This window comes from Triticum aestivum, chromosome 2A (assembly GCF_018294505.1).
Source record: "Triticum aestivum cultivar Chinese Spring chromosome 2A, IWGSC CS RefSeq v2.1, whole genome shotgun sequence".
NCBI lineage: Eukaryota > Viridiplantae > Streptophyta > Magnoliopsida > Poales > Poaceae > Triticum > Triticum aestivum.
Genome location: NC_057797.1, coordinates 276,267,237 through 276,411,415, shown reverse-complemented (window position 1 = coordinate 276,411,415; position 144,179 = coordinate 276,267,237). Strand labels below are relative to the sequence as shown.

General features: G+C 46.2%; 3 protein-coding genes, 1 long non-coding RNA gene and 1 pseudogene across 6 annotated transcripts; 3 read left to right on the top strand and 2 right to left on the bottom strand.

Annotated features, from left to right (window-relative positions):
• Positions 1 to 71,102: 71,102 nt before the first annotated feature.
• On the bottom strand, positions 71,103 to 72,723 carry LOC123191648 (uncharacterized). The gene is made up of 2 exons (XM_044604309.1): positions 72,681 to 72,723; positions 71,103 to 72,459 (listed from the first exon to the last, which is right to left on the bottom strand). The coding sequence occupies exons 1-2, from the start codon at positions 72,721 to 72,723 to the stop codon at positions 71,582 to 71,584; spliced, it is 921 nt and encodes a 306-aa protein (XP_044460244.1). The 3' UTR covers positions 71,103 to 71,581.
• LOC123188522 (WAT1-related protein At5g47470) lies at positions 72,568 to 74,510 on the top strand. The gene is made up of 7 exons (XM_044600687.1): positions 72,568 to 72,921; positions 73,005 to 73,070; positions 73,133 to 73,249; positions 73,328 to 73,535; positions 73,615 to 73,776; positions 73,869 to 74,020; positions 74,301 to 74,510. Exons 1-7 carry the CDS (start codon positions 72,722 to 72,724, stop codon positions 74,434 to 74,436), a joined length of 1,041 nt encoding a protein of 346 aa, XP_044456622.1. The 5' UTR covers positions 72,568 to 72,721; the 3' UTR covers positions 74,437 to 74,510.
• Positions 74,511 to 74,857: 347 nt separating this feature from the next.
• LOC123188520 (asparagine--tRNA ligase, chloroplastic/mitochondrial) lies at positions 74,858 to 95,499 on the bottom strand. Of its 2 annotated transcripts, XM_044600685.1 has the most exons (15): positions 95,151 to 95,499; positions 91,449 to 91,517; positions 90,836 to 90,940; positions 87,915 to 88,022; positions 87,260 to 87,397; positions 77,683 to 77,757; positions 77,046 to 77,123; positions 76,877 to 76,945; positions 76,708 to 76,782; positions 76,498 to 76,581; positions 76,307 to 76,393; positions 75,746 to 75,841; positions 75,590 to 75,664; positions 75,326 to 75,452; positions 74,858 to 75,150 (listed from the first exon to the last, which is right to left on the bottom strand). In XM_044600685.1, exons 1-15 carry the CDS (start codon positions 95,457 to 95,459, stop codon positions 75,035 to 75,037), a joined length of 1,611 nt encoding a protein of 536 aa, XP_044456620.1. In that variant the 5' UTR covers positions 95,460 to 95,499; the 3' UTR covers positions 74,858 to 75,034. The 2 variants fall into 2 exon arrangements, with proteins under 2 accessions (XP_044456620.1, XP_044456621.1); XM_044600686.1 differs by lacking the exon at positions 91,449 to 91,517.
• Positions 95,500 to 96,077: 578 nt separating this feature from the next.
• LOC123188521 (beta-ureidopropionase-like) lies at positions 96,078 to 115,162 on the top strand (annotated as a pseudogene).
• LOC123188523 (uncharacterized) lies at positions 98,366 to 101,412 on the top strand. Of its 2 annotated transcripts, none has more exons than XR_006494754.1 (3): positions 98,366 to 99,654; positions 99,755 to 99,819; positions 101,167 to 101,412. It is a non-coding gene; the product is annotated as an uncharacterized lncRNA (long non-coding RNA). The 2 variants fall into 2 exon arrangements; XR_006494755.1 differs by having other exon boundaries at positions 99,912 to 101,412.
• Positions 115,163 to 144,179: the final 29,017 nt, after the last annotated feature.

Genomic DNA, 144,179 nt, shown 5'->3' with positions numbered 1-144,179 from the left:
ATACCACACTATAGCATGTAAGCTTTGAGTCATATATGCATGATGTAGACGTTCGTTTAATTCTTATAGTTCATCTCATTCAAAATCTATTAGTTTTTATAAAGAAGTCAATGTATTTTATGATTCATGGAATTGTGCGTTGTAAAGCATAAAGTAAAAATAAATAATGGCAATTCAACTAGAAAAAAAGTTTGGGCAATTATGATACGGAAGATTCTAGAACAAAGGAGAAGTACTTGTGTTTTGAGGTTTGTGCGTTATGCTTAAGTTCAACCATGCAGTCTTCTAGATTGTACATGTGGCAGAATCTGGTGGAATGTAGATGATGTCCAATGTCCAGTAGTGCTCGGATTTGCCATATCTACACCGTCTGATTGGCTTCATCCAATGACCATCTTTCAAATTTATTCGCACTCAATATAGGTGTATAGATATAGATATAGAGGTATATATATAGACTAGTTTGGCACATCATCTAAAGGATTTCTACACGCTCATTTTTTGTACAAATGTGCTCCACCATGCACCCGCCCGTTTGTATGTGGGAACAAGTGTGTGTGTGCACCTCTTCTCTTTCGCACATGTAGTCCGTGTGTGAGAGATACTAAGATATGGTGAGGGAATACGTGTCAATGCAATTTGTGTGAAGGAGCGGCCTATATACATACATGTATGTGCATGGGGCCAGGGTGATATACGAGAAGAGAGGGGAGGGGTCGACCGTGCAAGATATCGATAGAGACAGATAGAGGGAAGAGCTCTACGAGCGTACAAGCACTGGGATATGGGGGTGGGGGCTTGAAGATGGTGCGATGGGCCACGTGGAGGGGGACTATGAAGGAGTGCACAAGTGTGAGATCAATATTTAAAGAGAGGGGTGAATGTGCGGTTGCGTGTAGTGGCGGAGCCATTAAGAATAAATGAGGTAGGGGGCCAATCATTGCTAATCCTTTACGGGGAGGGACAATTCATCAACTTAAACCATTTTACCAGCAATTGATCTACTGATCACATTCATATTAGCCTCAATATCTGGTGATGTTAGGAGGGTCAGGGCCCTTGCTGCCTCCTATCTTCGCCACTGTGCGTGCTTCTGAGAGATGAAGCAGAATGCATGGATGATGAGAGGGGGCGATGGATATATAATGTGGGTGTATTAGCTATGTAATCCTATATAGAGAGGTATAGATTGATTGATGTGTGTGTGGGAAAGAGGGTGAGACCTGACTAGATATATAGATCAATCGGTTTGTGTGGAAAACTGGGAAAGACCTAGCTATATATACACACACATAGAGGAACATTGATCGTTGTGCATGCATGTGAGTGATAAAGAATGCCCAAAGTGATGAAGAGGGGGAGGTGTGTGTGTGTGTGCATGCATGGGAGACCAACCTGAAGAAAAATATTGCATGTGTGCGATGGATAATGCCGAGTGGTAGTGTGTGTGCATGCATGCACGAGAGAAAGTTAGTGGTACAATTATAAAGAGAAGACTGGGTGAGGTCATAATCAATGTAAAGTTGAATTCAAATATTTGAATAAGAGATCATGATGTTTGAAACCCATGCATGCATGAATATAACTGAGATATGCGCGGTGTGGTTTGGAAACGAGCATGCTATACTGTATACACATTGAACAAGGTCAGACTGATTTGAATTTGAGATACCAATGGTTGGCATCGTTTGTCCACATTGCATCCGTGCATGGACACACTGTTCAAATTGGAGATGATGGGTGGCTTTCGCATCACATATCTATATCTATACCCCTATATAGTGTGTGAATAACTTTGAAAGATGGTCGTTGGATGAAGCCAATCCGACGCTGCAGAGATGGCAAATCCGAGCACTACTGACCATTGGATATCATCTACATTCCACCAGATTTTGCCACATGTACAATCTAGAAGACTCCATGGTTGAACTTAAGCATAATGCACAAACCTCAAAACACAAGCACTTCTCCTTTGTTCTAGAATCTTCTGTATCATAATTGCCCAAATTTTTTCTACATGAACTTCCATTGTTTATTTTTACTTTATGCTTTACAATCACAATTCCATGAATCTTAAAATAGATTACCTTTTTTACAAAAACTAACTGATTTTGAATGAGATGAACTATAAGAATTAAATGAACATCTACATCATGCATATATGACCCAAAGCTTACATGATATAATGTGATATTTATTCATAATTTGGTTGCCAAATATCATGTGTGCAATGGACGTGTACCTTACTAGTCTAAATGGTGTTTGTGTGTGTGTTGTGCGTGTTAAACATGTTGTACATAGTATCATACATGGTTCAGATTTCGAACATCTAGCTAGAGCATACATGTACTATGATTTGAATTCAAATAAAATGGATACATATATTTGAATTTGAGATCGTATGTACGTGTAGTTCATATTTATATAGGAATTTACAACTCCTATATTCAGGTCATGTGTTGTGAAGATGATATTTAGATGGTTGTATAACTAAGCCGAGTACAATCCCATTCAAACAGGGAAAATGTACTCAAATTTAGTCCATATGCTAGACAACACGAATTGTTTTTTTATTGTTGAGGGAAGTGCAAATTGATTTGGTACTATACACGTCATGTTTGTTGTCCCGATTTTTTTAGTTTTGTTGTTCTATTTGAATGCATTTCTAGTAATATAGTAAAACAGGACATGGCTCTCTCTAGTGAGGTGTGAATTGTCTTTTTTGTACAAGTTAAGCTTGTTCTCCCGAAATTTCAAGCCGCGCCTTGTTATGCCGAAATTCAAGCTAGCATCTCTGTCTATCGTGCTGCGAAACTCCCGCCTCTTCAACCCGCGGCTTGTTACCCCGAAATTTTAAGATATATCTTTGTCTCATTGTGCTCCAAAAACTCCCTCCATTTCAACCCGTGCCTTACTATCCCAAAATTACAACGCGCGAGAAAACTCCCCCCTCCTGTGAAATCCCGACACACGAAATGCCCGTGATACCCCTGAACCGAAAGAACCACCTAGCTCAAATCAGTGGGGGTACTTTCGTAACTGACCCCACATTTCGGACAAGCACATCCCTAAGCCATGGTTCCCCCTCTCATCCCATCCGCCAACCCATTCATACACCGAGGCCGTGAAAACCAGCGAAGCCCCACACCCTCCTCTGTCCCTAGCCAACCGGAACCTCTTCCCCGACGACGGCGTCCATAGCAACACCTTGATGTCCCTCATCCACCGCACCAAATGAGGATATGTCGTTGATCTCTTCGTCTCGCCGGTTCAGCCACCCCGTCCTCCACCTCCAAGGAGCTTCCCCGATGTTCCCCTCGTCTTTTGCGCCACCTCCATTCCCACACTATCGTCTTCACCTGCACCACCGGAAGAGCAGCATCATCACCGATTCCTTGGATGAAGCTGAGGCCTAATCGGGGCCACCAACGAGGTTCTATACTAATCGCCACATTTTCTTCTCGATTCTCAAAGTGCTGTCGGTGCTCGTTCCCAAGCCGACATGGCACGGCTCCATCCACGGCGGTGTCACCAGCCACTTCCTCCACGGCGTCGCTCCCTCGGCGGCGACGTCCACATTAGTAGGAGCTACTGCTACTTTGGCTCTCGCTCACGCTGTTGCTCTGCTCTTGCTATTGGTCCCCTGCATGGTCTGCTCTTGCTCTTGCTCTTGCTCTTTCTCATGCTACTGCTCTCGCTCTTGCTCTTGCTTGCGTTGCTGCTCTACTCTTGCATGCGCTGCTGCTGCACGAGCAGTAGATCCTACTCTCGCTCGAGCCCATGCAGCCGCTACCCGAGATGCTGCTACACCACCAGCTGCCCCGACTCTCTCACGCGCTACTGCTCTAGGCACTGCTACTGCTTTTCTGCTACTATTGCATTTAGTTTCGATAGCAAAATTCAGTTTCGATGGTTAAATTCAGTTTCCACGGTTAAATTCAGTTTCGACAGTTAAGTTCAGAGATGAGTGGTTGATGTGTTTTACATATAGCACTTTGTGGTTATGTATTTTACATCATCTATTGGAGATGCTATTAGAATTCTACTCAGGTTAACGTTGCCACTCTTGTCCCACTTCAGCATCGCCGTCATACAACTCACCAGAGCTACTCCAACGACGAAACCCTCCATCACAGCGGATCAGTACCCCCGGCTCCATCTCCAGAGGCCTAAGATCTTCGTCCCCTCCTCCGACAGCCAAATCAGTCGGAGCATCCTCACCGACCAACCCAATCACGCTGAGATCGACATGGCTTCGCCAAAGAGGTTGTACACTTGTTGCATCGCTTTTTTACTCTACATGTTATATATATTGTCCACTGAGCACATGTAGTAACGTGAAATACGATTACGTTCTCCTACTATATGACAAGCAGTGAGGTACCAGGCAACTTAGCTATCTGTGATGGACTCTCTTGAGTGCCATCATTATTTATTTCTGTGTGTTTGAGCTGTGCATTTGTAGATGGGCCTGGGAGTTGATCTAGTAGGGTAGTGGCCTGGGTCCAAAGTAGTAGAAGTAGCACAAAAACATTTTTTGAGTGTAGGATTTTCCCTGTTCAAGCCTGCCTACTAGAATCGCTAGTGCTTGATAGGAAAAGTGAAGGAAAACATAGGAATTGGAAAGTTCCCTATGATATACTATTCATGCATTTGGTTCAAAGGAATGGAGCAAAGGAAAACTATAGGATTTGCTCCTTTAGTGTCGCCTTGGAAGAAAAACCGTAGGAATTTTAATATCCGCTTTTCCTCCTTTTCAAATTCCTATTCATGAAGCACAAGACTAAGAGATAGTAGCATAATAGCATTATAACCGTACATTTTCTTGTGGTTTGACTTAATCTCACCATGCTTCTTTGCATCCTGTGATCTTCCAATTCTTGTGAACCAAACACCCAGATTGGCAGAAATCCTGTGTTTTTAAATTCTCTGTTTAGCACGTGTATTCCTATCCTATTCCTGTGTATTTTCTATCCCTACATTGTTAGAATTCTCCAATTCAAACAAGCCCTTACACAATTACTTCTGTTACAGATATGTGTCAAAGAAAACCTTGTGTGGTTTGCCCCACTCCTGCCGTGCTGTGTTCCACCCCAGCTTAGCTGCTCCAACGATGAAAGGGTTCACCATAGCAGGGATCCGCCCTCCAGAATGTCTTCCGCCGCCTTAGATCTTCATCCCCGCTGCCAGCAGCCATGACAACTGCATTACCATCATCAACTGAGCAGATGACCTTGAGGACTACACGGGTCCACAAGATAGGTCGCACTCTTTCGTGCCTTCTTACGTTATGCATCGCTTAATATGATGACATGCTACTTTATCGTCCTGTTCACCGATTAGACTCTGAGTCGGGTCCAAACTAATGCTCAAACTTGAGTTTTTAAATGGTTGTGGGGTACATATTGGGGTAGCAATCAATACTATTTGTCTACTATCTGGTTAATCTCGGGTGTCTACTATGAGTTTCATGTTTGGGTGGAAACAAACATTAAAGGAGCCATTATCTGTATTTTTTAACTGAAGCTACTATCTGCATGCTATCATTGGTTTTGGGTCTATCCACAATTTGCTACCATCACTATGGATTTGTGCATGCACTCATTACATAATCTCACTATGTTTTATTCCTATGTACACAATGTTACTGAACATGTAGAGCAAAAGAGGCGAGCCTTGTGTGGCAATAAAATTTCATGTAGACGTCGCTCCATGGTCGGTGCAAAAGCAAGCCCCCCTCCCCCATTCCAGACTGTAATCAAGAGGAAGATAACAGTTTAGAGGGGGATTCAGAGGGAGTAGACCACTCGCATTTACCCCTGAGGTCTTTTTTCTCTAACTTGGCATGCTGATGTTGGTCATATCATGCATATGGTGCCTTGCATTGCTTACTTTATACATAAAATATGTCATCTGCTTAGTTTAGACATGCACTGTGTGAATTCCATCTGTTTAGTTTCTATATCATATACGTGAATCATGCAATGCCATCTTGTTTAGCCAGGCATCATATCTATGAATTTTGCAATGCCACACTAGTTAGCCAGTCATCTTATATGTGAATTTTATCATGCCATCCTTTTTTATTACATATTAAATTTGTCAGCAATTTTAGTACATTCAATTACTCTTCTTGTGCATCAGCCATTCGACACGGTCATGGAAAAATCTGGAGTGGAAACAAGGTCTTCAGAGCATACAATGCTATCTGACGAAGCGCATGTCTTGCTGGTTATAGATAGCTCTTCAAAGGGGGATTCAGAGACAGATGACCAGTCCTATCCCCCCCCTGAGGTGCATGCTCTAACTTGGCAGGGTTATATTGCTCATATCGTGCATATTGTGTCTTACATTGGCATGTCATTTGCTTAGTTTAGACATGCTTTGTGTGAATGCCACCTGTTTAGTGTCTAATTACCATGTATGTGAATTTTACAATGCCATCTTGTTGCAAGAGATTATATATGTGAATTATGCAATGCTATCTTGTTGCAAGGCATTATGTATGTGAATTATGCAATGCAATGATGTTTAGACAAGCGTCATATATGTGAATTATATCATGACATCCCTTTTTTGTATTAATCATTGCATTTGTCGACAATGTGTGTATATTCAACTACTCTTCCTGTGAATCGGCCATTTGAATTGGTGATGGAGAAATCTAGAATGAAAACAAGGTCTTCAGAGCAGAGAATGCTACCTGCTGAAGCAGATATCTTGCTGGTTACAGATAGCTCCTCGGAGGAGGATTCAGAGGCAGATGACCAGTCCTATTTCCCCCTGATGTGTATGCTCAAACTTGGTAGGGTTATATTACTCATATCATGCATATGTTGTCTTGTAATACTTAGTTTTTACATCATATACACAATATTGAATGCCATCTCCTTAGTTGACACATCATATATGTGATTGCCCTCTGCTCACTTGCTTAGTATATAAATCATATATTCGAAGTATATCATGCCATGATGTTTACATAGACAGCATGTATTGAATTATGGCATGCCACCCCATTTTCTAAAGACATAATATAGTTATATCATCTCATCCTGTTTACGTAGTCATCATATTTTGAATTATGTCATTCTATCCGTGAATTATATAATGCCATCATGTTTGTGAATCATGGCATGCCAACCACTTTAATAGACACATCGTGTAGTTATATCATGTCATCCTGTTTACATAATCATCATTTTTTAAGCATGTCATTCTATCTTGTTTAGTTAGCCATCATGCATATGAAATTGTGTCATGCTATCATGTTTAATTAGCCATCCTATATGTGAAATTATGTCATGCTATTCTATTTGGTTAGACAACATAAATGTGAATTATTTCATGCCATGTTTTCTTCCCTACTATCCATTGCACCTGTCTATCTTACAATGTCTGTACATTTAATTACTTTTCTTTTTTATCAGCCATTTGAATTGGAGGGGGTGATGGCAGTATCTATGGGAGTAAAAACAGAGTCTTCAGAAAAGACTGTGCTACCTGTCGATGCAGATTGAACCACGGTTGTACTTGCCCAAGAACCAGCCCCACCACACATAACCCAGACTCACGCAGATTGTACGCCTACCCAGTTGGACAGAGAACCAGCTACACCCCTTCTAACCCCAACCCCAGCAGATAGTAACCCAGTTCTAGTTGACACATCACCATCTCCACCACAGTGCACCCCAAACACGAGCAGTTAGTAAGGCAACTGCAGTGCCCAAAGCACGAGGACCACCACTCCGAACCCCAAGTCAACGCTTAAAGCAGAATAAGAATTGTTCTCGGGTCAGGTTCCGTAGCTATGGTTCATACTCCTTTGCTATTGCATCACTGTATTTACTCATACCAACTAATTTCAAATTTGAAGGATGCAATTGAAACTCCAATGGCGCAATAGGTATGTTTTAAACCTGTTTCTTTAACATGTTTGCTATTGTAACTTGCTCTATATTAATTTCAGTTTCAATTGAATAAACAGTTAAGTTCTCATGTCATGCACATTAGAAGTGTTGTTATTGATGTGTAGTTTCCCACACTTATATTCTGTCTATGCTGATTTGTCTTAAATAGATATGATTTGCACTGTCTCTATCTTGATTTGGCAACATAAACTAGAATGATATACCATACAGTGACCATACTACATAGATATAAGTTTTTTTCATGTTGTTATCCTGTCCACCTTACTACTGAACTGGTTTACCAAAATGAGTTTCATATACAACATGGTAAACCTGTGATGTGTCTATTTGTTTCTCTTTTAGAATGCGGACAAAATATGGGAGAAGAGTACCCTGTTATGCAATGGTAAAGGAAGTAATGCAGATAAGGTTCAAGATAGTGAGACATCCCTGATGGTCTCCATGAAAGCTGATAAAACTATATTGAAGACACTGAGACAACCCCAAGGTCCTGGCTTGATGTAGTGTTCGAGTTACTGGCCACTACTGCTGCCACCAGCTCTTTGAACTAACTATCTGAATCGGTTCGGCTTCTTGAGTCTCAACTTCAAGTTGAAAGACATTGATCAGATGTCATGTGACAGGAAGCTGAAGGACTAAGGAAATCCCTGCAGAATTCAGAAGCATACTTTCTGGTGCAACAGCAAGCATTGGAGGATTTAAGCACCAAACAAGAGAAATTTAATAAGCTTGCTAAGCATCTTGCCAGCATTATGGGTACCCGGGATATTGTTACTTGAGCTCTTCTGAAGTGGTTTCAGTTCTGGACTTGTTTTGTTGCGGTGTTTATTTGCACAGGTCGCCAACTTTGACAACCAGTGTATGTGATATGCTACTTTGTTCCCTATATTTGCACTGGTGGCGAACTTTGATGCCCAATGGATGTAATATGTGTAATAGCCGTGGTAGCCTAGCGTAAGTTGCTTGCTTATTTATTTCCTTGTTGTCTTGTTTATTTGTTTGCTTGTAGTCAGGGCAGTTCTTTTTCCGCGGTTTGCTAGTGGCCGCAATAACCTATTTTTTAAAACTAGGCCACAATAACCATGGGCTACATATTTATTGTAGTGACCATGGGTCTCCTATGGGCCGTAGAAACAATGGGCCTTCTACGGGCCGTAGAAACAATGGGCCTTCCACGGGCCATAGAAACAATGGGCCTTCTATGGGCCGTAGAAACAATGGGCCTTTTATGTGCCGTAGAAACAATGGGCCTTCTACGGGCCGTAGCATCAATGGGCCTTCTACGGGTCGTATGATCGATTGGCCAAACATGGGCCAATAACAGACCGTGTTATGGGCCATAAAAGGGCTAGAGTTGGAATCGTCCGTTCATGGGCTGACCATAACGGGCCGTTGTTAATCGGCCGTATTTGATGACGCTAAGAAAATGGCCCAATGAATTAACGGGCCGACTGTAACCACGGGCTGAATTTGGCCCACAAGCAGAAAAGGCCAGTAATGGGCCGCAAGTAACCGAATGCTGGAAATGAGCCCAAGAATAAATGGGCCTTGAGAAGGCCGAAAGATAACATGGGCTAGAAATGGCCCAATGGAATAATGGGCCATTAATGGGTATAAACCGATACACCATCCATTACTGGCTAGTTTCACCACGGGTCGTCAATGGGCCAAGAGTTGCAAAGGGCCTCATATGGGCCAAAAGACATCATGGGCCATACATGGGACGGATGTTACAACGGGCTGGAATCATATTGGACGGCCCAGATGACGCTACTGGGCATAACTCGGATAGGCCGTAACGGGCCGTGAGTTAGCGGGCTGTAAATGGGCTATATGCGAACAAGACATTAACAGGCTTTTTGTGGGCCGGCCCGCTACGTTTTGACCAAGTCAAACGGGTAGGCCTTCTCACCGGAATGGGCCTCTATTGGGCCATGCCACGTGTCGATGTATCATAGGCGCCTCCCATCCAATGAGTGGATGGCATCTGTCCCAACAGTGAGCCGACACGTAGTTCCTCTAGCCATTGAGAATTTTACACGTGGAAAATCCCCATTGGTCCGGCCTGTTAACGGGTTATCGGATCCAAAACTGGACCCGATGGCTTAACATCGACCCATTACGGTGGATGCCACATGTCGGTTACCCTTGACGAAAGCACTTCCATGACGCGCCATTTATCGTCATGGAAGTGGACACTTCCGTAATGATAATTTTGGTAATGTCATGGAACACTTCTACGATAGCACAGGTATGACTATCTTGATTCTGTCATAAAATTGTCATGGATGTATGCATGACAGAAAATGTGACCTACTGTGACAAACATGTATCATCATGGAAGTGTGTTTTTTGTAGTGCTAGTTGGCGTAGAAGATCATGCATCCAAACACAAAGAGTTGGCCAGGGACATAAACGTCTCCGCGGTTGGTGCCGCAGTTGATCTGTAGATGAGCCAGCGATCTTTCTAGTGATCACACAGCGGAACTCTCAATGAAAGCACCAGTGTCGGTGTCAAAACCGGTAGACCTCGGGGTAGGGGGTCCCGAGTTGTGTATCTCATATTGATGGTAACATGAATAAGGGAGATAATGTTTACCCAGGTTCAGGCCCTCTTGATGGAGGTAAAACCCTACGTCCTGCTCTTGTTTATATTAACGGAGATGTATCAAGTATAGAGTTGATCTACCTCGAGATCGTAAGGTGTGTTCTACCTCTAGGGCTAGGAGAATGTAATTCTGATTCGGTCCCCACTACGGGCTAAACCCTTTGGTTTATATACACATCAGGTAGGGAATCTAGGGTTACATAGTCGGTATCTGAGGATCGCATGGAGGCGGCAGGGAATATCTTGGAGTCTACGTCAATTCTTTGGTCTTGATCTCACCTAGGAGTACAACTTCTAGAGTCTTCCTTAATAAGAATGCATGCCCAATGGCCCAACCAAATGACTATGGGCCGACTAGATTAGTACCCCCTAGTCCAGGACACCGTCACTCTAGATGTCATACTTAGATAGATTTTATGCCTCCAAATGCCTGCCCGGACTATGGGTGGCACCTTCATTGTATCTGCATTTCCGTCGCTATTGTGCCTCCAGGTTGAGATGGGAAGTGGGGTCGATGCTAGTGCGTGTTGCCTCGCACGTGGGTCTGGCTTGTCAGCATAGATCTACCCGTGTAGTCCTAGCTCGTGCACACGATAATCGATCAAGGTAGTTTGCCCTATGCCGGCTTGTTAGTTCACCCAAATTTTTGCTTGTAATAGTTGCTTCATTTCTTGGCTACAATTGGTATTTTTGCACAACGGTGCAGTTGGTCTCTTCAATAGAACATCCACCACATCCCAAGACGGTACATGACCTGAACCATCCGAACTGGGGACTCCTACTCAGAACAACTAAATCCGCTCAAGACCATGCGAGGCCGGCTTGGGCGAGATAGTTCCATGCGGATGCAATGTCATGCAGTGGTTGAGGGGCCTTTCTGCCCAGATAGACCTTGATCCATCTGCCCGCTCCTTAGCCTTCCCAAGCCCGCGGACCAGCCCCTTGACCATGACAATGACCAACCCCTTGTTAGCAGCACCTATATATCAACCCGGTTGGGGGCGAGCGAGTACCTAGCCTCTTGGCATTGCAATCCTATCCGGATAGACCTGACGGCCTTCAGGACAGCCATCACAAGCACTGTCCGGATGGCCCTCTCGAACCACGTGTCACACGCAAACTCGAGAAAGGCACACACGTGGGCCCATCTAGCGAGACCACTCAATGTCCTACATCTCAAAAATGGATGGTTTCATGCCCCAGGAACACCGCCGTTGAGTTCAGGCAGATGCATATGTTATACACGAGAATATAAAGGCAGTAGAACCAGCTTTATTGCCATCTCTTGACAAATTCTGATATCCCGGCTTAAATCCGGGACACACCCGCCTTGTCCAACACGCCCGACACCCGCATCTTTGGACAAGATGTGGGGCACAAACATAATGCCTCACAAGCCCAAGGGAGCACTCCATTGTCATACCGCGTTCAACTTGCTGGTCGATGTGACGTAAATAAATTGGCACTCACACCATTGTACGCTAAGCTTCGCTTGAACGATAACCCAAATAGATTCGTAGCCCACAAAAACACCTGAATACACCCTGGCGACAAAGATGGACAAATACACATTGTGTACATGGATGCAGGGGCGTACCAAGCACACTGGAATGGTAAAAAATACACAAAAAGGCAATATCGAACTAGAATATTCATATCACATAGCCTTAGAAAGTATACCATCACTCCCTCAACAAACCTCTAACATGAACGCGAGGCAACCCGCTCTGCTCGATGCAGGCAACTTCAATTGTGTGCTCGATGCCGACCGCAGTTTCCTCTAGGCTCCTTGCTGCCATCCACCTTAATCATATCGAATAAATTCTACAGGAAGCCAGAGCCATTAGGACAGAAGCTTTGCATACCCAACAATAGCAGGCAAGGCTAAGAACAACCACAAAGGAATAACAAACAAGCAATAAGAGGAGTTGGAGCTGAGAGGAGGAAAGTAAAAACATGAACATCATAGTGGGCACGCATGCGTAAACTAACACTGGAAACAGAAATGGAGAATACACTCAAATGATGGAAGATGACAACAAAAGAACATATCAAAAATGAATCGAACCTCACGAATGAAGAACACGCTACTACACGACCCTTCCTGAGCTTCATAAAGCTGACCCTTGTGCCCTAGTGATGGTGTCCTGGATTAAAGGGTGCTAACCAGGTCGTCCCATGTTCTTCGGATTGGGCCAGTGGGCCTTCATTCATACTGAATATGGATTCCAGAAGCTGTACGCAAGGGGGCGTGGTCGACTACATCTGTTGAAGACTTGTCATATATAAGCCATGGGGTTTAGCTTGTAGTGGGGACATTAACATAATGTCATTCACCTAGACCAAGAGTTAGACCACATCTTATTATCTCGAGGTAGATCAACTCTGTACTTGATACATCTCCAGTAATATAAACAAGAGCAAGACATAGGGTTTTATCTCCATCAAGAGGGCCCGAACCTGGGTAAGACATCGTCTCGCCGTTCCTGTTACCATCTGCCCGAGATCCATAGCTCGAGACCCCTTACCCCAAGGTCTGCCGGATTTGACGCCAACACTGGTTCTTTCATTGAGAGTTCCACTTTGAGATCGACAGAATGATCGATGGAATCGCCGATCAATGGCCCCAAACTCCTAGGGCTGATAGCCATTCCTGAAACATCTCACATAGGGTGGAGGCAAACCATGACCCTTCACTGGCCCTACAAGGAATCCCTGCAAGAACGAAGGGCTGGGGTACTTTTTGGAAAGCGACTCAGACAGCGGCCGACTAGAGGCAACTAACAAAGTTCATCTTCAAATCAGTCCGGCCTGTCTGATGGCCGTAGATCTGACACGGTATGAGGAAAGTAGGGTTTCATACCCGCGATCCTTAGAGATCGGAACTAGTCCACTCACCTTCAACATAGAGTATCACCCTAATAACTTAGGTCCACCGGATGTTTGGGATCTGGCCTACATACAACAACTCCCTGGCGAATCAATCAGACAGTTCTTGGTTGGATTCTTCTGTGTCAAAAACAAGATATTAGATTACCTAGACTCTGACATAATCATGGCCTTTCAACGTGGATGCAAAGATAAAGGTGTTTCAAACGCCCTTGCTCGTCGATGTGTTCAAACACTTCCAGAATTATCCAATCTAGTGTCCTGATTCTGCACCATTGAAGATGCTTGGCTAGCCGGAGAAAACACAGAGTGTGAAGACCATCCAAAACATGATAGATCGGTACCTCGGGGCAAACCCCGTAAGAGGAACTTGGCTAGCACCTCAAAAGAACAAGAAAACCTCCTGCCACCCTAGGACCACCCTTGACAGTTTTTTGGATAAGCCATGCCCAATACACACTATTCTAATTAATTCCTGCCCAACTCAACGTCTTCGCAATTGTTGGGTGGTCAGGCAGATAGCTAAACGAGGACCCGCCCTTCTGGCGGGCACCCCAAGCTACATAGAACAAACATGAGATGAAGACGAGGTGATGATGATCTATGAGACCTTTGCGTCCAACAACCAGCGCAAACGAGCTCTGCGGGAAATCAATGCTATCCGGCAGGTGCCAATTCAGGCTGCGTGGATAGACACGCATATCACTTTTGATCACTGTGACCAGCCGAGGTCAACCTAGGGCAGGTGCCCCGCCGAGCTGGTCCTCAACCCAATCGTACATAGTTGCCGACTTCGGCGGGTTCTTATGGACGGAGACAACAACTTGAATTTTATGGCCCTGTTTGGTTCGGCTGTGGATTTCTAAAAGCAGCTGTGAAAAATCTGCTATGGAAAAACAGCTGTGGAAAATCTGATGTGAAAAAGATGTAGGTCATTTGGCAAACCAGCTGATACAGCTTTTACAGATTTTGGTCTGCAGCGGAATCAGATTTTGGAAAGCATGTCCTAGGCTGCTTCCGCTTTTGGTTCAGATTTTGGCAGCGGATTTCTAGAATCGGATTCTGCTGGGTTCGCCCTTTGGTTCAGATTCTGCTGCGCAGCAGCGGAATCCATTGATAAAAGTTGAACCAAACAGGGCCTATATATGCAGATACTCTGGATAAGATGCACATCGATAAATTGTGCGTAGAACAGAGTAACACCACCTTTAAAGGTATAGTGCCCGGGCGAGAGGCACGCTGCATTGGAAAAATAGTCCTAGATGTAGTCTTCGGAACGCCAGACAATTATCTCTCATAAGAGGTCATGTTTCATATCGCCCCTTTCAGTAGTGGATATCACGCCCTTCTAGGACAAGACGCTTTCTCCAAAGTCCAAGCAGTACCACATTACGGCTACATGAAGCTCAAGATGTCGGGCCCAAATGGGGTCATTACCATCTCAAGCGACCTCGATAGGGCACTTAAAGCTAAGAATAAAATGGCGTCACTCGCCCTTGAGTCTTTATCCGAAGACCTCACGGCCGAGGAGCTAACTGCGCTACGCGCCAAAGTCGACTGAGATGATGTCATCCTCGACAAACGGCCAAAGTCTACTTCATTCAAGCCAGCTGACGAAATAGTCAAGTTTGAAGTACAACCTACGGACCCATCTAAGACAACATCCATAGGGGCAAACCTCGACCCAGAGATTGCCGAGGCTTTACGCAATTTCCTCAAGGAAAACTAGGATATATTCGCCTGGCACCCTTCTGACATGCCAGGAATACCCCGCAGGCTCGCAGAACACAGCCTGAACATATTAAAGGGTTATAAGATTGTCAAACAAACACTTCAGAGTTTTTTTGAACCCAAGAGTCAAGCGATGGGCGAGGAACTAGCTAAACTACTGGAGGCCAAGTTCATCCAAGACATAAAACACCCTGACTGGCTGGCCAATTTAGTCATGGTACCAAAGAAGGATAGGTCATGGAGTTTGTGTGTCGATTTTAAAAGACCTCAATAAATCCTACCCCAAAGACCCCATCCCACTACCCCGAATTGACCAAATTGTAGATGCCACAATGGGCCATGACTCAATGTGCTTCCTGGACGCTTCCTCGGGATACCATCAAATAAATATGAAGGAATCCGACCAGGCAACAACACAATTCATCACACCTTACGGGTTGTTCTATTTTAACATGATGCCCTTAAGACTAAAGAACGCCGATGCCGATGCATGATTCAAACATGCATGGAGAAACACATCGGAAAGACCATCGAGGCATACGTGGACGATGTTATTGTCACACCCTAGCTAGTTCAAGCGTTAGAGTGTTGCATCATGTTTAAATTCCCAGAAAACTGAAATGGGGATGACAGAACCCCCAGCACCCCCCCTGGAACAACTAGGGTTTACTAAAAACTTTTTCAACGAACCTGAAATGCCCTTCTAGAAAGCCCACAGCCACACGCCGGCCACCTCCTGCTTCTGCCGACACCCAGGACGCCGTCTACGAGTGCCACGCAGACCCCCTAGACCACTCGACCGCTCCACTCTCCCCCTGCCTCGCCTCTCTCGCTCTCTCTCCGGAAGCAGGGCGAAGCCATCGCCGACGTTCGTCGCCACCGTGCTCCCCTCGCCTCACTGACCCGTCCAAAAGCCCCGCCTCATCGCCCTCGTCCTCTCCGCCGAGCCACGCCGCACCAGACGCCCCCAAACGTCATCACCACGGTCGTCTTCTACCTCGAGCAACCGAGATCGCCGACAACGCCCCGACGTCGTCCGACCTCCCCCGAGCCCGCTGAGACGCGTTCTGCAACCGCCGTGAGCTCCTCTACCGAACCCCTCGCTCCTTGCAGTCTATTTCCTCCTCTAGCCTTACTAACCACCGCGGCCGAAGCTCGCCGCCGCCGTGCCTCGTCGCCGTCGTGGCTAGAGCCATAGTGGCTCAAAGCCGAGCACACCTCTGCGCTCAGCACGGCTCCAGGAGCCCGTAGCGCCCACCAGTTCCTCCTGCCTTGCACCATAGCGCCGAACCCGTCGTTGCCCGAGCCTCGGCCACCGCCACGAGCTCAACTCCGGCGAGCTCACTCCACCGCAGCCTTTCTCGCTTGCTCCAATGGATGCGCGAGAGTGCCAGCTCTCTGTAGGTGGTCTCGGCCGCTAATTTGGTCGTCGGAGGGTAAAATCCGAGCCCCTCCGCCGTCTCGGCCTCGCCGGCGACTCAACGCCGGCGGGATTGACCCTGCTGACCAGGGGTTTGACCCCCACTAACTGAGTTGACCCGGGTGGGCCCAGTTTGACCCCCTGGTCTATGATAGATGGGACCCGCCTACTAATTAAGTTAGGATTAGGACTAACTAAAAACTAGTTAGGCTATGACACTGACATGCGGGACCCACTGGTCAGGTTTGACCTGGACCGTCCCAGTTGACTGCTGACGACACAGTGACGCAGTGCTGACGCAGTAAATCCTTTTCTGGATTTATTCTTTAATAGGAAATTCCAGAAAATAACCAAAACTTCTAAAAATCATAGAAAATCAACCATAGCTCCAAATTAAACAAATTATATATGAAAAATGATTAGAAAAATTCAATCTATCCATCTGTAATGGTTTCATGCATGACAAACTATTTTAACCTTGTTGTTTAGGTGAAACAAGCTAATACACTTTTATGCATAAGAACTATAACCTTCATTTGAATCTTTGATTCAAATGGACCCTTTTCAACTTGTTTCACATTGCATTAGGCAGGACGCATAATTTTTCCATGTCATAGCATGCATCATATTGTTGTGTATTGTCATGTGTTCATTATGTGTTGTGTGTCCTTCGTGGTAGGTTCTGCCTCCGAGGATAACCCCGAATATCCGTCTGAAGGGCAGTACCCTACTACCACTACATCAGGCAAGAAACCCATTGATCATTCTGATACAAACCCATGTTCTCACTTCTGCTCTTGTTTACTGCATTAAGACAACGCGATTCAAACTGCTATGTGCTACGGTAGTTGAACCCGTATCCTCTGCATGAACTGTCATTGCCACAGTAACTAGATGAAACCCACTAGCATGTGTAGGAGTTGATTGAGCCATGTATGTGATTCCTACCTTGCTATGCCTGTTATGCTTATAGTTGTGTCAGGTCTGGTTCATCTGGGTGATGGGCTAGAGTGAAATGGTTATGTCGGTAACGTGAGGGATGTGTTGAACATGATTTGGTAAAGGTATCGATGAGAGGCCATGTAGGAGTACATGGTGGGTTGTTTCATTGAGGCCGTCCCTAAGAACTGAGATCTGTATGTGTGATTTAAGATTCAGTTACTACCATACATTGGGCCCGAAACCAATGGACCCTCTCGGCTTCTTAATCACCCTGGTACTCTTTCCAGGAGTTGCAAATAGTTTCTGGTGTTTGTAGGTTATGTGTTGGCGGCCGTGCGTAGTGCTGACCCTAGGGGTGGGCTATGTTGCGGTAGATACACCGTGGCCGGGTATGCTGGGCGCCCGTTTGGCGTCTCGGGGCCCTGTTCACATCGTTCGGGGCCGTATGTGGAAACCTCGGTCAGACTCCCTGTGGATGGAACCTGGATAGGCGATAAACCTGGACTAGAGACTTGAGTGTTTAGGTAGGCCGTGGCCAACACCCTCGTTGGGCTTCCGCTTGAAGGTTGTCGAGTACATGTTGTGTAAACGGCGGTAAGTGGTGAGACGTGTATGAAGAAGTACACCCCTGCAGGGTTAACATCATCTATTCGAATAGCCGCGTCCGCGGTAAAGGACTACTTGGTTGCCTATACAGTTCATAGAAAAGTTAATGGATACTACTAAAAGACTCAAGATAAGTGTGAGTACCGAGGATGGCCCTCTCGTAGGACGACGAGGGAGGATCCCCGGTGGAGTATTGTGTTGGTGATTAGTGGACTCGTGTGCGAAAACTATTTTACTAGTGGTGTCCCGTAGGATAGCTTAGCCAAGAGCCAAAGCTAGCTTGCTGCAATAACTCCACCACCTTCTTGAGAATGAGCATGTATAGTAGGTCCTGATGTAAGACTTGCTGAGTACCTTTGTACTCATGTTTGCTTAATTACTGTTTTCAGATGACAACACCACCCCCTCCGATGGGTTCTATGTAGACCTTGATGTCGATGAGTGACTAGCCACCCAGGTGGTGATCCTGGCCATGGAGGGCCCTATGTAGATAGACAGGCTTCGAGAAGCCTTCTTTCTTTCTAGTGTCTATACTTAGACTAGTTGCTTCCGCATGTGCTTGTATGATTGTATGACTTGAGTGTCGGGTCATGTGACCCCTACCTGTATGAATATGTTATGTATGGCTCCTCGGAGCCTTTTTAAATAAAGAACTTGAGTTGTAGAGTTTTGTTGTGATGCCATGTTGTATGTACTCATATCGGGCATATTGTGTGTATGATTGAAATGCTTGGTATGAGTGGGATCCGACAATCTAGTTGTTTATCCTTGGCAGCCTTTCTTATGGGGAAATGTAGTCTAGTGTTCCTCGAGCCATAGTAGTCCGCTACAGCCCGGTTCACCGGAGTCCTGCTAGCCCAGCACTACTGCTTAGGACACTTGACTGGCCGGCATGTGTTTCACTTCGTTCCTATGTCTGTCCCTTCGGGGAAATGTCACGTGGTGACTTCCGGAGTCCTGCCTAGCCTGCTACAGCCCGGGTTCCCAGGAGTCCTGTTAGTCCAGTGCTACAGCCCGGATTCACACGCTGATGACCGACATTCTCGATGTGATTCACGTATGCCTGTCTCCATAGGTTTGTCCCGCTTTGGGTTCACGACTAGCCATGTCGGCCCGGGTTCTCTGTCATATGGATGCTAGCGACACTATCATATACGTGAGCCAAAAGGCGTAAACGGTCCCAGGCCATGGTAAGGCGGCACCCGTGGGAATACCGTGTGTGAGGCCGTAATGTGATATGAAGTGTTACCGGCTAGATCGATGTGACTTGGAATCGGGGTCCTGACAGCGTTGGCATCAGAGCCGGACTGCCTGTAGGTTCGTTGAGCCAAACTGGTCGATGTCAAGTCTAGAAATGCTTTAGTTATATGTAGGGGAATTGATTGTGGGAGGGAACGTAAGGCTCTTTTTACTCCTTTACCTTATGCCATCTAATCTGAGTCATTCTCTTCTCATTCAACGTGGGTTAAGGACTAGGCTCGCTTCTTCTATCAGGTTCACGTGTTACTAATCCGTAGTAGCTTATAGGGTTGTTGTTACAAGCCTCAGTATAGTTTCTACTACTTTTAGTATGTTGCCAGTTGAATCAGAACCTTGATATGATGTTGTTGAGTGGTATTGCAAACTGTTGTGGATGTCTCAAATCTTTTTCTGAGCATTTACAGCTGTTATGCTGTCCAATTTTCCCTAGAAATTCTAATGTCTTTGCATTGTGGTTGTGCTTTTAGATGGCCACTCGTGCTCAAAACCAAGTGGTTCACCTGACCCGGTGCCTCGATGTGCCCGGTCATACTGCTATGCTAGTCCGGGTAATGATCGAGACGGGTTACCGTTGGTATCCCGAATACACTGTCGAAGAGCAATTCCGAGACTTTAATCAAAGCCAATATTTCTGCACCGTCAAGATATTTCCTTCTTATCCTAGATCTACCGAGCCCCTCCACTGTTCCTATGGACTCGGGGTTACTGTTGAGATGGCTGTGCAGGATGCTGCCTATTCCATGATGACCATCATGCGAGTCCGGACTGGCCTGCTTCGGAACACCGACTTCCGTTATATGCCAGCTTCACTCCCGGGAGCGCAAGGGTATCTCCAGGCTATCTATGCTGACTCCACTCAGGAGGACTCACTAACTCGTACCACTGCCGAGATGCTCGAGGATAAGGACCGAGAGAATCGGGCCTTGAGACTGGAGCTTTTCAACACCCGTGCTGATCATTGGGCCATTTTGACTTGGTTTGCACCGGCTGTGCAAGCTGGAGGTATGGACACGAGGGATCTGTATCATGTGAGATCTGCTCTGCCAGACATGGTGGATTGGCATGATGTGGGAGGCATCACCCCACCCCGTGGCCCCCGCAGGCCACCGTTTGTTGGTCCAAGACCTCACCCTAGCCCGTTTGGTCCACAGGCTCCTCAAGACCGTCTGTTCCCGGATGATCATGTAGAACTTCCAGGCTATGGAGGTGACTTCTATGAGGACTACTACGGAGCTATCTGAGTTAGTAGTAGTATCACTAGCATTGTAATAGTTGTATCTCCACTGTCCTGCGTGACTTGTGGAATATGACTTAGTGTGTAATCAATTCCGGAGGTGTAGACAAATAATGTATAGGAGCTTGGAATGCCTCCGATGAGATGTAACGTCTTTCATCATAGTTGTACTGTAGCCTTGGCTTGTACTAAACTATGTATGGTGTGTATGACCATTGGTATATATATATGGCAGTTCTATATTACCATGACATACGGATGAACATCTCTACATTCCGTGTTATCCATTACATTCTGCACTTCCTTGCTAAGTTTGTGCCATCCTTATCTAAACCGTTGTCTTGTTTTTCTCCTAGGATGGTCAACACCTGCAGCAACCCTGCTGCCCCGGAGCAGGGGGAAGCCAGTGCAGTTAGGGGTGAAAATCTGCCTCACCCGCCTTCTATGGCCGAAGTGATGCTGGAGGCGGAAAGAAACAAGTGTGAGACTAACCGCTTGCTGTAGCGGATTGAGCAGAACACTGCACGCCATCAGCAAAATGACTTGGTGTCAATCAATGATTTTATCAAGCTGTACCCACCAAAGTTTAACCATTCCGTCGAGCCCCTCGACGCGGATGACTGGCTTCGCAGGATCACACACAAGCTACGTTCTGCCAACGTAGCCGAAGCTGATAAGGTTACTTATGCTGCCTATCACCTCGAAGGCCCTGCTAGCCTTTGGTGGGAAAATTTGGAAGCCATGCGCCCGATCAGCCAAATCACTACTTGGGCTGAATTCAGTGAGGCTTTCCGTGAGCATCACATTCCGGAAGGTCTCATAGATCGCAAGAGGGAAGAGTCCTGCAATTTCACCCAAGGAAGACTGACTGTGGATGCATATAGTCGTGAATTTGGGAACCTGGCACGATATGCTCCTAAAGAAGTATCTACCGACGCTAAGAAGCAGGCAAGGTTCCGTAAGGGACTTAGCCCTGAGCTTCACCGCGATCTTCGTCTGCACGAGTGCACCTCCTTCCAGAAGTTGGTCAATAAAGCCATCAGTGCTGAGACAGGCCGGTTTGATTATGATGCTTCACGCAAGCACTCCCGTGATTTTGGCTCTTCATCCGGCTCTGGATCTCAGAAGCGCCGGGTGTGGATTCCAAGCACGGCACTGCCACCCAGGTTCATTCCGAGGCCATCCTTTGAGGCGCCTCGTCCCAACCAGCAGTTTGCACCATCCAAGCCCTATGGTGGCCGCGCTGCTAATGCTGCTCCATGCCCCAATGTTGTGACATGTTTCAAGTGTGGAGAGCCGGGTCACTATAGTTGAGAGTGTCCCCAGAACAACAACCCCAATCAGTCTGGAAAGTCCGTTGGCCGTGGTAAGCCAGCGGGAAATACATTCTACGCCAAGCCGGTCACCACTGCACGTGGCCATGTCAACTATGTTTTAGCCGAGGAGTCTCATGAGGATCCTAACATCGTCCTTGGTACGCTCCTTGTTAATTGCCATCTGGCATCTGTTCTTTTCAATACTGGAGCATCTCATTCATTCATATCCGAGAACTATGCTCGATTGCATAACACGACATTCTGTGACATGCCCGCTACCATGGAAATTCAAACCCCTGGCTCTAGATGGCAAACTTCTAGAGTAAGCCATGGGAATGAAATTCTTGTCGATGGACTTGTATTCCTTACATCCTTAATAGCTCTCAAGTCCTCGGACATAAACATCATCTTGGGTATGGACTAGATGTCAGCTCATTACACTAAGATTGATTGTGCCACTAGAACCGTTCAACTTACTCACCCATCGGGCAAGACAGTCAATGTCTTAACTCGAGTGGCCAAGCGCCAGCTTTACTCCCTAAATGCCAACCCCCTTCCAGACCTTGAAGATATTCCGGTAGTCCAGGACTTTCCGGATGTCTTTCCAGAAGAACTGCCAGGTGTTCCACCTGACAGGGATGTCGAGTTTGTGATAGACCTTGTTCCAGGAACCGTTCCAATTTCTAGAAGACCCTATAAGATGGCACCCTTAGAACTGGCCGAGCTTAAGAACCAACTCGATGAGTCCTTGAAAAAGGGTTTCATCCGTCCTAGTTCCTCCCCTTGGGCTTGCCCTATCCTCTTCGTCAAGAAGAAGGATGGAACGGATCGGATGGTTGTAGATTACCGACCTGTCAACTTGGTCACTTTCAAGAACAAGTATCCGCTTCCTAGGATCAACGATCTATATGACCAGCTTGCTGGATCCTCAGTCTTTTCCAAGATGGATTTGAGGTTGGGCTACCATCAAATCAAAATCAGAAACGGGGACATTCCCAAAACGTCCTTTGTTACTCGTTATGGCCAATACGAGTACACCGTTATGTCCTTCGGTTTAACCAATGCCCCGGTCACCTTCTCTCGGTTAATGAACTTGGTCTTCATGGAATATTTGGATAAATTTGTCATAGTATACCTCGATGACATACTCATCTACTCCAAGAATGAAGAGGAACATGCCGAACATTTAAGGCTGGTATTGACGAAACTTCGAGAGCATCGCCTTTATGCCAAATTCTCCAAGTGTGAATTTTGGTTGCCAGAAGTGACCTATCTAGGCCTTGTAATCTCTGGTAAGGGTATTGCTATCAATCACGGGCGAGTTCAAGCCGTCCTTGATTGGACTCCACCTGAGACGGTCAAGCAAGTTCGGAGCTTCCTTGGCTTAGCGAGCTATTGCCGCCGCTTCGTCGAGAATTTCTCCAAGGTTGCTAAACCTCTAACTGAACTCCTCAAGAAAGATAAAAAGTTCGAGTGGACTCCACAGTGCGAGTTCAGCTTTCAGGAACTGAAAAGACGCCTGACATCTGCTCCCGTACTGGTACCACCAGATTTCTCCAAGGACTTTATTATCTATTGCGACGCCTCGCGACAAGGACTAGGTTGCATACTCATGCAAGATCATCAGGTAATTGCCTATGCTTCACGGCAATTACACCCACATGAGGAAAATTAGCCCACACATGATCTAGAGCTTGCAGTTGTAGTCCATGCACTTAAAACTTGGCGACATTACCTCCTCGGTAATCGTTGCGAGATCTTCACCGATCACCAAAGTTTGAAATATATCTTCACCCAACCGGATTTGAATCTCAGGCAAAGACGTTGGGTCGAGTTGATCTTGGATTACGACTTAGGAATAACTTACACCCCGGGAAAAGCCAATGTCATGGCTGATGCGCTAAGTCGTAAATCTTATTGTAACAACCTGATGTTACAACAAAGTCAACCACTTCTCCATGAGGAATTTCGTAAGCTTAATCTTCACATTGTTCCTCGAGGATTCCTATCCACCCTGGTGGCGAAACCTACCCTTACAGATCAGATCATCAAGGCACAGAAAGTAGATCTAGGAATCTCCCGTATTAAGAGAAACATTAAGAAAGGAGTCGCGAATTGTTTCTCCGTTGATGATCAAGGTGTCGTATACTTTGGAAACCATTTACTGATTCCCAAGGCACGAAACCTGAGGCGGCTGATCCTTAAGGAAGCTCATGAATCCCCTCTCACCATTCATCCCTGTAGTACTAAAATGTATCAAGACCTACGCCAGAGGTTTTGGTGGACTAGGATGAAGAGAGAAATCGCTCAATACATTGCTAATTGTGACGTTTGTCGTCGTGTTAAAGCAGAGCATCAACGGCCTGCTGGCACCCTTCAACCTTTGGATATTCTTGAGTGGAAATGGGATAAAATCAGTATGGATTTCATTACTAGGTTTCCCAGGACCAAGAGAGGGAATAATGCCATCTTCGTCATGATCGACCGTCTTTCCAAAGTAGCCCATTTCTTACTTGTTCGTGAGAGTATCACCGCTAGCCAGCTAGCTGACTTATACATCTCCTGAATAGTGTCTCTTCATGGTGTTCCATTGGAAATTAACTCAGACCGTGGGAGTCTCTTCACCTCTCGATTTTGGGAAAGTTTCCAAAATGCTATGGGAACTCGTCTCTCTTTTAGCACCGCCTTCCATCCTTAAACAAGTGGTCAAGTAGAGCGAGTCAATCAAATTCTGGAAGGTATGCTCCGAGCTTCTGTCATCTCATTCGGAATGGGTTGGGAGAAATGCCTTCCATTCGCGGAGTTTGCTTATAACAATAGTTATCAAGCTAGCTTGGGCAAAGCTCCTTTCGAAGTTCTCTATGGATGAAAATGTCGAACGCCTCTTAACTGTTCAAAAACCGGGGAAAGACAACTCTTTGGCCCGGATATGATTCAGGAAGCAGAACAGCAGGTTCGCGTTATTCGTGAGAAACTAAAAACAGCCCAATCTCGTCAAAAGAGCCAATATGATCGTAAACATAAGACCATGACTTGTGAAGTCGGCGAGAAGGCTTACCTTCGGGTAACTCCGTTAAAGGGAACCCATCGCTTCGGTATCAAAGGCAAATTGGCTCCTCATTACATTGGACCCTTTTGCATTCTTGCCAAATGAGGAGAAGTTGCCTACCAATTGGAACTACCTTCGCATCTTTCCAGAGTTCATGATGTCTTCCACGTTTCTCAACTCAGGCGTTGCTTCGCGGATCCTATCCATGGAGTGGACCACGAAACGCTTGATCTACAAGATAATCTTTCATATCAGGAATATCCCGTTCATATCCTTGATCAAGCCGAGCATACCACTCGACGCCATAACATCAAGTTTCTCAAGGTTCAATGGTCACACCACTCTGAAAAAGAAGCCACTTGGGAAAGGGAGGATCGTCTTCGACTCGAGTACCCCACCTTCTTCCCAACAGATCCTAAATCTGGGACGAGATTCTTTTGAGTGGGGGTGAGTTGTCACACCCTAGCTAGTTCAAGCATTAGAGTGTTGCATCATGTTTAAATTCCCACAAAACTGAAATGGGGATGACAGAACCCCCAGCACCCCCCTAGAACAACTAGGGTTTACTAAAAACTTTTTCAATGAACCTGAAATGCCCTTCTAGAAAGCCCACCCTTTTTGTTTTGGGTTAAAACCTTTGACAAAAATGGTGCATATTTTTCTTGGACATCTTAAGGTCATTGGATTAATTTTTATAGTATTTGCATTTGGGAATTTAAATGCTATAAAATATTTTAAATGCTCAAATAATCATAAACTAAAATGTTTGCTGTTGGATATATTCTAAGCAGTAGCCATGATTAATTTTATGATTTTTGGAAATGCCCTGGCATTTTTAATAAAGCCCTGAAGTTACAGAAATAATAGAATAAATAAAAACCAGAAAAGGAGAGAGAAAGGATCTTACCTGTCGCCCTGGCCTGGCCCAGCTCGGCCCAGCACACTGGCTATCGCCAGTCATCCTCCTCCTCTCGCCAGGAGCACGAGAGACGCGTGGCCGGCGCCCACAGCCACACGCCGGCCACCTCCTGCTTCTGCCGACGCCCAGGACACCGTCTACAAGTGCCACGCAGACCCCCTAGACCCCTCGACCGCTCCACTCTCCCCTGCCTCGCCTCTCTCGCTCTCTCTCCCGAAGCAGGGCGAAGCTGTCGCCGCCGTTCGTCGCCACCGTGACCACCGTGCTCCCCTCGCCTCACTGACCCGTCCAAAACCCCCGCCTCGTCGCCCTCGTCCTCTCCGCCGAGCCACGCCACACTGGACGCCCCCAAACGTCATCACCGCGGTCGTCTTCTACCTCGAGCAACCGAGATCGCCGGCAACGCCCCGACGTCGTCCGACCTCCCCCGAGCCCGCTGAGACGCGTTCTGCAACCACCGTGAGCTCCTCTACCGAACCCCTCGCTCCCCACCGTCTATTTCCTCCTCTAGCCTTACTAACCACCGCGGCCGAAGCTCGCCGTCGCCGTGCCTCGTCGCCGTCGTGGCTAGAGCCACAGTGGCTCGAGTCCAAGCAAACCTCTGCGCTCAGCACGGCTCCAGGAGCCCGTAGCGCCAAACCCGTCCTTGCCCGAGCCCCGGCCGCCGCCACGAGCTTGACTCCGGCGAGCTCACTCCACCGCAGCCTTTCTCGCTTGATCCAATGGATGCACGAGAGTGCCAGCTCTCTGTAGGTGGTCTCGGCCGCTAATTTGGTCGCCGAAGGGCAAAATCCGAGCCCCTCCGCCGTCTCGGCCTCGCCGGCGACTCAACGCCAGCGGGATTGACCCTGCTGACCAGGGGTTTGACCCCCGCTAACTGAGTTGACCCGGGTGGGCCCAGTTTGACTCCCCAGGTCTATGACAGATGGGACCCGCCTACTAATTAAGTTAGGATAAGGACTAACTAAAAACTAGTTAGGCTATGACACTGACACGCGGGACCCACTAGTCAGGTTTGACCTGGACCATCCCAGTTGACTGCTGACATCACAGTGACGCAGTAAATCCTTTTCTGGATTTATTCTTTAATAGGAAATTCCAAAAAATAACCAAAACTTCTAAAAATCATAGAAAATCAACCATAGCTCCAAATTAAACAAATTATATATGAAAAATGATCAGAAAAATTCAATCTATCCATCTGTAATGGTCTCATGCATGACAAACCATTTTAACCTTGTTGTTTAGGTGAAACAAGCTAATACACTTTTTATGCATAAGAACTATAACCTTCATTTGAATCTTTGATTCAAATGGACCCTTTTCAACTTGTTTCACATTGCATTAGGCAGGACACATCATTTTGCCATGTCATAGCATGCATCATATTGTTGCGTATTGTCATGTGTTGATTATGTGTTGTGTGTCCTTCGTGGTAGGTTCTGCCTCCGAGGATAACCCTGAATATCCGTCTGAGGGGCAGTACCCTACTACCACTACATCAGGCAACAAACACATTGATCATTCCGATACAAACCCATGTTCTCGCTTCTACTCTTGTTTACTGCATTAAGACAACGCGATTCAAACTGCTGTGTGCTACGGTAGTTGAACCCTTATCCTCCGCATGACCTGTCATTGCCACAGTAACTAGATGAAACCCACTAGCATGTGTAGGAGTTGATTGAGCCATGTATGTGATTCCTACCTTGCTATGCCTGCTATGCTTAGAGTTGTGTCAGGTCTGGTTCATCTAGGTGATGGGCTAGAGTGAAATGATTATGTCGGTAATGTGAGGGATGTGTTAAACATGATTTGGTAAAGGTATCGATGAGAGGCCATGTAGGAGTACATGGTGGGTTGTTTCATTGAGGCCGTCCCTAAGAACTGAGATCTGTATGTGTGATTTAAGATTCAGTTACTACCATACATTGGTCGGGTATGCGGGGCGCCCGTTTGGCGTCTCGGGACCCTGTTCACATCGTTCGGGGCCGTATGTGGAAACCTCGGCCGGACTCCCTGCGGATGGAACCTGGATAGGCAATAAACCTGGACTAGAGACTTGAGTGTTTAGGTAGGCCGTGGCCGACACCATCGTTGGGCTTCCGCTTGAAGGTTGCCGAGTACATGTCGTGTAAACAGCGGTTAGTGGTGAGACGTGTATGAAGAAGTACACCCCTGCAGGGTTAACATCATCTATTCGAATAGCCACATCCGCGGTAAAGGACTACTTGGTTGCCTATACAGTTCATAGACAAGTTAATGGATACTACTAAAAGACTCAAGATAAGTGTGAGTACCGAGGATGGCCCTCTCGTAGGACGACGAGGGAGGATCCAGTGGAGTATTGTCTTGGTGATTAGTGGACTCGTGTGCGAAAACTATTTTACTAGTGGTGTCCCGTAGGATAGCTTAGCCAAGAGCCAAAGCTAGCTTGCTGCAATAACTCCACCACCTTCTTGAGAATGAGCATGTATAGTAGGTCCTGATGTAAGACTTGTTGGGTACCTTTTTACTCATGTTTGCTTAATTACTGTTTTCAGACGACAACACCGCCCCCTCCGATGGGTTCTACGTAGACCTTGATGTCGATGAGTGACTAGCGACCCAGGTGGTGATCCTGGCCATGGAGGGCCCTATGTAGATAGACAGGCTTCGAGAAGCCTTCTTTCTTTCTAGTGGTAGGTTCACGTATGCCTGTCTCCATAGGTCTGTGCCGCTTTGGGTTCACGACTAGCCATGTCGGGTTGGGTTCTCTATTATATGGATGCTAGCGACACTATCATATACGTGAGCCAAAAGGCGCAAATGGTCCCAGGCCATGGTAAGGTGACACCTGTGGGAATACCGTGCGTGAGGCCGCAATGTGATATGAAGTGTTACCGGCTAGATCGATGTGACTTGGAATCGGGGTCCTGACAGCTATTGTTAGAACCAAACACGTCGAACAGTTGATAGACAACCTCCGCGACACATTAGCCAGTCTACGGGAATACCAAATTAAACTCAACCCGAAGAAATGCATCTTCGGAGTCCCAACTGGCAAACTCCTTGGTTTCATTGTATCTAGCCTAGGAATGGAAGCCAATCCGGCCAAAGTCTGAGCCTTCGACTGTTTGGAGGTACCAACTCAGCTCAACCACGAGGACCGGTGGCTTGGTGGGACGGGGTAGCTCAGCAGCTGAAGGGGAGTTATTCCCGCCAAGCTCTCTGCTGGGAACCCCGCGAGGCTCTACCGGGAGAGGCTTGCCGGAGTCCAATTTCCTCCTATTCCAGGCCATTGTTGCCGTGGATATGGAGGTCTGAGTAATATGGAGAACAAAAGTACCTGGTTCCATAGGAAACTTCCGCGCAATGCACTTTGACAGATGATCAACAATGCTATTTTACGCACACGGTATGTGCTCTGTTTGCAATCCGTCAAAGCGCTCCTGTAGACTTCTCACTTCCTCAACGTATGCCTCCATCAATGGACTTTGGTAATCCTTGTTGACTTGTCTCACCACAAGTTGTGAATCTCCTCGAATGATCAGCTTCTTGATCCTCAATTCTGTTGCAATCCCGAGCCCAGCAAGGATCCCCTCATACTCAGCAGTATTGTTGGTCGCCTCCTCTCGAGGAAAATGCATCTGGACGACGTACTTTAATTGCTCTCCAGTGGGAGCAACGAGAAGCACACTAGCCCCTGCACCTTGTAGAGAGAAGGCACCATCGATTTACATGATCCATTCTTGGGGTGCTTCCTTGCCAAGGATAACTGTCTCAGTTCCTCTTCATGAGGGGTTGGCGTCCATTCTGCAATAAACTCTGCCAATGCCCTACTCTGAATTGTTGATGTGCTCTCAAACTTCAGGCCAAAGCTGGATAACTCCAATGCCCACTCCACTATTCTGCCGGTATGTCGGGACCCCGATCCTAAGTCACACCGATCTAGCATCTAACACATCATATCACTTTACGGCCTCACGCACGGTATCCCCACGGGTGTCGCCTTACCATGGCCCGGGACCATTTGCACCTTTTGGCTCACGTATATGATAGTGTCGCTAGCATCCATATGACAGAGAACCCGGGCCGACATGACTAGTCGTGAACCCAAAGTGGCACTAACTTATAGGGACAGGCATACATGAATCAACCTCGAGCATGTCGGTCAACAGCGTATGAATCTGGGTTGTAGCAACTGTGCTAACAGGACTCCAGGAACCCAGGATGTAGCAGGCTAACAGGACTCCGGATGTCTCCGCATGACATTTCCCCGAAGGGACAGACACAGGAACGAAGTGAATCACATGCCGGCCAGTCTAAGTGTTCCAGAGCAGTAGTGCTGGGTTAACAGGACTCCGGTAAACTAGGATGTAGCGGACTACCAAGGCTCAGTGGAAGCACTAGACTACATTTCCCCATAAGAGAGGCTACCAAGGATAAACAACTAGATTGTCGGATCCCACACATAGCAATACACGTTACATGTACGCATAACATGCAAGTACGTGATGTACAACATGGCATCACAACATAACTCAAACTCATATAGATAAAGGCCCAGAAGAGCCACGTAGCATTCAATACAAACAGGGGTCTCATGACCCATCATTCAGAGCATACAGGCAACGGAATCATTACATGTTTGAGTACAGACAACTACAAAAGAAAAAGGCTGAGAAGCCCGACTATCTACAAGACCCTCCCGAGGGTACAAGATCGTAGCTGGGATACAAGCTACTCGTCGAAGTCACTAGTGTAACCAATTGCAAAACATAAATAAGCAAACGTGAGTACGAAGGTACTCAGCAAGTCTTACATTAGAACTATCTACATATGCAACATTATCAACAAGGGGGTGGTGGTGTTTTAGCAGCAGCAAGCCAGCTTTGACTCAGTGGCTAACCTATACTATGAGTATCAGAAACTTCTTTGAGGTGAGAAGACACACACGAGTCCACATATTCACCATATCAATACTCCACTATGGATCCGTTCCCGTCTCCCTACGAGAAGGCCATCCATAGCACTCACGCTTATCTTGCGGATTTTAGAGTATCCACTTCAAGTTTTCTATGTACTACATAAGTCCTCCAAGTTTCCATATCCGAGGAAAACGGCTATTCGAATAGATAATGTTAACCCTGCAGGGGTGTACTTCTTCACACACACTCTCGCCACTTATCGCCATGTACACGTCATGTACCTCGGCAACCTTCAAGCGGAAGCCGGGCGAGGGTGTCGGCCACGACCTGACTAACCACACAAGTCTCTCGTCCAGGTTTATTGCCTATTTGAGTTCCATCCACAAGGAGTTCCGGCCGAAGTCTCTAGTACGACCCCAAACGATGTGTGCAGGGTTCCCAAGCCCACCATTCGGGTGCCACTTGGTACACCGTGCCACGGTGCCTAGTCTGTCCCAATCCCGTCCCGTCGGACACCACCTAGTAGACAACTAGCACTACCTACAAATGCCAGAAACTAGTTGCAACTCCTGGACAGAGATCAAGTAGATTAATAAGCCGAGAGGGGACGGATAACTGGAACCCAATGTGTGGTAGTAACTGGACTTGGATAACATACACAGAACTCGGTGCTTAGGGACGGTTCCAATGAGACAACCCACCATGTACTCCTACATGGCCTCTCATCGCTACCTTTACCAAAACGTGTTCACACACTTAGCCTTTATCGGTAGGACATGTTCACCACTCCGATTCATTCCCGATGAATCATACCTGACACAACTCTAAGCATAGCTGGCATAAAGAAAACAAGCATGGATGAGTAGGCACATCAAGGCTCAAGCAACTCCTACTCATGCTAGTGGGTTTCAACTATTTACTGTGGCAATGACAGGTCATGTAGAGGAATGGGTTCAACTACCGCAGCAGAAAGTAGCAGTTGAATCGTTGTTGTCCTAATGCAGTATAAGGAGCAGGAGCGAGAGAGTGGGATTTATCGAAATGCTCAAGGGGGGTTGCTTGCCTGATAGATCAACGAAGGGGTACTGCTCCTCTGACAGGTACTCGGGAACACCTTCCCGAGTGGAACCTATCGAAAAGAAACGGTGCCGGCAATCAATACACAAACAAATGCAACAATATGATGCATGAACATGACATGTGCAAATGCTATTGTTTGGGCTAATGCAAGATGCTACCAAGTTGGTTGAAGCCCATTTGAATCAAAGATTCAAATGCAATTTAAAATGAAGCATTTAAAATGCCCATATTATATTTTCACTTATACAGCATGTGTAAGTTGGTTTTTCATGCATGGAACTGGCATAAATGGATTCCTTGCATTTTTCTGATAATTTTTCATATATAAATTATTTCATTCTGAGCTACGGTTGAATTTCTATAAATTTTAGAAGTTTATATCATTTTCTAGATTTTCCTAATTTATTTTAATACCAGGAAATGAATAACTGCATCAGCACTACGTCAGCATGACGTGAGCGAGTCAACGGGGCTGACCAGGTCAAACCTGACTAGTGGGTCCCACTGGTCAGTGACCTAGTCAACTAACTAAGTTAGTTAGTCCTAACTAACTAGGCAGGGCCCACTAGTCACTGACTGTAATAACTAACCTAGCTAGTTAATTAGTGCTAACTAGAGTAATAAGTCGAGCGGGGCCCGCAAGTCAGTGAGAGAGAGGGGGGGAGGTCAAACTAGGCAGTGGGGTCAACCCATGCCGGTCAACGGTCAGTGGTCGCCGGCGTTTAGCCGCCGGCGAGTCCGGACACGGCGGTGCGCTGTGGGTTTTGCCTATAGGGTGCCATTTGGTGCACGGAGCGCAGCTACAGGGTGCGAACGCTCGTCCGCATCCAACCGTGGTGGTGGCGCGGCCGGGGAGTGGCCGGAGTGGCGCCGGCGACGACGAGTGCGGCGGCCGGAGTTCGGGCGTGCTCGGGTTGGAGCTAGGGGCACGTGGGGAGGAGCTGATGGTGGCTACATGCTCCTGGGGAGGTGAGGAGAACGATGATGCATGCAGGAGCGGTTGGTTCGGACTCTGGCCACAGTGGCGCCATGGCCGACGGCACGGAACTCTCGGCTCTGGTGGCAAAGGCGGCTAGAGGAGAGGAACGAGCTCGGGGAGGAGGGGAAAAGGCAGCGGAGCTCACAGAGGACTCGTTGAGCAGGCCAGTGGGCTCGGGGAGGCACTGAAGACGGTGAATCGGAGTCGGCTGTCGGCAGCGTTCGAGGTTGAAGACGATGGTGATGGCGATGCTATGACGCGCCCCGGCTCGCTTGACTCGGTGGAGATGACAAAGACGACGTCGCGGAGCTCACGGGCATGTCCAGGGGGCGACGGGGAGGCAGTGGCCGCGGTGGTGCTTGTCGGCGGCGACGGCAGCGCTTTGGCCGTCACGGGAGAGGGTGACAGAGGAGAGGAAGAGGGCGAGGGAGAGTGAGAGAGGTGTGGGGCGTCTCCATGGCGTCCACAGCGGCGTCGGGAAGGGGACAGGCAGGCAGGGAGAGAGGAGGTGGCCACGGCGTGTGGCCGCAGGCGCTGGGCACGCGCCTCTCGTCCTCCTGGCAAGAGGAGGGAGATGACTGGCACGACCAGCTGGCTGGGCCGGCCAGCTGGGCCGCACAGTGCCAGGCCTCAGGTAAGTTTTCCCTTTATTTGTTTTCTTTTCTATTTCTAACATTTGTTTTTGACTTAAAATAAATACTAGCACAAATCTAAAAATGTTGGGATTCCTTGTGACCACTAGTTATAATATACTAGAGGCCCTCACCAATTTCCAACATTTTTGGAGCCTTTAAAATATTTATATATTTTAAACAGCTCCAATTCAAATACATATGGGTTCATTCAAAAATCCAAAATGTTTAGCAAAAATATGCATCACCTCTGGTTGTTGTTTCCAACATTTTCCAAAGAGCACGAACATTTTTGAAGAGCATTTTGGGTTCATTGAAATTCCATTTTAAATTTGAATCTATTTGAATTTGCTTTGGTGCTAGGGTTTGAAACATTCCCCATTTCAATTTCATTTGAAAATTAAACATGATACACAAAGCAAGCCTAGATCATACTAGAACTAGGGATGTGACCACTCGCCCCCACTCCAAAAAATCTCGTCCCGAGATTCAGGAGTCTGCAGAAAGAAAGCGGGGTACTCAAGTCGAAGACGATCTTCTCGCTTCCAGGTAGCTTCTCTCTCGGAATGATGAGACCACTGAACCTTGAGAAACTTGATGTTATGACGTCGAGTGACACACTCTGCTTGATCCAAAATGCGCACGGGGTACTCTCGATAAGTGAGGTTATCTTGGAGATCAAGCATTTCGTGGTCCACTCCGTGGATGGGATCCGAGAAGCAACGCCTGAGTTGAGAGACGTGGAAGACATCATGAACTCGAGAAAGATGTGGGGGTAGTTCCAACTGGTAGGCAACCTCTCCTTGTTTAGCGAGAATGCGAAAAGGACCAATGTAACAAGGAGCCAACTTGCCCTTGATACCGAAACGATGGGTACCCTTCAAAGGAGTAACCCGAAGGTAAGCCTTGTCGTCAACTTCATAAGCCACTTCCTTATGATGACGGTCATACTGGCTCTTTTGACGAGATTGGGCTGTTTTCAAATTCTCACGAATAATGCGAACTTGATCTTCTACTTCCTGAATCATATCCGGCCCAAAGAATTGTCTTTCACCGGTTTCTGACTAGTTCAAAGGTGTTCGACATCTTCGTCCATAGAGAATCTCAAAAGGAGCTTTCTTAAGACTGGATTGATAGCTATTGTTATACGCAAACTCGGCGAAAGGAAGACACTTCTCCCAATCCATACCGAATGAGATAACACAATCTCTAAGCATGTCTTCGAGAATTTGGTTGACCCTTTCCACCTGACCACTTGACTGAGGGTGGAAAGCGGTACTGAAGGAAAGATGGGTTCCCATGGCATTCTGGAAACTTTCCCAGAAATGAGAGGTGAAAAGACTGTCACGGTCTGAATTGATCTCTAGTGGAACACCATGGAGTGACACTATTCGGGAGATATATAAGTCAGCGAGCTGACTAGCAGTGATACTCTCTCAAATAGGTAGGAAGTGAGCCACTTTGGAAAGACGATCAATGACTACGAAGATAGCATTATTTCCTTTCTTGGTCCTGGGAAAGCCGGTAATGAAGTCCATACCAACTTTGTCCCATTTCCACTTGAGAATAGCTAAAGGTTGAAGGGTGCCAGCAGGTCTTTGATGCTCTGCCTTAACGCGACGACAAACATCACAGTTGGCAATATACTGAGCGATTTCTCTTTTCATCCTAGTCCACCAGAACCTCTGGCGTAGGTCCTGATACATCTTTGTACTACTGGGATGAATCGTGAGAGGAGATTCATGGGCCTCCTTAAGGATTAGTTGCTGCATCTGTTGACATTTGGGAACCACCAAACGGTTTCCAAAGTAAACAACACCTCGTTCATCCATAGAGAAGCAACCAGCAACTCCCTTGGAGATATTTTTCTTGATCCGAGAGATTCCCGTGTCATGCTTCTGAGCCTCTATGATCTGATCCGTAAGGGTAGGTGTAGCGACCAGACCTCAAACAGTCTGATCTCTGTGCTTCGGTGTCATCCCTGGATCAGTAATGCTGACACCACACAGTACTCGGAGGATTTATAGCAGAGTAGCAATCACACACTTATTACATTGAGTGTCTCAAAAGAGAACTTATTACAATAAATATGGCTTAAGGTCATCTAATAACGAAAACAGCAGAAGGCTTGGAAGATAAGTGAGTCCATCAACTCCAACGGCATCACTGAGTATAGAACCACGACCTAAAAACTCCTTATTCGTCGTCTGAAAAGTCTGCAACATTAACGTTGCAGCCCGAAACGGGTCAGCACATGGAATATGCTGGCAATGTAACACATAGAGAGTAATGGAATGAAACAGCTATACTATTTGCATATTTGGCTGGTGGAAAGCTCTATGGTTACAGTTTTGCGTAAAGCCAATTTTTCCCTACTTTAAAGAAATAAAATTTATTTAACTATCATGGTAGTTGTTAAACATTGAGAATGGCTAACAGCATCCTCAATCCCAATTAAGCATCATCATTAAACATAACCCAACAAAATTAATTTAGAGTAACATGTTGAGATTCACATGATAATCCAGGTACTAGATACTCAAGATGTCCATAACCGGGGACACGGCTAACCATGATTAGTTTCTTACACTCTGCAGAGGTTTGCGCACTTTTCCCCCACAAGACTCGATCGCCTCCGTTTGGTTTCTCGCACTACATGGTGTTTGAGAAGACGGATGACCGAGACATAGTCTTTTAGAAGCGCTAGCACCTTACGATCGGGTAGACCGTACCACCTACATCCCCTACATCTGCTAGTCTACCACTGTAAGAGTTCACACGACTTAGTCAACTATGCTAGAGCCCATAATAGCTTGTGGCTGCACACGGAAGTTTCTAGTATGAATAGTCTCATGATCCCTTTGAGCCTGGGTGGCGGTCCAAAAGAAAACAGGCAAGTCCTGGAATACCCAGGTGCCTCAATCCACCCAGATGTGTGTTTAAGTTGCCACCTTAAATAAACCATTAATTAATAAACTCACATATGTCATGGATATCACTCACCCAATCCACGTCTACTAGCATAGCATGGCATAATGGCAAACGTAGAAGTAACTCCCAAAGGTTTGATAATAAATAGGTAATAGGTACTACCTCATCTACTTCCCATCCCACAATTTAATTAGATCCTAATCATGCAATGTTTGAGGATTGATCTAATGCAATAAAACTGGGTAGTAGGAAAGGTATGATCAAAGTGTTACTTGCCTTGCCGATGATCCGCGAAACCTAGAGATTCGAAGTAACAGGCGGCGCACTCCGGGTATTCTATCGCAGACAAACAAACAAGCATACAATAAGTACTCATCTAATGCACAGGTAAAAGTCAAATAATAGATCTAACCAGAAGGTTCAACTTAAGAACTCCGGTTGGCAAAAAGAATCAAATCGAACGAAGCAACGAAAGTCAAACGGCGAAAGAAAACAACTTCTTTCTACTAATCTGGATCTAGGGCAAATTTTAAAGTAGAAAAATCTTGTTTAAGTTGGTTAAACAGATAGAGGGTTTCGAGACGAAACTCTAGGCGCTTGAATCGCCTGATTCCGATAAACGAGCGAAAAGTTATACTAAAAAGAAAATCGGATCAGGAATCGCGATCAGAAAAATCGCGGATTTAATTCGAGAAAAAGAAAAACGACGAACGTTCGCTAGAACGAACGAAAGGACGAACGCTCGCTATTTAAATAAACCGGAAAAACCAATCTATTAAAAAAACCGAAACTAAAAAAACCGGCGAAAAACCGACGAAAACCGATCTAATTTTAAAAAAAAACGATGGCACGGAAGTCGAGGCGCGGCGAACCTCGGCGACAGCGGCGGCGCGGGAGCGGGTGGCGGCGGCGGCTAGGGGCTGGGCGGCTAGGGTTTCTCCCGGGGGGCTGGGCCGGCTTTTAAAGGCCACCTCGGGCCGGAGTCCTATCCGGACACGGCCCGTAGGTCGGTTCGTTTTTATTATTATTATTATTATTTTGCTCGGAAGAGAAGTAAAAAGAAATACTAAACGGACTCCAAAAATTCCGAAATAAATTTTCACGGGCTTCTAAAATCAAGCCGCACAAGGTGAACATTTATTTGGGACCTAAATGCAATTTTGAAAAATGCACATTTTTCCTAAATTCAAATAAAACACCGAAAAACTCCGAAATAAAATCCTATTTGATTTTATTATTAAATCCTCAATATTTATTTATTTTGGGAAAGTCATTTTATTCCCTCTCTCATATTTTTGTAATAGAAATAATTGATGATAAAATAATTAAAATCAAATGATCCTATTCTCAAAATTTGAGAAAACTCAAATATGAAAATAACGAAATCCCCAACTCTCTCCGTGGGTCATTGAGTTGCGTAGAATTTCTAGGATCAACCAAAATGCAAAAATAAAATATGGTATGCAATGATGATCTAATGTATAACATTCCAAATTGAAAATTTGGGATGTTACGGTAGGTTTTGCCACCAAGGTAGAAAGGGAACCATGAGGAGCTATGTGAAGGTTAAGCTTACAGAATTCCTCATGGACGGGTGGTTGACATTGTTGCAACATGAGGTTGTTGCAATAGGATTTACGACTTAAAGCATCAGCCATGACATTGGCTTTGCCTGGGGTGTAGGTGATTCCTAAGTCATAATCCGAGATCAACTCCAACCAACGTCTCTGTCTGAGATTCAGATCCGGTTGGGTGAAGATATACTTGAGACTCTGATGGTCAGTGTAGATTTCACAACGGTTACCAAGAAGGTAATGTCGCCAGGTCTTAAGTGCATAGACTACAGCTGCAAGCTCTAGATCATGTGTAGGATAATTTTCCTCATGTGGATGCAACTACCGAGATGCATAGGCAATCACATGACGATCCTGCATAAGAATGCAACCTAGTCCTTGACGCGAAGCATCGCAATAGATAACAAAGTCTTTAGTGAAATCCGGTGGCACGAGTATGGGCGCAGAAGTCTGGCGTCTTTTTAGTTCCTGAATACTATGCTCACACTGTGGGGTCCACTCAAACCTTTTATCTTTCTTGAGAAGTTCCGTGAGGGGTTTGGCCACTTTGGAGAAGTTTTCAATGAAGCGGCGACAATAACTGGCTAGACCAAGGAAACCCCTAACTTGTTTGACCATTTCGGGTGGAGTCCAATCGAGAACGGCTTTAACTCTCTCGGGATTGACAGCAATGCCCTTAACAGAGATCACGTGGCCTAGATAGGTCACTTATGGCAACCAAAATTCACACTTGGAGAACTTGGCATGAAGGCGGTGCTCTCTGAGTTTTTCTAACACAAGTCTAAGATGTTCAGCATGCTCTTCCTCGTTCTTCGAGTAAATAAGAATATCATTGAGGTAAACCACGACGAACTTATCTAAGTACTCCATAAAGATCAAGTTCATCAAGCGAGAGAAAGTAGCTGGAGCATTGGTTAGGCCGAAAGACATCACGGTGTACTCGTATTGACCATAACGAGTGACAAAGGCCATTTTGGGGATGTCCCCATTTCTGATTTTGATTTGGTGGTAGCCTAACCTCAAATCCATCTTGGAAAAGACTGAGGATCCAGCGAGCTGATCATAAGGTCGTTGATCCTGGGGAGCGGATACTTGTTCTTTATCGTGACCACATTAACGGGATGATAATCTACAACCATCCGATCCATACCATCCTTCTTCTTGACGAAGAGGACAGGACAAGCCCAAGGAGAAGAACTGGGACGGATGAAACCCTTTTGCAAGGACTCATCAAGCTGTTTCTTAAGCTCGGCTAACTCCAAAGGTGCCATCTTGTATGGTCTCCTAGAGATTGGAACAGTTCCTGGGATAAGTTCTATGACAAACTCTACATCTCTGTTAGGTGGGACACCTGGCAGTTCTTCTGGAAAGACATCTGGGAAGTCACGGACTACCAGAATATCTTCAAGGTCTGGAAGAGGGCTGGCATTAAGAGAATAGAGTTGACGCCTTGCAACTCTAGTGGAGACAGTGACTATTTTGCCAGATGGATGTGTAAGCTGAACAGATCTAGTGTAACAATCGATCTTGGCATGATGAGCTGTCATCCAGTCCATGCCCAAGATGATGTTAATATCTGAAGACTTGAGAGATATCAAAGAAGCAAGGAATACCAGTCTGTGAACAAGGATTTCATTACCATGGCTTACCTTGGAGGTTTTCCATTTGGAACCAGGAGTCTGGATTATTAGTGGAGTTGGCATATCACAGAATGACATGTCGTGCAACCGAGCATAACCTTCGGATATGAAGGAGTGAGATGCTCCAGTATCGAACAGAACTGAAGCTGGGTGACAATTGACAAGAAGCGTTCCCAGTACGACGTCGGGATCATCTTGAGCTTCTGTAGCTGAGACGTGGTGCACACATGCCCGTTCAGTGGTGGCTGGCTTGGTACTGATCATCTTGCATGATGGCTTTTCACGGCCAACAGACCTCTCAGACTGGGGTGGAGTATAACTGGACTGAGGGCAGTCACATGCATAGTGTCCTGGTTCTCCGTGGGTGAAGCAAGTTCCTAAGGTAGGACGTGGACCTACATCGGCAAGTGGTCCACTAATAGGCCTGGGTGGAGCACGTTGCTGAGCTAGGTGAGGCGCCACATCAGATGGCCTCAGTGCATATCCAGGTGGAAGAGCTGAGTTCGGAATCCAAATCCGTTGCTTCTGAGAGCCAGAGCGGGAGGAAGAACCGAGATCACGGTTGTGCTTACGAGACTCCTCGTAAGTGAGCTGAGTTGTCTCTGCATTAATGGCCTTGTTCACAAGAGCCTGGAAAGTATCACAATGATGCAGGTGGAGATCATGATGCAACTTAGGGTTGAGACCCTTCCGGAACCTAGCCTGCTTCTTGGCGTCCGTGCACACTTCTTCTATAGCATAGTGGGCGAGGTTTCCAAACTCTCTACTATAAGCATCAACAGGTAGCTTACCCTGGGTAAAACTACAGAAATCTTCCCTCTTGCGGTCAATGAGAGCCTGAGGAATGTGGTGCTCATGAAAAGCCTCGGTGAAATCCCTCCAGGTAGGAATCTGGCCAGCTGGAAGCATAGCCTCATAGCTCTGCCACCAAATACTAGTAGGACCTTCCAGGTGATAGGTAGCATAGGTGACCTTGTCACCTTCAGCCACGTTCACAGAACACAGTTTAAGAGTGATGCTACGGAGCCAGTCATCTGCATCGAGTGGCTCAATGGAATGATGGAAGGTGGGTGGTTTCAGACCAATGAAGTCGGTGATGGAAACCAACTTCTTACGCTGATGTGCGGTGTTCTGCTCAATCTGTGCCAGCAAGCGGTTAGTCTCACGCTTGTTCCTCTTGGATGCTAACAAGAACTCTGCCATCAAAGGCTGGTCAGGAGGATCCTCATCCCTACCATCTCCATGGTTCTTGCTATGAGCAACTGATCCTTGGTTAGCAGATGACATCCTGGCATAGAAACCAAGGAAACAAGGATGGAATTAGCCTCGACATAAGGATGCGGAATGTAATGCAAAAGCATTGGAAACTCTTGAAATCCTAGGACAATTTTGGCAGCATAACGGTTGTAAATGCTCAAAAAAGATTTTGAGACATTCATCAAAGGAATAGCATAATCACTCAGCATCATAATATCAAGGTTCTGGGTCAAACTGATGACACACTGAAGTAGTAGAACTGTATGGAGACACAAACTCAACAATCCTAAGACTTTGCGGTTTAGTAACACGTCATCCTAAGAGACAGAGGAGAAGCCTGGTCCTTAACCCTCATAGAAAAGAAGAGGCTGACTCAGAAAGAATGACATCAGGTAAAGGAGTAAAAGAGCCTTACGTTCCCTTCCACAATCAATTCCCTTATATAACTAAAGCATTTCTAGACTCAACTTCGACCAGTTTGGCTTGGTAATCCTACAGTCAGTCAGGCTCTGATACCAACGCTGTCGGGGCCCCGATCCTAAGTCACACCGATCTAGCATGTAACACACCATATCACTTTGCGGCCTCACGCATGGTATCCCCATGGGTGTCGCCTTACCATGGCCCGGGACCGTTTGCGCCTTTTGACTCACGTATATGATAGTGTCGCTAGCATCCATATGACAGAGAACCCGAGCCGACATGACTAGTCGTGAACCCAAAGTGGCGCTAACTTACAGGGACAGGCATACATTAATCAACCTCGAGCATGCCGGTCAATAGCATATGAATCCGGGCTGTAGCAACTGGGCTAACAGGACTCCTGGAACCCGGGCTGTAGCAGGCTAATAGGACTCCGGATGTCTCCGCGTGACATTTCCCCGAAGGGACAGACACAGGAATGAAGTGAATCACATGCCGTCCAGTCTAAGTGTTCCGGAGCAGTAGTGCTGGGCTAACAGTACTCCGGTAAACCGGGCTGTAGCGGACTACCAAGGCTCAGTGGAAGCATTAGACTACATTTCCCCATAAGAGAGGCTACCAAGGATAAACAACTAGATTGTCGGATCCCGCACATAGCAATACACGTTACACGTACGCATAACATGCAAGTATGTGATGTACAACATGGCATCACAACATAACTTAAACTCATATAGATAAAGGCCCAGAAGAGCAACATAGCATTCAATACAAACAGGGGTCTCATGACCCATCATTCAGAGCATACAGGCAACGGAAGCATTACATGCCCGACTATCTACAAGACCCTCCCAAGGGTACAAGATCGTAGCTGGGATACAAGCTACTCGTCGTAGTCACTAGTGTAACCAACTGCAAAACATAAATAAGCAAACGTGAGTACGAAGGTACTCAGCAAGTCTTACATCAGAACTATCTACATATGCAACATTATCAACAAGGGGGGTGGTGGTGTTTTAACAGCAGCAAGCCAGCTTTGACTCAGTGGCTAACCTATACTACGAGTATCAGAAACTTCTTTGAGGAGAGAAGACGCACACGAGTCCACATATTCACCATATCAATACTCCACTATGGATCCATTCTCGTCTCCCTACGAGAAGGCCATCCATAGCACTCACACTTATCTTGCTGATTTTAGAGTATCCACTTCAAGTTTTCTATGTACTACATAAGTCCTCCAAGTTTCCATATCCGAGGAAAATGGCTATTCGAATAGATAATGTTAACCCTGCAGGGGTGTACGTCTTCACACACGCTCTCGCCACTTATCGCCCTGTACACATCATGTACCTCGGCAACCTTCAAGCGGAAGCCGGGCGAGGGTGTCGGCCACGACCTGACTAACCACACAAGTCTCTCGTCCAGGTTTATCACCTATTCGAGTTCCATCCACAAGGAGTTCCGGCCGAAGTCTCCAGTACAGCCCCAAACGATGTGTGCAGGGTTCCCAAGCCCACCATCCAGGTGCCAATTGGTACACCACCACGGTGCCTAGTCTGTCCCAAGCCCGTCCCGTCGGACACCACCTGGAAGACAACTAGCACTACCTACAAATGCCAAAAACTAGTTGCAACTCCTGGATAGAGATCAAGTAGATTAATAAGCCGAGAGGGGCCGGATAACCGGAACCCAATGTGTGGTAGTAACTGGACTTGGATAACATACACAGAACTCAGTGCTTAGGGACGGTTCCAATGAGACAACCCATCATGTACTCCTACATGGCCTCTCATCGCTACCTTTACCCAAACATGTTCACACACTTAGCCTTTATCGGTAGGACATGTTCACGACTCCGATTCATTCCCAATGAATCAGACCTGACACAACTCTAAGCATAGCTGGCATAAAGAAAACAAGCATGGATGAGTAGGCACATCAAGGCTCAAGCAACTCCTACTCATGCTAGTGGGTTTCAACTATTTACGGTGGCAATGACAGGTCATGCAGAGGAATGGGTTCAACTACCGCAGCAGAAAGTAGCAGCTGAATCGTTGTTGTCCTAATGCAGTATAAGGAGCAGGAGCGAGAGAGTGGGATTTATCAAAATGCTCAAGGGGGGGTTGCTTGCCTGATAGATCAATGAAGGGGTACTGCTCCTCTGACAGGTACTCAGGAACACATTCTGGAGTGGAACCTATCAAGAAGAAACGGTGCCGGCAATCAATACACAAACAAATGCAACAATATGACGCATGAACATGACATGTGCAAATGCTAGTGTTTGGGCTAATGCAAGATGCTACCAAGTTGGTTGAAGCCCATTTGAATCAAAGATTCAAATGCAATTCAAAATGAAGCATTTAAAATGCACATATTATGTTTTCACTTATACAGCATTTATAAGTTGGTTTTTCATGCATGGAACTGGCATAAATGGATTCCTTGCACTTTTCTGATAATTTTTCATATATAAATTATTTCATTCTGAGCTACGGTTGAATTTCTATGAATTTTAGAAGTTTATATCATTTTCTGGATTTTCCTAATTTATTTTAATACCAGAAAATGAATAACTGCGTCAGCACTACGTCAGCATGACGTGAACAAGTCAACGGGGCTGACCAAGTGAAACCTGACCAGCGGGTCCCACTGGTCAGTGACCCAGTCAACTAACTAGGCAGGGCCCACTAGTCAGTGACTGTAATAACTAACCTAGTGTAACGCCCTCGATGCGGCTATATCTCCCACGTGTCGAAGCACGACTTAGAGGCATAACCGCATTGAAAGCAATGTCGCAAGTGAGGTAATCTTCACACAACCCATGTAATACATAAGGGAAAGAGATACATAGTTGGCTTACAATCGCCACATCACACAAATACATGAATAAAGCATTACATCATCCCAATACAATCAGGGCCCGACTACGGAGCCAAAATAAAAGAAGACTACCCCAAATGCTACACAGATCCCCGATCGACCCGACTGGGCCCCACTACTGATCAACTAGAACGAAACAACACAAAGGGCAAGATCTTCATCGAGCTCCTCCTGAGCTTGGTTGTGTCACCTGCACGTACTCATCGGCACCTGCAAGCTGGTTTTGGAAGTATCTGTGAGCCACGGGGACTCAGCAATGTCGCATCCTCGCGATCAAGACTATTTAAGCTTATAGGAAGGGTAAAAGGTATGAGGTGGAGCTGCAGCAAGTGACTAGCATATATGGTGGCTAACCTGTTCGCAAAAGAGAGCGAGAAGAGAAGGCAAAGCACGAACGAAGAACTATGATCAAGAAGTGATCCTATAACAACCTACGTCAAGCATAACTCCAACACCATGTTCACTTCCCGGACTCCGCCGGAAAGAGACCATCACGGTTACACACGCGGTTGATGCATTTTAATTAAGGTCAACTTCAGGTTTTCTACAACTGGACATTAACAAATTCCCATCTGCCCATAACCACGGGCACGGCTTTCGAAAATTCAAATCCCTGCAGGGGAGTCCCAACTTAGCCCATGACAAGCTCTCATGGTCAACGAAGGATATTCCTTCTAGCGGGAAGACCCGATCAGACTCGGAATCCCGGTTACAAGACATTTCGACAAGGTAAAACTAAACCAGCAACACCGCCCGAATGTGCCGACAAATCCCGATAGGAGCTGCACATATCTCTTTCTCAGGGCACACTCAGATTGTCTTAGGTACGGGTAGGCCAGCCCAGAGTTGCCCCTAGTGGCCACCGGCAGCTGACAGGTTGGACCAACACTCGGAGGAGCACTGGCCCGGGGGGATTAAAATAATGATGACCCTCAGGAGCGCGACTCCCAAGGGAAAAGAAAAGGCTAGGTGGCGAATGGTAAAACCAATGTTGGGCATTGCTGGAGGAGTTTTATTCAAGATGAACTATCAAGGGGTTCCCATTATTACCCAACCGCGTAAGGAACGCAAAATCCGGGAACATAACACCGATATGACGGAAACTAGGGCGGCAAGAGTGGAACAAACACCAGGAAAAAGGCCGAGCCTTCCACCCTTTACCAAGTATATAGATGCATTAATTAAATAAGATATATTGTGATATCCCAACAAGTAAATAATGTTCCAACAAGGAACGATCTCCAATCTTCACCTGCAACTAGCAACGCTATAAGAGGGGCTGAGCAAAGCGGTAACATAGCCAATCAACGGTTTGCTAGGACAAGGTGGGTTTGAGGCTTGGTTCAACAATATGGGAGGCGTGATAAGCAATTGGTAGGTATCGCAGCATAGGCATAGCAAAAGAGCGAGCAACTAGCAAGCAAAGATAGAAGTGATTTCGAGGGTATGATCATCTTGCCTGAGATCCCGCAAGGAATAAGAACGAGTCCATGAAGAAGACAAACGGACGTAGACGAACGGGTTCTCACAAACGCGACGTTACCGGAACCAACCCGAAGAAGCAAACACCGGAAAGAAGCACACAACATAGTAAACAACCACATATGAACATGGTATGATATGCGAGATGCGGTATGCAATGCATATGCATGATTTGCAAGGGAATGAATGAACCTGGCCTCAACTTGGAAATCCAAGTGTGCCACTGAAAAGGTGAGGTGATTTCGGTTGAAATCGATATAAAGATTGTCGGATTCGGATGCACGGTTTGGAAATGGCAAGCGAAACAAATATGGCACCGGTCTACGATAAACAACAAGTAGCCATCTAAAAGCAACAAGACAAACATGCTACAGCACTCAAACATGGCAACATAATACATGGCAGGGATCCATTCATAATGCTTGACAAAAGATGAACACTGAGCTACGGCCAAATCATCCATTAATAGCTTCAAACAAGCATGGCAAAAATGCAGTTGGTAAATAGATCTCAGACTTAGTGAAATTAACACTTGTCTGGAATTTTAGATCAGGTAGCACACTTTGGAGCATGCAAACTATATGCTACAGGGCCTGAACATGGCAAAGTAAAGCATGGCATGGATCTACTCAAAGAGCTTAACAAAAGTCCCTTAGTGACCTTGAGCCAAAAGGGATCAGAAAATACAATTGCAAGCATGTGAACATGGCAAAAACACAATCAGATTACAGACTTGGTGAAAAACTGGAGCATGCAAAAACAGATATCAAGTAAGCATGTTTACGAGCTCGATGCACTCACTAAAGAGCATGTCATGATAATCTAAGCATACACCCATCAATAATACACATAATACAAGCTAGACATGGCAAGAACAACAACATAGCAAGCATGGATAAACTACAACATCCTCGGCAAAATCGCTAACAAGTAGACAATCTGTCCAGATTCACGAAATAGCAAAAGTAGAGCTCGATTGACTCAAGCTAGGTTGCTCCATAATTGCAAACAAAGACATGGATGGATAGAGCACCACAAAATTAACAAATCATCCTTACTGATCATCCTCAAAAGAGGCACGGATCACTAGGAAACAACATGAACATATGGCATATTGATAAAAACAGATCAAGGACTTGGTGGAATTGCGAAGTCCCTGAAATCAGCATTAACGAATGCACCACTTGGCAAGCTTGTGCTAGTCACCACACACATCACAAAAATACATGGATGACACCTCTGGAAAGATGACAAAGCATATAACAAAACTCATGTAGAGCTCAGGGGCATATCATGCACACAATAATCATGGCAAAAATGACAAATAGCTATTTGGAGCAGCAGATCTGACAATTAACACAAATAGCATTCTTCCAACGGCATTTCGGGCATCAAGATGAACTCAAATGAAAATGATGCAATGGGATGAAATTATGTACTCTCCGAGGCGAACATTTTGATATGCTATATGCCCAAAACGGAGTTACCGATGCAAAGTTACGGCAGGTCAAAGTATGCAAAATGAATCTAAGAGAAGGGAAGAAAGTCAACCCTAGGGTTTTCGTCCGGATCTGGATCTGAGGCGGCGCACACTTCGAGGTTCATCGGAATACTGCTCGCCGGAGGAGGGAGTCGCCGGACTTGGAGTAAAGGGAGGTGCCGCGGTGGAGGGCCGGAGGTGGCCGGAGCAGGGCGACGCCGGCGGCGATGGTGGCGGAGGTCGCCGGGCGGCTCGGTGCCGGCGAGGGAGCGGGGCGGCGGCGAGGTCAGCGCAAGGCAGCGGCGAGGGAGGCGGGGACGGTGCGGTGGCGGGCGGCGGCCGGCCGGGCGACGTGCGGCGCACGCGCGCCTCGGGGCGGCGCGGGGCGCGGGGCCTCCCGCGGGCGAGCGGCGGCGCGGAGATGGGCCACGGGGGCCGGCCTCGGGCCCCGGCGGGCCTAGCGGCGGGGATGGCAGCGATGGGCAGGTGGCGGCTTCTGAGTCGCTGAGGGGCGGTGCGGACATGTCCGACGGTGGGGTGGACATGTCCGTCGGCGGGAGGAGGACGAAGTTAGGGTTTGCACCACGAGTTTCGGGAGGGGAGCACATATTTATAGGTAGAGGGAGCTAGGAGAGTCCAAATGAGGTGCGGTTTTCGGCCACGCGATCGTGATCGAACGACCGAGATGATGGAGGAGGTTTAAGTGGGTTTTGGGCCACTTTGGAGGGGTTTTGGGCAGCAACACACACGAGGCCTTCTCGGTCCCTCGGTTAACCGTTGGAGTATCAAGCGAAGTCCAAATGGCACGAAACTTGAAAGGCGGTCTACCAGTAGTAAACCAAGGCCGCTTGGCAAGTCTCGGTCCAATCCAGAAATGTTTAACACCCGCACATGAAAAAGAGGTAGAAAGGGACACCGGGTGACATAGGAGCGCCGGATTGCAAAACGGACAACGGGGAAAATGCTCGAATGCATGAGACGAACATGTATGCAAAAGAAATGCACATGATGACATGATATGAAATGCATGACACGCAAGCAATGACAACGCAACAACAGCGAATAACTAGAAGACACCTGACACATCGGTCTCGGGGCGTTACAACACTCCACCACTACGAGAGGATCTCGTCCCGAGATCTAGAATGGCACCGGAAGGACAACGGAAGAGAAAGAGAAGAGGTAAAACTAAAGTTGCTTCTTGACAAACGAGTGAAACGAAAGAATCTTGCAAAGGTTGAGAAAAATGAAAGAAAGAAAGCAACGGAGAAGAACAAAGTTGAAAGCACTCCGTTAAGAAAGAGGATTAAGAAAGAACCGATTCGGGTAGCACTTCGGTTGAAAAGAGAAGAAGACTTGAAAAAAATTAAAGAGCTTGAGCAAAAGTGACACAACACTCCGGTTAAGTGGATAGGCATGAAAAGAATAAGGTCCCGACAAAAATAAGAATAAAGGCTAAAAAGAGCAACATCACAATGCCTCCGGAATGAAAGAATAGAAATTGGATCGTCGGAACATAAGAACGGAGAAGAAAACAACATCTTCTACCTCCGATGAGCTTGAAAAGCATTTTAAGGAGAAGGTTCGCACAGAGTTGTTGGAAAAGCCAACAATGAAAAGAATAAGCTTGATATGGTCTTATGGAATACATCTCAAATTATGAGGTGACAACCTGCCACTAACGGGAAAATAAATGGATTGATAAGAACAAGGAGACGAGAAAGCTATTACACCAGGAGGATAGATGAAGAAATTGGATCATTTATAAGCACCATAATTAGCAACAATCCTTAGGGAAAGTTTTAGGTGAAATATAACCCAAGATAATTCCAATGAAGAGATTGATGGATTTAAAATACCTCATTCTTAACCACGTGTGAATCATGAAACATGAATTCAAATTATCAAGAATGACATAATACCACCTCCAATGATACAGAAGAAAGAATTGCACTCCGGATAGAAAGATGAAGAAACTTAAGCTCCTTAGAAAAGAATTTTGATGAACGCTTCGAGAAGGAATTAAATCCTTGATGAACCATCATGTAGAACCTCCATGAAGAACTCTGGTAAACAAAGGAATGAAAAGAAAGAGAAATTTAAAACACAAGGTGAATCCTTGTAATGATTTAGATGGATCTCCATGATAATTAGAGCTTGGAACTCCGGGAAAGAAAAGATAAAGCATCTCGAACTAAGAATATGATATAATGAACCACTCCGGAAAAAGGAATTAATTACTTGGATGGAACAAGAATAAGAATTATGTTATGTGTATCCTTCAACAATTTAATTACTGACAAGCAACGGATTTGGCATACTACTTATCCTCGTAGAACGATTAAGAGAGATATAGCGCAAACTTGAGAAGGTCTTCAACGAACCATCGGTAGGATTGGAACAACGAATGAATTGATATGATAACGAATGATGAGAACTCTTGCACGAACCATCGTAAGAATTAAAATGACCGAAGGAAAGATAAAGGAACACCGGGGAGAATTATGAAATGAACGAGGATACTTGAGAGAATTTAGATACAAGTGAACGAAGGGATCACAAACTGATTAGAGAATACTGAATGATACACCAGTAAGATTGGAGAATGATAACTAGAAGCTAAGAAAAAAGTAAATCTGAGATGATGGGCTTCGGAGAATCAAACTGAAAATACTCTGAATTACTCCGGATGGGTGAAAAGAATTATCACGAATGAAAACAATTATGAGAGGATGGCCTCGAACTAGAACCACGAATCTCTGAGAGAATGGATAAGATATGGAGGTAAAGCTCTTCTTCGGTCTTCAAATGTTGAGAGTGATGACGAGAAACATCAACATGAGTTGTTGAGATACTCCGGGATGAATATTAGAAAGGTTGAACCCACGATGAAAAGAAATTGAGAGATCTTTGAGAAACACATCTGACTGATGAAAATTCATTCTTACGTCAAATTTGAAATGAATTTAGGATAGCTCCGGTAAAATTAGAAGAGTCAGGTAAGATCCTGGGAAAAGACCTGTGTGTTAGGGCCCACTGAAAAGATACACCGTTGGAATGATTGCTTGAAAAGAGAGATTCCACCGGTTGAAATAAATGACTTGAATGAGATGACATCCTCGAAAGAGCTTGAACGAAAGTAAAGTGGAAAACACGAATCTTCGAGATATCTTGAGCACTCCGTAACAATTGAATGGCAAGCGAGGAAGATTAAGAGGTGCACCGGCATAAGTAAGCATTGAAACGAGGAAAAGATATGATCAACAAAGCTTGACTTGAAACCACCGGAGATGAAAAGAATAAAGAAAGATGAACTTGAGGCTCCGTTAGAATCTTCATGAGAAACACCGGATAAGAACATTGAAAGAAAGGAATGGAGAAAAAATTCACATTAATAAAATGGATATTTGATTAAGATATCTAATTCCTTGAAGAAAACAAGGGTGGGTGGGCGGGAAAAAACAAAGGCAACTTGGAGACGGATGAAACAAACACCGTTCAGAAGAAACTGATACTTGATCTTGCGGATGTTGAAATGATCGGATCCACTTCAAGAGAGACACACCGGTGAGAAGAATTGACATGACAATCTCAATAAACGAGAAGGATTAGTATTCACATCGGAATATGAGAACACCGCTTAGGAAAAGGTATGGAATCAACATTTGACTTCGAAGCAACTCGAATACCTCAACTCAAAACAAAACAAAGGATTGGCTTGCAGAATAAGCCGGAACAAACATATGATAGAGATTTCGTCCGAAGTTTTCGTGGTGGGGCCTACACGGGCTCGATCGTACAGCACCATCATGTACAAGGCAGTGCACATGACATACAAAGCGTCCCCGAGTCAGCATAGCCAAGGACTCTTTAAGACACAACGAGACCACTGTAAAACCAACCGTGAATAGGAGGACCACTAGACGTCGAACCCCCATTTCATATCATACATCTGTCGGAAAGATATCCTAAGAGCTACTTGAATTCCCACTTATAAACTCCCGAATTTTTCCCAGTTATGCAATCAGGTGTTGGGGATACAGGGGAAGCATAATATCTCACCCAAACTAATAAATCCTACATCCAGCTGTATCCATCCTTCAACACATAACCAAGAAACCTTCAGAAATCGTCTACCTCAACCTTCGAAAAGCATCCGTTATACAAGTTATGGCAATACTCCCGAACTCCCGCCCCAGTACTGGGTGGCATCGAGGTTATCTCACCAACAACTGCATAAAAGAGATTTTCGATGTCGGTGAACTAAACTCAGGTATTCCAGAACTGCAACGATAAAATTGTGATGACAACACCTCGGAGCTCAACTCCCCGGGACACTGCCACAACCCCTAATTGACAGGAGGCACCAAGAACAATGTTCTCTTCACAAAACCATCAGAACGATTCCAAGATACCCGCGTGATCCTAAAAAAATTAGTGAAATTTGAGAAAAGAAGAGTCAAAACTCTACGTTAGGATGCCTCACCAGAGCGATGAAGGGACTGGGGAGTAAAAAGAATTCCTAATCTCTCCGATATATAATTCCTAAATGACTCAAAACATTTTTTCTAGACTCAACAATGGCCGCTAAAAAATGATCAAGCAGTGGGGGCTCCTACGGTCCGGGAAGGCTCTGATACCAACTTGTAATGCCCTCGATGTGGCTATATCTCCCACGTGTCGAAGCACGACTTAGAGGCATAACCGCATTGAAAGCAATGTCGCAAGTGAGGTAATCTTCACACAACCCATGTAATACATAAGGGAAAGAGATACATAGTTGGCTTACAATCGCCACATCACACAAATACATGAATAAAGCATAACATCATCCCAATATAATCAGGGCCCGACTACGGAGCCAAAATAAAAGAATACTACCCCAAATGCTACACAGATCCCCGATCGACCCGACTGGGCCCCACTACTGATCAACTAGAACGAAACAACACAAAGGGCAAGATCTTCATCGAGCTCCTCCTGAGCTTGGTTGTGTCACCTGCACGTACTCATTGGCACCTGCAAGCTGGTTTTGGAAGTATTTGTGAGCCACGGGGACTCAGCAATCTCGCACCCTCGCGATCTAGACTATTTAAGCTTATAGGAAGGGTAAAAGGTATGAGGTGGAGCTGCAGCAAGAGACTAGCATATATGGTGGCTAACCTGTTCGCAAAAGAGAGCGAGAAGAGAAGGCAAAGCACGAACGAAGAACTATGATCAAGAAGTGATCCTATAACAACCTACGTCAAGCATAACTCCAACACCGTGTTCACTTTCCGGACTCCGCCGGAAAGAGACCATCACGGTTACACACGCGGTTGATGCATTTTAATTAAGGTCAACTTCAGGTTTTCTACAACTGGACATTAACAAATTCCCATCTGCCCATAACCGCGGGCACGGCTTTCAAAAATTCAAATCCCTGCAGGGGAGTCCCAACTTAGCCCATGACAAGATCTCACGGTCAACGAAGGATATTCCTTCTAGCGGGAAGACCCGATCAGACTCGGAATCCTGGTTACAAGACAATTCGACAAGGTAAAACTAAACCAACAACACCGCCCGAATGTGCCGACAAATCCTGATAGGAGCTGCACATATCTCTTTCTCATGGCACACTCAGATTGTCTTAGGTACGGGTAGGCCAGCCCAGAGTTGCCCCTGGTGGCCACCGGCAGCTGACAGGTTGGACCAACACTCAGAGGAGCACTGGCCCGGGGGCGTTAAAATAATGATGACCCTCAGGAGCGCGACTCCCAAGGGAAAAGAAAAGGCTAGGTGGCGAATGGTAAACCAATGTTGGGCATTGCTGGAGGAGTTTTATTCAAGGCGAACTGTCAAGGGGTTCCCATTATTACCCAACCACGTAAGGAACGCAAAATCCGGGAACATAACACCGATATGACGGAAACTAGGGCGGCAAGAGTGGAACAAAACACCAGGAAAAAGGCCGAGCCTTCCACCCTTTACCAAGTATATAGATGCATTAATTAAATAAGATATATTGTGATATCCTAACAAGTAAATAATGTTCCAACAAGGAACGATCTCCAATCTTCACCTGCAACTAGCAACGCTATAAGAGGGGCTGAGCAAAGCGGTAACATAGCCAATCAACGGTTTGCTAGGACAAGGTGGGTTTGAGGCTTGGTTCAACAATATGGGAGGCATGATAAGAAAGTGGTAGGTATCGCAGCATAGGCATAGCAAAAGAGCGAGCAACTAGCAAGCAAAGATAGAAGTGATTTCGAGGGTATGATCATCTTGCCTGAGATCCCGCAAGGAAGAAGAACGAGTTCATGAAGAAGACAAACGGACGTAGACGAACGGGTCCTCACAAACGCGACGTTACTGGAACCAACCCGAAGAAGCAAACACCGGAAAGAAGCACACAACATAGTAAACAACCACACATGAACATGGTATGATATGCGAGATGCGGTATGCGATGCATATGCATGATTTGCAAGGGAATGAATGAACATGGCCTCAACTTGGAAATCCAAGTGTGCCACTGGAAAGGTGAGGTGATTTCGTTTGAAATCGATATAAAGATCGCCGGATTCGGATGCACGGTTTGGAAATGGCAAGCGAAACAAATATGGCACCGGTCTGCGATAAACAGCAAGTAGCCATCCAAATGCAACAAGACAAACATGCTACAGCACTCAAAAATGGCACCAAAATACATGGCAGGGATCCATTCATAATGCTTGACAAAAGATGAACACTGAGCTACGGCCAAATCATCCATTAACAGCTTCAAACAAGCATGGCAAAAATACAATTGGTAAACAGATCTCAGACTTAGTGAAATTAACACTTGTCTGGAATTAAAGATCAGGAAGCACACTTTGGAGCATGAAAACTATATGCTACAGGGCCTGAACATGGCAAAGTAAAGCATGGCATTGAGCTACTCAAAGAGCTTAACAAAAGTCCCTTAGTGACCTTGAGACAAAAGGGATCAGAAAATACAATTACAAGCATGTGAACATGGCAAAAAAACAATCAGGTTACAGACTTAGTGAAAAACTGGAGCATGCAAAAACAGATATCAAGTAGGCATATTTACGAGGTCGATGCACTCACTAAAGAGCATGTCATGACAATCTAAGCATACACCCATCAATAATACACATAATACAAGCTATACATGGCAAGAATAACAACATAGCAAGCACGGATAAACTACAACATCCTCGGCAAAATCGCTAACAAGTAGACAATCTGCCCAGATTCACGAAATAGCAAAAGTAGAGCTCGATTGACTCGAGCTAGGGTGCTCCATAATTGCAAACAAAGACATGGATGGATAGAGCACCACAAAATTAACAAATCATCCTTACTGATCATCCTCAAAAGAGGCACGGATCACTAGGAAACAACATGAACATATGGCATATTGATAAAAACAGATCAAGGACTTAGTGGAATTGCTATGTCCCTGAAATCAGCATTAACGAATGCACCACTTGGCAAGCTTGTGCTAGTCACCACACACATCACAAAAATACATGGATGGCACCTCTGTAAAGATGACAAAGCATATAACAAAACTCATGTAGAGCTCAGGGGCATATCATGCACACAATAATCATGGCAAAAATGACAAATAACTATTTGGAGTAGCAGATGTGACAATTAACTCAAATAGCATTCTTCCAATGGAATTTTGGCCATCAAGATGAACTCAAATGAAAATGATGCAATGGGGTGAAATGATGTACTCTCCGAGACAAACATTTTGATATGCTATATGCCCAAAACGGAGTTACTGATGCAAAGTTACGGCGGGTCAAAGTATGCAATGAATCTGAGAGAAGGGAAGAAAGTCAACCCTAGGGTTTTCGTCCGGATCTGGATCTGAGGCAGCATGCACTTCGAGGTTCATCGGAATCTTGTTCACCGGAGGAGGGAGTCGCCGGACTTGGAGGAAAGGGAGGTGCCGCGGTGGAGGGCCGGAGGTGGCCGGAGCGGGGCGACGCCGGCGGCGATGGTGGCGGAGGTCGCCGGGCGGCTCGGCGCCGGCGAGGGAGCGGGGCGGCGGCGAGGGAGGCGGGGCCGGCGCTGTGGCGGGCGGCGGCCGGCCGGGCGACGTGCGGCGGCGCGTGCGCCTTGGGGCGGCGCGGGGCGCGGGGCCTCCCGCGGGCGAGCGGCAGCGCGGAGACGGGCCGCAGGGGCCTGCCTCGGGCCCCGGCGGGCCTGGCGGCGGGGACGGCAGCGGTGGGCAGGTGGCGGCTTCTGATTCGCTGAGGGGCGGTGCGGACATGTCCGGCGGCGGGGTGGACATGTCCGTCGGCGGGAGGAGGACGAAGTTAGGGTTTGCACCGTGAATTTCGGGAGGGGAGCACATATTTATAGGTAGAGGGAGCTAGGAGAGTCCAAATGAGGTGCGGTTTCCGGCCACGCGATCGTGATCGAACGACCGAGATGATGGAGGAGGTTTAGGTGGGTTTTGGGCCACTTTGGAGGGGTGTTGGGCTGCAACACACACGAGGCCTTCTCGGTCCCTCGATTAACCATTGGAGTATCAAACGAAGTCCAAATGGCACGAAACTTGACAGGCGGTCTACCGGTAGTAAACCAAGGCCGCTTGGAAAGTCTCGGTCAAATCCGGAAATGTTTAACACCCGCACATGAAAAAGAGGTAGAAAGGGACACCGGGTGACATAGGAGCGCCGGATTGCAAAACGGACAACAGGGAAAATACTCAGATGCATGAGACGAACATGTATGCAAAAGAAATGCACATGATGACATGATATGCAATGCATGACATGCAAGCAATGACAACGCAACAACAGCGAATAACTGGAAGACACCTGGCACATCGGTCTCGGGGCGTTACACCTAGCTAGTTAATTAGTGCTAACTAGAGTAATTAGTCAAGCGGGGCCCGCAAGTCAGTGAGAGAGAGTGGGGGAGGTCAAACTGGGTAGTGGGGTCAACCCATGCCGGTCAACGGTCAGTGGTCACCGGCGTTTAGCCACCGGCGAGTCCAGACGCGGCGGTGCGCTGCGGGTTTTGCCTACAGGGCGCCGTTTGGCGCACGGAGCGCAGCTACGGGGTGCGGACGCTCGTCCGCATCCAACTATGGTGGTGGCGCGGCTGGGGAGTGGCCGGAGTAGCGTCGGCGACGATGAGTGCGGCGGCCGGAGTTCGGGCATGCTCGGGTTGGAGCTAGGGGGCACGTGGGGAGGAGCTGATGGTGGCTACATGCTCCTCGGGAGGTGAGGAGAACGATGACGCATGCGGGAGCGGCTGGTTCGGACTCTGGCCATGGTGGCACCATGGTCGGCGGCACGGAGCTCTCGGCTCCGGTGGCAGAGGCGGCTAGAGGAGAGGAATGAGCTCGAGGAGGAGGGGAAAAGGCGGTGGAGCTCACAGAGGACTCGCTGAGCAGGCCAGTGGGCTCGGGGAGGCGCTGAAGACGGCGAGTCGGAGTCGGCAGTCGGCAGTGTTCGAGGTTGAAGACGATGGTGATGACGATGCTATGACGCGCCCCGGCTCGCTTGGCTCGGTGGAGATGACGAAGACGACATCGCTGAGCTCATGGGCATGTCCAGGGGGCGAGGGGGGGCAGTGGCCGCGGTGGTGCTTGTCGGCGGTGACGGCAGCGCTTCGGCTACCGCGGGAGAGGGTGACAGAGGAGAGGAAGAGGGCGAGGGAGAGTGAGAGAGGTGCGGGGCGTCTCCGTGGCGTCCACAGCAGCATCGGGAAGGGGACAGGCAGGCAGGGAGAGAGGAGGTGGCCACGGCGTGTGGCCACAGGCGCTGGGCACGCGCCTCTCGTCCTCCTGGCGAGAGGAGGGAGATGACTGGCACGACCAGCTGGCTGGGCCGGCCAGCTAGGCCGCACAGTGCCAGGCCTCAGGTAAGTTTTCCCTTTTTTGTTTTCTTTTCTATTTCTAAAATTTGTTTTTGAGTTAAAATAAATACTAGCACAAATCTAAAAATGTTGGGATTCCTTGTGACCACTAGTTATAATATACCAGAGGCCCTCACCAATTTCCAACATTTTTGGAGCCTTTAAAATATTTATATTATTTTAAACAGCTCCAATTCAAATACATATGGGTTCATTCAAAAATCCAAAATGTTTAGCAAAAATGTGCATCACCTCTCATTGTTGTTTCCAACATTTTCCAAAGAGCACGAACATTTTTGAAGAGCATTTTGGGTTCATTGAAATTCCATTTTAAATTTGAATCTATTTGAATTTGCTTTGGTGCTAGGGTTTGAAACATTCCCCATTTCAATTTCATTTGAAAATTAAACATGATGCACAAAGCAAGCCTAGATCATACCAGAACTAGGGATGTGACATGGTAGCCTCAGGGTTTCAGAGTATCCTTTGCAAAGGGAAGTAGCTGACAACCGTGATCTCATGGGCTTGGAAGTAGTGGCGTAGTTTCCTTGAGGCCATGACAACGCCAAAAATCAACTTTTGCACACCAAAGTACCTGGACCTAGCCCCTGCAATAGGGAGCTGATGAAGTACACTGGGCGCTGCACCACTTTCTTCCTTGCCGCATCCTTGGAGTTGCCTCCGCTGTCGTGCTCTTCTTTGCCTTGATCCATATCTGGCCTTGTCGGGCTGTGCTCACTCTCTCCTCCGGAAGGGACAGTGGCTGAGGCTACTGCCTCTTCCACTTCTCGTTGTGCCACTAGTGCTGCACTAACCACTTGATTAGTTGCCGCCAGGTATAGCAGCAACAGCTCTTGTTGTCTGGGAGTAACCAAAGTGGGCACAGAGGATAAGTAGGTCTTCAAATCTTGTAGTGATGCATCTGCTTCCGGGGTCCACTCCATGGGTCCTGCCTTCTTCAAAACTTTGCAGAACGGCAAGGCATGATCAGGAGACTTGGAGATGAACCTGCTAAGTGCAGCAACGCACCCTGTCAAACGCCTCACATCCATGACTGTCTTGGGTGCCTGAATCTACTTGATGGCCTTGATCTTATCGGGGTTGGCCTCTATCCTGTGGTGGGACACAAAGAAACCAAGTAGCTTGCCGAAGGGAACGCCAAGCACACACTTCTCCGAGTTCAGCTTCAAGTTGATCTTGCGCACATTAGCAAACGTCTATTCCAAGTCCTAGATGAGGGTCGATTTGTCCTTGGTCTTGACCACAATATCATCAATGTAAGCTTCAATGTTCCTGTGCAACTGTGATTCAAAACCAATCTTGACTACTCTTGCAAAAGTGGATCTGTCACTCTTCAACCCGAAAGGCATTCGCATGAAGCAGTACGTGCCACATGGGGTGATGAATGAGGTCTTCTCTTCGTCTTCCTTGGACATAAATATTTGATGATATCCAGAGTATGCATCCAGAAAGGAGAGCAAATCACACCTGGAAGTGGAATCCACAATATGATCAATGCGCGGGAAGGGAAATGGGTCCTTCGGGCATGCCTTGTTCAGATTCGTGAAATCTATGCAAAGCCTCCATTTCCCATTAGTGTTGCGCACGACCACTTGGTTTGCTAACCACGTTGGATGTAGTACTCCTCTAACCAAACCAGATGTCTCAAGTTTCTTGATTTCCTCGGCAATGAACTATTGTCACTCCAAGGCTTGCTTTCGGACCTTCTGCTTGACAGGTGGGGCATGTGGGCAAACAGCAACGTGGTGCTCGATTACCTCCCTAGGAACACCTGGGATATCAGATGGTTGCCAGGCAAACACATCGATATTCGCCCGCAGGAAGGCAATGAGCGCGCTTTCCTATTTGTCATCAAGGGTGGCACTCATCATGAAAGTACCATCAGCGCCAGCCAGCCCTGTCGGGACCTTTTTCACATGGGGTGCAGTAGCCTTGGATCTCTTGCTATTGGAACTCTCCAGCAAGTCAACAACAGGCGCAACACACTCCGAAGAGGTACGCTTCCCAGATTCCTTGTCGGCGTCCCTGCTGGCCTTCTTCTTTCCTTTTCTTTCCTTGGTGGGAACTGCGGCTTCAGCTGCCTCTGTCGTGACCGTGTCCCGGTACATCTTATCCACGCAAATAATTGCATCCTTCTCATCTGACAGAATGGAAATGACGCCCACCGGCCCTGGTATCTTCAAGGTGTTGTAGGCATAGTGAGATGCCGCCATGAATTTGGCCAGAGATGGGCGTCCAAGTATTCCATTGTACAGCAGGGGGAGGTCGACCACATCGAACACAACCTTCTCAGTCCTGTAATTCAACTCTCCCCAAAATGTTATTGGCAACATGATCTTTCCCTTAGGACGACTCCTGCCAGGGTTGATTCCTTGAAACGTGCCCGTGACCTTTAGCTCTTCCTCTGCTATCTGAAGTTTGCTGATGACCTTTGGGGAAATCAGATTCAACCCGGCCCCGCCATCAACCAACATCTTTGGGACCTTGAGATTGCAGATTGTTGGTGAGACCAACAACGGCAAGCACCCAACCGCGGTGGTGTGGTCAGGGTGGTCCTCTTCGTCGAGGATGATGGGTGTGCGTGGCCACTTGAGCAGCTTCCGAGAATCTGTCGCTGGCTCCACGACATTGACCTCACGTGCCCACTATTTAAGTTGGCGGTAAGAGCAGTGCAGAGATGCACCCCTATCAATGCACAGGGCGTCAATGGCCTTTTGGAATTCCTGCTCACTGGTTTCCTCTTCATCCCCTCCATCACTTTCATCATTGCAATCCTCCTTCTCTCAGCCCCTGGAGGATTTTCCTTGGTTCCAAGGAGCCTTGCCGGGGTGATTTGCTTCGCCGACTCGGCCCTTCCCGCTAGTGTCATCTGACCTTTTTCCTTATCATGCTTCTCATACTGAGCCCTCTGCTTCTTGACGAGTTGTTCGACCTGATGGCATTCCTGGAGATCATGGCCCTTGGTCTGATGAATCTTGCAGTACGGCCCATCACCTTTCCCAGCCTTCTCGGCAGCCGCAACCTCCCGGCAATCAGTGCACGCGGCAGCTTCCTTGCCGAGAGCTTTGGCCTTAGCCTTCTTGCCAGTACTAGGCATGCCCGATCCCTCAACGGTCATACTTCCTTATCCTTGCGCTTCTTGTTGTGCTTCTTGTTCTTCTTCTTCTGACTGGTGGCCTCGTCGTCATCCTCTGAGTCGATGTTGACGTCATCTTATTCTCCAGGGAGTTTCCTCCCCTCCTCCACCCGAGCACACTTGTCCACCAAGGTGTAAAGCTCCTTCATAGTCTTGGGCAACCGAACATTCATCTTGGAACGTATCCGACGGTTGTGCACATTGGACTAGAACGCAGCTATCACAGCTACCGGGTGGATATCTGGAATATTTATGTGGACTCGGCTAAACCTCTGCATGTACTTCCGCGGAGTCTCTCCTTCCTCTACGGGAGAAGCTACAAATCACTGGGCCGCCCTGGTTCCTGATGGCCGCCCGTGAAGGTGCCAACGAACTCATGGCACAGGTCAGCCCAGGTCGAGATGGAGTTCTCCAGCAGATGCATCAGCCAAGACCTCATGTTTGGCTTGAGTGCAAAAGGGAAGTAGTTGGCAAAAACCTTCTCATCTCTTCCCCTGACAGCTTGAACAGCGATGGTGTAGATGATCAGGAACTCTGTCGGGTTTAGTCTCCCATCATACTTCTCTGGTATCTCTGGCTTGAACATGCGAGCGAATGGCCGACGGACTTGCCGCAGCTCACGGGTGAAGGCAGGGCACCCAGCCTCAAAAGGCAAGTACCCGCCTCCGCTGAGCGCAGGCTCGTCGACGTTGGGTCCATCACGCCCATTGGACTAGTGGTGGTTGTCATGGTGTCGCTCGAGGGTCACGCGCGCGCCCTCCATCTACCTGTCCTCTGGGGCCCACCGTCGGCCTTAACATGCTCGAGGATCGAATGAAGCCATCGAGACATCATCAAGCTCTTGGTCGCGGCCCACGCTGATGGCCATGCGGAAGGGGCCACCCCCACGGTGCAATCCCCACCACAACAACCAGCGTGAGTCCAAAGATATTGTGGGAAACCACAACCACCTATGGGTCGATGAGCCCCTTTTGGTTCGGTGGGGGGATGGGCATGTTGCACAAAGAGCGGAGAAGCATAACACAGCACGGCGAAGATCGCACGGGCAGTTTTACCAGGTTCGGGCCGCCCTGAGGCGTAAAACCCTACTCCTGATTTGCTTGATTGATGGTGGATAATGGTGGAAAATGCGGCACTCTAGTCCGGCAGGGTTGCCTCAGGGCGAGAGTGGCTACGCGCGTATGAATGTGTGAGGGTCTGAATCATTTCTACGGTTGCCACGGGCCTCCTTTTATAGATGAAGGGGTCACCACAATGGCAAATCAGTCATTTACACATTGATATGATAGCAAACAGTGCTATCATACCTAACTCTACAAGCTAACAGAGCTCATTAAATGCACCGCTCAGTGTCACATCATAGTGTGCCCGGCACGCCTTGCCAGGCTGTTTTGCCGGCTTCACGCCTGCTTGCTTGACACATCTCAGGACGGGTGTCGTATGGAGGTGTTTGTTGTAGGAAGTGGCTGCCATATGGTAGGAAGCAGCCACTTAGTCACTTAGGGGTTTGACACTGCACTGATCGATGACTTGCATAGCTGTGAGGTAGTGCGATGGAGTGGTTTGCCTCTGCAAGCCTCGGCAGGCCTGTCGGGATGATCTGGAGGCTTGCTTCCATGGTAATCCCAACCCTGCCAGGCTCGCCTGCCCAGCAAGGGAGGTTTTTCCCTTAGTGATATCTTGCTTCTCAGGCTCGTCTTTGTCTTCTTGATCTACACTTTGATCCTTCAAAGAACTGATCCCTTGTGCTTGGTCTGATCTTGGGTGCTCCAATCTTGTCCTTAGGCTTGTGCACTATCTAGGCAACGAACCCAGGGTTTGTTGCACCGATAGGAGCCCCCGGGCCTGGCCCGAATGCGTTGTGGGGCGTCGTCGGGGTAGGCCCTAACCAGTGCATAGGCAGGAGCGTAGTGGTGGCTTTCCCTTTTGAGATGTTTCTTTGCTTCTTCATTAACCTGAGCCCAAGTCACTTTCCGGTTCTTCCGTGCGTCGCGTAACGTCAATTGTAGTGGAGTCACTCTTGTAATGGCCCATGAATGACTTTAACGCACGGGCGAGTAACCGTCAATTCACTCCTCCCACCGCGCCCTTATCCTTAGGCACGTATGCTACATGCATCAAGGGGGGTAGGTAACGGAGGCACGTGGTGCGGGAGAGCATCAAGGCAGGGGGTCGGTCTTCTTGGATTGGTGGAGGAGGATGGTGATTACCCGTCGGGGGATCAGCCCCCAGCCCCAGCCCGCCTATAAAAGGAGGGGTAAGGGAGGAGTGGGAGTACTCATCCATATACCTCTCTTCCTCCATCCTCTGCTTTCTCTTGGGTATGCTGAAAGGGAGAGCCCGGGGCCAAGGCCCCAGGCCCTAGCTTGGGGTTGGTGATGCCAAATGCTCGTGCTGATGCTTGGGGAGTGTGTCTGGTCCAAGTCCAGAGGAGGTGCGGAGGTCGAGCCGTCTACGGTGTAGGAGATATCCAGATTTCCCATTGTGGTGAAATGCTTATCTCCTCTACCTCGGCCAGCCGTATGGTGGGGTGTGTTGGATCTTGCCGCGAGCCATTGCAGCTCGTCGGCCTGGTGACCAGATTCTTGGAGCCTCTGACACCCGTCCGGGATGTAGGGCCCGGGATCGTTGGTAATCCCAACACTGCTCCTTCCAGCGGAACTGGGGCCGATGCTGAAGAAAGGGGCGCCTTCCTGCCCGCCAAGGTGGGGACCAGCGCACCTCAAGTGCCCTGGCCATCTTGGCTCTCGGCCGCTTCTTCGGGGAAGATGACGGGCCGGGGGTCCGACGTCTCCTTGGAGTGGTGGTGATGGAGAGAAAACGAGCGAAGACGGAGAAGGCGGGTGGTAGGGCGTCGGGTCGGAGTACGATGGCACCGACGCCTTCGTCTCCTACTGGTGACCTGCCGCCTCGTCTTTCCGCTCTTCCCCTTCCTCCCCTACCTGGCGCGCCAAAGATGTCGTGGGAAACCATGACCACCTATGGGGCCATGAACCCCTTTTGGTTCGGCGGGGGGATGGGCACGTTGCACAAAGAGCGGAGAAGCATAACACAGCATGGCAGAGATCGCACGGGCAGTTTTACCCAGGTTCGAGCCGCCGCGAGGCGTAAAACTCTACTCCTTCTTTGGTGGATCGATGGTGGATAATGGTGGAAAACGCGGCGCTCTAGCCTGGAAGGGTTGCCTCGGGGCGAGAGTGGCTACGTGAGTATGAATGTGTGAGGGTCCGAATCCTTTCTACGGTTGCCATGGGCATCCTTTTATAGATGAAGGGGTCACCACAATGGCAAATTAGTCATTTACACACTGATATGATAGCTAATAATGCTATCATACCTATCTCTGCAGGCTGACAGAGCACATTAAATGCGTCACTCAGTGTCACATCACAGTGTACCCGGTAGGCCTTGCCGGGCTGTTTTGCCAGCTTCGCGCCTGCTTGCTTGACACGTCTCGGGACGGGTGTCATATGGAGGTGTTTTCTATGGGAAGTGGCCGCCATGTGGCAGGAAGCAGCCACTTAGTCACTTAGGGGCTTTACACCACACTGATCGATGACTTGTGTTGCTGTGGTGCGGTGGAGTGGTTTGCCTCCGCAAGCCCCGGCAGGCCTGCCGGGACGATCTGGAGGCTTGCTTCCGGGGTAATCCCAACCCTACCAGGCTTGCCTGCCCGGCAAGGGAGGTTTTTCCCTTAGTGATATCCTGCTTCTCTGGCTCATTTTGGTCTTCTTGGTCTGCACTTTGATCCTTTAAAGAACTGATCTCTTGTGCTTGGTCTGATCTTGGGTGCTGCAATCTTGTCCTTAGGCCTATGCACCGTATGGGCAACGGTCCCAGGGTTTGTTGCACCGACAAATGGATTTGGATGAGCCGCTGATTAATTTGGTAGGACCTTCAATAGGAATAGAATCCACATAGTGGAATCAGTAGAGAGTTGTTGTTTCTATGGATTATTTCCTGAAATCTGCTGATTTAATTTCGAGGGTGGACAACAGAGTGTTTTTCACTAGAAAATTTAGGAAACGGCGGAGTTATTGACATTCTTTATTTGTTAAGTCTATTATTACAGGATCAAAGTCTATGAGGGTAAGGGGTTCGGGGTGTTATATTTATGCCAATTGGGGGTGTCGCAACAACAAGAAGTCCAAGGCGCTGGGTGATCTCACGGTTTCCGAAAAGGAAGCTGCTGATCCCTCCATGGTGGCCGTCGAGGCGACGAGGGAGACTGTCTAGGCTTTCCCCCCGCTCGGCCAGCAGGGTCGGGCCTAGGGGCCCCCTTCACTGGTGCGGGCTGGAGCCCAGTCTGGTCAGCCAGACCAGACAACCACATCAGTTGCTGCTGCTTGTCCTGGCCAGGAGGGCCAGGCCTGCCACCTATGGAGGATCCCAATCGCGGTACTATGCTGAAGGAAATATTCCCTAGAGGCAATAATAAAGTTATTATTTATTTCCTTATATCATGATAAATGTTTCTTATTCATGCTAGAATTGTATTAACCGGAAACTTAGTACATGTGTGAATACATAGACAAACAAAGTGTCACTAGTATGCCTCTACTTGACTAGCTCGTTGAATCAAAGATGGTTAAGTTTCCTAGCCATAGACATGAGTTATCATTTGATTAACGATATCACATCATTAGAGAATGATGTGATTGACTTGATCCATTCCGTTAGCTTAGCACGATGATCGTTTAGTTTGTTGCTACTACTTTCTTCATGACTTATACATGTTCCTCTGACTATGAGATTATGCAACTCCCGAATACCGGAGGAACACTTTGTGTGCTACCAAACATCACAACGTAACTGGGTGATTATAAAGTTCCTCTATAGGTGTATCTGATGGTACTTGTTGTGTTGGCATAGATCGAGATTAGGATTTGTCATTCCGATTGTCGGAGAGGTATCTCTGGGCCCTCTCGGTAATGCACATCACTATAAGCCTTGCAAGCAATGTGACTAATGAGTTAGTTGCGGGATGATGCATTACGGAATGAGTAAAGAGACTTGCCGGTAACGAGATTGAACTAGGTATTGAGATACCGACGATCGAATCTCGGGCAAGTAACATACCGATGACAAAGGGAACAACGTATACCGTTATGCGGTTTGACCGATAAAGATCTTCGTAGAATATGTAGGAGCCAATATGAGCATCCAGGTTCCTCTATTGGTTATTGACCGGAGATGAGTCTCGGTCGTGTCTACATAGTTCTCGAACCAGTAGGGTCCGCACGCTTAACGTTCGGTGATGATCGGTATTATGAGTTTATGTGTTTTGATGTACCGAAGGTTGTTCGGAGTCCTGGATGAGATCAGGGACATGACGAGGAGTCTCTAAATTTTCGGGACGTCAAGATCGATATATTGGAAGGCTATATTCAGACATCGAAAAGGTTCTGAGTGGTTCAGGTATTTATCGGAGTACCGGAGAGCTACGGGAATTCGCCGGGGAGTATATGGGCCTTATTGGGCTTTAGGGGAAATAGAGAGGGGAGGCTGCCCCCCCCCCCCCCAAGGCCTAGTCTAAATTGGACTAGGGGGAGGGGCGGCGCCCCCTCCTTCCTTCTCTTCTCTTTTCCCTTTCCTTCTCTCCTACTCCTACTACATGGAAGGGGGAATCCTACTCCCGGTGGGAGTAGGACTCCCCAGGGCGCGCCATAGTAGAGGGCCAGCCCTCCCCCTCCTTCACTCCTTTATATATGGGGGAAGGGGGCACCCCATGGACACACAAGTTGATTAGTTGATCTTTTAGCCGTATGCGGTGCCCCCTCCACCATAATCCACCTCGGTCATATCGTAGCAGTGCTTAGGCGAAGCCCTGCGTCGGTAGCATCATCATCACCGTCACCACGCCGTCGTGCTGATGGAACTCTCCCTCGAAGCTCTGCTGGATCGGAGTTCGTGGGACGTCACCGAGCTGAACGTGTGCTGAACTCAGAGGTGTCGTACGTTCGGTACTTAGATCGGTCGGATCGTGAAGACATTCGACTACATCAACCGCGTTCTCATAACGCTTCCGCTTATGGTCTACGAGGGTACGTGGATGATACTCTCCCCTCTCATTGTTATGCATCTCCATGATCTTGCTTGTGCGTAGAAATTTTTTTGAAATTACTGTATTCCCTAACATATGCAAGACCAGGGAGGCCATCTTCAGCTGGGGCTGGGTCTTCCCATAGCGCCAGATGCTACTACTGCTACTTCCCTTCCCACAGTGCGAGATGCTACTGCTTTTTTCTCTGTGTCAGGTTGCACCGGCTGGAAAGACTAGCCTGGGCATGCAGTCGATGGCTGGGTTTAGTACTACTGCTGATTCTATGTACCAGGGTGCCCTGGCTGGATAGGAGATCCTGGGTGAGAGGCCACTGGCTGTGAATGATTAGGTGCCCATGGCAGCTGCTGGTATTGGCCAGCTGCTATTCCAACCTGGAGTGTTGGAGGCCCTGTCCGGTGCCGTTCCAGTGAGACTTGCTGTTGTAGGTGATGACACAAAGAATGATGTAACAGGTTTTCAGTTTACTGCTGAAAGGAACCCCATGTAGGGCCATCCAAGAAAGAAAGGGGGGAAGATAGAAAGAGAGGGGAAGCAGAGAGATCTGAGGGTGCACGTAGGCAAGTCCTAGGTAAAAAAAGGGGATGTTCTTCTGTTGCTCGTCCGAGGGAGTGATGTAGAGTTTTATTTTGAGAAATCCCTGGATAGCTATGAGCGCCTTCTATATGGAGATGTGATTGTATCTTCCAAGCGGGTGTGTACGGGTAGAGTTGAAGCAGTGCAGGACGTAGAGGGTGTGGTAAAGCATGTGGCAAAGGAGATGGATGAGAAATAAGAAGTGTACAGCCAGCAAGGGGTGGAATCGTTGGGAGAAGAGAAGGTGAAAATGGTGCATCGGCGGCCTCCGAGGAGGAGGTCCGTCGGGCCCAACGAAAATTTTAGGGTTGAATTGTCGTGGTATGTTCTCCCATACAGCAATTCGCGAGCTCTTGGACCTTTAGGAGCACACAAGGGAAGATTTAATATTTTCTCAGAGTCTCATTTAAATAAATGTAAAGCCAATGAGTTGCTCGTGTTTTAAATTTTGATTCTATGTTTGTAGTGGAAAGTGATGGTTGGGCCATTGGCCTTGTTTTGTATTATCATAAGTTGAATAAAATCGAGTTGAATTGCGTATCGCCTCATTTTATTGATATTTTTTTATGTATGAGGATGGTGTGCACTAGCGGTTCACTGGTTTTTATGGTTATCTGAACTAGAATGAACGCAGGTTATCTTGGGATGACATTCACAATTTTCACAATAAGGGCAATGCGAGACCAAATGGAATGATGAGAGACTTTCATGAATGCATCATGGATTGTGGGTTGGAGGATTTGGGTTATATCGGCGGCCCCTTCACTTGGAGAAGAGGTGATGTACGCGAGCGCCTGGATCAGGTAGTTTGCAATATTGGTAGGGCCCATAAATTTCCTCGAGCGGAGGTGATCAACGAAGAGCACATTCACTCTGACCATCGCCCGTTGATCCTGCATGTGGATTATTTGGATGACAAAATCTTCAGAATACTGGAGGGTCGTGGGAAACAATTCGAAGCTAGGTGGTTAAAGGAGGAGACGTTCACTGAGATTGTTTGGACACCGTGGGAAAAAGCAAAGCTAGCAGGTATTGGCCCTTCTGTTGTTGATCGAAGGTGAGTTGTGCATGCCGATTAGCATTCTTGGGACCGGGAAACTCTCAGGGGCCCGAAGCGAAGAATAAATAAATTAAAAAAGGAGTTAGAGAGACTGAGGCGTGGCCCTTTAAATACAGAATCTCATGGTTATCAGAAGGAAATTATTACGCTCATTGAGAACATGTTGGATCAAAAGGAAATATTCTGGTTACAAAGAGGTCGGGCTAACTGGTTGATGCACGGGGATCATAATACCTCATTCTTCCATAATGCAGCCATAGCCAGGAAAAAAAGAAATAATATAAAGAAACTCCTAGATGAGTCGTTGGTCTGGAGGGAAGATAAGGAGTTGAAGGATCACATCGCTGATTATTTTTCAAAACTCTTCACATCGGAAGTACAGTATCCGAATCAAGAAGTGTTGTCCCTAGTTTGTAGGAGAGTGACGACTGAAATGAACAATGCTCTTTGTGCCCCTTATACTACTGAAGATGTTCGCAAGGAAATATTTGATATCAAGGACTTAAAAGCTCCAGGGCGAGATGGACTCCATGCTATCCTCTATAAGAGGTTTTAGCCCATGCTAGGGGATGATCTAATTGAGGAGGTTTTGAAGGCAATACATACATGTACTATTCCAACGGGTTGAAACGATATTGCAATTGTGATGATTCCAAAGGTGAATACACCAGAAAAGGTAACCTAATTTAGACCGATAAGTTTATGCAATGTGGTATATAAAATAATTGCAAAAATGGTGGCCTCCCGTTTGAAGGTGTTCCTACCACAAATCATTAGTCCAACAAAGAGTGCCTTCGTGCTTGGTAGATTGACTGCGGATAATATTCTAGTGGCTTGTGAGTGTTTTCACACAATCAGGACCAAAAGAGAAGGTAAAGAGGGATTATGTGCTATAAAACTCGACATGCACAAAGCTTACGACAGGGTTGAGTAGCCTTTTCTGAAGGACATTATGTTAAGACTGGGTTTCCATCGAGATTGGGTGAACTTTATCATGCAATGCATCTCAACTGTTGAATGCAGTGTAAGGATTAATACAGAGGAAAGTGAAAGTTTTAAGCCTACAAGGGGGTTGAGACAGGGAGACCCATTATCACCTTATCTATTCCTGTTGTGCACAGAGGGGTTGAATGTCTTACTTACACATGTAGAGAAAAATGGAAATATCTTAGGAGTAAAAGTATGTAGATATGCCCCGCCTATCACAAATCTCCTCTTTGTGGATGACTCTTTGATTTTCATGAAAGCTAACCAATATAGTGTCGAATCACTGAAATCAGTGCTAGATTTATACTGTGCGGCATCGGGACAGTTGGTAAGTGTGGAAAAGACCAGCATTTTGTTTAGCCCCAACACGAAGGTGGAGATTAGAGAACAATTGTGTACAACGCTGAATATTATGACTGAGGCTCTCAGTGATAAATATCTGGTTTTGCCAGCAAATGTGGGGTTAGATAAAAAGACTGTTCCACTTTCTGATTGAACGAATTGTTAAGAAAATTAGTGGTTGGGAGGAAAAATTGTTGTCAACCGAAGGGAAGGAGACCCTGCTCAAGGTTGTTATCCAAGCCATACCCTCCTATGCAATGTCGGTCTTTAAAATTCCTAAAAGCATTTGTAAAGGAATCATTGACGCAATAGCGCATTTCTGGTGGGGAGACGAGGAAAACCAGAGGAGGATGCATTGGATGGCCTGGTGGAAAATGTGCGTACCTAAAAACCAAGGGGGGATGGGATTTCGTGATATTCACTGTTTTAACTTGGCTTTGCTTGCCAAGCAGGCGTGGCGTCTTATTGATAGACCCGACTCCTTGTGTGCTACTATCCTAAGGGCTAAGTACTATCCTGACAGCGATTTGTTGAACACCAAATTAATGAAAGGTTCTTCATTTGCGTGACAAAGTATCATGGCCGGGACGAATTCCCTAAAACGCGGCTACATTTTGCGAATGGGGAATGGTCAAAATATTAACATTTGGGAAGATGCCTGGATCCCAAACTATGCCACAAGGAAAATTGTAACGCCCAAGGGGGGACATTTGTTAACGAAGGTGGGGGGCCTAATTGATCCTTCTACGAATAGTTCGGATGAAGATCTCATTAGACAAATTATGTGGCCCATTGATGTACAACGAATTCTTTCAATTCCAATCTCACAATATCACAATATGATATGCCAGATTTTATTGCTTGGAGCTATACGAAAAATGGTATGTTCTTGGTCCGGTCTGCCTACTCTAGGGAGTGGAAACATTGGTATGGAAATAAATTAAGACATTCTAATGGGATGGGAGGAATCACAGTAAACCCAATTTGGAACACGATATGGAAGTTATCTTGCCCGGCAAAAGTCAAAAAATTTATATTGCGTACACTACATGGTACACTTCCATGCCGAGTTACGCTTGCAAATAGACATATGAAGATCTCACCCATTTATCCTACATGCTCGGAGGGCCTAGAAGATAGAAAACACATGTTGTTCCTTTGTAGAAAAGCCAAGGAGGTTTGGAAAAGGCTTGGGTTGGATGATATTATTGATAAAGCCTGTGAGGTAGATCGTGCTGGAGAAGCGATGTTGGAGTATTTACTACTTCTACAAGACCAAGAATTGTTGATTTTTGGCCATCACAATGTGCATGAAATGATTGTTGTCTCAGCATGGTATCTATGGTGGGAAAGACGAAAAATTGTGCATAAGAAGACAACGCATAATGCACTTCAAATTTCTATGGGAATTCTTGCCCTTACATCAAATTACGTTAATGCATCATACCCGCGACTTCTATGAAAAAGAGGGGTTGGTCCTGTCCTCTCAAGGGATTTGTGAAACTTAATGTTGATGTTTCTTTTGACTACGACCTCCTTAAGGGCACGATGGGGGGCAGTATTGAGAGATGATAAAGGTAGGTTTATTGCAGGAGACAACGGGAAAATTGACTATTGCGCGGATGTTTTGATGTCGGAAGCTTCAACTCTCAAATTTAGTCTATCACTGGCACGGAGGACGGGATGTAATCGCCTTATTATTAACTCAAACAATCTGAAGGTGGTTGAAACCATGCAAAACGGAAGACGGTCGACGAGCGCGACGGCGGCAATCTTCGTTAATTGTTTTCATTATGCCTGTGATTTCATTGTTATTAGATTCGGACATTGTAATAGAGGAACAAATAAAGTAGCTCATGAGTTCGGTAGATTAGCTAGATTTTATGTGACCTCAGATTTTCTTTTCAAGGATACATCATGGAGAGGTGCATCAATAGCATAGAAGAAGAGCCAAGCGGTCACAACTCGCCTAGTCGAACCTCTAGCCACAATGGCAAGGAGGAAAGACTCACAGATCAAGGGCCGCGTCTCGACCAACACCAGAAACCTAGAAGCACAACACCAACAACATCACAGGCTAGGTCAACGCACTCTCCACCCTTCACGCCTAGGAGTCGGTGAGTGAACAGCGGGAACCAGCTGGTTCCGAAGAAGGTGTCAAAGCTGGTGCTGGCGTACATTGCGCCCCAAGAACCCATGCTCACAGCAGCCACCATCACCAACGGCACAATGCCCCAATCCTCGACGAAGCATCGACGAAGCCACCACCTCCAGCAACAATTCTGGTGGCCTCCATGGCACCCCGGCAGCACCTCCAAGTAAGACGCGACGCCACTGCGCCGCTGCTGCCTAGCTAGTGAGCCAGCCTAAAGATTCCCCTGGTGCCCGGGAAGGGCACGGACATGACCAAGACGACGCCTCCAAGGAGGAGACGCACCCGCAGGCGTCGTCGTCGTCTGCAACGGGCTGCTGCCGCGCACGGATTTCTCTCGGCCAGTCTGAACCCCTAGGAGACCGCCGGAGCAGCGCCATCGGAGGGGAGGAAGCAAAGCCGCCGGCTTGGGACGTGCTGCGAGGAGGAGAGCCGTCACCTGCTGCCGGCAAAGGAGGTAGACGCCGGTGGCCGTGACCGTGGGCACCGGAGCACCAGCCCGCACCTCCGCCGGTAGGCCCAGCCACAAGCATCTGCGAGGCCACCGCACAGCCGCCCGCAACCAGCGCCGTTGCCGCGCCAGATCTGGAGCCCACCGACCAGGATCCACCGGCCACCACCCACCACGCGACAGAGAAGCCACCACCGCGCCACCTACGCTGGACGCCCTGCGCTAGGAAACGGCCGACGTCGCGCGGATCGACGCCATGGAGCAGCCCCCCTGCCGCAGCCACCGACCGCACAGGGTCACCACACGAGGGAGGAAGCGCCCTGCCGCCACCTTCCCCAGAACCGGTGCGGGCTTCGCCGGCGGATCCTCTGGTGGCGACGAGGTGATGGGAAGGGGGAAGGGGCGGCGGCGGCGGAGTAGGATTTCCCCCGTGTCGCCGCCAGAGGAGGGCGACGCAGGGGCGAGCCGAGCCTTCGTAGTCCCTTCTTATGACGAGTGCTCCTCTTGTGACCTCGGATTGGTTTGAGGAGCCTTCAAATGAAATTGTAATGATTCTCACAGACGATATACTGGTTATTTTTAATGAATAAAAGTTCCGTTTATTTTGAAAAAAAAAGGATTCTCCTTAAGCAACAGGTGCCTCGGGCCTGACAGGGAGGGAGGCTCTGGCCTCAAAATAGCAAACTGGAACTGACGGCGAGAGACAGTGCGAGATGTGCGCAGCAGGGAGTGGGCACCCGCCGCTTGCATGCACCACGAACGCCGAGACAAGGGGAAGGAGGAGAAAAACAACCGGCGGCCGGCAACCAGGCTTGGACGACCGACCGAGCGAGTAGTTAGCTAGCCTAGGTATAGCACTGGCACCCCGGCCGGCCGGCAGCCATACATGGCCGCCACCGTGGCCGCGCGGTGGTGGGAGGACGCGGCGATCTCGGTGGGGATGGTTGCCGTGCAGCTTGCCGGCGCAGCATACATGGTGGTGCTGACGCCGATCCTGGCGCTGGGCCTGGACCCGCTCTTCCTGGTGACGTTCGGCAGCCTCTCCACGGGGATCCTCGCCCTCCCTTTCGCCCTCAACCTCGACAGGTAGGAGGTATCTCGCTCTCGCGTGCATGCATGCATGCGCATTGAACAATTCGTTAGCTGCTTTCATCACGTGTGGCATGCAGGAACAAATGGCCGTCGGAGCTGAGTAATAGGTTGATCCTTGAGTTGGTGGTGCTGTCTCTGGGAGGGTAAGAAACTAAGCATATGTATGTATGTATGCTTTATTTTTTTATTAATGAATTGTTTACAGGGTGACTGTGTTCCAAGCCCTCATGCTGGATGGCATGAAGAAGACATCCCCCGCCATCGCCTCCGCGATGCTGAACCTGGCCCCGGGATTCATCTTCGTTGTCGCGGGCTGCCTCCGGTATATTTGTTGCCGTCTTCTAAATTTTAGAGGGCAGCGAGTGTCCGTGATCTGTAAATAAATGCTAATAAATTGTAGGTTTGAGAGGGTTGATCTCAAGTGCCGGTACACAAGAGCCAAGATAGTGGGGACCCTTCTATGCCTGGGGGGAGCCATCACCATGAGCATCCTGCAGAGCCCTGCCACTCCACAGGGCCGAAGATCGCCAGACCTAGCAGCCTGGGTTGTCGGGTGCCTGTGCCTCCTGGGTGCGGTGCTCGTGCTGTCGGGCACAATAATCCTGCAGGTTCACTTCCATGCTCACAAATAGTATCTTGATTAACTTATCGTCTTGCGTGTCTTGGCCCTGATGCATGCAATTGCAGGCAGCAACCCTGATCCGTTTCCCGGCCCCTTTTACCCTCTGCGCCATGACCTCACTCATCGGCGCCTTGCTGACAGGGATGTTCCAGGTGTTTACCACAGGGAGGCTCGGCCCTGGGACGCTCCAGATCAGCACCGGAATAATCCTCTCCCTTGTGTTTGTGGTGCGTGCTTGCCAAAACTTGCGTCAAATGAGCCACCATGCGGCTACTGAGGCTGAGCTTGACCCAGTACTACATTTATAACAACATAACAGGGTAGTCTGGTGAGCTCCGTGTCTATCATGTACCAGACGTGGGTGCTGGAGAAGAAGGGGCCTGTGCTCGTCTCACTGTTTAGCCCCACGCAGACCATGGGTTCCGCAATCTTCTCCGCCCTCTTCTTGGGACGGGTGGTGCAACCAGCAAGGTTCGTACATACATGCATGCATACCCTGCCTGAGATAAGAGTTCATGCATGCATGATGAGAGAAAAAACTACTTGTGTGTGTGTGTGTGTGTGCGCGCGCGCGCGCGCGTGTGGGCGTATGTGTGTGCGTGTGTGTGTGTGTGTGTGTGTGTGTGTGTGTGTGTCATTGGGAAAGCTAGAGTCTACACAAATGTAACCCTGAGACAATTTTCTTGGGTTTTCATGTTGTCCATGGCAAGGAATAGGCTGATATTTTTGGGGGGGCTTTGTTTTGCTGCAGCATACTAGGGATGCTATTTCTTTTCTCCGGCCTTTATGCAGTTCTGTGGGCAAAGAAGAAAGAAGGCCATGTTCTTCCTCCTGCAGACAGGGTCGTGGCAGACGATATAGAGAAACCACTCTTGCTTCCACGCTAGCTTTTGTTTTAATATCTAGACAGGCAGGGTTCATACAGCAAAAATCAAAGATTGTATACTTCTCTTTGTTTGATTTTTGTAAACAAGTACTGTACTGTGCTATGTTCATACTGACAAGATACTTAGATCAGTAGCATCAGATTGTATGATAGAGGTAAGATGAAATGAATAATACCAAGCACATGCAAGTTGCCTTGCGCCTAGCTCCAGTAATTTCAAGCTTGAACCTTGTTGGTCATACCAGAAACAGATAAATAGCTTGCTGAAAAGCTAAAGTCTAAACAAATGCTTCCTTCAAGGTGAATCTTTTGAGTGTTATGGCAGAACCAGACAACAGGTTAAAAGTGGCTATCATAACGAGTCTGGTATCAGTCCCCAAGGCAAAATTGTCTGTTTACTGAATGGGAACGTACACAAAGAATTCATCGACTAAAATCCCAGCATTCAACGAATTTGCAAAGGGAATTTGCTGATACAGTACACTCCTGCAGATTATAAATCAGTCAGGTAAACTCTTTACAATGAACAAATCAACGTAAGGTTTTCTCCAGTCCGAGGCAAGAATGCTTTTAGAGATTATACACGCACTCTTCAAGTGCTAAAACTCTGCAGAACCAGGAACCCTGGGAAATGGAATGGCATCTCTGATGTTGTCTATTCCGGTTGCAAACTGTACAAGCCGTTCAAATCCAAGGCCAAAACCAGCATGAGGAACTGTAACAGGAAAGGTTCAAGTTCGTTAGCTCCCATCACAAGAACAAAAAGCAGGCTACACTAAGGATATAGCTACCTACGAAATTTGGAATCATCTGCTACAAACAAACAAACAAAAAGCAAGATAATTGCACTGTCAGATGTTATCAACTTCTGCATGGTTGCGATACTTAACCTGATCCATATCGTCGCAGATCCAAATACCACCAGTAGCTATCTTTGTTAAGATTTGATTCATCCAGCCGACCTTCAAGGTAATCAAGTCGTTCTTCTCTTTGGCTTCCTCCAATAAGTTCACCTACCTGAAATTGAACACAACATAAAATATGATGACAAAGTTATTCCTTCAAATTCATAAAAGCTTCTCTTGAACTTGATTCGTTCATATACTAACAAGTTTACTAGGATGCGATGTTTCAGGTTTTGCTTATGGGCTTACCCCAGGAACCAATAGATCCATTGCCGCAACTGTTTTCCCGTCATCATTTTGTCGCATATAGAAAGCTTTGATTTCCTAAAGACGATGCCAGTTAATTTAAGATATTATTAAATTCTTGCTGAACCAGTTAAATACTGCAAAGTGTGCATTACAAACCTTTGGATAATCTCTAATTATTACAGGACTGCCACCAAATGCGACTTCTGTGATATATCTTTCATGCTCACTTTGCAGATCCAACCCCCACTTTACCTGTGGAAGGTATTTCAGAAGAATCAGAAAGATCCTTTTCAGTTATATGTAATAATAATCACTAGCATTTCTGCTTTTCACCCTTGCTTGCTCAAGAAAAGGGCATTAAAATATAAATAAAGATACAACAAGACATTGCAGTATGTGGAGCTTAAGTCTGTACAAGCAGAAAGACAGATAATTTTGCACATACTAATACGAATGGAACACATCATCCTCAATAACAAGCAAACAAAATTTATCCATTCAACATTAACATGGCGATTTCATCCAACACTGAAGCCAGAAAGACAGCGTACCCCAACTACAATCCCATGAGTTGGCAATAAACAAGCTAAGTATGCAACCAATTTTTAATTATACAAAAGCATTTGCTTGAACTTCCATAGACTATCAATGAATCTAAGTTCTAAAATTGTACTGTAGGTAACAATGAGAACATTATTGATGTAAGTCATGAATTACCGGGAACTCGAATTTCTTGTTGGACCCAATAAGTAGCTTGATAGCATCAGAATATGACATCTGAACAAAGTTTTTCTCAGCTACATTCTGGGAGCAAGAAACATATCAATATTTCAGCAGTTGTAAGCAAAGACATACACACCACTTCCATATATGTAACGACAGAAGGAAGCTATAAATAAGATGTATACATTTAGTCTATCTATGATCCCTTTCTCAACCCACGTATCAAAAAAAACCATATCTTCTTTGCAGTTCTCAAGAATATACTTTACCTGCATCAAACAGAACAGTAATTAGGTAAATGATGTAAGTGTAGACATCTGCTTGAAAATAAACATGGAGCATCCATATCTGAAGCACAAAGTATCAAGCAACATGCTATAGACAAGGGCACCTACTACATACTGGAGATATGCACTTGCACACGCCATGTCATCATTTAGATCAGCAAAGGCAAGTTCAGGCTCAATCATCTTCCCCAGAACACATGACACAAAAAAAGCTGTAAATTCAATGTTCACAAATGTAAGATTCTCAAAATACAAATGTAGAAGAATGTTTAAATACCCAAAATTCAGCCAAATGCCTTGAAGTGTTTGAATTTTCAGCCCTAAATGTGGGACCAAATGTGTAAATCTGTAGAAAGGGGTGACCACAAGGAAATGAGAAGATTGGTTACAGCTGGCAAGAACTACAGTGTTAGCTGTTTCAAACAAATCAGGCAGACAGAAGTTACATCAGATAGAGCTGAAGCATATGTTTCGCCATTCAGTTGTCCAGACACCGTCAGAAATGCTGGTTTGCAGAAGAAATCCTAGCATATGTGGATGCAAATAACCATTGTTAAAGGAAAAGACAAAACATTGAAAGCATTAAGATTACATGAACAGCAGTTAAATCAAACAGCATGTGCAATAGCATACATCACCAGAATGATACAGATAAAAAATTGCTTATAGGCGTGTACCCCGCCAGACAACGAGCCTTCGCTTCTGGACTGGTGGCAATCGGCGCGACACTCCACCCCAACGCCCATGCGCAAGGGCCTAGGTACCGTGACCCTCCTCGTCCCCTGGATGATATGGAAGCACCGCAACGACTGCATCTTCAACGGAGCGTGCCCATCCGTGAACACCCTCCTAGCGAAGATCAAGGAAGAGGCCGCCTTTTGGGCAAACGCGGGCGCGCTAGGGCTCAAAGCCATTACCCCCCAGACTTGGGACGTCCATTAATTCAGTTTTTGTAACAGCCTCCTAGGAGGAATGTAACTACAACTCTCTCTTTACAATGAAATGAAACGCACGCTCTCATGCGTTTTCTCGAAAAAAAAATTGCTTATAGGGAGTAAAGGGTGCTTGACATTTGACCACTACCTGTGACCAATCGACCCTTCCATCCTTCGAAGGAATGCTGTTGACTAGGCAGCCTCCTTCAGCACTATTTGAAAGCTGCAATGCAGAAGGAAATAAAATCAAACAATTTAAACACGATTATATGAGGAAAAACAAGTAGTAAAATGCCAAAGTATAGAGCGTCTCATCATTCAATGGAAAACCATCTTTTCAGATATGGATAACAAAATATGTGTAGACCGACAATAGTGCAATAACCTGACATCATCATAACTGAGAACTTGGATTTCGTTCGAAAATGAACAAATGACAAATACCCACCGATCTAGTAGTGCACTCTGTCACGACCTGGCTGATTGCCGCGCAGGTTGTAGGAGGACGAGGGCGAGGCCCTCGCCGGCCTATGGTTGGAGAAGGGGGTTGAGGAGGGGCGCCGTGGCGCAGGAGCAAGGAGGTGAGGTTGTAGGTTATTTTCTGCTTGCGTTTATTGATCCAAGGGCTGGCTATATATAGCCTAATTACAAGACCAGATTATAGACTCCTATTGCAATTGGGTGTTGGTAGGGTAACCTTCTACGGGACTAAACCTTTCCAACTAATACCAAGACTCCTAATCTAAAAAAAACTATAATTAAACTAGGACATATTTTTAGGCAGGTGCAGGGCCAGCCCGTGCAGGTCCCTTGCGCCTATAGGGCTGGCCCCACATGACATCTCCCCCTCCATTCTGAAACAGCTCGTCCTCGAGCTGGAAGCTTGGATAACGTTCGCGGAAGGTTGTAACATCCTCCCATGAAGCAGCAGACGCCGGCTGGCCCTCCCAGTGAATGAGCACCTGCTGGACACCGCGAGCAATACGAGCACGCAATGCTTGGACAGGGGTTGGATGTACTCGACCCTGAAACAGAGGTGGAAGCATCGGTGGAACTTCCGGCGGTGGACCATGGTACTTCTTCAGGACCCGACATGGAAGACATTGTGAATGCGGGCGCGTGGGGGCAGCTCCAAACGGTAAGCAACCATATCGATTTTAGCGAGGAGTTTGAAAGGCCCATAATATTTGGGAGCCAATATCCCTTTGGCGCCTACTCCAAGGAATGCCGTCGGCCGGTGCGGTGCAGAAGACGGAGCCAAACCCACTCTCCAACATCAAAAGAAAGGGCCCGATGCTTATCATCATAGTAATGCTTGTACTGTTGTGCTGCCTGAAGGAGACGCTCACGGATGTCGAGTAAGAACTGATCGCGGTCGACGATCTGCCGTCCCACCGCCTGATTGCGAATCTCGCCTGGCGTATAGTCCCGCAATGATGGGGGATCCCGTCCATAAACCACCTGGAAAGGAGTGTCCTTCAACGCCGAGTGGTATGAAGTGTTGTAGCAGTACTCCGCCCAAGGCAACCATTGGAGCCACTGCCGGGGGCGATCCCAACTTATGCAACAAAGGTACATGGTGATGACGCGATTGACGGCCTTAGATTGTCCATCAGACTACAGATGGAAGGCCGAACTCATGTGCAAGCGCGTCCCCGCGGCGGCAAACAGAGCCTTCCAAAAGCCCAAAGTGAAAACCACATCCCTGTCCGAAACGATGGATGTGGGAAACCCGTGGAGTCGGACAATATTGGAGAAGAAGGCCTTAGCAACGGACTCCGCAGTGTACGGATGCGCCAAGGGGATGAAATGCGCATACATGGAGAAACGGTCCACGACGGTCAGTATCACACTTTTGCCGCCCACCTTCGGAAGTGCCTCAATGAAATCCATGGAGATGTCTTCCCAAACACGAGATGGCACTGTCAAGGGCTGCAATAAAGCCGGCTGGATGAAGCTGCTCCGTCTTGTTGCGTTGACAAACCTGACAAGCACGAATATACTGCTGAAGTTCTGCCCTTTTGTGATGCCCGGATAATTAAGCTACAGCAACCCCCTGCTAATGATGCCACGTCACTTCAATTACTGTTGCTAATCACGTGTTAGTTCGAAACTGATTCAAATTCAAATTCAAAATCAAGCAAACAATAAAAGTTTTCAAGTTTAATAACTAAAATGTTCGGGTTGTGCCAGATAAATCATAAGTAGTAATGGTGGAGAAACCCCATTTTTATAAAATGTTTAAATACTCTAAAAATAAATAAACTGCAGCATAAGCAATTATTTAAATAACTTTGGTAGTTAATAAAATGTTAAACTATTTTATTTGGGGTTAAACTTTTTGTGGCAGTGGTGTATTTAATAAAACTAATTTAGGTACTAACAATATATTTACAGAACTATTAAAAACTAAAAAAAGAGAAACAAAATAAAAATAAAAGGTTAACAGAACCCCTCCCACACACACACACACACAGGGTCGTGGCCCAACTGGCTACTCCAGCCGGCCCACCCGCTACCCACTGGCCTAAACCCCCACACCCAAACCCTAACTACCCCCACAACCCACCCCACATCCTTCCCCGATCCCTCCACTGTCCTTGGCGCCCCCTCTCCCCGATCTGGACGCGTCGCCCCAGGCCCCGCGTCATCGCCGACGCCCGGCGCCGCCTCGCCGAGCCTGATGCCGCCCGGTGCTGCCCCGCCGCTCCACCGTGCTCCTCCGTCCCGTCGCCCCTACCCCGCCAGCCTCCTCGAGCCACGCCGCTCGCACCTCTACATCGGGGGTGAGGAACACCTCCCCGCCTTCCCCTCTCTGTCGCGCACGCGCTCCCGCGCCCGCTCGCGGCCACCACCGTCCCGCACGCACTCCGGCCGCGCGCACCGCGTCCAGGCCTTGCCCAGCCCCGTCTTCGCCGTCCGCCCCGCGCCGTGATTGCGGCCACGCCACACGGGCTCGCCCGTCCGCCAACACCACCGCCCTCTGGTGCAGTTGCCGCTACCGCTCGCCGTGCGAGTCGAGCGGCGAGCCGAGCCCGTCACGCCCTCCACCCCTGTCCGCGGCGCCCGTCTAGCTCCCACTTCAGCCACTGCCTCGCTGCGCCGCTCGAGGACCCTGCTCCCTGACTAGCTCGTCATGGCCAACGGCCCTACCGTCCCGCTCACCACTGGCGCCCGTGCGCCGCCCGACCACCCCTCGCGAGCGTGCGTTGGCTCCTGGCCGCCAGCGCCCGCGCCCGCGTGCCCCTGGGCATGCGCCCGATCGGGTCGCGCCCGTAACCCGTCGCCCTCGCCCGATATGGCCCTCTGGGCCTATGACATATGGGCCCCACGCCCCTTTTATTAAAAGGAAAAAGAAAAACAAAAAATAGTTAAAATAAAATTTAATTAACTAAATTAATTGTGATTAATTAATCTAATTAACCCTGTTAACTAACCTTAATTGTCTGATTAGATAAACAGTCAATGACCAGTGGGACCCACGTGTCAGTTTGACCAGTCAACGGTCAGAGTTGACCACTGACATCATGATGACATCATATATGCTGTTAATTCTAGAAAATGATTAAATCCTTTTTTAAATTCGGATGAAAAAACTTTGTACTGAAAGTTGCTCAGAACAACGAGACGAATCCGGATACGTAGCCCGTTCGTCCGCCACACATCCCTAGCATAGCGAACACGCAACTTTCCCCCTTCGGTTCATCTGTCCGAAAACGCGAAACACCGGGGATACTTTCCCGGATGCTTCCCCCCTTCGCTGGTATCTCCTCCTACTGCGTTAGGGCACACCTGGCACCGTTACTTGTCTTGTCATGCATCGATATGCATCTGTTTGCATTGTATTCATTGTTTCTTCCCCCTCTTCTCCCCGATAGACTACAAGACTGACGCCGCTGCTGGTGCCCCGATCGACTACGTTGTTGACGACCCCTCCTTGCCAGAGCAACCAGGCAAGCGCCCCCCCCCCTGATCAACCCGATATCGCCTATTCCTTCTCTCTACTGCTTGCATTAGAGTAGTGTAGCATGTTACTGCTTTCCGTTAATCCTATTCTGATGCATAGCCTGTCTTTGCTACTACTGTTGTTACCTTTACCTGCAATCCTAAATGCTTAGTATAGGATGCTAGTTTTCCATCAGTGGCCCTACATTCTTGTCCGTCTGCCATGCTATACTACCGGGCCGTGATCACTCGGGAGGTGATCACGGGTATATACTTATATACATAATATATGATATATGTGGTGACTAAAGTCGGGTCGGCTCGTAGAGTACCCGCAAGTGATTCCAATGTGGGGGCTGAAGGGACAGGTGGTTCCATCCCGGTAGTGATGGGCCTGGGTTCCCGACGGCCCCCGATTGTTTCTTTGTGGCGGAGCGACAGGGCGGGTTGAGACCACCTGGGTGAGGTGGGCCTGGCCCTGGTCGGCGTTCGCGGTTACTTCAAAATAACACGCTTAACGAGATCTTGGTATTTGATCTGAGTCTGGCCACTGGCCTATACGCACTAACCAACTACGCGGGAACAGTTATGGACACTCGACGTCGTGGTATCAGCCGAAGTCTTCTTGACGTCAGCAACTAAGCGGCGCGCGCCGGATTGGACCGTAAGCCTGCGCTTGTATTAAGGGGGCTAGGTCTGCTTCCGGCCGCGTACGCAACGTGCAGGTGTGCAATGGGCGATGGGCCCAGACCCCTGCGCGCATAGGATTTAGACCGGCGTGCTGACTTCTCTGTTGTGCGTAGGTGGGGCTGCGACGTGTTGATCTTCCGAGGTCGGGCATGACCCAGGAAAGTGTGTCAGGCCAAAGGGATCAAGCGTGTTGGGCAATGTGGTGCACCCCTGCAGGGAAGTTTATCTATTCGAATAGTCGTGCCCCTCGGTAAAAGGACGACCTGGAGTTGTACCTCGACCTTATGACAACTAGAACCGGATACTTAATAAAACACACCCTTTCAAGTGCCAGATACAACCCGGTGATCGTTCTCTCACAGGGCGACGAGGAGAGGATCGGCGGGTAGGATTATGCTATACGATGATACTTGGTTAACTTACCATCTACTCTCATCTACTGCTTCAAGATGGAGGCTACTAGAAGCGTAGTCTTCGATAGGACTAGCTATCCCCCTCTTATTCTGGCATTCTGCAGTTCAGTCCACAGATACTACCCATTTCATTGATACCAATGCATATGTAGTGTAGATCCTTGCTTACGAGTACTTTGGACGAGTAATCACAGTTGCTTTGCTATTTCTTTTCCCCCCTTTCCCGGTTATTGCGATCATATGATGGAGTCCAGGAGCCAGAGGATCCCGAGGATGATTCTACATGGAGTTGGACTACGAGGAGTAGTTAGGAGGTCCCAGGCAGGAGGCCTTGCCTTTTCGATCGTTGCTACTTTTGTGCTAGCCTTCTTAAGGCAAACTTGTTTAACTCATGTTTGTACTTAGATAATGTTGCTTCCGCTGACTTGTTTGTATTCGAGCTTATGTATTCGAGCCCTAGAGGCCCCTCGCTTGTAATATAAAGCTTGTATTATTTTAAATTGTGTCTAGAGTTGTGTTGTGATATCTTCCCGTGAGTCCTTGATCTTGATCGTACACATTTGCGTGTATGATTAGTGTACGGTCAAATCGGGGGCGACACACCTTGCTTGCGGCAGATGGAAATCTCGGCAAAGACGATGAAGTGACTTCTGGATACCTTCATGGCCCGCATCATGGGCTGCAGCCAGGACCTCCCTGAGCAGCGGCGACGCGGGTGGCACATAAGCCCGTTGTTGGAAGGTAACAACACCATCAACGAGAGCCCAAGGCTGTCCTAACTCACCAGATTCTAGTTGTTCCCGAAAAGTGACAAGCGTCGGGTCCGTGTGTGCTGCCTGACGGAGAGCTTCAAACAGATCAAAAGAAGGTCCGGAGATGGCGAGTGCCTGGCCGGCAGGAGCATCACGGCGAGAAAGAGCATTGGCGACAATGTTTTGGCAACCCAGTTTATATTCCACCGTGAAGTCGAACCCCAACAGCTTGCCCACCCAATGATGCTGTGGAATGGTAGCGAGGCGTTGGTCCAGCAAAAACTTCAGGCTGTAGTGGTCAGTTTTGACGACAAATGCACATCCCCAAAGATAGGACCGCCAGTGGCGCACGGCGTGCACCAGACCAATGAGCTCCCGCTCATAAGCGGCAAGAGAAGCATGACGCAGAGCAATGGTTTTGCTGAAATAGGCAATGGGGCCGCCACCTTGATGCAGGACTGCCCCGAAACCAGATCCAGATGCATCACACTCCACAATGAATGAAACTGCAAAATCCGGCAGCTGAAGCACAGGGGCGGTGGTAAGAGCTTTCTTGAGGGCTTCAAAGGCGATAGTCGCTGCAGGCGTCCAAAAAAATCCATCTTTCTTGAGGAGCGCCGTGAGGGGAGCTGCAATGGTGCCAAAATCCCAGATGAACTTGCGGTAGTATCCTGCCAGTCCTAAGAAACCACGCACAGCGCGGACGGTGCGTGGAACCGGCCAGTCTACCACGGCTAGAACCTTGTCACTGTCCATGGCAACTCCTGCAACGGAGATGACGTGTCCCAGATAAGCCATGGTTTCCTCCCCAAGGGAACACTTGGAGCGCTTGAGAAACAGTTGATGTGTGCGCATAGCCTCCAAAACGAGCTTGACATGACGTAGGTGATCCGACCAGGACGAGTTGTAGATCAAGATATCATCGAAGAACACAAGCACAAACCGACGAAGGTAGGGACGGAGGACGTCGTTCATGAGTGCTTGGAACGTCGCTGGGGCATTTGTCAAACCAAAGACCATCACCACAAACTCAAAGAGGCCCTCATGTGTGCGGAATGCCGTCTTGTGGATATCCTCAAGGGCCATCCGAACCTGGTGGTAACCCGACCGGAGATCCAATTTGGTGAAAAAGCGGGCGCCCTTGAGTTCATCCAGAAGTTCATCGACAACGGGAATTGGAAACTTGTCCTTGATGGTGACAAGGTTGAGACCATGGTAGTCGATACATAAACGCCAAGTCCCGTCGGCCTTTCTGGCGAGTAGAACGGGGGATGAAAATGCAGAAAAACTAGGACGGATCAGACCGCGAGCCAACATCTCTGAACATTGGCGCTCCAGTTCATCTTTTTGAATCGTTGGGTAGCGGTAGGGACGGACAGCAACCGGCGGTGTCCCGGTAATAAGATGAATATGATGGTCATGTGCACGCTGCGGCGGCAGGCCCTGTGGGTCTGCGAAAACATCGGTGAAAGTGGCCAGCAGGCTGTCCAGAAGGTCCTTGCCTTCCCACGCATGTAGGTGGGCATGCCATCCAAGGGAGCCGAGGCCCGACCACTCCACACGGTGATCCGAGTGCCAAAACGACATCCACACGCGTAGTGAATCCCAGAGAATTGGCCCAAGAGTTTTGAGGAATCGTGTACCCAGGACGATGTCAAACCCGCCCAATGGAATGGCATGCAGATCAACAACGAAACGCTCCTTGTCTCGCAGCCTGCTGAAGGAGTCCCCGACAGGTCACCTTATCGCCAATGGGGTTGGCGCGGGTCGGCGGTCCGAAGTGGTTGGCGATCAGTTTTTGAAACTCGGTCCAGGACGGCTGATGGCCCAACTTAGTCTCGAGGTGGCCATACCATAATGCGGCAACATCGGTGAGATGGTATGTGGCGAGCCACGTCTTATCCGACTCCGGCGTTCGCTGCCCGAGGAAGAAGAGATTGCAGCGTGTCAGCCATGGCCGCGAACCGCTGGCCCCGTCAAAGAGGGGAAAATCAATCTTGTAGAGGCACTGAGCCCGATCCGCCAGATCGGCCGAGGCCCCGGTGTGGGACGGCGCATCTAGGGGCCGCAGGAGCCCGATACCACCCAATTGAGGCGTGCCCTTGTCTTCCAGCCGAAGGAGGGCCAGGTTCTGCGCACGCTGCTGCTGTGAAGTGTCCGCCAGCTGGCCCTGGAGGGTTTTGAGCGTCTCGGCGATGGACTGGAGGGTGGCGCGGTCCTCGGTGCGCTCTGTCCGAGCGGTGTGGTTCTCCTCCGAGAGGCTGTTCAAAGTGGCGACCACGGCCTCATGATCCTCATGCTGTTTGGTCGCGAGGTCTGCTAGGGTTTGCGGCAGGGGCGCCGGCGGCGGTGGCGGAGACATGGCCGCTGGGATCGACGAGGAAGCTGATACCAAGTTGTCACGGCCTGGCTGATTGCTGCGCAGGTTGTAGTCGTGGGTTGTAGGAGGACGAGGGCGAGGGCGAGGCCCTCGCCGGCCTATGGTTGGAGAAGGGGGTTGAGGAGGGGCGCCGTGGCGCAGGAGCAAGGAGGTGAGGTTGTAGGTTATTTTCTGCTTGCGTTTATCCAAGGGCTGGTTATATATAGCCTAATTACAAGACCAGATTATAGACTCCTATTACAATTGGGTGTTGGCAGGGTAACCTTCTACGGGGCTAAACCTTTCCAACTAATACCAATACTCCTAATCTAAAAAAACTATAATTAAACTAGGACATATTTTTAGGCAGGTGCAGGGCCGGCCCGTGCAGGTCCCTTGCGCCTATAGGGCTGGCCCCACATGACACTCATTCAGTGATTATCTTGCACTTCTATTGTGAATGCTCTTGGGAAAGATCTACCAGTGTCAACCTCAGCGAGAGTTAGCACCAGAAGCAGTGGAACAAGCTTCCAAGTCATAGTAATAGCCCTAGTCAAAGTCAGAATCAGCAAAGTCCTCCATATTGGTTAGGGTGTTCCCTAGTGGTACTCAGTTAGCTGGTCCTAGTCTTATCCTAGTTGCATACGGAATAAGTCACAGCCTTTTTTTAGTCAAGCAATAAGACTTGTTCAGAAAACACCAAACGTTAGCACGGGGATAATCCCCTCTGGTGCAACAGACGTTATCATTTGGGCGCTAATTCCAGTTGCAAAGATCATCTACTTCCATCACTGCTAACACAATGTGAAGTTTTTCTAATCAGCTACAAAGGTACGAAAATAACGAAAACAACATGTATATTCTGTACATGAGGATAAGCCAACTGACAAACCTAAATAGTTTATTGCTTGCGCTTAATACTAAAAAAACTCATTCAGTTTGGCGGTAAATATTATTACAACTAGATAACCCCATGCACGTTGCTGCGGAATTTTTTAGCAATGACCTTATCAAAAATAAAATTATAATATATGAGAATAGTACTGCACCACATTCAACTTAGAAGTAAATGGAGGGTGGATGCATGTTATATTGTCTTGTGACATTCAGGTTCGATTATTTATTGTTGAAACATAAAAATAAAAAATAATGATGTGGAGGGTTTTCATGTGCTTGATGATGTCGAGGGCTTGCATGTGGTGGAAAGTGGAAAGTTGAATGGTTGCATGACGCTTGATGATGTGGAGGGCGTGCGTGTGGTGGAAATTGGAAAGTGAAACATTGATTGGTTGCATGCACTTGATGATGTGGATGACTTGCATGTGCATTTAAATGGGAGGTGGCATGTGTGGGGCATGTGTGATAAGGTGGATAGGCTGCATGTTTTAAGAAAAATAAGATAGTGGGGATCGGGGATGAACTTCTTAGGTATATTAGACACTAGATACTAGATATGAACACAACAAATCAGCACTCAGAAACACTTGGTGAGCAACATTCCACACAAGAAGTAAGTTTTAAAACACACCTAATCTATCTATAGAAGCTTATTGAAGAAATACTAACCAAAGTAGTGACATAGAACTGCTCCCCCGCTCCTTCACAATCTGAGGCAGTAATAATAGGGCTTGATACCCAAATAAATCCACTGTCTTGAAAAAATTTATGAGTTGCATATGCCAGAGCATTTCTTACTCTTGCCACCTAAATGAGCACCAGACGTCGGTAAGAAATCCACCTTAGAAATTTATATAGGGAAGAAGCATAGAAGCCCTAGCTAGCATCTTCTATCTGTAACTGCATCGTAAGAAAGACATGCTCCAAACCAGAATTCATTTTGTGTTAACACATAAAACTATCAATAAAAACAAGAGAATCACACACATTGCCTTGTCGTATCTGTTGCAGTCCTACAAATGGTTTGCATTGCTAAATTTGTTAAACTGCTCAGCAGGACTACATATAGTCGCCTATTCTGAATTCTTTGCATAACTAACCATGCTATAACTTGCATACTAGCTTATAAGCTGATTTAATAGAAACAGCAGGCAAGTCTGTGGTCAAGTAATGGAACAAAAGGGCATAAATAATATCTACGACTCATGGCTTGTGCATCTCTAAACTGAACACAAAAGTCAAAACATTATCAAATTTGGTAATTCCTCAAGAATAAGGAAAAGAACCAGAAAAATGGAAGAGCGAGCAATGAGTAAGACCATACTGCACCAAAAGTGTTTGTCCGAGGACGGAGATGTGCCACAGTCCTCAGAAATTCTCTTGATGCTCGTTTCTTCTGTATAGGAAAAGATGTGGGATCACTCTCCCCAATCTACAAGATGAAAAGGTAAAAATATATCAGAATACAAAAGAAAAATAGAAGTTTATCTGTGATTTTTGTCTACAACCTGACAAAACAACAAGGCAACTGCGGATGAACAATCAACATTATCAGTTCATCAGAGTTTCCTAAACATAGCGAAGAGGACAAAGTCTTTACAACTTAAAATTCATCAAAAAAATTACTCATCATAGGAGGCTTCACTTATGAAACAAACTGGGTAACCACCACTAAAGATGGGCAGACAGTGCGGCCTAGTAGATTGGGTAGTAGAACATTGGTTAGTGAGGACAAAGGAGGGAGATAATATACTAATAGCTAGTGACGAGGGGATGCCACACGGGCATGCCAGCAGGGACGCCAGCCAGGTACCGCGGCCATGCCTTCTATCAAGGTGCCAAGTCAGCCATTTGGGCCCAAGCATCAACCCGGGCCGCATCAACTTGGGAGACACCGAAGCAGGAAGTCACCGGCGCACGGCATAGTCTGGCGGGACCAAGTGGCGCGCGCCCACCGGCCATCCGACCCCCGCCATGTAACCCTAGCTCGGCCAGGTATATAAGGCAAGCTGGGGTCCTTCTCGGGTAATCCAACACATTCCAGATCATCCTAGAGCTAGGGTTCACAGCTACCACCATCCTCTTCTTGTCGATCGCCAAGGTTGAGAGCTTTTAACCCAGGAAAATGATCTCTCGGCGATCCTCCCGATTGTCCTTGAGTACTCGAGCAATACAACCATCAATGGAAAGGGCCCAAACCTGGGTAAATCATTTCCTATCTGTAGCAATAACTCGCCCAATTACTCCCCTATCTGTGGCAAGAGCTTTCATTGACAACATCTTTAAATTACATGGGCTTCCTTGTGTGATTGTGACAGACAGAGACAGGATTTTTACTAGTGCTCTGTGGCAGAAAATGTTTAAAGCAATGGATGTCAAACTCCACTTCAATACATCATACCATCCACAAACTGATGGCCAAACAGAAAGAGTAAACCAACGCTTGGAAAATTACTTAAGGTGTATGGCCTTTGCACAACCAACTAAGTGGAACAATTGGCTATCTCTTGCTGAGTGGTGGTACAACACAAGCTACCACACATCCCTCAAAATGACACCATTCCGAGCTGTGTATGGTAGACCTCCAAACATGATTGCTGAAGCAGCCTTATATCCTCCTGAGCAAACACCAAATTTTACTCTCACTCGGGAAGAAATTGCCAACAAGCAAAATCTTCTGAAAGCTAACGAAAGAATGAAATACTTCGCAGACAAGAAAAGAGTGGAACGAGTGCTGCCAGTGAGAGACATGGTCTATAAAACTCCAACCTTACAGTCACACATCTCCCAGTATTCACAAACACTTGAAGTTACACTCCCAAGTACTATGGGCCATTTAGAGTACTGACAAAAGTGGGTGTTGTCTCCTATAGGTTACTCCTTCCAGATAATTGCAAATTACATGACACCTTCCATGTGAACCAATTAAAGAAGCACCTTGGTGCGGCAGTCGTACCAAACCCATAACTGCCCCTGCTCAACCCAGATGGCACAATTCTCATTGAGCCTGAAGCTTTGCTGGAGAGAAAGAGCATACCAAGGGTGCAGGGAGAAATCAGCATACCAGTGCTGCAATGGTTGATTAAGTGGAAGAACTTGCCTCAAGAACAAGCTACATGGGAAGACTCAACTTTCATTCATAAGGCCTTTCCAGGATTTCAGCCTAGTGGACAAGTCTGAGCTCGAGAAGGCGGAATTGCCAGGCCCCTGTGGTCTTGACTGAAAATTCGACAGTTTTACTGTTTCTAACTGAACATTCTGGACACCTGCTGGAGCACGCCATCTTCGACTCACCTATGCCGTCCAATTAGCATCCAATGACAGCGTACCAGTTCGACGAGTTACTACGCTCCTTCACCCTTCATCAAGCATCCAACGGCTCACAAGGCTTCACCCGTCCCTGTTTAAAATCCGTCAAGGAGCACTGTAGCTCCACTTTTACTTTTCAGTGCATTTCTCTTCTTTTACCGCTTGTTAGGCTATTTAAGCCGCGGATCTGGGCAGGTAGAGCTCACCTTCCTGTATCCAGGTATAAACCCTAGCCGCCATGTTCTGGCTGACATGAAGCGTTTATTTAAAGTTGACGGAAATCTTTCATGATCATCCTCTGTTTAGGCTATTTCTTGTTAAATCCCACGAGTAGTTCAGCGACAGACTAGTAGAGTCTGCCGGATGTCCCTCATACAACTAGAAACCTAAGTAACAATCAAAGGATACAGTTTTGATCTCTAATTCTAATCCTCTCTATTTCCTATCTAAATAACTCTCCTCCCAATTTTAAATAATACATATTTATTACTAGAATATTACCTAATCCTATATTTGTGCACGTAACAACTTGGCTGTAACAATCCTTATTAGCGACATTACCATTCGAAAGAGACATCGTAACTTACTAGTCCCCCTCGTATTCTGGGTCATATTTTGACCATAACTTTAACTAATAAAATATAAGTTATGCGTAGCAAAAATAATATCAATGGAAACTACATTCAAATACGAATCCAACAATATTTTTTTTATGACATGCATTAATGTTTTGCTAATCAAATATGTGATCAAACTTTGGCCCCAAATACGATGGGGATTAATAAACCAGAACAGAGGTAGTACTTAGCAACTATTTCCCATGCAAAATAGGAAGTATTGACGTTCAAGCAGAAATGCAGAACTTAGGCCGAAATTTTGGAGGCATGCACTGCAAAAAGGAAAAGTAAAGAAAAATAAGCAGAATGAAACACTTACCACAATGATCTTTGAAACCTTTAGCTCCACTTTCTGCTTACCGCCTTGGCTGCTTGCTACAACTCCATCCACTAACACTGAGGCCCCTGTATTGATAGAGTCTATCTGACATCCATCAACGAAAAGATTAACCAGTGAAATGTATTACAATCATTTAAGCATTAACAGCAACTACTTCTATGTATAATAAGAAGCATAGACAAAATTGACAGATCACAACATCCAAAATTATGGGTAGTTCTTCACTACTTTATCCCATTCAAATAAAGTTTACTATGCACAACAAGCCCAGAGTTGACGTGCATGCTGGAGGCATGTCAGTAACTCTTTATTCTTTAAGTTACTGTGCCCTTGTCCAAGTGGATATTAAAATATATAACAGAAGTATTGCCAATCTGATTAAGATTTGTTGGTGGCATAGAGCAAATATCAGAGTAAGCCCAGCTGTTTTCACAATGTAACCATTGCATTGATCAACATATTTTTCCTGGCAATAAGAATAATGGAAGATGCATAGCGTAAACAGCATTTACACTATGCACCTCCAAACAGTTACAGTTTAGTAATAGAACACGTTCTATCTTCTAGATCGAGCAAGTAGACAAGTGTGTACCTGGTCATAGCCTTCTGTTTCAGGAGTTAACACACATTGCATATTGGACAAGCAAGATCCATCATTAACCTAAGTAATATAGTTTCAGGATTTATTAGACCCTTGAAGAAAAATAGTAATACTCCATCGTTGACAAAAATAAGTTGCATTAATTTTTCAGTCACTAATGCAACACATTGGCCAAGTTTATAATCATGCTAGCAAATGAATAAAAATAAATATTCTCAAAGTACTTTGCAAGTCCAGCTACATTATTTTACATAGTTGAACTATATAGTTCTAAATATATTAGTAGTCAATGTTTACCGAAAAAGGCTTTCGCCCCGCTTTATATATAAAGCAACGATCATCGACAACCCGATACAAACACACGCCACCCCAACACATGCACACACCCAAGGCCGGATACATAGGAGCTGAGCGCAGCAACACCACCCCCTAAGACTACAAGCTACCAAGGTCCTCCATTGTCACGCCACCGTGAGGAGACGAAGCCGCATATGACAAACCGTGAGCTCCAAGGCGGCGCCTTCAGGTAGGTCACGACACCATAGTGCCGCCGCCACCCGATCCAAGGATCAAGGTTTCCCCTAGAGCTACACGGTGGGCGACGAGAGCCGCGACGACGTCTTCAAGAAGGGGACGACAATTGCCACTGCCGGACTGCCTGAAGACAAAACAGGTTTTCACCCCTGCCATAGTTCGCCGCCACCGGCAGATGGGACAAACGCCGCACCACCGCCACTGAACGTCACACCCCGGCCACCACGCCGCCAACATGGCCATGGCCACCGGGCAGCACCTGAGCCACGGGCTCCGCCCACGAGCCCGTGCTGCCATCCCACCATCCCACCACCTACACCATGGTTCACCGACCCTGCTGCCAGCAAAGCGCCACCTTTGGGCAAGAACGAGGCCCAGCCGGCCGGAGCGGGCGAGGGGAAGGCCACCGGCGGCTGCCAGCCAAGCCGCATCCACCTCACCATTTCTCGAACCGGGCCCGGGCTGCCGTCACCACCCCTGGCGACAGCAAGACCCGTATAGGCACCCCTGCCATCTCCCCGAAGTGCCCCTGGCCCCGTGGCCAGCCAAAGACGAGCGCGTCGAGCCAACGTACAACACCCGCCGGACGCGCCGCTAACCGCAGATCCGAGCACCCCATGAAGCAGGAGGAGAGGGTCGAACCTCCGCCACTGCGCCGCCACCGCAACCAGCCAAAACGGGCCCGGTCGAGGCAGCCGACAACAGCCTACGCCGCCGCGAGGTCATATCTGGTCGGGCCGCTGCCGCCGTCCCCGACCCTGAGCTTGCACCCCCACCACATCCATCCGCCACTACTTCCACCCCCACCAGCCGCAGCCATGGCAGTAGCGGACGCCCGCAGCTCGCACCACCCTCGGCCCGCGCCGCCAGGGCCCGGCCCCAGATCTGGATCGGCCGCCGCCGGCCCAAGCGCGCCCGCCGCTGCGACCAGCCCTCCACGCACGCGACCGGCACCTGGAAACGCCGCCTAGTCCGCCCGTGCGCCGCAGCGCCCTTGTCCAACGTCGCACTGCCACCCTGGTTCGTCAGCTCGCGCCAAGCCCCCACGCCACGCGCGAAGGAGAGATAGAGCCCCGCCGCCACCAGCACCAACCGAAGTTTGCCCAGGGACGCGACCCAGCGGCGGCGAGGGGAGGAGAGGTAGGCAGGGGAGCTCTGCGCTGGCGGCTAGGGTTCCCGCTCGGTCGCTCGTGGGAGCGACGCGAGGGGAGGAGGGGAGTAGAGTCTCCTCTTTGTCTACTTCAGCTGATCTCTTCTCCACGTATTTGGTTTCAAAAGGTTAACCATGTGAATCCCACAAAGATTCACCTACGGTGCAAGAGGGGGCTCTTGCCAAAGAAATGTCCAGCCTCCATACTAATGTATTTATGTGATACGGTAAGAGGAACTTTGGATTCGTTATATCATGTATACAAAGACCGGTATAATCATTCTACTAGTTCATGAGGATGAGGGCCTCTCTCATGACTAACACAAGACTGTCAACAACAAAAAAATCAAAACTCCTAACTCACCTAAGAAACCCTATAAATGCCAGCCAAGCTAGTTATCAAATAGAGTGGGAAGAGAATTTGCGTGAGGACGAAGATATCTCTCGTCATAGCACAAGGCTAGCCTTACAAAGATTTTCCAAACTCCAAACTCTCCTAAGAAACCCAATAAGTTGCAGTCAGGCTAGTTATCAAATGTGTGGTGAAAAGACAATATGCATGAGAATGAGGGTCTCTTTCGTGACTAACACAAGGCTGGACAAGGAAAGATTTTCTAAACTCCTAACTCACCTAAGAAACCGTATAAGTAGCAGTCGGGACTCAAGCTAGCTATCCAATATGTGGTGGAAAGAGAATACACTGTTAGAGCAACTCTAGCAGATTCCCTAAATTCCCCCGATCTTTAAAATAATGGCTATTATAAAGAAGAGAGGGCAATTTTCCACTCTAGTAGATTCCCTATGCCTCACTCTATCCTTAATTTTTTTAAAGGCACTCTAAAACAGCCCGCCAGCCTTTATATTTAGAGACTGGGGAGGAGTTTTTAGAGTATACTTTATATCTTCCTGCGGTTGGCAGCAAGGAAATTTCACCTGAATTACCTCCTGCCTGTAGCCGCATATTCGACCGCTGCCGTTGGAGTGGGGAGAAGGGGCCTGGAGAGGTCGAAGAAGGGGATTATTTTTCCCCTCCCACCCACATGCGGGCTCAAATTTATAAAGTCTTGGTTTTACAGACTCTTTGCACAGAACCTCCAGAGTCTTTCAAAATTTATAAAGGGAGCAGCAAGAAGGTTTTAAAGACCCAAATTGTAGGGAATCTGCTAGAGTTACTCTTACTTTCTAGTGGCCATATAAGGGTCCCTAATCTTATTTGGAGAAACCATTGTCACCCAGTCTCTGAAAATATATATTTCTAAGCTCAGGGTCCATTTTTCCTGGAAATACAGGCATACCATGACAACAGGTGAAACCAAGCTATCCTCCAAAGTTAAGGACATATAAACTAGATAGACCTTTCCTCAACTATGGATGTTGGTGTTCGGCGTAGCATGGGTATGCCGGAAGGGTGTGAGCGTCGGGGTACATAACTTGTTTGGTTTTACCGGCTGTCGGTGGCGGCATCGTGGATGCTGTTCCCCTTCTTGAAGGCTCCGTCGCGGTGCTCCCACTTCTCTCGGACTCCAGGTGAAAACTTGATCTTCATGATCGGATGGTGGCGACACTCCGGTGCCGTCCCCTTCTTGGAGGCACCGTCTTGGAACCCATGTTTCGTTCGTGTCCGGCTCACCTCTCCACGGTGGCTAGCTCCTGGTGTTGGTCTCCGTCGACTCCAAGCGGTTCATCTTGTGTATCTGTAGTGTGTTTGGGGTCATTGGGGTGGTGTTGTGGTGCTCGGCACCTTTGTATCTTGCCTTGGGTGTGTGCGAGGAGTGTGGTGTTGGCGTGCGTTCGTATCGCTTGGTCCGGTTGTCTGATGGTCATTGCTTTATATATAAAGCGGGGCGAAAGCCTTTTTCGGTAATAGCATCAACATTTGCGCAGAAACAAATTTGCTAACTATACGCCTGGCGAGTTAAGGCAGTCCATGGCAATTGGAAACTATAGAAAAATGGACCATGGAAATTGGCAACAATAGGAGCAGCAAGAGTGTCGCCCAGCCAGAATACCTCGACGAATGTGACGGTCCTCTGGGCGCGGCAGGTGCGCACCCACCCGCGCACGGTAAGCTCCTTCCCGACCCAGGCGGCGCCTTGGTCCTCCCCGCCCTTCACTTCCGCCACCCTGATCCTCCGGCGGAACTCCCCCACGGCGTCCCCCGTCGGCGTCGCCGCGGCCGCGACGGGGGGCGCGGCGGCGCAGTAGCGGCGCCAGGCCGAGGAGAGAGCGAGTGGCGTAGGAAAGAGGGAATGCCTTGGTTTCCGGAGACGGCGTGGTGCCAGCCGGAGAAGGCGGCAGGCGACGGCGGCGGCCGCCATGGCGAAGGTAGCAGCTGGGGGGGGGGGGGGGGGGGGTTACGCTATCGCGCGGCCTATCTGCTGGTTTTTGAGCCGTCCGTTTTGTGATTCCATTCCACGGAACCCGCCTTCGTAACAATACTACGCTTTCCTTCCTGGTTTGCGCATTCCTCAGTGGTTCTCTCTGGCTGCCTTTGTCTGTTCTGTTCGGCAGTGCTAATCATAAACTAGCCAGACTAGTAAGATGCATATGTTAATAGTCTCTGTTACTACTTGTTAATAATCTTTGTTACTATCTTTACAGTGTGAAGTAATATATGTGTGGTAACATGCAATATTTCATTTATTAGACTATAGACTCATCTTACCTTATATGTGTGATGTTACTCATACCACTAGTAACTAGCTATGTTACCACTTTCGTTACTTTTCTTATTTATTGCTTGCCACATCATATATTTTATCTAGATATATGTGATATTACTGTCTATGTTATTTCCACTATGGGTAGTTTTATCCAATCAAACAACGCCAATGTATGAAATCAAATCACATGTTCTCCTGTAGTAGTAGTATAAGACGAGACGAGCAAGGAGAAATCATGAATCACGCTTCTCTCTCCTCTTGCATAGCGTATGTATGAAGAGGTCCAACAGCAAGCCGCCGTAGGGACAGGAGCAGGGAAAAGGGAAGAAGGCGGCAGGGTCGATCGGAGGCTACGAATCGTTGCACAGGCTCCTCCAGTCCAACCTCTCCCCGACCTCTTCAAGGTACCCGACCCTCGCTCCCTCCCTACCACTGGCTCCGCCTGCTTGGCTGAATTTGGAAACAATTGACTCATTCAGTGTGAGAAAATCCATACTCTATGTAGCAGCTGTAAATGATTCAACTGAAGGCTCCTCACATTTTACATTGAAATCAAATATGTTTCCTATAAAAATATTCAAGGAATTTGTATGTATTTCCAGAGTTCCTAGTCAAACATACCCCTATTTGTTACTCCCTCCCTTCATTATTATAGGATGTTCTACTCCACTACTCCTTCGGTCCATATTAATTATCGATGATTTATTAGAAATATGGATGGGAGACCATGTAGTTTTACTATGGCTGATCCAATGTAGGACGTTTATCTCTGAAACTTTCCAAATTGTGCCACCATGTGAATTTGTGTATGTGATCTGATGGTATTCAAGTACCTGTATTTTTCTTTCACCCCTTTACTTTACTTTCGACATACTCATGGTATTTGGCTTCATTTTGTTTTAGGAATCTATTTAGGCTCAATTTTCTTTCTTACATTGGGCTTTCTTTAACTTATATATTCTCCATCTGGTGATAGGAGGCAGCCCGGTTGCTTTTGGGGCTGAATTGTGCACGCCCTCTCGAGGCTATTTCCCTGCCTAGGGCCACCACTGGTCTTGCCCAAGCGCATAATTTTGATGTGCAAGTTATCTATGAATAAATTGCCTTCATTTTAAATATGTCATTTCTGGACATTCTATTTTGAAGATCAGCAGTACCTAACAACTTGAAACTATTTGTTTGTTTTCTCTTTTTTGAAAGATTTGAACTCTTAGCTACTTGTATGACAGGCATTCAGTTTCAACGCTAACAAAGAGCATATGAGGCAACCGCGAATTGTTCGAGTTGGCCTAATTCAGAACTCAATTGTTGTTCCAACGACTTGTCATTTTGCTGATCAAAAGAAGTCTATCATGGAGAAATTAAAACCCATCATAGATGCAACTGGTGCTTATGGTGTCAATATTTTGTGCTTACAGGTACTTCTAACATTGGTGATTTACTTGTGGTGTTCTCTTATAACTCTTTTCTACATCTTTGTTTTCAAGCCTGGTGTCCTATTAGTCAAAGTGTATGAGACTCTGCTTCACATATCTTGAGCTTCAACTTCTGCCAGCTAAGAAAAGCTCAAGCCTTAATTAAACAGTCGCTTTCTCTACCCATCATCTTGAGAAACTGAAGCCCATCTATTTAAAATAAGCCAGAAGCTATTGAGTAGCCGGTTCTGTCCCTTCGAAATCTCCTCGGTCTCCCATTCCAAGCACCACAGAAGGAATAAAAGTCCTTCCATTTGCGATTACTCAAAAAAAATCCTTTATCTAAACAAACCTTATAGGCTGATACTTCTTACGAAATAGCTTCGCCACCTTCTATTTGCTTATATTTCCACAGAAGCAAATCATTTGTTGTGATCCATACCCTCAAATTTCAGGAAGCCTAGACAATGCCATTTGCCTTCTGCACGCGCGAAAAACGTTGGTGCGAGTTTGCTGAGGCTGTTGATGGAGAATCTACTCGGTTTCTTCAAGAGCTTGCATGGAAATATAACATGGTAATTATTAGCCCGATCCTCGAAAGGGATATAAACCATGGAGAGATTATATGGAATACCGTTGTTGTAATTGGAAATAATGGTAACATAATTGGCATTCATTGAAATGTACGCATATCAGTACATTTTTCTTTCGTTTGGTTCCATTACCTTTTTATTTCCTTATACATGAATGTAGTTGTAGTCTCTAACTGAACACTACTGCAGAATCACATCCCAAGAGTTGGCGACTTCAATGAGAGCACGTACTATATGGAAGGTGAGACTGGGCATCCGGTCTTTGAAACAACTTGTGGCAAAATTTAAAACAATAATGAGGCTAGCCAACTCGCATGGAGAAGGCTCCCTCGACCGGTTCCTTCGTTGGCCGTCAGATCGAGGTAAAATTCCTACCACGCCTCTCATCCACCGTTGGATATTCACTGCATGTTTCACCATGTTATTTCTTTCCCATGTGCATGACCGATGGGCCGCTTCGTCGGTGGGGTCGTCATGTATTGGCTGGGTTCGTTGGTGTGAGGGTCTAATTGGTTGAGCCTCCTGGAAATCCCATTGCCCCCCAATCCCTACAGCCGCCCGCCCGCACCTCTCCCTCCTCCGGTGATTCGGCCCTCCCTCGTCTCAGCCGCCACCCCCACGAACCCTAGCCGCGCCCTCCTGCATCTGTCCTCCTCCCCCTTCCTGGTCTGCCCCCAAGCCCCTCCTCGTCTCCTTGTCGCACCCACCTCATCACCAGCGACGACCGCACCTAAACGCATGAGCTAGCCTAGGAAAAGCGGGGTGGCGCGACGCCCTGGTCGTCGGCCGGCGGGGAGCCTGCGTAGAGGCGGTGGCGGAGACGACCCTAGATGGTGCCCCGCAAGCCGCCCGACCCCCTTCCGTGGATCTGCTCCTCCCATTTCCTTTCCGTTGATTTACTTTTTTTATTCGTGTTTAATCTTCAGGGCCAAGATCTAGACAGGGTGCCTCAACCTCGCCTTCCTCTTCTACCTACTCGCTAATAGAGAGACAACAACAGCGGTGGGAGGAGCCTGGGCGTAGAGGAGAGAAGTGGACGAGGGGGGTGCAAAGCCAGGAGATGGAGGTCGCCGGATAAGCACAGCCGCACAGGGCCTGATCCCGCCGCTGCCAGAGCAGAGTGCAGGACCACACGGGGCCCGATGGGGTGGCCGGGAGCGCGAGCTCCCAAGCAGGGAATGCAGCGGTGCTGGCCTCTCCTCTCCCCGCGCCTCTGTCCTGCGTCGCCACTACCGCCACGGCCTTGCTCGCCATTGCCCTCCCCAAGTGCTTCTTTCCACAAATGGTGACGAGGTAGTGGGATGAGCTGGCCGCCGGCGATAGAGAAGAGGGAGGGGGAGTGGCGGCGGCGGCTGACAAGGGAGGTGGGGAAGGAGGGTTGCAGCGGCTGTGGGGATCGAGGAGAAAAGGGGTAGGGTTTGTGCAGGGGCGGCTGAGGCGAGACGAGGATGGGATTGGGTGCGCTTGCATGGAGGGGATTGGCCAAATCCTCGTTCACGTGCGCGCGGCCTACCCAGCCAATACCCGCGACAAACGAGCCCACCAGTCATAGGCTAGACAACCAAGGCCGGTTCATGGAGGGACCTATGTAGCCTCAACGCCTGGGTGGTGGGAGACTACTACCGCCTCGTCTCCGCTGTCAACGCACTCGAGCCGCCTCTTCGGAGGCTTTCCGACGAACAGGTGGCGTGCCGCGTGGAACACCCCACCCACGATTCCTGATTCCTAATGGCCTTTTGTTGTGCGTATGATGGATTTATGTGTTCCTGCGGCTGAAGGGGAAGACGGAGGAGTTCCGCGCGCGCCTGGGCCGCGGGGAGACGCTCGCCGGCGTTCAGGCAGGTTGGTCCCCTTGTTGTTCCTGTTACTGTTAGTGTTGCATTGCAGCGTTCCCTTCGAGTTGTCGTCTGATATGCGTTGGTGTGTGTTTGCTTCTATCCAGAGGCGTTTTCTGTGGTGAGGGAGGTGGCAAAGAGGACGCTCGGCATGCGACACTTTGATGTTCAGGTATACCAGTTTTGCTCTGTTAGGATGTTCAGGTAATGCACGAGTTTGTTTGGGAGTGATTGAGCTTCGTTTGATTGATGTTTTTGTGTTAGATTATTGGTGGCGCTGTGCTCCACGATTCCAGATGGCAACGGGGACGAAACCCATTGGGTTTTGCCTTCCCGAACCCATCCCCACGAGAAAATCGCAAACCCATCCCCGTCCCCATCACCATGTGCGGGGCTAGTTTTTCGCCCGTCCCCTAAACCCATCGGGTTTCGGGGAACCCACGGAAAACCCATGAGAAAATAAAAACATTTAAACAAACATAGTGGCGACAAAAAATAACATTTGAATAGCAAAACAAGCACATTTCGGCAGCATAACTGGAGCAAATTTTAACAAAAAACAATAGTAGATGGTTCAACAGCTATATAGAGTGTATTTTAGCAGAGTTAAACAACATACATAGTATATTTCGGAGGCAGCAAACATAACATAGTAGCAACAATGATATCATTTCAGCAGCAACATAGTATATTTCAGCAGCAAAACAACTGCAAATTTCAGCACAATACTCAGGAATAACATCAACTAAAAGAAGCCTATTTCAGCACAACTATAGCCCATTTCAACAACGAAGATAAGCATATTTCAGCAACAAACAGGAGCATATTTCAATAAAAAAATGTATTTTGCCGGGTTTCGAGTTCGGGGACTACCGAAACGGGTGCAAACCCATGAAACGTGTCGGGTTGTATAATGTGCCTAACAACAGCCCCGCGGGGATGAAAAGATGTCCATCCTCGTCCCCTAATAGGGTAAAAACCCGCGGGGACACGGGTTTCGGGGCCCCGTTGCCATCTTGATCCACGATGGGTGCATTGCGGAGATGAAGACTCGCGAGGGGAAGACACTCGTGTTGACCTTGGCAGCTTATCTCAATGCACTGACTGGGGATGGAGTTCATGGTACTGTATGCATTTAGATTATTTGCGTTTTGCCAATCAAAAATTCTGACTTAAACTGGAGTACCATTGAGTCTATCATGGCATTGTGCATGGATGAGCGCAATGCACACGCTCGTTCTTTTGTTCTTAAATACCACCATATTCCCCAACCGTAGTTTCCTAAAATGATACTATTAAATAATTTATGCATGAGTATATATAAGATATTTTTGTTACTCGGATTATAACTCTCGCCTGTGTTTGTTGATCCAAACAAAGATGTTTATTCAGGGTTAGTTTGTTGATATTATACATTGATTTGATCCACTTTCCACATTTCCATTGTTGAACCCTAAACAGGCATCCATGTCCTTGGTCCCACTTCTTTACATTTATAAGCACTGTAATCCTTTTTCAGTGGTGACTGTAAATGATTATTTGGCACAGCGAGATGCTGAATGGATGGGCCGCGTTCATCGTTTTCTTGGCCTAACTGTCGGTCTAATTGAGGTATACTTCTACATAATGTTGTTGTCATACTTTCTAGACTACCTTGTCGTTCTGGCTTGGAACCAGTCAGTTTCTGCGCTTCTGCGCTGTTACAGTATTTTTATATAAATGTATGATCGGAGGCAAACATTTAACCTTCTTTCACTCTTTCATCTGTGGCATATGCATAGGCGGGTATGAAGTCTAATGAGAGGAGAGTGTAACATCCCAAATTTCCAATTTGGAATGTTATGCATTAGATCATCATCACATATCATATTTCATTGCATTTTGGTTTGATCCTAGAAATTATACGCAACTCAAGGACCCACGGAGAGAGTTAGGGATTTCGTTATTTTTATATTTGACTTTTCTCAAATTTTGAAAAGAGGATTGTTTGATTTTAATTATTTTCTCTTCGAATATTTCTTTTATGAAAATAAAAAGAGAGGGGATAAAATGACTTCCCAAAATAAAGAAATATAGGAGATTTAATATTGAAATCAAATAAGATTTTATTCGGAGTTTTTATCGCTACTTTATTGAATTAGGAAAAATATGTGTTTTTAAAAATAGCATTAGAGGCCCAAATAAATGTTCACCTTGTCCGGTAGATTTTTAGAGGATGGGGAAATTTTATTTTAGGATTTTTGAAGTCTGTTTAGTATTTCTTTTATTCATTTTTCTGAGCGGATTTTTTTTAAAAGGGGAACCGACCTACGGGCCGTATCCGGCCCGGACTCCTCCCCAGGCCCCTCCTTATAAGCCGGCCCCCTGCTCCCGCAGCCCACCGCCGCCGCCAGCCCACCCCGCGCCCAAACCATAGCGCGCCGCCAGCCGCCGCAGCCGCCGCCGAGCCGCCGCTGTCGCCCGCCGTTGCCGAAGCCGCCGCCCGCCGGATCTCGTGGCCGTTGACCGCCTTTGACCAGTCGGTTTTCTTAGGTTAAAATCGTGGTTTTTTATTTTTTCGGTTTAATTTGTTAGATCGGTTTTTCCGTCGATTTATTTATTTTGCGGACGTGCGTTCGTTTAAACGAACGCCATTCACCCGTTAGTCACAAACAGCGAACGTTCGTTCGTTAGCCAGTTCGTCAGTTTTTCATTTTCTCGGGTTTTTCGTGATTATTTTCGATCGTGATTTCTGGTCCAATTTTTGTTTTAGTTTATCTCTTCGCTCGTTAGTCGGAATCAGTCGATTCAATCGCCTAGATCTTCGTCTCGAAGCCCTCTTTCTGTTTAACCAACTTAAACAAGATTTTGCTACTGTAAAATTTGACTTTAGTCGAGATTAGTAAACGAATATTGTTTCTTTCGCAGTTTTGAGTTTCATTGCTTCGCTTGATTTGATTCTTTTTGCAAACCAGAGTTATTAAGTTGAACTTTCTGGTTAGATATTCTTATTTGAGTTTTACCTGTGCCTCTAGTTGAGTGATTATTGTATGCTTGTATGTTTGCGACATAGTACTCGGAGTGCGAAGCGTGCTACTACGAGTCTCTAGGTTTTGCGGATCATCAGCAAGGCAAGTAATACTTTGATCATACCTCTTTACTAACCAGTTTTATTGCACTAGATCAATCCTCAAACACTTGCATGATTAGGATCTGACTAAATTATGGTTTTTGGGAAGTAGCTGAGGTAGTACCTATGCACCTGTTTATTTTCAAACCTTGGGAGTTACCTCTACGTTGCTTATTTCGCTATGCTATGCTCATAGACGTGGATTGGGTTTGAGAGTATTCATGACAGATGTGAGTTTGTTAACTAATGGTTCAATTTAAGGTGGCAACTTAAATACACATCTGGGTGGATTGTTTGTGGACACCTGGAGTACCCAGTGTTGTCCTAGGATATCCCGGATGACCCGTGTGATCATCCTACGGCCCGCCACCCAGGCTCAAAGAGATCATAAGATTATTCATGCTAGAAACTTCCGCGTGCAGCCACAAGCTATTATGGGCTCTAGCATAGTTGAGTAAGTTGCGTGAAGCTCTTGAAGAGGTAGCCTAGCAGATGTAGTGGGTTGTAGGTGGTATAGTCTACCCAGAGTAGAGAGTTAATGCTTCAGAAAGACTGTGTCTCGAATATCCGACCATGGATGTATTCGAGTCTTGTGGGGAAAAGTGAGCAAACCTCTGCAGAGTGTATAAACTAATCATGGTTAGCCGTGTCCCCGGTTATGGACATCTTGAGTATCTGGTTCTTGAATTATCATGATTGATCTCATCACTCTTAAGATAAATTGATTGGGTTTAATGATGATGTTTAATTGGGATTGAGTTGGAGGAACCTTCTCAATGTTTAACAACTACCATGATAGTTAAATAAATTTATTCCTTTGTTGTAGGGAAAAATTAGCTTTTCGCAAAAACATATTACCATACAGCCTCCACCAGCCAAATATGCATGTAGTGATAGCAATTATTCTGTTCATTATTCTCTTATGTTACTTTGCCAGCATATTCCGTGTGCTGACCCGTTCCGGGCTGCAACGTTCATGTTGCAGACTTTTCAGACGACGAGTAAGGAGCCATAGGTCGTTGTCATTCACTCAGTGATGCCGTTGGAGTTGATAGACTCACGTTATCTTCCAAGCCTTTCGTTGTTATCAATTTAGATGGCCTTAAGCCATATTTATTGGTTTATGTTCTCTTTTGAGACATTCGATGTAATAAGTGTGTGATTGCTACTCTGTTATAAATCCTCAAGTACTGTGCGTGTCAGCATTACCGATCCAGGGATGACACTGATGCACAGAGATCGGACTGTTTGATGTTTGGTCGCTAGAAGATGGTATCAGAGCACACGCTGACTGTAGGACACGATCACTAAGCTAAAATCCCAGATCACTACTCCCTTCTCATCTCTGACCTCTCTTCATCTTCTACTCTTTAGGATGGCGGATGCGAGGAACAAGTTTGCACAATCGAATGAAGACACACCCTTTGGACGACACTTGAAGGAAGTCACTAGGTACATGAACATCGGAATACCAAGCTTCACCGGGACCTACAACGTCACTTTACCAAAAGAGGAGCGCTGGATGATCCAAGTTCAAGTTCCAGGAAGGACGTTCATGCCAGTCACTGAGCCCATAGAGTTTTCCTTTGACGCACCCACCTGGAGTCTAGGCAAGAGCATGGCCGCCCACATCACCATGGGACACATTGGAGAAGTTTACCACATGGATCTCAAGGATACTATTTACCAGATTTGTGGGCGCCGAAATGACCAATGGAAGATGATCAGCACCAGGAAGGATAGATCTATTGCAGCTTTTATCCAGGAGTTAAACCAGCACATTCGCCGCCAGGAGAACCAGATGTGCGCAGGCATGATAGATCTGAAGAAGGCAATGACAAGGATCACCGAGCTTGAAGAGGAACTCAAGGCTACTCGCGAAGATTATGAGGAGGAAATCATCGTACTAGTGGAGAAAAATGACGACCTGACAAGAAAGCTGAGAGTATTCATGGGAGACCCTGCACCAGGAGGAGAAGATGACGATTCCACCTACCCGGAGAACTATATCCTCATCGACGACACCGACTCGGACCCCGACGATAGCGATGATGACTTTGTTGATGAAGCTGGAGCAGATATTATGGAGTCTTCTACCGAGCAATTTTTTCTAGTCGACCACCATAACAGTAGTAGTATTCCCCCATGTATATAGTATAGTCCGAGCACTTTTGTCACGATAGTTAGACCGATTGTATGCCCTTGTTTAAATTGATTGAAGTGATATGATTGTGTTTGTCTCATGTGCATATGGGTAGTGTTTTTCCCCTAGACCCCATTCTACTCTATTTTCCCATCCTTTCTAAATCCATCAGATGCCTCCGAGACACGACAATGGATTTGCTTTCCCATCGGAGCTCACCTAGTTGATCCAGCAGCAGAATGCTTTGATGCAGATTCTAGTCTAGAACCAGAATTAGGGGAACAACAACAATAACAACAATCCACCACCACCACCACCCGTTGATCACTTAGCCCGATTTCTAAGGCTGAATCCGCCGGTGTTCTCCAGTAGCATCGAGCCGATAGTTGCAGATGATTGGCTCCGCAAGATTGGAAGGGAGTTGACCACTGCAGGATGCACATATGCTGAAAGAGTGCGTTTTGCCTCACATCAGCTTGATGGACCCGCAGCAGCATGGTGGGAGAATTACACTGTCACCTATCCCATCCACACTGTTACATGGGACCAGTTTTAGCAGGCCTTCCGCACTGCCCATGTATCAGCAGGAGCTATGACCATGAAGAAGCGTGAGTTTCGCAACTTACGCCAAGGAGGACGCACTGTTGGACAATATGCGGATGACTTTAGCAAGCTAGCACGTTATGCCCCAGATGATGTTGCTACAGATGCAACTAAACAGGAGAAGTTTCTGGAAGGACTGAATGATGAGCTGAGCATGCAGTTGATGGTAGCAACCTTTAATAACTACCAAGAGTTGGTAGATAGAGCTCTCATGATTGAAGGGAAGCAGCAACAGATTGACAACCGTAAGAGGAAGTATGGACACGGGAAGTATAATTTTGGAGCTTAGCAGAGACCCTGTTTTACCCCAAACTCGGGAGGACCCCTTCAACATAACCATGGAGGTCACAACCACAATTGAGGGATTTCGCACAACCATAGTGGCCCCGGGAATGGAAATGGTAATGGAGGAAGCAACAACCAAAACCGTACCAACCCTGCAACGCCCGCCAAGAAGGATCTAAGTCACATTACTTGTTTCAAGTGCGAGAAGAACAGACATTATGCCACAGAATGTTCTGAAGCAAACAATGGAAATGGCAATGGAAGCTCTGGGAAGAAGCTCAACCCTTTCAACAGGGGACAAGTGAACCATGTTAGCGTGGAGGAGATTGAAGCGCAACCCGATGCAGTAATAGGTAAGTTTATGATTAAGTCATTTACTGCAACCGTTCTTTTTGATACTGGTGCATCACATTCATACATATCAAGGGGATTTGTGGATAAGTTTAAACTGCCAACCCAAACCCTTAGGACACCCATGTTAGTAACCTCGCCAGGAGCAGAGTATATGGCTAGCCTTTGGTGTGATCGGTTACCATTAAGGATTGGTAACTACCTATTTCCCTCTGACCTAATAGTATTGGAGTCACAAGGACTGGATGTGATATTAGGCATGGATTGATTATCGAAGTATGAAGGGAAAAATGACTGCGCCATTAAGTCGATTTTGCTTACCACCCCAGAAGGAAGAAGGATCAAGTATGTATCCCGGCATGTGCCGAACAGGACTCGAGTAAATTCCTTATCAGGAGTTGTACAGGAGGAAGTACCAGTGGCGAAGGATTTCTCGGATGTATTTCCAGAGGAGTTGCCAGGCATGCCACCGGATAGAGACATTGAGTTTTTGATCGAACTTTTGCTAGACACAGGGCCAATATCTAAGAGACCGTATAGGATGCCCGCAAAGGATTTAGAGGAAATTAAAAAGCAGATTAAGGAGTTACTGGATAAAGGATATATTCGCCCAAGCTCGTCACCTTGGGGATCACCAGTGCTTCAAGTGGAGAAGAAGGATGGATCGCTGAGGATGGTTGTTGACTATCGTGGATTGAATGAGGTGACGATCAAGAACAAGTACCCACTACCGATGATCAATGATTTGTTTGACCAGCTGCAAGGAGCTAAGGTGTTTTCCAAGATCGATCTGCGACTAGGGTACCACCAGCTGAAGATTCGAGAGCAGGATATACCCAAGACAACTTTTACCACAAGGTACGGGCTATATGAGTATACCGTTATGTCATTTGGTCTGACTAACACACCTGCCTATTTCATGAACATGACGAACAAGGTGTTTATGGAGTTTTTGGATAAGTTCATCGTGGTGTTCATTGATGATATTCTGGTCTACTCGAAGAATGAAGAAGAGCATAAGGAGCATCTGCGTTTGGTACTTGGAAAGCTCAGAGAACACCGGCTATATGCCAAGTTCAGCAAGTGTGAGTTTTGATTAACGGAAGTTGGATTCCTCGGACATGTTATATCCGAAGAAGGAATAGCCGTAGACCCTACCAAGGTTGTCACTGTGACAAATTGGGAAGCACCCACGTCAGTTGGAGAGATCTGGAGTTTTCTTGAACTCGCAGGATACTACCGGAGGTTCATCAAGAATTTCTCGAAGATTTCAAAGCCCATGACTGAGTTGTTGAAGAAGGACACCAAGTTCAAATGGACTGGGGAATGTGAGGCCAGTTTTCAGGAGTTGAAGAAACGCTTGGTTACAACTCTAGTGTTGATTCTTCTAGATCAACACAAGGATTACCAGGTGTATTGTGACGCTTCTCGTTGAGGACTTGGAGCAGTGCTTATGCAGGAAGGAAGAGTTGTTTCATATGCCTCACGACAGCTCAAACCCCATGAGTTGAATTATGCTACCCATGATTTGGAGTTAGCAGCCGTAGTGCATGCGTTGAAGACATGTATACATTTTCTCATCGGAAACCATTATGAGGTGTACACGGATCACAAGAGTTTGAAGTATATCTTCACGCAGAAGGAGTTGAATCTCATATAGAGGAGATGGTTGGAGCTCATTAAGGATTATGATATGAAGTTGCATTATCATCCCGGAAAGGCTAACATAGTAGCCGATGCGTTGAGCCGCAAGAGCCATGTCAATACACTCATGACTGGAGAGTTACCCAAGGAGTTAGCAGAGGATCTTCGTGAGCTATGTTTGAAAATAGTTCCGAGAGGTTATGTAACAACATTGGAGATTCAGACTACTTTGATGGATAAGATCAAAGAAGCTCAGAAGACGGACAAGGAGATTGCTAAGATAAAAGAGAGGATGAGCAAAGGAAAAGCTAAGGGATTTCGTGAGGATGAGCACGATACCTTATGGTTTGAGGATCGTGTTTATGTGCCTAATGATTCGGAGATCAGGAAGTTGATTCTGCAAGAGGCCCATGATTCGCCGTATTCGATTCACCCAGGAAATACCAAGATGTATCTGGATTTGAAGAATAGTTTCTGGTGGACCAGAATGAAGAAGGATATTGTGGAGTATGTAGCAGTTTGTGATGTATGTCAGAGAGTGAAGGCAGAACATCAGAAGTCAGCTGGATTGATACATCCATTGCCGATACCCGAATGGAAGTGGGATAAACTAGGCATGGACTTTATCATGGGATTGCCCAGGACCCGTTCAGGCTATGACTCGATATGGGTTGTAGTCGATCGTTTGACGAAGGTAGCTCATTTCATTCCAGTCAAGACCACGTACACCAATTCTAAGTTGGCAAAGATATACATGACTAGGATCGTATGTCTGCATGGAGTTCCGAGGACCATCGTATCAGATAGAGGAACCCAGTTTACCTCAAAGTTTTGGAATCAGTTGCATGAGACTCTGGGAATCAGGCTAGAGTTCAGTACAACCTTTCACCCGCAGACAGACGGACAAACTGAGAGAGTCAATCAAATTTTGGAAGACATGTTGAGAGCTTGTGCGCTAGACTATGGATCTAGTTGGGACGACAATTTGCCTTATATAGAGTTCTCTTACAACAACAACTATCAAGCCAATATGAAGATGGCCCCTTTCGAAGCATTGTACGGAAGGAGGTGCAGGACACCATTGTTGTGGGATGAAGTTGGAGACCGTCAGTTATTTGGACCAGATTTGATTAAAGAGTCTGAAGAGAAGGTTAAGCTGATTCGTGATAGACTCAAGGTAGCCCAGTCCAGGCAGAAGAGTTATGCGGATTCTAAACGCAAGGAGATAGTTCACGAAGTTGGAGACAGAGTGTATCTTCGTGTATCACCACTCCGAGGAGTGAAGCGCTTTGGAGTTAAGGAAAAGTTAGCACCACATTTTAGGGGACCATACCGTGTTTTGGAACGTATGGGAGAAGTTGCTTACAAGTTGGAATTGCCCGAATGATTGTTAGGAGTTCACAATGTGTTCCACGTTTCTCAGTTAAAGAAGTGCCACGCAGAGATGGCTGATATTCCTCTGAGAGATACAGTGCCACTGGAAGCGATTCAGTTGGATAGCGACCTGACCTACGAGGAGAAACCAGTTAAGATTCTTGAGTTTGCCAGCCGAGTCACATGCAGCAAGGTTATCAAGTTCTGTAAGGTTCAGTGGAGCCACCATACTGAGGATGAAGCCACCTGGGAACAAGAGGAAGACCTACGGAAGGATCACCCTCGCCTATTTTCTAGCCAACCCGAATCTCGAGGACGTGGTTCATCTTAAGGGGGTAGGTTTGTAATATCCCAAATTCCCAATTTGGAATGTTATGCATTAGATCATCATTGCATATCATATTTCATTTGCATTTTGGTTTGATCCTAGAAATTCTACGCAACTCAAGGACCCACAGAGAGAGTTGGGGATTTTGTTATTTTCATATTTGAGTTTTCTCAAATTTTGAAAAGAGGATTGTTTGATTTTAATTATTTTCTCTTCGAATATTTCTTTTATGAAAATAAAAAGAGAGGGGATAAAATGACTTCCCCAAAATAAAGAAATATTGGAGATTTAATATTAAAATCAAATAAGATTTTATTCGGAGTTTTTATCGCTATTTTATTTGAATTAGGAAACGTATGCGTTTTTCAAAATTGCATTAGAGGCCCCAATAAATATTCACCTTGTCCGGTAGATTTTTAAAGGACGGGGAAAATTTATTTCAGGATTTTTGGAGCCGTTTAGTATTTCTTTTATTCGTTTTTCTGAGCGGAATTATTTAAAAAAAGGGGAACCGACCTACGGGTCGTATCCGGCCCGGACTCCTCCCGAGGCCCCTCATAAGCCAGCCCCTGCCCCCGCAGCCCACTGCCGCCGCCAGCCCACCCCGTGCCCAAACCCTAGCGCACCGCCAGCCGCCGCCGCCGCCTCCCGCTGCCGTGCCGCCGCCCGCCGTCGCCGGAGCCGACGCCGCCGCCCGCCGGATCTCGTCCCCGTTGACCAGTCGGTTTTCTTCGGTTAAAATCCCGTTTTTTTATTTTTCCGGTTTAATTTGTTAGATTGGTTTTTTCGACGGTTTATTAATTTTGCGGACGTTCGTCTGTCTGTTCATTTAAATGAACTCCGTTCACCCGTTAGTCACAGACAGCGAATGTTCGTTCGTTAGCCTGTTCGTTAGTTTTTCTTTTTCTCAGGTTTTTCGCGATTATTTTCGATCGCGATTTCTGATCCGATTTTCGTTTTAGTTTATCTATTCACTCGTTAGTCGGAATTAGGCGATTCAAGCGCCTAGATCTTCGTCTCGAAGCCCTCTTTCTGTTTAACCAACTTAAACAAGATTTTGCTACTGTAAAATTCGACTTTAATCCAGATTAGTAAACGAATCTTGTTTCTTTCGCAGTTTGAGTTTCGTTGCATCGTTTGATTTGATTCTTTTTGCAAACCGGAGTTCTTAAGTTGAACTTTCTGGTTAGATATTCTTATTTGAGTTTTACCCGTGCTTCTAGTTGAGTGATTATTGTATGCTTGTCTGTTTGCAATAGAGTACCCGGAGTGCGAAGCGTGCTACTACGATCTCTAGGTTTTGCGGATCATCAGCAAGGCAAGTAACACTTTGATCATGCCTCTTTACTAACCAGTTTTATTGCACTAGATCAATCCTCAAACACTTGCATGATTAGGATCTGACTAAATTGTCGGTTTTGGGAAGTAGCTGAGGTAGTACCTATGCACCTATCTATTTTCAAACCTTGGGAGTTACCTCTATGTTTCTTATTTCGCTATGCTATGCTCGTAGACGTGGATTGGATTTGAGAGTATTCATGACAGATGTGAGTTTGTTAACTAATGGTTCAACTTAAGGTGGAAACTTAAATACACATCTGGGTGGATTGCTTGTGGACACCTGGAGTACCCAGTGTTGTCCTAGGATATCCCGGAGGACCCGTGTGATCATCCTACGGCCCGCCACCTAGGCTCAAAGGGATCATAAGATTATTCATGCTAGAAACTTCCGCGTGCAGCCACAAGCTATTATGGGCTCTAGCATAGTTGAGTAAGTTGCGTGAAGCTCTTGAAGAGGTAGACTAGCAGATGTAGTGGGTTGTAGGTGGTATAGTCTACCCAGAGTAGAGAGTTAATGCTTCAGAAAGACTGTGTCTCGAATCTCCGACCATGGATGTATTCGAGTCTTGTGGGGAAAAGTGAGCAAACCTCTGCAGAGTGTATAAACTAATCCTGGTTAGCCGTGTCCCCGGTTATGGACATCTTGAGTATCTGGTTCTTGGATTATCATGATTGATCTCATCACTCTTAAGATAAATTGATTGGGTTTAATGATGATGTTTAATTGGGATTGAGTTGGAGGAACCTTCTCAATGTTTAACAACTACCATGATAGTTAAATAAATTTATTCCTTTGTTGTAGGGAAAAATTGGTTTTTCGCAAAAACATATTACCATACAGCCTCCACCAGCCAAATATGCATGTAGTGATAGCAATTATTCTGTTCATTATTCTCTTATGTTACTTTGCCAGCATATTCCGTGTGCTGACCCGTTCCGGGCTGCAAAGTTCATGTTGCAGACTTTTCAGACGATGAGTAAGGAGCCATAGGTCATTGTCTTTCACTCAGTGATGCCGTTGGAGTTGATGGACTCACGTTATTTTCCAAGCCATCCGTTGTTATCGATTTAGATGGCCTTAAGCCATATTTATTGTTTAATGTTTTCTTTTAAGACATTCGATGTAATAAGTGTGTGATTGCTACGCTGTTATAAATCCTCAAGTACTGTGTGTGTCAGCATTACCGATCCAGGGATGACACTGATGCATAGAGATCAGACTGTTTGGGGTATGGTCGCTACAGAGAGCCAACTATATGCGTGACATTACATACAGTAATAACTCGGTAAGATGCTCAGTAGGACAACAACTTTTAGATAGTTCTATAGTGGCTATTCATCCGAGGACCTTTCTTCTTCTTGCAACTTGGTATTATATGTTAAAGTTGTCTTCATTTCAAATTAGAAGTAATAATAAAATAAGTTGTCTTTGAATCTTCTATGAGAATCTGCCTGTGAGCTGCGACCATACTTGTTAATGAACCCTTTACCTGCTTATCTTGGTTATGTAGTACTTTATGGTGATATCCCATATCAGTATCCTTGTCTAATTTAAGATTGCTTTTCTTACTATGAAGAAGATTTGTGCTACGGTAGTGTTCTTCGGTTTCTGGTGTTTAGATGCCAGTTCATTGTTGAGACAGTTCTGCTATGTCCGTCTTGTGGAAAATGCAGTAAGTAAATTTTGTTTTCTGGACATTTTTGCAGATCCTATTTTCCAAATGAAAAATAAATAGATACAGAGAGGTATAAATTCAACAAAAAACTTTTTTTGTTTAAAAGGTTATTCCATTTGTCACCTACTGTACTTGCCCATGACTAAAACAATTAATACATGGTTTTCTTTTCAAAGCATGCACGGAATTAGTAGGCCTCTGCGCAACGGGTTTAGTGCTGCCAGGAGATTAAGTATATTCATGAAGTTGTGCAAAGTTTAAAATTGGTTGCGGTATCTCACATTTGTCAAATCCTCATATGTTGCTGGTAGTCATGCCTATGCCCAGAATATTAAGTAAGCTTGTGCTATGTTGTGACTAAATAAAGAAATGTTCAGACTTATCTTTTGTTTGCTCTACTTGAAGTGTCCAGGGTTTACCCAGAGGGCAATTATATGTTTCCTACTGCCTTCTCCCGCGCGACGTCAAGAAAATCCCTGATGTTTATGTTTTACTTGGCCTAAGTTTTGGTTTTCAATTTGATATTTCTACTTGCTTTTGCTTAGTAATATTATGTACTGTTTTCTAGCTCTAGGCCTACTTGCGTTCAAGGTTCAGTTGATTGTTTTTCTTAAGGGTGTTTTTTTTAATTAGTGGCATCAACATGTGACACTAATTCCATTGTGCATTGTATTGTGAATTTTCCAAACAACACCATTATGGTAAATAGAGATGCTAATGAGAAAAACAGAGATGCTAAGAGGCAACCTTTTGGGGATATAAACAACAACATGGCTTATGAGTCCGAAGAGAGCTCGAGTGGTGTCTTTTGGTTCTTGAAGCCCTGCACTTTCCTGGTGGAGTAGCAGCAAAATAATTCAGAGGCTTTAAAGCTACTATGTACTTAGGATCAATTCTTGGTCTTGGTTTGAAATACTCCCCACTTCCTCCTATTTGATTGATTCGTCCGATGGACATTTTGTCAAGCAAATAAATAGAAGGCATATGTATTATTACGAGTGAAGCCATCGATACAAGTTAAGATATTAATAATCCCATATGTGGAATTCGAGATATAGAGAAATGTTATTATTCTTCTGCTAATTGGTTGCTTGACCAAATGTACTGTAAATGACGTTATTATTGTTCAAGATATACATAAATGTTGTTGTTCTTCATTGTAGTGGATGATATCCATCCCAATTATTGAGATGATGGGAGTACTACTAAGGAGTTTTCTGTCTGACTGAACGAAGCTGCTGTGGAAGAAGGGATAAATAAGTGTCGAGGAAGAAGGGATAAATAAGTTGCTCCATTCATGGGCCGAACTGGCTGCCATATGACTGCTTTGAAATATACATGTGGTTAAGTGGTACATAAATACTTTTTTTTTCAAACATACGAAAACAAATTGATAGAAACACTACTCTTTTTAAAATAGTATAAGGCCTCATTAACTGATTTCATACATGGTGTTAAGTATGCATATGTTCTTAGGCAAAAAGATATCCACTAATTTTTATATAAAAGGGTCTAAACTTTTACCGCGGGTGCTTGCTCAAATAAAAGATTATTGAAAATACATATATTTTGAATGCGATGTGGATTTTAATAAGACTCTCCGCTACCAAAGTAAAATGTGCATGTACATCGTATGTAGACAACAAACCTATACTTTTTATTTTATCAAAGGGGGTTAAATTTGTTACTGTATGTGCATGCTCACAAGTAAAACAACTAATACATGTTTTTTCTACATGCACACATGGATTAAAAAAGATGCACGTATTTCCAGCGGCATAACTTTGAATGGGACTGTGTGCTACCAAATTAGAATGTCTATATGCATCTCATTATAGACAACAAAATACCTTAGTTTCATACTAAATGGGATTAGATTTGTTCTATGCTACTAAATTTAAATGTGTATATACATCTATTATAGACAACATGTCCCCGCTCTCCCCAACTAAGAGAGATAAAATTTGTTGTTATATGTGATTGCCCATAATAAAATCAACTAAACCATGGATTTCTTTTCATCGCTAACATGAAATCAGTAGGTCTCTACGCCATTTGGCGCAACGGGTCCACTAGTTGTTGTAAACATTTGCTACGGCATGCATCATCGTCTCAATTGGCTTGCATTTGGCCTCAATGCAGTTGAATTAGTTTTCAACCCATCTGCAACCGTCGGTGAACTCAGTGAACCAATGTGGCCTATTGAGGTTAGATAAAACTATTCACGTGGCATTTGTTATTATTTATCTTGTTATTCATGCTGGAGCAACCCTGATGATGCTAAGTTGGTCCATTTTAGGGAAGGAATGCTGCAATAGAAAATAGCTACTTTGTCAGATCAATGAACCGGGTAGGCACAGAAGTATTCCCAAACCCATTCACTTCTGGTGATGGGAACCTCAGCATGCCGACTTTGGTCATTTCTATGGATCCAGCCATTTCTCAGCGCTTGATGCTTCCTACACCCCGCCACTATCGCGCTATCGAGATGGCTTGATGATATCTGACATGGACCTTAACTTATGCCGCCAGATCAAAGACAAGTGGGCCTTCCGCATGACTGCTCGGTATGACATGTATGCTAACTTGCTTTCAGAGTACTTGAAGCCAAATTTTAAGCCTCAAGTCATTGTCGATCCCTTGATAAGTAAGAGGGCTTAATTCAGGGTCAGTTGGGTCTACGCGGACAAAGTCGATGTCCTTTACCTTTTTTCATATATATTGTATAAAAATAAGAATAAAATCAGTATACATCTTTTGATTAAGTTTCCCTGGTCTGACTTTCCCCAATGTTAAAGTCATCCATGCTCATTCTTTTTATGTTGTAAATTTCCAAGCAAATGTTCTTTGAATAAAATACACCACACAATGGCCCATAGATCAAAAGAATTGGATTTACATTATAGATGTTTTACAACCAAGGAACATTGTTCAAAGATGTAGCACCACAGGACAGGCTTTTTCTATGCAGATCTGGCAACCTCTGCTAGCCTTCGCATAATATTGATCCTAAGACGCCACCTTCACACAACGTACACGTGCATGGCATGTGGTGGAACGACAGGTATCACAACACAGATAATGAAATAATCTGCAGAAACAATCACTACAAAAAAATACACTTCCGTGATGATACGTGTTTGTCACAGTAGGTGAGGGAGTCCTGGATTAAGGGGTCCTCAAGTATCCGGCATGTGTATTATGGGCCGGATTGATGGGCCGTGAAGATACAAAGTAGAAGGCATTCCCCCGTGTCTGGATGGGACTCTCCTTTGCATAGATGGCAATATTGGCGTCCGGATGTATAGATTCCTGCTTCTATAAACTGACTCTTTACAACCCTAGGCCCCTCCGGTGTCAATATAAACCGGAGGGTTTAGTCCGTAGAGACAATCAAAATTCATATAGGCAAGACATCTAGGGTTTAGCCATTATGATCTCGAGGTAGATCAACTCTTATAACCCCTATACTCATCAAAGTCAATCAAGCAGGAAGTAGGGTTTTACCTCCATTGAGAGGGCCCGAACCTGGGTAAACATCGTGTCCCCTTCATCTCATGTTATCCTCGATCCTCGCACGCATAGTTCGGGACCCATTACCTGAGAACGGCCGATTTTGACACCGGCATTGGTGCTTTCATTGAGAGTTCCTTTGTGTCGTCGATGGAAGGATAGATGGTTCGCCTCTTCATCAATGACAACATCACCTCTGGAACGGCCCTAGCTCTAGGATAGGTCCTCCAGCTTGGCGGTTTCACAATGGGCGCCCGCTTGGCCATTAAGCCAAAGGCGGCCCCCGCAATTGAAAGGATCGAGAAGAGGTGTCTGGAGGGGGGGGGGGTGAATAGACTCTTAGTAAGAAAAGGTGCACCTTTTAATTTCTTTAAGTTGAAGTGGAGTTTTGGGACAAGTTTAAACATTCACAATATATATCAAGCAAGCATGATAAGAGTATATGGGCAGCGGAAAGTAAATCATGCAAGTTGCAAGAATGTAAAGGGATAGGATTTGAGTGTGCAAATGCAATTGGAGACACAAAATTTTTTGGCGTGGTTCCGATAGGTGGTGCTATCATACATCCACGTTGATGGAGACTTCAACCCACGAAGGGTAACGATTGCGCGAGTCCACGGAGGGCTCCACCCATGAAGGGTCCACAAAGAAGCAACCTTGTATATCCCACCATGGCCATCGCCCATGAAGGACTTGCCTCACTAGGGTAGATCTTCACGAAGTAGGTGATCTCCTTGCCCGTACAAACTCCTTGGTTCAACTCCACAATCTTGACAGAGGCTCCCAAGTGACACCTAACCAATCTAGGAGACACCACTCTCCAAAAGGTAATAGACGGTGTGTTGATGATGAACTCCTTGCTCTTGTGCTTCAAATGATAGTCTCCCCAGCACTCAGCTCTCTCTCATAGGATTGGATTTGGTGGAAAGAGGGTTTGAGTGGAAAGCAACTTGGGGAAGGCTAGAGATCAAGATTTATGTGGTTGGAATGGAATATCTTGATCTCAACACAAGTGTAGGTGGTTCTCTCTCAGAAAATGTATGTTGGAAGTGTAGGCATGTTCTAATGGCTCTCTTCATAAATGAAGAGTGGGTGGAGGGGTATATATATCCTCCACATAAAATCTAACCGTTACACACAAATCACCGAATTCGGTGGGACCGAATCAGAAAACTCGGTCAGACCGATTCAGTTCATAATGTGACCGTTAGGCTTTTCGGTGGGACCGATATTATCAACTCGGTAGGACCGATGTGCTAGGATTAGGGTAAAGCCTCATCTCGGTTGGAACAATTACACAAACTCGGTGGGACCGATTTGGGTAATAAGCAAAACAGAGAGTTGGGCAAGCAAACTCGATGAGACCGATCGCATATTTCGGTGGGACCGAAATTACTGCAATAGGCAACAGAGAGTTGGCAAGCCCATCTCGGTGAGACCGAGATCCCATCGGTGTGACCGAATTGACTAGGGTTTCTGGCAGTGGCTATGTCAAGTGAACTCGATGGCGCCGGATAGGAAATTTCGGTGGGGCCGAGTTTGACTTTTGGTTTGGGACATATGTGGATGTGAGAAAGTGGTTGAGGGCTTTGGAGCATATCACTAAGCACTTTGAGCAAGCAAGCCATTAAGCAACACCTCATCCCCTTTTAATAGTATTGGCTTTCCTATGGACTCAATGTGATCTTGGATCACTAAAATAGAAGATGTAGAGTCCTGAGCTGGAGCTTGAGCCAATCATTTGTCTTCATCATCTTGAAGGGGTTCCACATCCTCTAGTCCACGCCACTCCATTGTTGAATTTATCTGAAACATACTAGATGAGAACATTAGTCCAACAAGAGATATGTTGACATTAATTACCAAAATCACCCAGGGAGCACTTGTGCTTTCAATCTCCCCCTTTTTGGTAATTGATGACAACATACATCAAAGCTTTAGATAAAGATATAGAGAATAACCAGTAAAGGTTTGGAAAGACATGTAACATGCATAGGCTCCCCCTATATGTATGCAATCATGCAAATATGTAATATAGGAAATGTACCTACATGCTCATGAGTCCTTCTTGCAAATAGTATGTACATTAGCAAGAAATCCTCATGCACATGAGTGTGATGCATATACTTATGATACATCCATTTTGCATCATGCTTTTATATCAATATTTATTGCATTATGGGCTGTTATTACACATTATGTCACAATACTTATGCCTATTCTCTCTTATTTTACAAGGTTTACATAAAGAGGGAGAATGCCGACAGCTGGGATTCTGGGCTGGAAAAGGAGCAAATATTAGAGACCTATTCTGCACAACTCCAAAAGTCCTGAAACATCATGGAAGACGTTTTCAGAATATATAAAAAATACTAAGCAAAATTCGGGGGCCACACCCTGCCCAACATTGGTTTTACCATTTGCCACCTAGCCTTTTTTCCTTGGGTTTCGCGGACTCAAGGGTCATCTTTATTTTAACCCCCTCGGGCTAGTGCTTCTCTAAGTGTTGGTCCAACTGAGCGATGTCCGGGGCTACCAGGGGCAACTCTGGGCTGGCCTACCCGACGTCTGGCTCATCTGAGTGTGCCCTGAGAACGAGATATGTGCAGCTCCTATCGGGATTTGTCGGCACATTCGGGCGGTGTTGCTGGATTTGTTTTACCTTGTCGAAGTTGTCTTGTAGAACCGGGATACCGAGTCTGATCGGAATGTCTCGGGAGAAGGTTTATCCTTCGTTGACCGTGAGAGCTTGTGATGGGCTAAGTTGGGACTCCCCTGCAGGGATTTGAACTTTTGAAAGCCGTGCCCGTGGTTATGGGCAGATGGGAATTTGTTAATGTCCGGTTGTAGATAACATGAACCTTAATTTAATTAAAATGAATCAACTGCGTGTGTTACCGTGATGGTCTCTTCTCGGCGGAGTCCGGGAAGTGAACACGGTGTTGGAGTAATGTTTGCCGTAGGTTGTTCTATAGTTTCTCGTTCGGCTTCGCCTTCTCTCCTCGCTCTCTTTTGCGAACAGGTTAGCCACCATATATGCTAGTCACTTGCTGCAGCTCCACATATTACCTTGCCTTACCTATAAGCTTAAATAGTCTTGATCGCGAGGGTGCGAGATTGCTGAGTCCCCGTGGCTCACAGATTACTTCCAAACCAGATGCAGGGCCCGATGATTCCGTTCCAGATGATGCGCTTGAGCTCAAGTGGGAGTTCGACGAAGACTCACGCCGTTACTATGTGTCTTTCCCTGATGATCAGTAGTGGTGCCCAGTTGGGGCGATCGGGACCGTGTCGCATGTTGGGGTTGATCTTATATTTTGGTACCATAGTCGGACCATGAGTGTATTAGATGATTGTAATGTTATTTATGTACTTTGTGTGACATGGCGAGTGTAAGCCAACTATGTACCTTTTCCCCTATTATCTATTACATGGGTTATTGTGGAGATTACCTTACTTGCGACATTGCTTTCAATGCGGTTATGCCTCTAAGTCGTGCTTCGACACGTAGGAGATATAGCCGCATCGAGGGTGTTACAAGTAGCCTCTTACGTTCAGCAACGGTGAGCTTACCCGGAAGGGTGAACTTGGAGTCAAGACGACCGGGGCGGTAACCCGGCAGAGGCTTCTCGTTTGCTAGAGAAATATCCTGACAATAAAACCAAGTTTGGTTCCAGTCTTTTGGGTGACTTGGTAAGACGATAAGAGGGAAAACAACACCCTGGCGGCGCTGAATTGAAATGCCTCCAAGTTCTAAGCTAGGACCATTGGTGCATTCGTTCTGCCGGTTTAGGTAAAAGTACTCCCTAAACAGCTCTATGGTGGGCTCTTGCTGAAGATACACCTCACAGAGTACTTGGAAGTTGCAAATGTTGGAAATGGAATTGGGTCCAAGGTCCTGAGGGTGGAGTTTGAAAAAATGAATGACCTCTCTGAAGAATTTTGAACCGGGCGGTGAGAAGCCACGATTCATGTGATCAGTGAAGACAATCACTTATCCGTCTTTTAGATTGGGGCGTTCTTCCTTCGGGTCAGGAGCTCGATAAGACATGACATTCTTCGAAGGAAGAAACCCAATGATGAAGAACTCTTTTAACCGTTCCTCAGTTATAGACGAAGGGACCCAGTTACAGACGGTGGGTGTCTTTGACGGCATGATGTGCAGAGAACTGAAAAATAGATAACAACATGCCGGCTCAGCCTACGGTCAATTATAAAACAAGTAATGGCGGTTTAACTAAGGGCTAATGGTATATAAGGAAAAGAAAGCCGGAGTGGTAAGCCGCCATGACTACAGATTTTCTTAGAAGGCAGAATTCAGTTAACTATTGGTATAAACAAGTTTCACAAGTTGTTGTTATTATTTTGGATCAAGATGGTTCAAAAAAGGAAAATAAATCTAGACCTAAAACTGGCACAGATGAGTTCGTCAGTGCTAAACAAAGCCTCTGAACATGGAAAAGAATTTGTTTGCATTTGAAACAGGGGCAAAATAGTTGCCGCGTCAGTTTTATACTATCCCAAGATCAAGAAAGGGAGATGGTGATGAAATCTACAAAGAGTTCATGACGAACAGTAAAGAACACCAAGGAACTCGAAGATCCTAATACGGATCTGATCTCGAGGAAGAAAGGGACTTACAGATGCCGAGTTGCAACGGAGGTTTGTTGCAGTTTCTTCGGATCTAATCAGGTTGATGCGGCGGCCTGAGTCGATGAAGACAAGATCTGCGGCGGTGGCGGCGGAGCTCGAGCGGCAGAGAAGCAGCGAGAGGAAGAAGACGACCGAAGGGGGAGAATGGAGAAGACCTAGGTCGTGCCTATTTATAAGGGAGTGTGCGAATAGGCGGGCACGAAAATCAAGGAGACCCAATAATGATTATCCAACTGAATAGACACCTCGATTCCCGAAAGACATTAAAAATGAAAGATCCGTTGAAAGGTGACGTCATGAAAGTTTTTTGTGTTTCAAAAAGATGACGTCACGGCGGGTTAAGGAAATTTTCAGACAGAGGATGGATTCTGCCTAAGTATTGAAGATTGACAAAGAACAAAGTTCAAAGTCAACCTGGGGCCTAATGTTGGGGATATTACTATCAGCTAAGACCCGCCCAGGAGGGGCCGGGTCAGCCTTAATGGTGGGTTACATAAGAAGCCCAATATACAGTCAATATGATAGTTTATTAGTATATATAGAAAGCCCAAAGGCCTCGGGCCGACTCAAGGCGCATTATTGTAAACCACCATATGTGCGGAAAGACTTGTAAGGAAAGGCATGTAAAGGAAGTCACCGAGCCGGACACGATTATGAGCCGGCCGGGACTCTGTAAGCCACCAGGTGTCGACCCGTGTATATAAGGGGATGACCCGGTGGCGGCTCAGGAGGAGAGACAACCAAGTCGATAACCAAGCCGGCGAATTGAGCCTCTTGGAAGTCGAAACCTCAGAAATACCAATCCCAACTAGACGTAGGCTTTTACCTTCATCGTAAGGGGCCAAACTAGTATAAAACTCTCTCGTGTCCTTTGTCCCGATTAACCCCTTTAAGCTTCCTAGTACGATGGCCCTATGACTAAGTCCTTGCTCTAGGACATCTGCTGTGTCAACTCCATGACACTATGAAAATGCCAAGTTGTTTAAAGAAAAAGTTAAAAGATGGCATGATAAAAGAATACAAAAGAGTTTAATGTAGGTGATTATGTATTGCTATGCAACTCTCGTTTAAGATTTTTTGCAGGAAAACTTCTCTCTAAATGGGAAGGTTCTTACGTTATCGAGGAGGTCTATCGTTCCAGTGCCATAAAAATCAACAACTTTGAAGGCACAAATCTGAAGGTGGTGAACGGTCAAAGAATCAAACATTATATCTCAGGTAATCCCATAAATGTTGAAACCAACGTTATTGAAACCGTAACCCCGAAGGAATACATAAGGGACACTTTCCGAAACGTTTCAGACTCCGAAAAGGAAAAGGTATGTGGTATGGTAAGTAAACCGACTCCAAAACATTTTTTAAGGCAATATTTCTTCGTTTTGGAATATTTAGAAAAATAGAAAAATAAGAAGCAGTCCGGGAAGGACACGAGGCCCCCACGAGGGTGGAGGGCATGCCCTACCCTACTGGGCGTGCCCCTACCTCGTGGGCACCTCGTGTGCTCTCCGGACTCCGTTTTCTTACAGGATACGTATTTTGGTCGATAAAAATTCATTATATAATCTCCCGAGGGTTTTTACTCCCTATTTGTGTTTCGAGCTGTTGCTGCTGCAGATTAGAGCAGGATGTCTTCGCAAGAGTCAGTTGGGGAGAGCCGGGTGTCTCATCCGGCACCGAGATCAACGACAAACAACCATGTTGGCCCCTTTGGGCCAGCAACAGAGGAAGAGATGGAGGCTGATTTGAAGAGGATAGATGCCATGGAAGAGGATCAAGAAGTCACTTCCCGCCTCCAAGCTGGATTCACAATGGGAGAACTGCAAAGCTTGACTATTCCAAACTCGGTTATCCCTTCCAATGTTAGATTTGTTTATTATGAGAATATGAAAAAGAGTGTCACTGGTTCTCCCGCAGCTATGCAGCACCCTTGGGTGTAGGGAGCTTTGGCTATTACAGGAAAACTCCGAAAGGAAATAATGGACCTCAAGCAGCAAGTCAACAAGCTTGAGGAGGAGAATCGTATCTTGAGGGGCATCATCGCCAAGAACATCACATCACCATCCCCGAAAAGAGAGACATAATCACATGGTTATGGGCACTTCCCTTGGCAACTGCCAAGCTTGGGGGAGTGCCCCGGTATCGTATCACCATCACTTTTATCTTTACCGTTTTTCTTAGTTTGATCCTTTTGATAATATCTTGATCTAGTAGAATAAAAGTTCTTAGTATGATCTAGGCGTGAGTTTTGCTTTATTATCCTTCTATGTAATTGAGTCTGTGAGCTATATAATAAAGATTAGTGTTGAGTCAAGGGCTTGATTATTTTGCCATGATCCTAAGTGAATAAAAGAAAAGAGAAAGAATAAAAAAGAAACAAAGAGATCATGTGAATCTTATGGAGAGTAATGAGCTCACATAGAAAAAGTATGATGAATAAAAGTTGTTGAGGGTTGACAAACATAGTTTTGGTCATCGTTGCAATTAATAGGAAGTAATAAAGAAAGAGAGGTCTTGACATATAAATATACTATCTTGGGCATCTTTTATGATTGTGAGCACTCATTAAAATATGACATGCTAAAGAGTTGACGTGGGACAAGGAAGACAACATAATGGGTTATGTTTTCTTACATCAGAGATAAATTATATTGTCTTGGACCCTCCAGCATGTTGAGCTTGCCTTTCTCCCTCATGCTAGCCAAATTCATTGCACCAAGTAGAGATACTACTTGTGCTTCCAAATACCCTTAAACCAGTTTTGCCATAAGAGTCCACCATACCTACCTATGGATTGAGTAAGATCCTCCAAGTAAGTTGTCATCGGTGCAAGCAATAAAAATTGCCCTCTAAATATGTATGACTTATTAGTGTGGGAGAAAATAAGCTTTATACGATCGTGTGATATGGAAGAAATAAAAGCGATAGACTGCATAATAGATGTCTATATCACAAGTGGCAATATAAAGTGACGTTCTTTCGCATTAAGATTTTGTGCATCCAACCATAAAAGTGCATGACAACCTCTGCTTCCCTCTGCGAAGGGCTTATCTTTTACTTTTATCTCCTACCTTGCATAAGAGTCATGGTGATCTTCACCCCTCCTTTTTATATTTTATCCTTTGACAAGCACGGTATGTTGGAAAGATCTTGGTATATATGGCTAATTGGATGTGAGTTTTCATGAACTATTATTGTTGACTTTACCCTTGAGGTAAAACGTTGGGAGGCAAAACAATAAGCCCCTATCTTTCTCTATGTCCTATTGAAACTCCATACCCATAAGTATTGCGTGAGTGTCAGCAATTATGAAAGATTATATGATAGTTGAGTATGTGGACTTGCTGAAAAGCTCTTATACATTGACTCTTTCCTATGTTATGATAAATTGCAATTGCTTCAATGACTGAGATTATAGTTTGTTAGTTTTCAATGAAGTTTACGATTTTGATATTGTGATTGAATTATTACTCTAGCATCACAGACTATATGACAAGAATTATATAAGTTGATGTTCCAAGAATGATCATGATGCCCTCATGTCCGTATTTTATTTTTATCGACACCTCTATCTCTAAACATGTGGACATATTTTTTGATTTCGGCTTTCGCTTGAGGACAAGCGAGGTCTAAGCATGGGGGAGTTGATACGTCCATTTTGCATCATGCTTTTATATCAATATTTATTGCATTATGGGCTGTTATTACACATTATGTCACAATACTTATGCCTATTCTCTCTTATCTTACAAGGTTTACATAAAGAGGGAGAATGCCGGCAGCTAGGATTCTGGGCTGGAAAAGGAGCAAATATTAGAGACCTATTCTGCACAACTCCAAAAGTCCTGAAACTTCACGGAAGACGTTTTCAGAATATATAAAAAATACTAAGCGGAAGAAATTGACCAGGGGGCCACACCCTGCCCACGAGGGTGGGGGGTGCGCCCTACCCCCTGGGCGCGCCCCCCTACCTCATGGACCCCCTGGTGGCCCTCCGGTGGCCATCTTCTGCTATATGGAGTCTTTCGATGGGAAAAAATCATAAGCCATCTTCTCGGACGAAACTCGGCCGCCACTAGGCGGAACCTTGGCGGATCCAATCTAGGGCTCCGGCAGAGCTGTTCTACCGGGGAAACTTCCCTCGCAGAGGGGGAAATCATCGCCATCGTCATCACCAACGCTCCTCTCATCGGGAGAGGGCAATCTCCATCAACATCTTCATCAGCACCATCTCCTCTCAAAACCCTAGTTCATCTCTTGTATCCAATTCTTGTCTCTAAGTCCGAGATTGGTGCTAGTAGGTTGCTAGTAGTGTTAATTACTCTTTGTAGTTGATGCTAGTTGGTTTAATTGGTGGAAGATCATATGTTCAGATCCTATATGCATATCAATACCCCTCTGATTATGAACATGTTTATGCTTTGTGAGTAGTTACGTTTGTTCCTAAGGACATGGGAGAAGTCTTGCTATTAGTAGTCATGTGAATTTGGTATTCGTTCGATATTTTGATGAGATGTATGTTGTCTCTCCTCTAGTGGTGTCATGTGAATGTCGACTACATGACACTTCACCATTGTTTGGGCCTGGAGGAAGGCATTGGGAAGTAATAATTAGATGCTAGGTTGCTAGAGTGACAGAAGCTTAAACCCTAGTTTATGCGTTGCTTCGTAAGGGGCTGATTTGGATCCATATGTTTCATGCTATGGTTAGGTTTACCTTAATACTTTTGTTGTAGTTGCGGATGCTTGCAATAGAGGTTAATCATAAGTGGGATGTTTCTCCAAGTAAGGTCAGCACCCAGCACCGGTCCACCCACATACCAAATTATCAAAGTACCGAACATGAATCATATGAACGTGATGAAAACTAGCCTGACGATATTCCCATGTGTCCTCGGGAGCGCTTTACATCATATAAGAGTTTGTACATGCTTGTCCTTTGCTATAAAAAGGATTGGGCCACCTTTCTGCACCTTATTTACTTTTGTTACTTGTTGCTCGTTACAAATTATCCTATCACAAAACTATCTGTTACCACTTATTTCAGTACTTGCAGAGAATACCTTGCTGGAAACCGCTTATCATTTCCTTCTGCTCCTCGTTGGGTTCGACACTCTTACTTATCGAAAGGACTATGATAGATCCCCTATACTTGTGGGTCATCAACTTACCTTGTGGTCTTGAGTTGGCTTAGGAAGGAATGAACCTGAGTAAACAAGGTTAGATAACACAGATACATCTACAAGCCAAAGCAACCAAAAGAAACCACAAGAGTACCAAGACTGGGATGACATGTAGAGAGTGAGTACTGAGTACTCTATTGGATGTATACATGTCCCCAAAGGAAAAGGATATGCAATGCTTTCAAAGATTTCCTTCCCTAGCAGTCTTTCTCCCCCTGAATCTTGTATTAGATAATGGGAGAACATAGGGAAACAAAATCAGAGCAAAACAGATCATAAATATAAACATAACATAGACATGTCTTTCCCCTTTTAAAGACATGTGACTTCTCTCCTCTTGAACACCAAGCATCTGGAGCCTTTGATGTGATTACCTCTCTCTCCCTTTTTCTCTCTCCCCCTTTGAAGAGAATAAGCTTTGATGTGATCTCTCTCCCCCTTTGACATCAATTTCCAAGAAAGGATCTTCTGGAGTGTGAGTCAAAAGGTTCGATCCTTGAGTCACAGAGCAAAGCAGCATATAGATTGTGAGCTGGTAGAGGACAAGAGTCTTCTAGTGGAGCTGGAACAAAAGTGCAGGAACAAGTGGCAAATTGTTTTCTCTGTAGTGAAATCGGTGATACCGAGTTGTAGTCTGTGGTACCGAATTGGTTCGGTGTGACCGAAAGCAACAGATCGGTATGACCGAGTTCAACACAGAGAGAACACTTGTCACCTCATCTCACTAGGCAAATAAGACCTCTCAAGGATTTGCAAGGAATTGACTGAAAGATTTGCAATGAATTGGATGCAGAAAATGCAGAACTAAACAGATAAAAGAAAATCTAGATGAAGTTTTTTTAAAAAGGAAAGGGAATAAATATGCAAAGGACAAATGCAAAAACTCAAGGAAACACTAGATAACTTCATTTAGAATTGGGCGGTGACAAAGTCACCTATGTTAGAGTATATTGACTAAGGAGTCAAGTGAGAACACTTGATCATAAGTTATACTCATCGTTTAAGCTCAAAATGGGGTTACCATTTTTTGTTTAAGCATTTGATGTATTCACATCTTGTTGAGTTGCTTTGACTTATGACTTGAGGTAAAGCTTCTCTAAGATGGAATGACATACCTTGGGTGGTGGTGTTGATCTTGATCATGTAGTTGAACTTGCATGGGGTGCTCAAGGTTGATGTAGCGCATGAATGGTTAGGAGCACCACTTGGAGTTGAGTTCATCTACCTACATGGGTTAGTCTTGCAAGGAAGAGCACTTGTGTATCCAAAATGACAATCATGAAATTTGATACCAAATGAAATTTTATATATAGAATTTGTCAAAGGATATTGTCTTCAACCACCATTTTGTAGAGACTTGGTGATGTAGAGATTTCTCAAGATGTGAGTGAGTTGCAATCTCATGGATTTAGATTCATCCAAGTACCTAGAAGGGTTAGATAGCATGCAAGGGTGCAATAATATCCAAGACATATGATCATCATCATAAGAGAAGTATCAAGATTAGTCATAGGGTCATGCCTTGCATGTATCCAAATGGAGTTCCTACTCCAAGTTTGAAGCATCAATGATGTTCAATTCACCTCTCAAATGGCAAAATACTTTCTCATCAAGTAGTTTGGTGAATATATTCGCCAATTTTTTATCGGTACGAACATGTTTAAGATCAATGTCCCCTTTACGAACATGATCTCGAATGAAATGATGAAGAACTTCAATGTGCTTAGTTCGAGAATGTTGCACGGGATTGTGAGCAATCTTAATAGCACTCTCATTGTCACAAAGCAATGGAACATGTTTCACATTGATCCCATAATCTTTAAGAGTTTGGACATCCAAAGTAATTGGGCACAACATGAACCGACGACAATGTATTCCGCTTCGACGGTGGATAAGGATACTGAGTTTTGTTTCTTGGAGGACCAAGACACAAGAGATCTACCAAGAAATTGACAAGTACCCGAAGTGGACTTTCTATCAACCTTGTCTCCGGCATAGTCCGAATCGGAATAGCCAATAAGATCAAAAGAGGACCTCTTAGGATACCAAATGCCAAAATTTGGTGTATGTATTAAGTATCTCGCTATCCTTTCCAGTTTTCACAGCCTTAAGATGACATTCTTTGGGGGCCGCTTGATATCATGCACACATGCACACACTTAGCATAATATCGGGACGGGAGGCACATAGATATAACAACGAACCAATCATATAGCGATAAACCTTTTGGTCAACCAATTTGCCGTCCTTGGTCAAATCAAGATGTCCACTAGTTGGCATGGGAGTTTTCATACCTTTGCTTTCTTGCATGTTGAACTTCTTGAATAAGTCCTTGGTGTACTTTGTTTGAGAAACAAAGGTGCCTTCCTTAGTTTTCTTGATTTGCAAACCAAGAAACAACTTGAGTTCACTCATCAGACATCTCAAACTTCTTCGACATTAGCTTCCCAAACTTTTCACTAAAATGAGGGTTAGTCGAACCAAATATGATATCATCAACATAAATTTGTCATACAAATAATTCACCATTAACCCTTTTAGTAAAAAGAGTAGAATCTATTTTTTCCAATCTCAAAGCTTTTCTCAGTAAGGAACTTGGTCAAGCATTTATACCACGCTCTAGGAGCTTGTTTAAGACCATAAAGAGCTTTGTGAAGTTTGTAAACATGATCGGGTTTCTTAGGATTGACAAAGCCGGGAGGTTGTTTAACATAAACTTCCTCCTCAATTTCACCATTTAGAAAAGCACTTTTAATGTCCATTTGGTATAAAGTGATATCATGTGATTAGCATAGGCAAGTAAGATGCGGATGGACTCAAGTCTAGCAACGGGGGCATATGTCTCACCGTAGTCCATACCTTCGACTTGAGTGTAGCCTTGGGCGACGAGACGAGCTTTGTTGAGAACGACTTGACCATCTTCATCTTGCTTGTTGCAAAACACCCATTTGGTGCCAATGATGTTGTGGTTGTCGTCGGGCTTCTCGACCAATGTCCACACTTGATTTCTCTCAAAGTTGTGTAGTTCTTCATGCATGGCATTTATCCAATCCGGATCTTCCAATGCTTCTTCAACCTTCATAGGTTCAATGCTCGAGATGAATGAATAGTGTTCACAAAAATTAGCTAAACGAGTTTTAGAGCGAGTGATTCTCCCGCTTTGAATATCATTGAAGATTTTTTCGATGGGATGATCTCTTGAGACTCTTGCTCGAACTCGTGAAAGCTTTTGCTTGGGTCGGGGTGGAACATCTTCTTCATCATCTTGTCCTTCTTCTTGGTCTTCTTTATTATTGGCGTTGTTGTTCTCTTGTCTTTGTGGAGAAGGAGGTTGATGAGGTTCATCTTGGTGTACTTCCTCGTTTTCTTCATCTTGATGTGTCCCACTTGTGGATGCATCCGTATCAACTCTTGGTTCACCTTGTCGTGAGGTAGAAGCTTCCACTTGGACGGACGAGGTACTCTCCTTTACCTCCGTTGGACGAATCTTGCCAATAGACAAGTCCTGGATTTCTTCCGAAGGATCCTTATCTCCTACATCAATTGGCAATTGCTCTACTCGCGAGCCATTAGATTCATCAAACTTCACATCTACCGTCTCTTCAACCTTTCGGGTGAAATTGTTGTAGACATGGTAAGTGTGAGAGTTTGAGCCATAACCAAGTAGGAAACCTTCATGAGATTTAGGAGCAAATTTATAACGAGGATGCTTATCAAGAATGTAGCACTTTGAGCCGAATACTCAAAAGTATCCAACTTGGGGTTTGTTACCGGTGATAAGCTCATATGTCGTCTTGCCGAGTAGCTTCTGAAGATACAAGCGATTTGTTGCATGACAATCTTTCTCAACCGCTTCCGCCCAGAAGTGTTTTGGAGTCTTGTACTCATCAAGCATCGTTCTCGCCATCTCAATAAGATTTCGGTTCTTTCTCTCAACAACTCCGTTTTATTGAGGCATGTACGTAGCCGAGAACTCATGTGAAATCCCTTCTTCGTCAAGAAAGGTATCCACATTTGCGTTCTTGAACTCCATTCCGTTGTCGCTGTGAACCTTCTTGATCTTCACTTCAAATTGATTTTGGGCCTTCCTAGCAACGTTCTTGAAGATCTTTTGGACCTGCGATTTATCATCAAGAAAGAACACCCACGTAAATCTTGAAAAATCATCAACTATAACTAGACCAAATGAGTTACCACTGAGACTCTTCTTGTGGTCATAATGTTCTTCACGGGGTGACTTCCTCCAACTTGTTTTCCTGCTTGACAAGCACTACAAAGTCTATCCTTGTCAAATATAACATCTTTTACTCCAAGGATATGATCACCTTTAATAAGCTTATCAAGATTTTGCATGCCCACATGACGTAACCTTCTATGCCACAACCAACCTTTTGAGGATTTAGCAATTAGGAAAGTTCTAGGTTGAGCCTTTTTTAGTGAAATCAACAATATAAAGATCACCTCTACATGTACCGGTAAAGACCATGATAACCCACAAGTATAGGGGATCAATTGTAGCCTCTTTCGATAAGTAAGAGTGTCGAACCCAACGAGGAGCTAAAAGGTAGAACAAATACTCCCTCAAGTTCTATCCACCACCGATACGACTCTACGCATGCTTAACGTTCGCTTTACCTAGAACAAGTATGAACTAGAAGTACTTTGTAGGTGTTTTTGGATAGGTTTGCAAGAATATAAAGAGCACATAAATAAAAACTAGGGGCTGTTTATATAAAGAAGCAATAAATTTAGTATAGCGAGTGTGGAAAAGTGGTGGTAGGAGTTGTGAAATTGTCCCTAAGCAAATGACTACTTTACTAGACTGATAGCAGGTTTTATGTGGGAGAGGCCACTGCTAGCATGTCATCCCTGACTTGGAATTCTATGCACTTATGATTGGAACTATTAGCAAGCGTCCGCAACTACTAACGTTCATTAAGGTAAAATCCAACCATAGCATTAAGATATATTGGTCCCCCTTCAATCCCGTATGCATCAATTTCTATGCTAGGTTGAAGCTTCTATCACTCTTGCCCTCCAAACATAGTCCTATCAACATACAACTAACCCTATGGTGTGATTCATGCGCGCTCTCATATGATGGGCACCAAGGGACATCAACATAACCACAAGCAAATTAAATCAATCACAACAATTCATCAACTACCGATAGGACAACGAAAATCTACTCAAACATCATAGGATGGCAACATATCATTGGGTAATAATATGAAGTATAAAGCACCATGTTCAAGTAGAGGGTACAACAGGTTGCGGGAGAGTGGACCGCTGTAGATACAGGGGGAAGGTGATGGAGATGTTGGTGAAGATGGCAGAGGTGTTGGTGTAGATTGCGGTGATGATGATGGCCCCGGCGGCGCTCCGGCGCCACCGGGAGAGAGGGGGAGAGAGCCCCCCTCCTTCTTCTTCTTCCTTGACCTTCTCCCTAGATGGGAGAAGGGTTTCCCCCCTGGTCCATGGCCTCCATGGCATGGGAGGGATGAGAGCCCCTCCGAGATTGGATCCGTCTCTCTGTCTCTCTCTGTTTCTGTGTTCTGAGATTCTACCCTTTCACCGTTTCTTATATATCCGGAGATCCGTAACTCCGATTGAATTGAAACCTTCGCCCCGATTTTTTTCTTCTGAAAATTAGCTTTCTTGCAAAAATATTCTCTGTCCGTTTTTATTCTCTTTGGACTCCGTTTGATATGGGTTTTTTGCGAAACAAAAAACATGCAACAAACAAGAACTGGCACTGGGCACTGGGTCAATATGTTAGTCCCCAAAATAGCATAAAAAGTTGCCAAAAGTATATAAAAGTTGTAGAATATTGGCATGGAACAATCAAAATTATAGATACGACGGAGACGTATCAGCATCCCCAAGCTTAATTCCTGCTCGTCCTCGAGTAGGTAAATGATAAAAATAATAATTTTTGATGTGGAATGCTACCTAGCATAATCTTGATCACATAATCTAATCATGGCATGAATATTAAGACACGAGTGATTCAAAGCAATAGTCTATCATTGGACATTAAGACAATAATACTTCAAGCATACTAACCAAGGAATTATGTCTTATCAAAATAACAAAGCCAAAGAAAGCTCATCCCTACAAAATCATATAGTCTGGCTATGCTCCATCTTCACCACACAAAGCATTCAAATCATGCACAACCCCGATGACAAGCCGAGCAATTGGTTCATACTTCTTAACGCGCTTCAGCCTTTTCAACCCTCACGCAATACATGAGCGCAAGCCATGGACATAGCACTATGGGTGGAATAGAATATGATGATGGGGGTTTGTGTGAAGAAGACAAAAAAATGAGAAAGTCTCACATCGACACGGCTAATCAACGGTCTATGGAGATGCCCATCAATTGATGTCAATGTGAGGAGTAGGGATTGCCATGTAACAGATGCACTAAGAGCTATAAGTGTATGAAAGCTCAAACTGAAACTAAGTGGGTGTGCATCCAACTTGCTTGCTCATGAAGACCTCGGGCGTTTGAGGAAGCCCATCATCAGAATATACAAGCCAAGTTCTATAATGAAAATTCCCACTAGTATATGAAAGTGATAACTCAAGAGACTCTCTATATGAAGAACATGGTGCTACTCTGAAGCACAAGTGTGGTAAAAGGATAGTAGCATTGTCCCTTCTCTCTTTTTCTCTCATTTTTTGGGCCTTCTCCTTTTTTGGCCTTTCTCTTTTTTTCGTCTGGAGTCTCATCCCGACTTGTGGGGGAATCATAGTCTCCATCATCCTTTCCTCACTGGGACAATGCTCTAATAATGATGATCATCACACTTTTATTTACTTACAACTCAATATTACAACTCGATATCTAGAATAAAGATATGACTCTATATGAATGCCTCCGGCGGTGTACCGGGATGTGCAATGATCTAGCGTAGCAATGACATCAAAAAACGGACAAGCCATGAAAACATCATGCTAGCTATCTTACGATCATGCAAAGCAATATGACAATAAATGCTCAAGTCATGTATATGATGATGATGGATGTTGCATGGCAATATATCTCGGAATGGCCATGGAAATGCCATGATAGGTAGGTATGGTGGCTATTTTGAGGAAGATATAAGGAGGCTTATGTGTGATAGAGAGTATCGTATCACAGGGTTTGGATGCACCGACGAAGTTTGCACCAACTCTCGAGATGAGAAAGGACAATGCACGGTACCAAAGAGGCTAGCAATGATGGAAGGGTGAGAGTGAGCATAATCTGTGGACTCACATTAGTCATAAAGAACTCATATACTTATTGCAAAAGTTTATTAGCCCTCGAAGCAAAGTACTACTACGCATGCCCCTAGGGGGATAGATTGGTAGGAAAAGACCATCGCTTGTCCCCGCCCGCCACTCATAAGGAAGGCAATCAATAAATACCTCATGCTCCAACTTCGTTACATAACGGTTCACCATACGTGCATGCTATGGGACTTGCAAACCTCAACACAAGTATTTCTCAATTTCACAATTACTCAACTAGCATGACTCTAATATCACCACCTTTATATCGCAAAACTATTGCAAGGAATCAAACATATCATATTCAATGATCTCCAAGTTTTATGTAGGACTTTATGACTAACCATGTGAATGACCAATTCCTGTCATCTCTCTAAATAGATATAAGTGAAGCAAGAGAGTTTAATTCTTTATACAAAAGATATGCCTACGCTCTAACAAATATAAGTGAAGCAAAAGAGCATTCTACAAATGGCGGTTTTCTATGTGAAGACAAACATGCAATCCAAACTTCAAATGATAAGTGAAGCACATGAAGCATTCTACAAATCCATACTCAAAGATATAAGTGAAGTGCAAAGAGAATTCTATAAATCAATCAAGGACTATCTCATACCAGCATGGTGCATAAAAGAAAAGTGAAAACTAAATGCAAAAGACTGTAACACCCTCGATGCGACTATATCTCCCACGTGTCGAGGCACGACTTAGAGGCATAATCGCATTGAAGGCATATGTCGCAAGTTAGGCAATCTTCACAACATCCCATGTAATATAAATCATAAAGGGGAGATAACATAGTTGGCTTACACTCGCCACGTCAATCAAGTACATAAATAACATTACATCAACCAAACACTCATGGCCCGACTACGGCACCAAAATAAAAGATAACCCAACATGCGACACGGTCCCGATCACCCCCAACTGGGCACCACTACTGATCATCAGGAAAGGAAACATAGTAACGTTGAGAGTCTTCGTCGAACTCCCACTTGAGCTCAAACGCGTCTCCTGGAGCGGAATCATCAGGCCCTGCATCTGGTGTAATAGTAATCTGTGAGCCACAGGGACTCAGCAATCTCGCACCCTCGCGATCAAGACTATTTAAGCTTATAGGTAAGGCAAGGTAAAAATATGTGGAGCTGCAGCAAGCGACTAGCAAATATGGTGGCTATCCTGTTCGCAAAAGAGAGCGAGAAGAGGAGGCAAAGCGCGAGCGAGAAACTAGAGAGCAACCTGCGCAAACATTACTCCAACACCGTGTCCACTTCCCGGACTCCGCCGAGAAGAGGCCATCACGGTAACACACTCAGTTGGTTCATTTTAATTAAGTTGAGGTTCAAGTTATCTACAACCGGACATTAACAAATTCCCATCTGCCCATAACCGCGGGCACGGCTTTCGAAAGTTCAAATCCCTGCAGGGGAGTCCCAACTTAGCCCATGACAAGCTCTCACGGTCAACGAAGGAATAGACCTCCTCCCAAGACGTTCCGATCAGACTCGGTATCTCGGTTCTTCAAGACATTTCGACAGGTTAAAACAAGACCAGCAACACCGCCCGAATGTGTCGACAAATCCCGATAGGAGCTGCACATATCTCGTTCTCAGGGCACACTCAGATGAGCAAGATGTCGGGTAGGCCAGCCCAGAGTTGCCCCTGGTAGCCCCGGACATCGCTCGGTTGGACCAACACTCAGAGGAGCACTGGCCCGGAGGGGGGCTAAAATAAGATGACCCTCGGGCTCCGGAAACCCAAGGGAAAAAGAGGCTAGGAGGCAAATGGTAAAACCAAGGTTGGGCATTGCTGGAAAAGCTTTAATCAAGGCGAACTATCAAGGGGTTCCCATTATAACCCAACCGCGTAAGGAACGCAAAATCCGGGAACATAACACCGAGATGACGGAAACTAGGGCGGCAAGAGTGGAACAAAACACTAGGCGAGAGGCCGAGCCTTCCACCCTTTACCAAGTATATAGATGCATTAAGATAACAAGATAATATAATGATAACCCAACAAGTAAATAAATGTTCCAACAAGGAACGGCCTTCAATCTTCACCTGCAACTAGCAACGCTATAAGAGGGGCTGAGCAAAGCGGTAACATAGCCAAACAACGGTTTGCTAGGACATGGTGGGTTAGAGGTTTGACATGGCAATTTGGGAGGCTTGAAAGCAAGTGGTAGGCATCGTAGCATTGGCATAGCAAAAGAGCGAGCAAACTAGCATAGCAAAGATAGTAGTGATTTCGAGGGTATGATCATCTTGCCTGCACAGTTGTCAGAGTTGACTGGATCCTCGAAAGCAAACTCAACGGGCTCCTCGTTAGCGAACTCGTCTCCCGGCTCTACCCAAACAAGACAAACAAGCAACAAGGACACAATCAACCACGTGCAAGGATCAAACAAGATGATGCAAAGATGGTATGCTATGCGGGATGCGATGCGGGATGCAAATGCAAGATATGACAAGGAATGCATGAACCTGGCCTCAACTTGGGAATCCAAGTGTGCCACTAGAAATATGAGATGAAATCGCTTGAAAATGATATAAAGAACGCCGGAATCGGAGTTACGTTTGGAAATGGCGAGCGATTCAAATATGACACCGGTCTGCGGTTTACAGCAAGTAGCCATCTAAATGCAATGAGATGAACATGCTACAGCACCCAAACATGACAACAAAATACATGGCAGGGATGCATACAAGATTCTTAACAAACGTCTAGCACTGAGCTACGGCCAATTCATCCATTAACAGGTTCAAACAAGCATGGCAAAAATGCATATGACAAACAGATCTCAGACTTAGTGAAATTAACACTTGTCTGGAATTTCAGATCAGGTAGCACTCTTCGAAGCAGCAAAACTATATGCTACAGGACCTGAACATGGCAAAGTAAAGCATGGCATGGAGCTACTCACAGAGCTTAACAAAAGTCCCTTAGTGACCTTGAGCCAAAAGGGATCAGAAAATACAATTGCAAGCATGTGAACATAGCAAAAACATAATCAGATCACAGACTTAGTGAAAACTGGAGCATGCTGAAAACAGATATCAAGTAGGCATGTTTACGAGCTCGATGCACTCACTACGGTGCAAGTCATGATAATATAAGCATACACCCATCAATATTACACAAAATGCAAACTAGACATGGCAAGAACAATAGCATAGCATGCACGGATCAACTACAACATCATCGGCAAAATTGCAAACAAGTTGACAATCTGCCTAGATTCACAAAGTAGCAAAAGTAGAGCTCGATTGACTCAAGCTAGGGTGTTCCATAATTGCAAACAAAGACATGGATGGAAAGAGCACTACAAGATTAACAAAACATCCTTACTGATCATCCTCAAAAGAGGCACGGATCACTAGGAAACAACATGAACATATGACAATATGAGATAACAGATCAAGGACTTAGTGGAAATGCTAAGTCCCTGAAAACAGAATTACCAAGTGCACCACTTTGCAAGCTTGTGCTAGTCATCACACACATCACAAAAATACATAGGTTGCACCTCTAGAAAGATGACAAAACCCTTAACAAAACATATGTAGAACACCAGGGCATATCATGCACACATTAATCATGGTAAAAATGACAAAAGGCTAAATAGAGTAGCAGATCTGACAATAATCTCAAGTAGCCCTCTTCTAACAGCATTTCGGGCATCAAGATGAACTCAAATGAAAATGACGCAATGGAATGAAATGATGTACTCTCTGAGGTGAACATTTTGATATGCTATATGCCAAAAACGGAGCTACGGATGTAAAGTTATGGCACGATGAACATTGGCACTTGAAACGGAAAATATCAGGGACTTAGTAGAATTTTTGACCTCCGGATCTAGGGTTCGTCCGGCGCGTGAACCGAGGTGGCGGCGCGGCTCGCCGGAGAGGACCCGGAGCTCGTCGGAGAGGGGTGCCGGCGCCGGATCCGGGCGTGGGGATGCCGGCGCCGGATCTGGGGCGGCGACGGCGGAGCGCGGCGTTAGTGGGGGCGGCGCGGTCGAGGCGGCGGCGGTGGGCGGCGCGGTTGAGGTGGCGGCGCGGGGCGGCGCGGCGATGCGGCGGCGGAGCTCAGGCGCGGCGGCGGAGCGGCGAAGGAGGCGGGCAGTGGCTCGCAGGCTCGCGGGGGCCGGCGCTGGGCCTGGCGGGCCGCGGCGGTGGAGGCGGTGGCGGCGCCACTTAGCGCGACGGAAGTGGGCGGCGGCGATGTGTCCGGCCAGGGCGGACGTGTCCGGCCGGCGCGGAGATGATTTTTAGGGTTTCAGACGAGGGGGATCCGGATTTTCGGGGAGAGGCCTTTAGATAGAGGTAGAGGGAGCTAGGAGAGTCCAAATGAGGTGCGGTTTTCGGCCACGCGATCGTGATCGAACGCTCTAGATGATGGAGCAGGTTTAGGTGGGTTTTGGGCCAAATTGGAGGGGTGTTGGGCTGCAACACACACGAGGCCTTTTCGGTCCCTCGGTTAACCGTTGGAGTATCAAACGAAGTCCAAATGATACGAAACTTGACAGGCGGTCTACCGGTAGTAAACCAAGGCCGCGTGGCAAGTCTCGGTCCAATACGGAAATGTTTAATCCCCACACACGAAAGAAAGGTAGAAATGACCACCGGAGGAGAACGAAGCGCCGGAATGCAAAACGGACAACAGGGAAAATGCTCAAATGCATGAGACGAACATGTATGCAAATGTAATGCACATGATGACATGATATGAGATGCATGACAACGATAAAAACACACGGAGACAAAGACCCAAACCTGAGAAAATATAATAACTTAACGCCGGAAACGGCAAGAGTTGGAGTACAAATTGGGAAAGTTACATCCGGGGTGTTACAACACTCCACCACTACGAAAGGATCTCGTCCCGAGATCTAGGACTGAAAGAACGCCGGGTACTCAGAATGGAAGTGATCCTCGCGTTCCCAGGTAGCTTCACGATCGGAATGGTGTGACCACTTGACTTTGAGAAATTTGCTTGACTTGTTGCGAGTCTTGCGTTCAGTCTCTTCAAGAATAGCAACTGGGTGCTCAAGATAGGAGAGATCTTCTTGGAGCTCAATGTCCTCGAAGTTGACAGTGCAGTCAGGAGTCTTGAAGCACTTTCGAAGTTGAGAGACATGGAACACGTCATGAACATTTGCAAAGTTTAAAGGAAGCTCGAGTTGATAGGCGAGGTCGCCTCTCTTGCTGACAATCTTGAAAGGTCCCACGTATCTAGGGGCAAGCTTCCCTTTGATACCGAAGCGACGAGTACCTTTCATAGGAGAGACACGGAGGTAAACATGATCTCCGATCTCGAAAACCAAACCACGGTGCTTACTGTTATAGTAGCTCTTCTGACAGGATTGAGCTGCTTTGAGGTTGTCACGAATGACTTTGCACATTTCCTTTGCCTCTGTGATTAAGTCATTACCCAAAAGCCGACGTTCACCGGTTTCAGACTAGTTGAGAGGGGTACGGCACTTCCTGCCATACAGAATTTCAAATGGGGCCTTGCCCGAACTTGCTTGAAAACTGTTGTTGTAGGAGAATTCAGCATAAGGAAGACAATCCTCCCACTTCATGCCGAAGGAGATCACACAAGCCCTGAGCATATTTTCAAGAATCTGGTTGACACGCTCGACTTGACCACTAGTTTGAGGATGGAAAGCTGTGCTGAAGCGGATGTTGGTGCCCATGGCCTTCTGAAAAGAATCCCAAAACTTTGAGGTAAATATGCTGCCACGGTCTGAAGAGATCACTTGTGGAATACCGTGTACAGAGACAATACGAGAGGTATAGAGTTCTGCCAATTGAGCTGCAGTGGTTGACTCTTTGATAGGCAGAAAATGAGCCACTTTAGTGAGTTTGTCGATGACAACGAATATAGCATCATTGCCACGCTTGGACTTTGGAAACCTAGTCACGAAGTCCATTTCAATGTGGTCAAACTTCCATTCTGGAATGGCAAGAGGTTGGAGGAGACCAGCTGGCCTTTGGTGTTCTGCCTTCACTCTTCTGCAGACATCACATTCATTCACGAATTGAGCAATCTCGCGCTTCATTCGAGTCCACCAATAAGCCTGCTTAAGGTCCTGATACATCTTCGTACTCCCAGGGTGGATGGAGAGGAGAGAATTGTGAGCCTCGTTAATGATCACTTTACGGAGGTCACCTTTGGGTACAAAAATACGATCCTCGAAGAAGAGAGTATCCTTGTCATCAAGGCGGTAGCACTTGTACTTGGGTTGACTCTTGGCAATCCCAATCTTCACCTTTTTCACCATAGCATCAAGAAGCTGGGCTTGGCTAATTTGGTCTTCCAAGGTAGGAGAGACTTGAAGGTTGGCGAGGAAACCTTGAGGAACAACTTGCAGATTAAGTTTGCGGAAAGCTTCACAAAGCTCAGGTTGATAAGGCTTAATAATCAGACTATTGCAGTAAGCCTTTCTGCTCAATGCGTCAGCAATCACATTGGCCTTGCCTGGAGTATACTCAATACTCGGATTATACTCTTGAATCATTTCGACCCATCGAGTTTGCCTGAGGTTGAGATTAGGCTGAGTGAAGATGTACTTGAGACTCTTGTGATCAGTGAAAATGTCCACTTTTCTTCCCAATAGAAGATGTCTCCAAGTCAAAAGAGCATGCACAACTGCCGCCAACTTGAGATCATGAGTGGGGTAATTCTTCTCATTAGGCTTCAACTGGCGAGAAGTATAAGCAACAACTTTCTTCTCTTGCATCAATGCTGCGCCAAGACCTTGGAGAGAGGCATCACAAAAGACCTCGTACGGCTTGGATTCATCAGGCGGAGTCAGAACTGGATCAGTGATCAATTTCTCTTTCAAAGTGTTGAAAGCAATGTCACACTCCGGATACCAAACGTACTTGACGTGCTTCTGGAGGAGATTAGAGAGAGGCTTCACGATCTTAGAAAAGTTTTTAATGAATCTTCGGCAATAGCTTGCGAGACCCATACGAACCATAGCTTGTCCTGAAAGCCGTCTTGGGAATATCTTGTTCACGGATTCGAATCTGATGATAACCCATACGAAGATCAAGCTTGGAGAATACTTGGGCACCTTTGAGTTGTTCGAACAGCTCATTGATGTTGGGAAGTGGGTATTTGTTCTTGATGGTCTTCTTGTTCAATGGACGGTAATCAACACAAAGCCGGTCCGTTCCATCCTTCTTCTTCACAAAAAGAACACCACAACCCCACGGAGAAGAACTAGGCCGGATGAGACCCATTTTCTCTTGAATATCAAGTTGCTTCTTCAGCTCCTTCAACTCCTCAGGTCCGAGCTTGTAAGGACGCTTGCAAACAGGTTCGCCGGGCTCAAGATCAATAACGAATTCAAATGGCCGGTGCGGAGGCATTCCTGGAAGCTCTTCTGGAAAGACGTCTTGATATTCGCAAACGACTGGAATTTGCGAGATAGCATCAAGTTCACCCTTCTCATTGAGAGAAAACAGATGGATAATATCATCACGAGCGGCAAAGACAATTACATCCTCAGACGAATGAGTCAATTGAATCTGCCTGGCTGCACAATCAAGATGCGCCTTGTGCTTAGAAAGCCAATCCATTCCGAGAATAAGATCAATATCCGAGTTAGCAAGAACCATTGGAGAAGAAAGGAACTTGTAATCGCCCAATGTGATAGTAACCTTCGGGATGCAGGTGTTACCTGTCATCTGCTTGCCCGGTGACACAATTTGCAAGGAACTTTGCAGATACTGATAATCGCACTCATACTTTGATGCAAAAGGTTTGGAAATGAAACAACGCGATGCACCAGTGTCAAAAAGAACTCTTGCGGGAATGTCATTAACAGGAAGGTTACCCATGATCACATCTGGTGAGTCCTCTGCCTGAGCTGCATTCAGCAAGTTGACCTTGGCAGACTTGGTGTTATGCTTGACCACAGCTGTACTTGCCGATCTCACAGGAGGAGGAGGGGGAAGACGCCTCTGGTTGAGACACTTGTTGGCATAGTGACCCTTCTATTGGCACTTGTTGCACGTGACCTCTGAAAGCGGATGGTGATACGGAGCACTCGATCTTGGAGCTTGAGACGAAGTCTTGTTCTGAAAGCCAGGGTTGGGTGGGTGGGAAGAACTACTGCCCACCTTTGCTCTTTTGCTGATACGGCTCACGGAACGGAGGAGAGGAAGCCAATACTTCTGCTGCTTGGCCACTTGAGTAGAGGAAGAAGGAGTAGCATCTCTGACTCGCTTCTTGGAAGCATCACACCTCAACCGAGCAGCCTCTTGCTTTAATGCCATGTTGTAGAACTCATCGTATCTCAAGGGCTCAAAGAGAACAAGAGCTAGCTGAATTTCTTCTCTGAGACCACCCCTGAACTGATATATCATGCTCTTCTCATCAGGGACGTCCTGCTTGGCAAAGCGGGCAAGCTTCTGAAACAACTTGTTGTAGTCATAGACAGACAAAGAGCCTTGCTTCAAGTTGCGGAATTCCTCACGCTTGCTTTCAACCACGCTCTGAGGAATATGATGAGCTCGGAAATCTTGACGAAATTCATCCCAGGTGATAACACGTCCACCTCTGGAATCCTTGTACTGCTGCAACCATTCTGCAGCTTGATCTTTGAGTTGGAAGGAAGCGAACTTGACAAAGTCCTCAGGCCTGACGTTACTGCACTCGAAATGCTTGCACAGATCCACAAGCCAATCGTCAGCATCGGTTGCCTCAACACAATTGCTGAAAGTCTTTGGCCCGTTAGCAAGGAACTGGTTGAGTGTAGCATAGTGATTCTGATTGTTGCCTTGATTCCCTTGGTTGCCTTGATTGCGCTCTTGAAGAATTTGCATGATCAACTGTGTGTTTGCATTGGTTGCGGCCATCACAGCTTGCCATGCCTCCGGAGGAGGGGGAGGTGGTGGCGGATTAGGATTCGGAGTCGTGCGCGTTGGAGGAGCCATCCTGAAGAGGTTGACATCCATTAGCACATTGATAGACAAATATTGAAGCTGAATCCAACTGAATGAAAATTGCAACATATAGTCTTCACATCCGAACAAAATGAACGAATGCATTCCTCTTGAAATGGTCACATATCCATAAATTGAGAAGCCACGTAAAATTAAGGTAGAGAAATAAATCAACAAGGTATGGATCAAGAACGAATAATCGGTAAGAAATCCCAATCTCAAACCAATATCCGTGGAAGAAGAACTAGAGCTACTAGAATTCCCACCTATGAAACTCCCGAACCTTTTCGGTTATGCAATCAGGTGTTGGGGATACAGGGGAAGCATAATATCTCACCCAAACTAGCAAATCCTACATCCAGCTGTATCCATCCTTCAACACATAACCAAGAAACCTTCGAAAACCATCTACCTCAACCTTCGAAAAGCATCCGTTATACAAGTTATGGCGATACTCCCGAACTCCCGCCCCAGTACTGGGTGGCGTCGAGGTTATCTCACTAAAGAACTGCATAAAAGAGATTTTCGATGTCGGGGTACTAAACTCAGGTATTCCAGAACTGCAACGATAAAATTATGAAGACAACACCTCAGAGCTCAACTCCCCGGGACACTTCCACAAAACCCCTGACATGAGGCACCAAGACAATGTTCTCATCATAAAACCATCGGAACGATTCCAAGATACCCGCGTGACCCTAAATTTTTTTAGTGAAATTTGAGAAGAGAAGAGTCAAAACTCTACGTCAGGATGCCTTACCAGAGCGATGAGGAGACTGGGAAGTAAAAAGAATTCCTAAACTCTCCACTATATAATTCCTAAATGACTCAAAACATTTATCTAGACACAACTCGGCTGCTAAAAACGATCAAGCAATGGGGCTCCTAAGGTCGGGGAAGGCTTTGATTACCAACTTGTAACACCCTCGATGCGACTATATCTCCCACGTGTCGAGGCACGACTTAGAGGCATAATCGCATTGAAGGCATATGTCGCAAGTTAGGCAATCTTCACAACATCTCATGTAATATAAATCATAAAGGGGAGATAACATAGTTGGCTTACACTCGCCACGTCAATCAAGTACATAAATAACATTACATCAACCAAACACTCATGGCCCGACTATGGCACCAAAATAAAAGATAGCCCAACATGCGACACGGTCCCGATCACCCCCAACTGGGCACCACTACTAATCATCAGGAAAGGAAACATAGTAACGTTGAGAGTCTTCATCGAACTCCCACTTGAGCTCAAACGCGTCTCCTGGAGCGGAATCATCAGGCCCTGCATCTGGTGTAATAGTAATCTGTGAGCCATAGGGACTCAGCAATCTCGCACCCTCGCGATCAAGACTATTTAAGCTTATAGGTAAGGCAAGGTAAAAATATGTGGAGCTGCAGCAAGCGACTAGCAAATATGGTGGCTATCCTGTTCGCAAAAGAGAGCGAGAAGAGGAGGCAAAGCGCGAGCGAGAAACTAGAGAGCAACATGTGCAAACATTACTCCAACACCGTGTCCACTTCCCGGAGTCCGCCGAGAAGAGGCCATCACGGTAACACACTCAGTTGGTTCATTTTAATTAAGTTGAGGTTCAAGTTATCTACAACCGGACATTAACAAATTCCCATCTACCCATAACCGCGGGCACGGCTTTCGAAAGTTCAAATCCCTACAGGGGAGTCCCAACTTAGCCCATGACAAGCTCTCACGGTCAACGAAGGAATAGACCTCCTCCCAAGACGTTCCAATCAGACTCGGTATCTCGGTTCTTCAAGACATTTCGATAGGTTAAAACAAGACCAGCAACACCGCCCGAATGTGCCGACAAATCCCGATAGGAGCTGCACATATCTCGTTCTTAGGGCACACTCAGATGAGCAAGACGTCAGGTAGGCCAACCCAGAGTTTCCCCTGGTAGCCCCGGACATCGCTCGGTTGGACCAACACTCAGAGGAGCACTGGCCCGGAGGGGGGCTAAAATAAGATGACCCTCGGGCTCCGGAAACCCAAGGGAAAAAGAGGCTAGGAGGCAAATGGTAAAACCAAGGTTGGGCATTGCTGGAAAAGCTTTAATCAAGG

Excerpts from the sequence above, each read along its gene's own strand:
- LOC123188520 (XM_044600685.1), bottom strand. The coding sequence starts at position 95,459 with ATGGCGGCCGCCGCCGTCGCCTGCCGCCTTCTCCGGCTGGCACCACGC. Across the intron at positions 88,023-90,835 it reads AGGTTTCAAAGATCATTGTG|ATTGGGGAGAGTGATCCCAC; the intron begins GTAAGTGTTTCA and ends TTCATCTTGTAG. Across the intron at positions 75,842-76,306 it reads ACAAGAAATTCGAGTTCCCG|GTAAAGTGGGGGTTGGATCT; the intron begins GTAATTCATGAC and ends TACCTTCCACAG.
- LOC123191648 (XM_044604309.1), bottom strand. The coding sequence starts at position 72,723 with ATGTATGGCTGCCGGCCGGCCGGGGTGCCAGTGCTATACCTAG. Across the intron at positions 72,460-72,680 it reads GGTGCCAGTGCTATACCTAG|GAGAATCCTTTTTTTTTCAA; the intron begins GCTAGCTAACTA and ends CTGTTGCTTAAG.
- LOC123188522 (XM_044600687.1), top strand. The coding sequence starts at position 72,722 with ATGGCCGCCACCGTGGCCGCGCGGTGGTGGGAGGACGCGGCGATCTCG. Across the intron at positions 73,250-73,327 it reads GTTGTCGCGGGCTGCCTCCG|GTTTGAGAGGGTTGATCTCA; the intron begins GTATATTTGTTG and ends AATAAATTGTAG. Across the intron at positions 73,777-73,868 it reads TCCTCTCCCTTGTGTTTGTG|GGTAGTCTGGTGAGCTCCGT; the intron begins GTGCGTGCTTGC and ends ACAACATAACAG.